Source organism: Rhipicephalus microplus, chromosome 1 (genome assembly GCF_043290135.1).
Source record: "Rhipicephalus microplus isolate Deutch F79 chromosome 1, USDA_Rmic, whole genome shotgun sequence".
NCBI classification, from domain to species: domain Eukaryota; kingdom Metazoa; phylum Arthropoda; class Arachnida; order Ixodida; family Ixodidae; genus Rhipicephalus; species Rhipicephalus microplus.
Genome location: NC_134700.1, coordinates 291,013,930 through 291,158,108, shown reverse-complemented (window position 1 = coordinate 291,158,108; position 144,179 = coordinate 291,013,930). Strand labels below are relative to the sequence as shown.

The 144,179-nt window shown below is 43.6% G+C and overlaps 2 protein-coding genes across 2 annotated transcripts; one reads left to right on the top strand and one right to left on the bottom strand.

The window, feature by feature from the left end:
* The first annotated feature begins 15,918 nt into the window (after positions 1–15,918).
* LOC119159398 (cytochrome P450 1A1) lies at positions 15,919–35,298 on the top strand. The gene is made up of 10 exons (XM_037412139.2): positions 15,919–16,057; positions 18,064–18,259; positions 18,537–18,713; positions 20,116–20,209; positions 20,659–20,814; positions 21,941–22,149; positions 24,863–24,988; positions 25,773–25,877; positions 32,818–32,949; positions 34,796–35,298. Exons 2-10 carry the CDS (start codon positions 18,094–18,096, stop codon positions 35,146–35,148), a joined length of 1,518 nt encoding a protein of 505 aa, XP_037268036.2. The 5' UTR covers positions 15,919–16,057; positions 18,064–18,093; the 3' UTR covers positions 35,149–35,298.
* Positions 35,299–40,230: 4,932 nt separating this feature from the next.
* LOC119159397 (cephalotocin receptor 2) lies at positions 40,231–82,762 on the bottom strand. The gene is made up of 3 exons (XM_037412138.2): positions 82,650–82,762; positions 47,371–48,365; positions 40,231–41,020 (listed from the first exon to the last, which is right to left on the bottom strand). Exons 2-3 carry the CDS (start codon positions 48,157–48,159, stop codon positions 40,640–40,642), a joined length of 1,170 nt encoding a protein of 389 aa, XP_037268035.2. The 5' UTR covers positions 48,160–48,365; positions 82,650–82,762; the 3' UTR covers positions 40,231–40,639.
* Between the last annotated feature and the right edge of the window lie 61,417 nt (positions 82,763–144,179).

Genomic DNA, 144,179 nt, shown 5'->3' with positions numbered 1-144,179 from the left:
TACCAATTTTACGGTACTTTTTGCAAAAGCCATTGAGCCCTACACCTAAATTTTGTTTCTTTCTGTCGGTTCAATGGACCGTCGTTTCATCAGTGCAACCCGTTACGTTAGTACTCTATGATTGCCCATTGGGAACGTTTTTGTGTTTCACATTTATATTAAATGAAAGTATTGCGGTTGTTCTCTACCGGAATGTTCAAGTGATTGGAGCTTGAATCTTGAAATACTAATATAAAAATGATGTAAGTAAAGAAAGTTCAGAAAGAACGAATTTCCCGCATCTACAGCGACCGATGACTCAGAACTCGAGTACCATAACCCTCACACCTCTACGGTGGACATCTGATCGCGACTCACTCCGTTCAAATATACTCCGGCGTGTAATCGATGGATGGAAAAACAACTTTATGCCATTTTGGTTTCTTCGACAAGCACCATTAAAATAAGCGCATCCTTTATATTCTTTAGCACTTTGTTCCTGTAGAAGTTCACCTTTCAAAAGCGGATTAAAGTAGTTCTACCGCAAGCATAGCGCTGAAACGCTATAACGTGGGTTGGACCCTGTCAAGGGGGGGGGGGGGGGGGGGGATGCGAACCCTTGTTGCGTGACGGCGTGGGCGAGAGTAGGCGTGACTTCAGTAAGGCGTGAGTGTTGATGTAGCTTGACGGGGGAGGGAGGATCAGATGCCCCTTTCACAGCCAACTGCCAACGCCCATATTATAACACCATGACTATCATGAGGTCAAATTTTTGACAGAAGAACCACATCAGGCGAAAAGACTGCAACATAAGTAATCCAGCACATTGAATCAAGTCAAAATGTGAAACTTACATTTCTCAGTGCGTAACACTTTGGGGGCTGGCTGGTAACCCAATCGTCGATTTTAAGAGGCGTGGTCACGCACACACTAAAGTGGTCAATACATGCCTGAAAGAAGGTGAAAAATAATCGAACCCGAAGTAAACAAACATGGTCTGAAACAATAATTAACCCACATAACCGAATAACCAAATAATCAACATATAATTGATACGGTGTCAATAGGTGGCGTATACCGGTGTACGGTGCCCCTCATGAATATCTTGTGAAGCTACAGAACTTTCTTCGCATGCCCAAGTTAACAATATAAAAAAATGGCATACTTAACTTGCTTCTTCAACTTGATGTCGAAAAGTCACAAGGCTCGGATAAAATTTCTAGCGCCTTTCCTGAGCGCTACGCTACTCAGCTAGCCCCTTTCCTGCACAAGATAATATCATCATCGTTAGAAACGCGATTCCTATCCATAACAGTGGGAACAAAAAACTGATAAACACCTATAGGCAAATACACTAACAAACTCTTGTTGCAAATAAATGGAGTGTGTCATACATAAAACACTGTTAAACTATCTAGAAGTCAATAATCAGCTTTGCCTAAACCAACATCGTTATATAAGGAACCTTTCGAACGCTTCACAACTTTTAGAAAGTACTCATGACACTGCTACAGCTATAAAATCCAGACAACAGAGAGATGCGATATCCATTGACTTCTCTAGGGCATTCGACCGCGTCCTGCATGCGTCACTCACACAATAACTTGAATCATTCGGTGTTAACGCAAAAATGGTCCGTTAGATTGCTGCTTATCTTTCCAATCACACCTAATATGTTTTTTATTAATGCTGAGTCCAACCACGCCGACGTGTTCTCTGGTGTTTCCCAAGGGCCCGTACACTAGGACCTACACTTTTCCTCATTTACATCAATGACACCTGCATTGCTATGGAACCTAACATTACAATGATGCTCTTTGCAGATGACTGCTTCATATGCTCCCCCACTAGTACAACAGAACACCATGTGGAGCTTCACAATTGTTTAAGGAATATTTGAAAACGGTGTGAAAAGCATGGTATGCAAAGCAACACAAATAAAACCATGTGCATTATGATTTTTTTTTCATAGAAAGACACTGCTTCATTTAAAGTGCACATTTTCTGTGGCAGACATCAAGCACGTGAATACAGTAATGTACCGGTGGGTCACTATAATAAAGCCTTTAAAGTGAGATGTCCACATTAATCAGATTTATGCACGACCATTCAACCAGCTAGGTTTTTAAAGGCGTATACTGAATGGCACTTCTTCCCAAGTTAAACTAACAGCGTACAAAGAACTCATTAGACTCGTCTTAGAATACACAGCAATAGTTTAGAACTAGCACCAAAAGAACATGACAGATGCATTAAAAAAATTAAAACAAGGCTCTTAGATTTGTTTTTTTTTTCAAGCATGCCAGGCAGGAGAGTGTTTCCGCGCTGCGTTTGCAAGCACTTGTCGCAACTCTTGGAGTTTTTTTTTTCTTTCACGCTACTTGGTAAACTGAAGTAAAAAAGCATACCGAGAAGCTTCGAACCATCACTCCAGCAGAACTAACAACGAGAAATACATACGCTCATTCCTGTCACATTGTAAAACGCTTAAGTATTATTTTCTTCCCGAAGTTATTATGGTGTGGAATGACTTGCCGAATGACGTCGTCAGAGCTCAATCCCTTGAATCATTTCCATCGCTGCTGAAATTTTATTTATTGGCATCGCAATAGGTTCTGTGGTATCTGTGTGCAAATAAAGGCAGGAAATATGTAACGCGCATGTACTCGAACTTTGTTACACGTGCTTAGCAACATGCATCTGAATGTTAATTACGTGACTGTTTGATGTCACCATGTTTTGTAGTTTTGTTTTTCGTTTTTCCTCAGTGAAACACATATGCACTGTTCATTTATTGTTTTATTCTGTTATCATTGCTGTGTGGTTGCTTTGTATATGCACATTTTTCTTTCTTTATATCTTCCGCAATATGAGCTTCCATTTGCTTTGTACGCCTTCTCCTGTATATGCCATAAAAGACCCACAGTATTGAATAAATAAAAATAAATAAATGAAAACGTTTCAGTAACATTCGACTGACACTGGCGCTGCTCAACAGGGGGCGCCACAAGTGCGCACTCGCTCCTGCCATCGGCGTTTCTGCGTCGCTTTCGTCGCTACAGCGGAAGGGGGACACTACCAGACGGAAGTCACTGCATGCAGGTGACACGTATCTCAACTGCCGTAACAAGCGGCAAGTCGATAGAGCGGAGCAGAAAGTAATGCAAATGTCACACACCCAGTTTGCAAACGCGCTTAATTAACAGGATTCTACTCGTGCTGGCGAGATGCTCAACTCATCGACGTCATCGATAGTTCGGCAATGGAGCAGTGGGAACGCTATAAACAAGATTCGCTGGGTGCCTGTGCTGTGGACTACTTCGGCTTTCGCAGTAGTCAAGCTGCACTTAGGGGACCTTGAGGGGCTGTAGTATGCTGTTATCGTCGCTTGGCGTAACACAGGCAAAGCCACATAAAGTATATATCTATCTGTACCGTATTGTTCACACGCTCGCGCCAAATTGAAGTATTCCTCTTCGAGTGCCTTGACGATGGAATTAAGTGGCGAACTCTTTAAGGGCCTGTCAACGTGCTACCCGCTAGACCACAACGCATTTGTCGAGACACTTGCCGCACCCAAGCGGGGGCGAATAAGCGAACCGGGGACGCCCTTCCACCCACCGCTTGGGCGCGGCAGATGTCCCGGCAGTGGCGTCTCGGCTGGGCGGGTATAGCGCGTGGACAGGCAAGCCTTGGCGGTCGTATGGGGTTGTCTTGGCGTAACGCAGGAAAAACCGCGTATACAAAAATGAAGAAGACGAAGCAAGCGAGAACTAGAAAGAAAGCGAGAGGAACGGAAGAAATCGGCAAATAGAAATAAAGATAAATAAAGAAAACAAAAACATAAACTGGAAGAGAGAATATAAAGAAAGAGAGCTGAGAAGAAGGAGGAACCCGTAGAGTAACAAATAAGGCACCACACCTCGTGCACACTTTGGGCCCCTACAGGGCGAAGCTGCCTTAATTAGTTTTTTTCTTTATATCACTATGTTATCTGGTGGTAAAAATAGCACTCTCTTTAGGTGACTTGTTTTTACGTTATCACACTGGGTAGGCCAAACTTGGGCAGATAGCATCGCTAGAACTTAAGGTACCTGTTTACACTTTTGTAAAACAGTGCTCTCAAAGCGAATTCATCGCAAAAAATGTTTCTTGTTATTTGACACTCCTGAGAGAAACATAGCCGGGGCATATAAACAAGATGACTATCATGCCTTTTGTTTACACATAGCAACCTTTCGTACGCATAGCCCTAAGTTTGAACGCCTCATCAATCATCGCCTACACACCGCGTATCTCACGTTCCTTGGCTGTCTTACAAGCATATCAGTTTCATGCACGTGGACCGCAAGTGATGACAACCCGAGTCTTCGCTTTCGTTGCCGTGAAGATACCCATTTACATGATGAGCCCACCCACACGGCTCCGTAAATGAAATGAGACTGATTAAGGGTAGCAGCTCTCCTGGGAAACTCAGGTAATCGGTCAGTCTGCTACCACGCTTTCGGTGTAACTGCAATCTCTCACACCATGGAATTGAGGCAATCGTGATTCCGAGCGTTTTCAGTCAACCTGCTCGTCCGCGTGCTCCTAGCTTCGCGTGAAGCAGCTTCAGCAATACCGTAATCTGGCTCGCTGTCACTGCACCCAATGTATACTTCAATCTCTCACTAATTTGTATCTATATCTTTTCCTGTCTCTCTACTGCCTTCTTTCTCAGCGTTAAAAATAAATAATTGGCATTTGTTTCCGCGCGCATGAGGTAAGGTTCGAAAACGCACGCACGCACACAAAAGCTCTGAAAAGTAGAGGTATCATTTTGTGTACGTATCTACCCCCCCCCCCCCCAAAGAAAATATCGAGTAGAAAGAGCGTCCTTTTAGGCGACTACAATAATCGTCGTCTATCTTGCGTCCCTTCCCTTGAACTATCACCATGTGCCTAGCACTTTCAAGTCACTAACGGCATGGGCGTTATGGGCGTGGCATATATCGCTTTCTTTATAGAAAAGTGGCCCGCGCTGAGTTTTTCTTGTTCTTGTTCACCTATTGATCGCCTAGCCACCTTTGATCGCCTATTGATTCACCTAGCGAAGAATCGAGTGGTTTTAAAACTTATTGTTCAGATTTATAATAATGGAGATATAATAGAAAGATTACCGATAACCTAGGTTAGGGTGCTGCTTGATGTAATGCATGTAATTATTTAAATGAAGAAACGAATCTATTCTTACAATAGAGCAATAATCTGATTTTTATGCGTATATAATTTTGTAGACACGTTAGGATAATGAAACAGAATAATTAGTCAACCTATTAGTTTCATCAATATAGTTCCGGACGGCAGCGCATACTGTCACATTATAGAACCCAGAAATGGAAGTTTTCAATAAAGGAAGCGCAAGCAAGCCGAATGAGGACTATTGTTGCGGGACAATAAGACATCCTTTTCAATCGATCTTTTTTACAGACTAAGACACGCAAGCGCTTCACGTATCTGTGAATCGAATCAGCAAGCACCCACATTCGAAGCGTCGTCTTCTAAGACCAAGACGTTGCAAATAGACAAATGATCTGCAAGAGCCGCATGTGAGTTACTGTTTCCCACTGCCATAGACAGCTTACCCAACAAAAATATCCGTTGTGCAGGGAGCGGGATAAAAAACCATGAAAAAACATATTAGTGCTCAGGGTTCCATTTGGCTCCTAGGCACGTAACATTATCGTTTATACGCGGATGGCTCGTAGAGAGGTTACGCTCTGGAACGAGCCGTGCCTGCTAGTGTCGTAGCGGTGATTTGTCAAGGCATGCACAGAGCTTGTGCAAGTACGTGTGTAGGCGTACACCAAATGGCTACGTCAGCACCGTGAATTTTGTCGGGTGCTTAGAGATTGAACTGTTCACGTGCACGTAGAACGCACTCACGCGAGGCGCAGAAACAAATAGACGCCTGTCTCCGTTCGCATTACGGTAACGCGTTGTCAAACCTTCATTGTCAGCACAACTTTCATCACACTCCGTGTCGGTCAGAATATATATGCCTTTGGCTGTGGCGTATGCAACTGTCTCTTGGCACAACTCGCCCTTTCCTTCAGAGACCGAACAAATGTTATGCGCGTGTAGCCACATGCGATTGCATGTACGTAGTCATACTTGATGCAATAGCAGAACTATGAATGCATATCAGTGTTGCCCACCGATTTTTGGAAAATATCTTACAGTTAATGTGAAAATTAGCCTCTTTACCCTACGCAACTTTTTTATTGTCTCAATGTTTATCTACAACATGAAAATAGCACAGTGTAACGATGGAATGTAAACTATGCTATACGGCATGCAAACGTATGAGGATGCTGGAGCCCTTAAAGACATCAGTGGTTTGATAATCTGTTCTGAAGAAATGTTAAGGAGCACGAAAAACAGCAGATGGGAGGAAAAAGCGTTCCAGCTTTTGTATGTGAAGAGCATTGAATAAAAGAAAATAAAAAGGTAGGAGACACTTCAGCAAGTGTAAGACTGGCACTGTAGGCGACACGACAACAAAAATCGTTAAGCGAAATATCATAGATGCAGAAGAAAAAAGAAAGTTCCGTAGTGTTGGGAAGAAAACCACCTGAGTGACGCTTAGACGCTCATGAAATAAATCAAGAGTCAAGGCATAGGGTAGAGACAAGGAGGCGTTGTTCGTAGACGTAGTGGAGTGCCCGAGTCACAGATCCTACGTTGCGGCAGTGTCAGCTATCCTTCCTTTACCCTTTCACAAAAATAAATCGGTTTCCGCGAATTTTCAGTGCAATTCTACCGATAAAATACCTGATAGTGGGGGCGTATCTCTTCGCTGGGGCTGTGACGTCACATACGTTGTCCTATTTATTGCTTTCCTATAGCGATAACACACTCAGTTGATAGCCAATGCTAGTTTTGAAAGTTCAGATGGCAAGTTGGCCGGCTTCGTGCAGTTTACGACTCTTTCACAAGGCTGCAACGAGTGCTACTGACCCGGAGATCGATTTCGCTGCACAGAAGTGTACGAATCTGTCTGGTGATGAAAATTTTTTGTTGTCGTGATGGCTACTTTTCGGCTACTTTTAACTCAAATTCTGGTACAGTAAGTAGCCATTCGTTATAATGTTTGCAGATTGATCCCCCTATTTTTACCGATGCTCTATAATAACAGACGGTGCACGCCCACGTCCTCTTCCGACCTGCAAGCATAGTGTGGTGCGCATTGAGGTCCACCAACGCAACGCACGGCGCACCTGAAAACACGAAGTGACGAATTTACGTGCGGGTTCGATGCGTAGCGCGCTACTCATGCTGCCCGCCATAAATAGCGATGCTGCGTGCAAGTTTCTAAATATGATGAGCAGCATGCGTGAAGCTGGACTGTTTATTTAAAACAGATTTGATTATCTCCGGATGAACTGATATTATGTAGGTTCCATTAATAAAATTTTACCAGCGACTTCAAGAAAGAACTGCTTGAATTTTTCATATTAGCAGTCACTTGATGGCTGCAACGTTCCAACGTTACTCCTTATCTGGCTACTATACATCTATACATATAGTATCTGGCTACTATGCATAGAAAGTATGCATGGAACACTAAATTTAATATCATTTATTTTTATTTGAAACCAAATCTTGAAGAAAAAGCACGAGGACAAAACTATGTTCTTATTTCTGTGGCCTTTCTTATTCAAATTGGCATTATTTATTTTATTTATTATTCAATAATACATATCTCCACACATAGTGCCACTTCTTTTTAATTGTGCTACAAATTGGGCGATACCATTAAATGACATGGCTGCTAGGGCTACCCTTACCTTGAAATCTGAATACCTTTTAAGTTCGCTCAACCGCAATTCTGACGTACTGCACCGTTCTACATCGTTGTATACAGTTCACCGCGATCATTTGCACCATTTGGGTTTTGTTCAATACTACCGGTGTTTATTATTGGAGCCATCCCGTTAGGTACTGAGTTCTGCGTAAATGGTCATGAAAGGGCTCGTAATTTTCGGCTTGATGGCTTCGCCAGTTGGCCAGAGTGTTTCCGTAAGAAAAAAAAAAAAACATGGTTAAACTCGAGACCAAGGGCTCGACTCTCAGCAATAGCGGCGGCGTTGCGGTAGGGGAAAAAAGAAGTGCGAGAACACTTACATTTACGAGCACATTAACAAAAATCTCCGATCAAGCGCGTAACCCGAAATATTTTTCCGGGAGGGGGGGCACCACTTCGATTTTGGGAGGGGTACCCCCTTAGAATATCCATTTCTCGCTCTCTATGTTATGGCGAAAAAAAAATTAAGAAGGGGTGGAGGGGGGCACGTGTCCGTTGTGCCATCCCCTGGCAACCATCCTGCCCCCGGTGATAGAAATTGATCCGGACTCCCTCACGACATAGTACAGCCTGTCTCGTGGCACGATTGTATGACTTATTGCCAAAATAATGGCATAACATGCCACTATTTTAGTGCGGAATGCATGAGAAGTAATACCTGCAGCTGTAGCTTGTGTGGTTCCAGTCTTAAATGTATCGCTTTTCGACAGTTCCCGCCAGAAGAATAAGCGCCGACACCACCCGTCTTCTCCCGGAGCAAACCGGAACTGCAGCTGTCGGAGTGCTGCTTCTTCGTGCTAGATGGCGCGACAGTTTTATTTCGTATAAAGCACTTCGATGCGCTTGTTCGGCTTGTTCGCGGAACATTAGTTTCGTATCGCGGGCTCCCTTAGTCGCTGCTGCGTCCCCTTTTTAGTTTGTTTGATTTCTCGTTTGCTTGTTTGTTCATATTGATGCAAACCTGCTAACTGTACTAGGCTACTGCTTTCTGCTAACACAGCCTTTGTTGCCCAATCACATTCCATGAGCTGATCTCAGCCCTACCCGCTTGGAGAGGTACTGCAAATCGGGTTTTCGACGACAAAGACTCAGTTTCCTTCTGAACCTTATCGCTGTGGTAACTTTGATGCAGAAACGTACAGATGCGGTCAAAAGTGTGCAGAACACGGGATCGCGTGGCAGAATGCATCGACGCGCCAGCTAGCGACGAGACACGACGAGACACCTGCTGCAGGGCGCATGCGCGTCCCTTCTTATCACTCAGCTTGTCATGTCGCTCTGTTGGACACGGTTACGGAGTTTGTAGCCAAAACGACAACTGAGAGCCGCTTTCTTTGCTCCATCTCAATCTAATCTGTGCCGTTCTTTAACGTAGCGGCTGCGACGGGGCTGGTTCAAGTGCCGGCTCGCGTTGTTATTGACACCGGTTGATTAGCATCAGTAGGCATAGCGAGCATCGCACAACCTGACGAATCCAAACGCACGAAATTTAATTTTCTCAGGCCAGCTTGCCTTTGTCGGGCTAAACCAAGTTGCACTTAAATAAGCTTCGTTAAGTCAAAGTTAATGTAGCCGAAATTAATTAATAAATGTAGTCGAGCACTTTATGACCTAAATGAGGCAGGCGTAAGTAGGTTTAGTTAAGCCCTGTTCACCTTGGTGTTTTCATGTTAAGCGAAGTTAGGCTTAGATGAGCACAGATGTTTTGAAATAAGCATGCCAAGCTTAATTAGGCAAATTTGAACATGCTCATCTTTAACCTAGCTGGGCAAAACTAGTCTATACAAGGCAAACCGTATCGCGGCCAATTAATCTATGTCGACTTTCTTATGAACGCACAGAAGTCATGGCGAGGAGGATACTAATTATTTACCGATCCCATACTAATTAAGAACATTTATGTCAAATTAGTGCTACGTATTATGAATACTATTTCTGGCTAAATATTAGTCTTAAATTCAACTAAAGTACCCTCTATACTAGAGAGACAGAGAGAGAGATAGAGATAGAGAGGAAAGGCAGGGAGGTTAACCAAGCTTGGCTCGGTTGGCTACCCTACACTTGGGGTGGGGGAAAAGGAGAATAATAGAATGGAAAGAGATAGAAAAGAAGAGGAGTAAGAAAGAGAAGAATGAATAGTACGCTCGACACTACACAGCACGGTCTCGCACAGTTCTTTCACAAGCGGTCGTGAAGTCTGGTGGTCCTTAAAAAGTACAAGAGGGCTATGTGGCTTTGTGCGTATTGGAAGCCGTCGGCCAAGGTCCCAGGATATTCTCTTCTGTAAGCGGCCGTGAATGCAGCTGACGGAGCTTGGCTTCCATAATACGTCGTTGAGACGGGTATGCTGGGCAGTGGCATAGAATATGCTCAAGCGTTTCGTCGCAGGCGCCGATGTTGCTTGCCGAACTGCTCGCCATTCCAAGGAGACGAGAGTACGCTTTCGTAAATGCCATGCCCAACCTCGTGCGACACAGTAAAGTTTCAGCGCATCGGGGGAGCCCGTATGGCAAACGAAGTTGCAAGTTTGGGTCGATCGAATACAGGTGCGTGTTGGAGAAACCCTGCATATTCCATTGTAAGAGAGATATCCGGCGAGCAAGTGATTGTAGTAGCCTTGCAGCGTCCGTTCTCAAGAGTGGTATGGGCGTGCGCTGGTCTTGGTCATGAGCCGATCGAGCAGCTTCATCCGCGCGGTCATTGCCGACAATTCCGCAATGACTCGGCAACCACTGAAATACAATATCGTGAACTTCCTTGAGCGCTTCGTGGTAGTCGTGCCTTATCTGATATACTGATTGTTCGTGTAACCCGTGCTGCATAACAAACCGTAGTGACTGTAAGGCTGACCTGGAGTCGCAAAAGATGGCCCATTGGTCAGGTTGCTGTCGAAGAATGTACTTTACTGCACCTTGAAGTGTTGCGAGCTCTGCTGCTGTCGACGTCGTGGTGTGAGAAAACTTGTACTGAAGCAACACATTTTCAGATGGAACAACCACTGCTCCTGTAGAGCTGTTGGAATTAGTGGAGCCATCAGTGTAAACATATATGCGGTCGAAGTACTTTTCGTACAACAGACGCAAAGTCAATTGCTTCAGGGCTAGCGTTGACATGCGTGCCTTCTTAAAGTTTCCAGGAACTGATAAGTGCACGTCAGGTTGACGAAGACTCCATAGCGCAGCTGCTGGATGCATCGCAAGTTTGAAGCCAGGCGGTAGTATGTCTTGATGTTTTGTCACAATACCGCAGTACGAAGAATGGGGCCTCCGAGCTGTCAAACACGCTAAATGATGTGACGGTAGCCGTGATAAATGCCGAATGTGCGCTCTCCGCATCTCGACAATGATATGCGTTGTGACCGGTTGTTCTTGTGCAATAACAATAGTTGACATTGTCGATGAGCATCTTGGAAGGCCAAGGCATGTCCGAAGCGCTTGGGCTTGTACGCTTTGCAGTGCACGGACGTTAGTCTTGCACATGTTGGACAGGACAGGAAGGCTGTACCGGAGAGTTCTGAGAAAGAGGGCTGTGTAAAGCTGCCACATGGAGTGCACGGATGGGCCCCATGATTTTCCGGCGACGAACTTGAATACATTCTCAATGTCAATGAGCTTTTTCTTTAGGTATGTGACACTCGGGCTCACGGTTAGGTCACGATCTACGATGACACCTAAGAATCTAGAATTTCATGTAGCCTAATTAGGCTAAGTATACATAAGTAAGCTAATTAGGCAAACACCAAGGTAACTATGAAAGCTTCCATCAAGATTGGTTGGTCCTAGAATCATCAAGCCCATTGGATTATAATAAGCTCTAAATAAATAACATATTATTAAAACACAAGTAATTAACCTAATTGAAGTCGAAATCTCATATGCTCCGAGAATACAAGCTCAGCAAGATGCTGATTATTCCTGACCGAGTCGAGTCTTATTGAACTAAATACAGATCTGATTACCCTTAACATTATTTATAATTATTGCTGAATAATGTGCGTGACATCGGGGCACACCAGAAGTACTCGAGTTCAATGTCGCAGAATTACGCAAATCACGCCTCGATCCGCCTAATATAGACATATGTTGCTACATAGGATGCTTTTGAGAGTGAAGGTATTCAATTTCGTGTATATATTCATGTTTGATTAATTTCGGCTAAATTAACTTCACCTAACTAAGCTCATTTAAGTGCAACTTGAATTACCCTGACAAAGGCAAGCTGGCCTGAGAAATTCAATTTTGTGTGTTTGGCTGCGTCGGGTTGTCTGATGCTCGCTATGCTTATTTATCCTAATCAGCCGGTGTCAATAACAACACGAGCCGGCGTTCGAACCGGCCCTGTTGCAGCCGCTACGTCAAACGGCACAGATTAGATGGAGCAAAGAAAGCGACACCCAGTTGGCGTTTTGTCTACGAACGCCGTAACCGTGTCGAACAGAGCGACGTGAGAAGCCAAGTGATAAGACGGGACGCGCATGCACCCTGCAGCAGGTTTCTCGTCGTGTCTCGTCGCTAGCTGGCGCGTCGATGCATTCTGCCACGCGATCCCGTGGTCTGCACACTTTTGATCGCACCTGTACATGCTGAGTACAATATAAACTCAGATCAATCGAGTCCCGTGCTGTAAGATATCTACCGGGGTTTATGACTAGCAAAATTGATCCATCTAAGTGCGTGTTGCTGTATAATGGAATTTACTCGGCTGCATAGGGGCGCGCAGGGTTCCCCTTCAGGTGGAGCGGGTAGGGGCGAAGGGTATGGTCGCAGCACCCACCCCCTCTCATTTACACCAATGTATTCCCCCTCCCCCCGAGTCGCAGCACTTTCTTCCTATAATTTGTCGATGTGTTTCACTGGCGTTGCACCCCCTGAAAATAGCGCTAATAAACGGGGACACAAGAAGATTACACACGGCACAGGCGCTAACTTCCAACATAATGTTTATTACCACCGCACGCTCGCCTATATCACCAAAAAAAATATCACATGACATGAATGATGCGCACAAAAAATTAAAGTCTTAGAAAATACAATTCTTTATCACTAAGCGTAAGAGAGGGAGTGCTGACGCACTTAGACCCCAGTGAAGCGATAGCCTCAGCCTCAATAATCTCTCTAGTAAGCTTATCAAACATTCTCTTGATAACTGTGCATGCATTGAATATCGGCGCGCAGCCGATATTCAATGCATGCACAGTTATCAAGAGAATGTTATCAGGAGAACTAGAGAGATTATTGAGGCTGCGGCTATCGCTTCACTGGGGTCTAAGTGCGTCAGCACTCCCTCTCTTACGCTTAGTGATAAAGAATTGTATTTTCTAAGACTTTAATTTTTTGTGCGCATCATTCATGTCATGTGATATTTTTTGGTGATAAAGGCGAGCGTGCGGTGGTAATAAACATTATGTTGGAAGTTAGCGCCTGTGCCGTGTGTCCTCTTCTTGTGTCCCCGTTTCTTAGCGCTATTTTCAGTCGTCACAATGTACCAACAAGCCCAAATTTCGACAGTGTTGCACCCCCCTTTTTCGCCTTCCTCCTTTGAGCACGCTTATGCTTGTCCCATCTGAATCCACAAACGAAACAAGATGAATTAAATGGCAGTTAGCAATGATTACCGCGCATACGCTAGCTCAGTTTTACGTAATATTCAGCAACGAGGAAATCGATTCGGGGAATGTCAGATGCATCACGCGCCGGCGGGTCGAAATCAAAAGGCCATGAAAGGCGATGTTTCCGTGCTCAGATAGTAGCTGCAATCATCGCTCTACTTGTCACTGGTAAGTTCACATGAGCTGGCACAGCTAGATTCCACGTCAGATGGCATCGCCAGCTTGCTTTTCGCGCGAGGCACGTGAGCTATGTTTGCGCCCTGACCTGCCGTGGGGAGGTGTAGCGGATCTCGTGACGTCATCGGCAACGGGTTCTCTTGGCGTCGTCCCATACCCATAATGGATGACGAAGCAGCTCCCTTTTTCGGTTTTGGTTTCGACTCACCGTTTATTCCTTAATTGAAATTATTGACGAGTGCCTGGGGGTAAAAATCAACCCCTCGTGCTTTTGTAGAACTGTCAATACTATGTGAAAACAACATTATCTCAATATGGTCGAAAATGCACCAGTGTTCTCCTTTAAGTTTTACTTTCCATTCCGGTTGTTTGAAATGACCTGCTCCTGCAACTATAACTCACAAAGTGCCCATGGAGGAATCCCCGTCAACCAAAAGCACAAGCTAGTTTAAAGAGAAGATGCACTGCCCTTGAAAAAGGAGAAATGGGCGAGGGTGGTATTTTCTGTCCCTATCACGAGCCACGGAGAGCAGATGTGTCACCGAAACGTCGTTAGCCATCCTCTCTTTGTGCTGCTAATTGAGCCGCTTGTACGAGCCTCATTGGCATTTCGTTCGTACACTTTAACAGAAAACGCTGCCGATTGGTAGCAGATGGTCCCGAGAAAACTCGAGCCAAATATTAGAGCACAACACGTGGCCTAGAATTCACAATAAATTATTAAAATCAGCTAAAAATTGCCTTCTCTTCTCTCGACAAATGACGGAAGACGCTGAAGAATCACTCGTAGAAGGCCTTCTATTAGGCATTGGCTCATTTGAGCATGGCGCGCTCGGTCGTTAAAGGGATCGCCACGGAAGGCCACGACTTCTCCACGTGTGCGCTCTCGATCACACTGAAAAAGCTGTGTATTCGAAGAAAAAAAGTTGAAAAAAGTGTTAATGACTACTGGTCATTCCTTACGGCGTAACAGTTACTTCCAAAACATCACTTTTCTTCATGGCAGTGTTACCAGAATAAATGAAGTTAATTAGACGTGCCTCCAGAAAGCTGCATAAAAAGTTGCTCGACTGAAGTTCGGGTTGACCAAACACCAGTAGGTATTCTGGTTTCTCTATTTATTGTGAATAATTAAGAAATTCAACCTTAATTCGAGTAATTAAGAAACATGATCAGCCAGGCCTACCAAAAGATATTACGTAGTTAAGTCATGGCACAGTAACTACTCATTACAAGACAGTATACGCCTCATCTAAATGTGCTCACAAAGAACTTTTCGATTGATGAAAGAAAATATTATTCATCGGCACCAACACCTAAAATGTTTTATTCACTTAATAAACGTTGAGATATTGATACGGGGGCTAAATGATTGTAATTTGTTGATACGTATAAAGAAAAAGAGCCTGGTTGCGCTAGCGCAACCGAATGCAAATATTACAAATAAGAAATTCAGTATTGAGCGCTTGTTAATTACTATTCGTGCGTAATTAGAAACTGTTAATCAGCAGATTATACAACATATTTATTTCATTCCGCTAATTAGCACAGAAGTTTTCAAGTGAAAATACAGTGTATTCTTCATGAACAAAATTAGTTCGCTAAGCAGAACATACAGATATCCCTGGCAAAAGAATGTTTTGTTTTATTTTTTGTTACTTAACTGCACGTGAATTATACGATCGCCTAAAAGTCTGTCTGTCTAAAATTTTTCGAGTAGCACTGCTGTAGATCATTGTCATTAGTGGTGTCGTGAGGGTGTGCTTGGACCGTCAGAACACTTTCTTCAGCAAACTATCGCCACGTATGTACTGTCACTATCGCTGTTTTCGACAAGGACGCACACCATAGTAAACAAACGCATCGGTTTGTTGTTGCGGCGGAAAGTCCGAAGTCTCCGCACGACACGACGCCTCCCGACTTGCTGCCACGTTCGGAAGACGTGGAGACATCGACGTTCACGATTTTTACCCTTTGCTCCCATAGCGTTATCTGGTCGCCTTAGATGGTCTCACTTAGCCCGCGTGCCTTTCCACTGTTTGCTCCAGCTCCAAGCGGACAATTGGAGCAGGTTCCGGGCCTTAGCACTCAAGAGGGGCTTGTTGATATCGGCTACAAAGAAAAACAGAAGCGGCTGCCGTTTCGCCCCCTTGCCCTTCCGGTCAGTGAGAATTAGGTCGTGAGTGGAGAGAGAACGAGTGCGAGAGGACCCGGGGAGAGTGAGAGAGAAACGGGGCGAAGGAAAACGTGAGGGCAAGTCACAGCTGCCGGGCGCGTGTACCAAAGGACGTGCTACGTCGTGCGGCGCGTAGCATATTCTGACGCTGTACAACGTGCGTTTTAGACACTCCTTATTCGTTCGACCGACACTGGGGACATGCCGTAACTGCATCTTTCTCCCACCGCTACTAGGTGGACCCTACACGTGATATCTTTTCCTCGAATAGGTGAGTGCTCCAAATTGCTAAAACATAATTAATGGCTCAGTCCTGGCGGAAATGAACGCGTTTCTTTCACGCGAGATCGCTTCTAAAATTTGGGTACACCCGTGCGTCGGCGTCGATTGTGTCTTGTAGAGCTTTCAGTTGGCAGAAATGCTCAAAATATTGTTCATTTAGCCGCTGCGTCCACTTTGTCCCCTTTTCAGTCACTCTCCGGAAATAACAAATGCCTTTTGCGGCAGCGGGAGAGTAAAGAATCGGTGAAAAGTACCGTTGACGACATGACTCACTGCATGTTTGTAAACAGTCACGGAGCGTACAGTTGTGGCACCTACCAATGTTTATTCATATAGCATGTATATCAGGTGCATCTCAGTTAATCACTGTGTTTGGATTCGAGATTCCAGTTTAACTAAGTTGACAACAAAATGGAATTTCTGTCTTGAGCAACATTTGAAGCTCTACTGAGCTCTCTAAAACAAGTCAACATTCTATTGGTTTGAGAACAGGCAACACAATTTTTCAAACGATTTTATGAATGAATTAGGTAGCTATAGTCGCTGCTTTTTTTTCAGTTCTGTTGTCATATAATAATATCAGGTACCTATTGGGTATTCGTAAATACACAGCGTGCTCAGTTTTATGCAATACGGAAGTCCTGTACTGAACCAGGGAATATTGAGCGGCAGCACGTGATGGAGCGCTTACGAATCATCCTACGCTTCCTGATGTGTATTGTACAGTGAAGTAATGCACCTTGAACGTGTACGAAAGGTACGAGAAGGACACGCCTCTCGCTACTAAAAAGTGTAGAGCTCACCCATACTGACGCAAAAAAAAAAAAAAAAACATTTGGCGCTAAAGGGCTTGGACACCGCCACGAGCGAGCCACGGAGTCGGCGAAGTGCGATTCCTTTGCACGTGCCGCAGGAGGGGATGGAATCTGCGTCTCGAGCCTGTAAGGCCGCAGGGAAGACCACAGTTCCCGGAATGCCGTCGTTTGCTTTTGAAGCCGCTCGGCGAAGAGAGGCCACCCGCTGCGCGCCACGGCTTTCCGGGCCATCTGCCGGTATAGAATGTCTTTGTGTCGCTGGCCGAAACGGCGGGGAAACTTGGAAGAAAGAGAACAGACTTGGGAGTGGGGCAGGGAGGACGTAACGAGGTTTTCCCTTCGAAACGCACCCCTTCGCATTGTGCTTGGAAGGCTCCCAGCGGAATCCTCAGTCATTCTCCTGCTGTGCTCTGAATGATGCATTATAATTGGATCATCTTTCATACAAAAGCATTGCAGTTCAAGATTATATTGTACTTCTTGACTGACAAAATTAAGAAACTGAATCTGTTAGCGCATGTATAGACTCCATGCTTTGTTTGTGTTGGTTTTTGTGTGCTGCCGTGAGCCAACATTAAACGTGTTCGTGTTCATGCGTAGTTTGTGTTTTTTTTTGTGTGCTGCCGTGAACCAACATTAAACGTGTTCGTGTGTACAAAATAGTTGTGCATCTTTCTGGCCGAATTCACGAATCACGATACGTAAAACCACAAATAGTGACATTCACTCGGACTAAGGCTCGCCAAAGTTTTCCTCAACCGGACTCAATCACACTCAGACTCACTAAAAGTTTCCTCAACCGGAGTCACTAACACTCAAACTTCCCGAAAGATTACTCCACCGGACTCTCTCAAACGTATACTTATGGGTCGATCGCAGTCCGAATAAATCTCAGTGAGTGGACTCATGAGTTAGTATGGTGTCCTTTTCATCGCTTTGTTATCATCCAAAGTGCACTACTTCATCGTGCGGCATAATGATCAGTTATCGACTAGCCTAAATATCGGCATTATGGTTCGACACTTGCCAGGGATGAATGTGCCACCACAGTATTGGGACAATAAAATGAAAGCCGAAGGGATAGCCTCCACAACGTCGTAACGGCTGGGAGCACTTAATGATGCCGTGCATTTAACGAAATGGCGCAGCTCATTCTCCCTCTCCTTTTCTGTCTCCGCAGAATAGCTGGTCGTTCGACCGGGGAAGAGCCATGAGTGCTCTTCTCGAGATGCTCGCCCGGTTCTGGGACTGGCGATGGATCACCACAGCGCTGGTCTTCGTTGTATCCTACTTCGTCGGCCGTTTCTACCACCGAGTGTCCAAGTACCCCAGGGGGCCGTTTCCTTTCCCGCTGGTTGGAAACCTACTGAGCTTGAGTAAGTGATTTGCGGCGCCATTGCTAAACGGTTACGATCAAGACACGCATTGGAAGTAATCCGCTAGCAATCGATGCAATTTTCCCAGTCTTGCAGAGGTCTTCCTTCTTAATGACCTCTCAGTATATGTTGGCGTTTCTTTTCCTCTTTTTACACAACCGGAATTGTGTTATATACTGAAACCATCTTTCCTAATATTTTCTGCTGAGCGCTTCTTCGAGCAAGTCTATCTATGTTAATAGGAAAATATAGCATAAACAAATCGCGTCCCTCGCAGGTTTTCACAAGGTCAACTTCCCGAGCAAGGCAGCCGAATTGGCCAAGGTGTACGGAGATGTTTTCACACTGTGGATGTCGCACAGGCCCATGGTTATGCTCAGCAGCTACGATGTGATTCGCGAGGCGCTCCTCAACCGCAGACACGAGTTCGCCGGGCGCTTTCCAACTAAAATGGGTGAGTCTGAATCAGCGTTGCCAACAATCTTTTGAGGTATTGGCATTGCTTAAATGGACGGAAGCGTCCGTCAGTCCGTTCGTTCTTGCTTACATCGATCCGTGCAACCGTTCGTGCGTCAGTTCGTGCCTCCGTGCGCCCGGCCGTCCGTCTGTGCGTCCGTTCGTGCATCTGTCTCTCTCTCCGTCCATGCGTCCATCCGTCCATCTAGTGAACACTCCAAGTTCCGCCATATTGCATCTTTTCATAATATATTCACGATATAGAAGTACACCTATTCAGTGGACCTTCCATGGGCTAAAGGAGCGGTGGCTACCTACTACTACTTCTTCTACTACTACTACTACTACTACTACTACTACTACTACTACTATCCGTGCAACCATCCGTGCGTCCGTTCGTGCCTCCGTGCGCCCGGCCGTCCGTCTGTGCACCCGTTCGTGCCTATTTCTCTCTGTCCGTCCACGCGTCCATCCGTCCATCTAGTGAACACTCCAAGTTCCGCCATATTGCATCTTTTCATAATATATTCACGATACAGAAGTACACCTATCCAGTGGGCATTCCATGGGCTAAAGGAGAGGTGGCTACCTACTACTACTACTACTACTACTACTACTACTACTACTACTACTACTACATACATCACGGACGCACAACCCACAGCGTAAGGACCTTCGCCCCTCTAAAGTTCTGGCTACACTCCTGGGCTGTGGCAAGTCAAGAGCGATGCAGATGAGCAGACTACGTAGGCAAACGTCGAGTAAAAGTGAAGAAAATTAAGTGGAAGCAGCAAAAAGAAGTTAACGCTCCAGGGATGCGTCTGCAGGTAGAATCACATCTCCACGCTCCTGGTCTGTGACCTTGTCGTCGTGGAGGTCGACGGCACCGCGTGTCCGCGGAAGTATTGCGACATCGTCGAGCTCATACGTTTCAATCTTTAGGATGTTCTCTTATGTTAGCTGTTACTTTCATAATAATTTACTAATTCAATTATGTTACCACTTCTGATATTTCTTTTTCGCGCGTCAACTTCGTTTTTATTCTAGTCTTTCTTCCCCATTCCGACTCCCCTTAGTGCTGGGTAGCAAACCGGATGCTACAATTCTGGTTGACTTCCATGCCTTTTTCTTAATTTATTCTCTCTCTACTAATTAATCTATGATGTACTCTGATCGGAGACGCTTTGTCGTAACTGATTCTAGAACCGACGAGTGCTTACTGCAAACTCGAGAAGTTTGGGAGGGGAGAGGGGCCAGTTGGTAAGACATTTGTTGAGACAGCAGAACATTTTGTTGTCGTGTACCTATAGCGCAGTTCAAGTTTTCCAATCGTCTTACTAACAAACGTTGCTTGGCGCAACATGGTTTTGTTTCGTTGTACTTATGACTATTCACTCCAGGTGCCCTTCAAACCCAGGGAAATCACGACATCATGTTCGAAGATTACAACCCATGTTGGAAGGCACTTCGAAAGGTCGCTCTCCTTGCTGTGAGGTTCGTAATCCACGGCAACAGCTGCTGGTTTGCTTTTTATTACAAACCATGATGAAATAACATGCGACTCCTAAATAGAGTAAGGGGCACAATTAGAATAACTACGGCAACATTGCATCCCGAAATCTGCTTAATGCTGATTATGTCATACCTTTAATGTATTAATTATTTCAACTTTCCTAATAACATTTCTGGAATAAATTATTACAGATACGCGCGTAGCTTCCCGTAAGTAATCTCAAGGCGACGAAATGATCATATATGGCAATCTAGCACAGTGACCGTCAGCAAAACGTGAGCTACACTATTGGTGCCAAGTGCTTTGCAAAGGAGTCCAGATATATCCATGAGACACGATTCATCAAGTAAATAAAAAGATGTCTTTCGCTCCCTTGTGAAGCATGCAGAATTTTTCCTTTGTTCTTATTCTAGCTCCAATTTGATTGCAGGAAGTACGCTGTCAGCGAGTCGCTCGAAAAACTGGCGACAGAAGTGGTTGACTCTTACGTGGACTCCCTGGAAGAAGGCTCGCAGATTGTGGAATCGAGACAGCCTTTCCTGACAATCCTCTTCACCCTCATTGGGGTTTCGGTTTACGGCCAAACGTACGGAACATTCTTTTGTCATTGTTTCACTTTTCTGATCACTACGACTGCTGGATCGTAAAGGGAAAATTAGTGGAGAACTTAGAAAAAGGCTGGATTAGGGTGGGATTCGCGCTTGCCCAGCAAAATCCTTACTATAATTACGCCACTGACCATTTGAAGATATTGGCAGTACATGCCACGTTTCCAGTTTGGCTTGAAGGGGCCATGACACAGTCACCAAACATTTTGTGATTTTCAGTGATAACTAGTAGTATAAAGTGTGCCATGCCTATACAGATTAAAAAAAGTGGGTCGTAAAATAATTTTTCGATGTAAAACAAGTCCTATAGAAGTCACCGGCTGTAAACTCTGGCTACCGCCATTTTCCCGTAGCGCTTGTGACCTCATGTGCTGGAAAGAGCCGCGCTGTCATCTTCTGTCCTAGTTTCAACTATTGCAAATCGTTCAATGTCACTTCCAAGTTGAAGGAAGGAAGGAAGGAAATCAGCTTTATTTTTTTCCTGCGGAACGCGACAGGGTAGCGCACCCGTCTCAGTCTTTCGCAGGGACCAGTAAGCCGAGCCTGTCCGTCACCTCGCGGGCAAGCTGAAGCCAAATTATCTCAATTTTATGAGCAGCTAACATGGAACAATATCGTTCGCCGGCACGCAGATTCTCCCACAGCTAGTTGCTTCTTACCTGACGGCTCGTGAGTGCGTCAGTTTTGCCCAACCCTCAGGCCGCTCGCGTGCTAATAAAAATATTCGATTATGAAAGAACTATTCAACCAAACGCGTTAAAATTTTGCGAGCGCATTTGTGAATGAAGAGGGATGAAAACACATAACCCATATTATGATCGAAAAGGTGGTGTCATGCGCCCTTTCAACTACCCGACAATAATTGTGTTGACGCATTCAACCAGGCAAATGAAATGCGAGGTTCTCTTGAGTGGCAGCCGAACAACGTATAGAAACACGGCTTGGCAAGTTGTATTTGTGGGGCTGCAGGGATCGATTAACCGTAAGTGCGCTAACCTTAACTGGCATTGTGAACTGACGGGATGCGTTCAATGAGCCAGTTACGGCGATCAGCTAGCTTCTTGCGTCAGTATAGTTCATGACGGCGTCGTCTTGGCTGCGCAGGGTGGAAGAAGCAAGAAGCGAAGTGAAGCGCATGGAGGAGATCGATCGCAAGTTCTTCGAGGTTGCCCCCGATGGTCTGCCGAGCGACATCGCGCCATGGCTGGGAGTCTTGTACCGCCGCAGAGAGAAAGCGATCGAGCGCGTATTTCACGACTCATTCGAGATCTGCAACAAGTTCTTTAGCGCAGCTGAAAAAACTTACGCCCCAGGTATGTGGTGTAGCGTATATGCATTAGCTGCAATGCCGATCATGAGCGAATCGCTGTTCAGGCTTCATAATTAACTCAGGAGGAAGCGAGAAAATACTTCAGCACAACCAACTAAGGTTCCCGCATTTTGGAATACCAACAGCCGAATGATTCAAATGAGAGTGAATGAACAAAATCTCTGTGTTTTAACACCCTATAACGAATACTATTTGGCATTACCTATAACTACAATAGAATTAGAATAATTTTGTCTACACTTGCTAAATGTAGACATCCCTTAACCTATATAGACAAAATTGGACATCAGTTATCTAACATAAGCCAACATTAGCAGTTATTAGCCCTCATTTAGCCGACACTAGCCGATAATAGCCGCTGAAAAGAGGTGCTTGTACATGCGAGTAAATTACGCAGGCCAGAGAACTAGTACTCATAAATTCAGGAAAGTGTTCGTCGGCTAGGAAAAAGAGAGGGTTCGCTAGTATATGTCCTATATTCTACAAGGAAACCAGAAACGGAAACGATGCTAGTAAAAGAAAATCTATTTCTATACTAGCCCTACTACATTTGTAACTTGCACAGCTGCTCGAAGTAGACCGGCTGCTATGCAAGCCATAGCAGAGACTCTAGACGAATAGCTTCAATTCTCATATGAACCCTCTCCCACCTATGTGGCAGGCAAAATCTATTTATGTAGAGGTGCGCCAGACACAATTGTCGCAGTTTCAAATAAATTAAGGGAGGTCACGATGTCAATAAGCACTACAATTACTTTTGAACGCGTTGCTTTTTGGCGCTGGTAATATACGGTTGCTACAAGCAACGCACGGTGAGCCCAGCGCCTTAGGTCTGTTGGTCAGCCTGTGTGGTAGACTCAAACAACGGCTTGATTTCCTTTTCTTGTTACTTAACAATAAACTCGCCATTGATCCGTCACCGTATCTATCTTTCTTATCAACTAGGCAGACCCGACATCACCATCCCAATTTGCTTACCCCATATTTCGCGAGAACTGATGTCTTTATGTATTCTTTCTTTCCACGGACAGTGTCTGCTTGGAACAAACTATGTGATCCCCATTCATTGTGAATTAAGTAGAATGAATTGCATTATGTATGGTGCATGTTATTCCTGTATTTTTTTTTGTATGTGATGCGCCCTTCCTGCTTGGTCCATTTATGGTTCGCAGTATGTACTAAATAAATAAAATAAATAGGCCACGCAGGTGGTGGGTGCAGATTTCCTAGAGGAACAGGATACTGTAGTTGCAAACTATAGTCGCATACAACTAGAGAATTCCGGAGAGGCCCCGTTCAGGTGGCCTAAGCGCGCCAGCCGACACAAACATTCCCCCACTCATGTTCTCTGTTGGCGGGGTTATCGGTAGCCCGTTTCATGACGTCAGTCTGGAGTGCGCTCCCAAGGCCTGTATATGTCCACCTTTGAAGAGGAAATGCCGCAAAATTCTCACGTTGTATCCCACTGCAGTTGTGTCAAAGCACCGTAGCGCGCACTTCGTTTCGGCGAAACACACGCGGCGTCTGTGACAATCGGTATACCTCTCAGGCGGCAGTGAAGTGGACAGGCCTGGTGAACCCGCGATGCGCGCACAACGACACGAGGTACAAAAGGACGTTTACCCATTTTGTAAAGCTTGGTTCATGGTACAAGAAAAAAGGAGGAAACAAAGAAACAAAGGAAAAAAAAAACGAGATTTAGAACCAGCTTTTCGCTGACTGGCACGCATGAAATCAACTCATGGAAACTTTTGAATATTGTCGACCTCTTTGTTACGAACTCGTTTGAAGAAGAAAGTAACAACATGCTTATTTACACAAGAAAGTTGTCTTCCATCGAACGATTGCCCTGAACTACAGAAATAAAGGGCACGAGCGTTTCCTAGCAACCAAGCTTCGTGGTGGCAGGTAAGTGAGTGAACATCGAGGAGTGGGACGTGGTGCCAACGATTGCATCGGTGCGAAACGAAAGGCGCCGAGTGTTGTCATTTGAGTCGCCGCAAAAGTCTGAGTGCTCAACCACGCACAATCCAATGAGTAGTAAGAAGTTACGCGAATGCTCAAAGAAAATAAAAAAATAATTGAAGAAGTAATAGCTCCGCTGGCTGGAGGTGTCAGTGGAACTATTACCTCGAAAAGAGAATGATTATGTTTGTTCGAGCATCGTCACAATAAGCCAAGTGACCGAGATGAAGGTTTGATCTTCAACTTATGTAAAAAATACAGAAGGCAGCCGGCCTACTTCACCTGCAGAATAGATTTCTATGAACGTCAACCACGCTCACCTTTGTGGCTGTTCTGTGAGTGCAGCTCACTAATCTCCGCACTAGGTTGGCTATTGAAAGGAAACGGCGCTTAGGGTCGTGAATAACAATACTGGTGCGTTTTAGTTACTGTCACTGCCACATGACATCTTCTCATCAACTATAAAAAAGGGTATTCAAAATATGAGTATTCAAAATTATGTACGCTTTGCCTGGTAAGGTTGACATACAACCGATTCATTTCATCCACATTCGTAGTGGCTTTTTTTTTAATTAATGCGAGCAATTGTCATGGAGGATGTCACTTTGTAAATCAAAACAAAAAAGTAGTTGGGTTAGCGTTAGTTATCCTTCTATGTTTGTCTGTATTACGCTCTACATTATGCCCGCATAACCCTAGGTTCCTTTTTTTATTTGTTGTTGCTTTTCAAGGGAAAACTGAGAACTTCACTCACGCCATGCTGTCCGCTCGTGAAGATGCGATACGCGAAGAAAAGAGCGATGCTCAGTACTTGACCAAAGGAAACATGGTTCAAGTGGTCTTAAACATATTTGGAGGTTAGTACTGCTGCATATAATGTGTACTTTAATGCAGAGCTTTTTTTCAGTATCTTTATATGATGAACTATAGTGTACATATCAGATATTTTAATGCTTTCGCTGGCACAATGTTCATTGAGATACTGTTTGGGCAACTTCCTTCTTCGTGGATTGATGGAAGAACTTCATTTAGAGTCCTGAGAGACCCGACCAGATCACAGAGGCATCCTGCTTATTACTGTACTGTAGTAGTCTTATCAATTGAAGCTGAGTAGGATATAGAAATCAAATATTCTTTCTTTCTTTCAATTTCTTGATCGCTTGCCCCAGTGTCGGGTAGAAAAACTGGACGCGGGCATGGTTGATATGCCTGCCTTTCTATCCTCGCTATATCTATTTCGAGAAAAAAAAAACCGGCCACTGAAGTTCATAATGTGTCTGACCTAATATTGTTCCCATGCTTTCGTGTTTGAATTTTTTAGTCTAATGAAAAGTGGTACAGAATGATTTCATCTCCCCAGACTTTTCCAAATCACCAATACCAAGAGGATCGCGACAGGCATACAACTGCAATGTCCTTCGAAAAGCTTTGTGTTTGTGTGTGTGTGTGTGTGTGTGTGTGTGTGTGCGTGTGTGTGTGCGTGCGTGCGTGTGTGTGTTATACAATAAACGTTTCATACAGACTGCAATTTCTTTGCATTTACTACTGCGACGTATTGCGCAAAAGTCGAGCGAGGTACTGCTGATCGCGTTGCGATGCTTTCTTACATTCAAAGCGAAACCCTTGTTATTTCTATTGTAGCCGGAACTGACACTTCAGCCGCAGAACTTCAATGGCTATTTCTAATGATGGCTAAAGAGCCCTGGATTCAAGAAAAGATTCAAAGAGAAATCGAAGACAACATTGGTAAGAATATTCGATATATTAGACACATTTAGTTAGGCGCACGTAACAATCTTGTGTACGCAGCACGCGTTTACGGCCGGGAGAGAAATGTGCGTGCGCACAAGTTAACGTAACCTCTTCATGGATGCGCGCATGCGCACTTGACGCGTAAATAAGCGTACGTAGCTCCTACTACGTTGTAGTCTTGCGAGACCTCGAACAAACCAGAAACGGGAGCATGCTAGCTGCATGGGCATCCGATGCAGACGGCAACGCCAAACTCGATGAAAGTCTTGTCTGTTCTCAAAAAAAAAAAAAAAGCCCACGTTGACATCGCCTATGACATAGAGTTTCCTACGAGTACACTAAAAGAGACTCTGGCGCTAAACTCATAGGAGCTGATGTGCACGGCGCTTCAGTTAGAATGGGAATGATGGGTAGTACATAAGTTTGCCTAATCTACGTTCTTTTGGCTCCGTTTGGCTTCACCTGGCTTGGGGCTGCTTTGTCACGAAGCGACAATCAGCAAACGTTCAGCAGTTGTCATTCAACACGTTAACTTTTTAGACTCGCCAATTCAAGCCGGGTCACGAAGTCCACAATGTTCCGTTCTTTTATTCGACACGAAACCATAACTCAACAGTAAACAAAGCCACGAGTGCGTTAAAAGCTCGCAAGCGTGAAGACAAGCCAAATTTGTTTACTACCCGTCATTACCATGGTGGATGAACTATCGCAGTGCCAGGGTCCCCTTTAGAAAACTCTATAGACTACAAAACACAAACAACCAGCATGTTCAGGCGCTCATACTAATAGGAAGGAATTGCTAGGCGTCTCACACAAGTCCTTAAGAAAACGTGCTCAACACGATCTGCACGGGAATGCTCTAATTGTTTTATGTAAGTCCCCTCAGATAAGGACCCCCAAAATAGAAAGAAAGCAAGCTTGATGCGTACTTCGATTGCATGCTGAGACATGCTGCAACATAAAGCATGCTGCTCGTTGTGCATGCGAGATTCGAAACCTTAAAAGTATGATAATATCTGGGGTTTTACTTCCCAAAACCAAGATATAATTCTCAGAGATGCCGTATCGGAGAACTGCGGTAATTTTGACCCTCTGGTGTTCTTTAACGTGCACTGGCATCCCACAGTACCGGGCGTCAACCATTTTGACTCCCTTGAAGTGCTAGTCAATAGAAAACTAAAGAATACCTGCAAGGTGAAAAGTTGCTGCAGCGTATGCTAAGGCTCATAAACTGGCGCGCTGAGCTCCATCCAGCTTAGTCGAGCCCCATCAAACGCCCTTCTTTTACAGTGCACCGGCTTCAAAGCTATGCGCGCCTAGTAAAATTCTACTTACGTGGCAAAGGTCGACGCGAGCAACCAACACCCAATGACGATGTTGAAAGGTTCACAGCCACCACCGCAGCCTGACTTGTATGTTGACAGCCGTTACCCGGGTCATTGAGATGTTCATATAAGCGCAAATCATATATAGGCCACGTTATCTCGCATACTTCTTTCTTACATGGCGCTGATAAGCACGCAAAAACACTTACGCCTGGAATACGGCTTAGCTAGTTGACTGCTATGCATCGCGGTACGTTAAAGTAAAGCCTTTGTGGCAGGCTTCACTAGCAGCATACGTAACGTATTGTGCACTCCCTACGCCCACCGAAATTTGTCTAACAACAAGACTGCAAGGTGTTTTTTGAACTTACAAGAGCATGCCCGCACTGCCAAATGATTTCGTAGACCTCAAATTAGCCCATAAATTTTGAGATATTGTTGATATAGTTAAGCAATCCAGAATATGGAATGCTCTTTTTGTCAGCCATGATTTGTCATCAATGCTAAAAAATAACCCTAGGCGCTTTTGGCGCACGATAAATCCTAGTAACCAACCTGATGTAAATCTCGTTAATACTGATGGAAGCCCTGTTCCGGAATCCGAATGCGCTCAGTTATTAAATGATACATTCTTATCAGTCTTTACTCTTGAGGATACTACTTCATGCCCTAACATAGATGTAGTTGCCGGTATTAATATGTCGGAAATAATAATTGACGAAGCTGGTATCCTATCTTTACTCGAAAAGTTGAAAACTTCGTCTGCATCCGATCATAATGGCTTCAATAACAAAATACTGAAAAATATTTCCTCAGGTATCTATCGCTTTTTGGCAGCAATCTTTTCTCTATCGTTATCATCAGGCACCATTCCTCACGACTGGCGAATAGCAAAAGTAGTGCCGCTATTTAAATCTGGTGATCGCTCATCCCCGCTTAATTACAGACCCATATCTTTAACTAGTACCATATGTAAACTTTTGGAACACATTATACACTCCCAAGTAATCTCCTATTTAGAGGAACACAATATCATCTTTAAATACCAGCATGGTTTTCGCAAGGGCTATTCATGCGAAACTCAACTCGCGGGATTTACCCATGACTTGCACTCATCATTGGACGCCGGCATTCAAACTGACGCTATATTCCTTGATTTTTCAAAAGCATTTGATCGTGTCCCTCACCATCGGCTCTTACTAAAACTTAGGCAGCTTAATATTCACCCACTTGTTCTCGCCTGGCTACAAGCCTTTCTTTCCAGTAGAAAACAATTCACGTCTGTCAATAACTTTAACTCTCCTTTTGTTGAAGTCTCATCTGGAGTTCCCCAAGGAAGTGTGATTGGTCCCTTGCTTTTCCTTATTTATATTAATGACTTACCCTCCTCAGTCAATTCTAAAGTTAGGCTTTTCGCTGACGATTGTGTCATTTACCATACCATTTCATCTGAAACTGATCGACAATCTCTACAATCTGATATTGTCTCTTTAACTTCGTGGTGCACAGCATGGCAAATGACACTAAATCCTTCAAAGACTAAGCTAATGTGTTTTACTAAAAAAGCGTCCCGTATTCCAACGTCTTACTTACTAAATAATACTTCAGTGGAGCTTACGACTTCTTATAAATACCTTGGGGTTAACATTCAGTCTGACCTGTCATGGCATCACCACATTAACGTCACCCTTGCTTCAGCAAATCGCTCACTCGGGTTCCTTAAACGTAATTTGAAACACACCCCCTCGCACTTGCGTAAACTGGCTTATATCACCCTAATCCGTCCTAAAATAGAATATGCCTCAGCCATTTGGGATCCTGATCAAGACTACATTATTGAAAACATCGAAGCCCTGCAGAACCGTGCTGTACGTTTTATTTTTTCTGATTATTCACGTCACACCAGCGTCACTACATTGAAACTTCGTGCCGAACTAGAACTCTTATCACGTCGCCGTAAAATTGCTCGCTTATCACTACTTCATAAGCTCTACCATCACACATCACTTCACGACGATTTCTTTAGGCCACCCTCTGCCATCTTTCCGTGCCGCGATCATCCCTTTAAAATCGAACGCTTCCCTTGTCGCACTTTTCATTATGCTAGATCCTTCATACCGCGCACAATAACCGAGTGGAATGACTTACCTTCAAACATTGCAACCGTCACCGATATCACTGAATTTCAGAACCTACTAAACATGAGTGCAAGCGTGTGAACCTTTTGCGGCATTCCCCCTCTTTTTTCTTTTTTCTGCAAAGCGTGTTTTTTGTAGAAACTGCGTATATTCATGGTTCGTGTTATTTAGTGCTGTGTTTGCCTAATTCAGTTATTCACACGTGTTTTTGGTGATGATGCCATTCCTTTATGCTTACTGGCGCATATGTTTGTAGTAAGCTAGATTGCGTTTTATTGTACTCTTGTGACTCTATTTCCTTCTTTGTGTAATTCAATTTTAATATCTTTTTTAGTTTTATTATTGTTTGACTCATATTATTTCTTCTGATTATTTAAGATTATGCGGTAAGAATATTGACCTTATATTTATTCGAATGTATTTAGTAGCTGTATGGTGTTTAGTTTGCGTGTTTTCTGGTTCTAATATTCATTTCATGTACCTGTATGTGTTATAGCCCCCCCCCCTATATAATACCCTCCTGTGAGAGGGCCCTTAGGGGTATTCTGAATGAATGAATGAATGAATAAGGTTCGACAGCACACCACGTTTTGTTGATTTGAAAGTGTACTTTGAATGCCGAAAAAATTGCCACGGTCATAAAGCAATACTTTTTCTAACATATGATTTTGTTGGCCTCGAGGGCCATCGCAAGAGATACCGGGGCTGATATCACTATGAGGTGTTAAACGACATCACGTGACTCGCCTTGGCTGCCGAAAACCACAACAACGCTGATCGCTGCACCGTATCTCCGAGGTTGAAGTTTTGTTTATTGCTCTGTACCGCAGCACTGAACTTATTCGACTGAGCCTTGTGTGAGTTTCCATATTTACCCCAAAACTCAAAAGGAGCGAAATGCATGCCTTATAAAAATGAGAATCGGGAAACAACGATTAATTATTTATCGCGTGTGTAACAAGCACTGTCGCAAAGACTTCGAGTGCTATGTTGGAGGTAGGATGTTTGTTGGGTATGAAAAGGTATACACCTAGAAATTTAGGAGATTCATGCACACGTGGTTGCAAAGCTTATTCAAGCTGTTTGCAGCGCAAGGATAGCGAGAGCAGTTTTGTCTTGACGCTCTTCTCTTGCATTGCACAGTCAAACGCGGTCGACCTCATACGCTGCCTCTGCTGTTATCAGCCGCGGTGTAATAAGATGCTGGTCCACAAACTGATTGACAACAGAGAATGGCAGAGTCACTGAAAACAAGATACGGTAATTGTAATTACTGTTGCGATATCAATTATATGGACACTCTTCACTCGATTTTGCCGCCGGTGTCAGCATCGACTTCAAAATCGGCATCACCATCACTCACCGTATATGTATACGTATCTGTATATGTCTAAACGCAAGAAAGAACAACAATCAAGAAAAATAATCTGACGCGTGGAATCGAACGTGGCACATATGAATAATGAATGCGAGGCGTTAACCACTAAGCCACTGAAGAGCACCGCCTTGAAAGCTCAAACGGCAAGCTGTTTATATCTACCTTTTTCAACGGCTATTCAAAATTGTGTATGATTGGAAGTGTGTATGATTGTGTAAAATTGTGTATGTGTTATCTTGCTACCATTCCACAACGCACACTGCTTGTCTTTTTTTGTTTGTTTGTATGGCACATCCGATTTTTTTTTCACGCTTCCTGGTCAATGCGTGTAGTGTACATTGTGTGTTTTGCATTAGACTAGCATTGCCGGTTTTATTGTATATTCATGTAGCTATTTGTAACGAGAATTACTGCTGCTTTGCGAATCGTGGGCCGTGTTACTGATTGCGTGCGCTTGTGTGTCGTGACAATCTGTAAGCTTACTTCAATATTGCTTCCCTGTGTACCGCGGACCGTGTTACTGGTCGCGTGTAAACTTTGTGTCCAAACTCTGCACTGTACCACTCCTGCCCTGGCTGCCAAAGGGTGTCTGGCAGTATTCAATAAATAAATAAATAAATAAATAAAAATACCTTTTACCGCTGTCGACGGGCATCTCGGGGGGTAGGGAACTATCGTGTTTTCGTCATTACCAGCAAGATGGCGCAATAAGCGCGCATCGCCACATCTTCACGACGTGGCGGCGCACGCTCTCATCTGCCACGCGTACTTTGCCCCGCGATAAAGGAGGGGGGGGGGGCGGACGCTCACTCGCACGCCCTTATCTCGCGGTGGGGAGGATCGTACGTCTTGGCTGGCCTTAGGCTTTCACTGGAACGAATTGCCGGGCACACAAAGGTCACTGCAATTGTTGCACCTTCTCCGTTTGCGAAAAGGGCGCGTTTTCACACACAGCAAAGTAACAACTGAGACGCTTATTCGCGCTCATCTGCGCCTGTGAGTACGTTTCGTGCGTCATTAGAGAGATTTAGTTGCGCGTTCGCAGCAGCGGTACGGACGCAGTCTTCCAGTCGTTCGCAATGGTGCGTGAGAAACGCAGGGCACGTTTCGACCTACTTGCCATTCTGCGCGTGACTTTTAAATTTGTTGCAATTATGTTCATTGCTTCGCTTTTGCGGCAAAACTGTGACTTTTTAGTCGAGCAAGTGATGCACAGAAAGTGTAACGGGCTCGCATGATATCACACCCGTCAATACACCCCACGCAGAGAAGCGCGTGTAGCATCCCGCGCAGAGATGCGGGATTAAAAAGACAAGAATATAGGCGGTTGAATTATCACGTGTTAAAATATATCTGTTAGAAATCATCGTCCGGTAATGATTCTGCCAAAAGTGGCAACCGCAAAAGCTTTTATGAAAGGTCACACACTAACTGTCGTCAGAGCATCCTTTGCACTCAGCCATTTGATTACGCCCTGCAAACTAAGGCGAGGCGCTGACGTGAGTAGCACGTGGTAGTCCACGAAGACCGGAAGATGATCTCTCTCGGCCGAGCACCTTCCGTGCCAAATCAAGACAGGTGCGTGCAGCCCCGCTTGCCTCAGTCAAAATAATTATACGCGAGATGTGACATGTAACAACGCTGTAAGTCACAGATTACTTAGATGAATTTCATAACAGCTGTCCTTTAACCAGAGTGCCTGTTCTCACGTTCGGCGTCCACAGCGCCACGCACACACGCTTGGTCGTCAGTACACGACGCGATGACGACCGCATATCAAGTCGATAGAAAGCTCTGTTGGCGTGCATCGTAGGTTGTTTCGTAGCTATAGTACAAACACATTAAGCGCTCGAAAAGCGAGAAAAGCCGCGGCTTAACAGCCTGAATCACTGCAGACATTGAACACTTCACTCAGTCGGTATAACGTGATGTCGTTTTAGACGTTATGGAGGTGTTCCGGTAGACGATGCCACGGTACGTCCTCGCCGACATTAGCTGAATTACTTTCGTTGCAGTGGCATATAGTTATCACAAAGTTCAATAACGAATTTTGCATGCTTACTCAAATGCGTGACTCTGCGGTTGTTTTACAGGAAACTCGCCACCTGTCTATAAAGACAGGGAGAGGATGCCCTTCACGGTTGCCTGTCTGATGGAGACCCTTCGATGTTTCCCTGCTGCTCCTCTGGGCATGCCACACAACACCATGACCGACACAAAACTCGGTGAGTTAGGGTTTGCTGTGTAGCATCGTTAAGACAACATAACGACCATCAGTTCAAACTTTAGTAAATAGTCGACTGAACAAAAAGTAATGTACCTTAATAAATGGAGCTATTTGAAAAACTTACGCCACATTTTCTCCTCTATTACATCGAAGATTACGGGGCATAAAAGAAGAGCTGAAAGCAAATAGATGGTGCATCTTAAATAAATTGACTATCATGCAGTTATGTACAAGAATGCAATCCACATCACCACCACTCCTGGCTACTGCAACTAAGCTTAAGCATGAGCGCTTCCCAGAACAAACTATAGGCTACACGAAAACGGAAATATTTCGTATTTTAAGCACGGGAACGAGGCTCCCTGTTTCACCAAGCGCTTTGTAAATGGCTTGGTGTAATCAAATGAAACCACTGATACTATCTAATTCGATAAAACAAAACTGGATAAGGTAATTATGTTATTTCTAACAAGGCGAGAACCGCTTGGAGCGGCCAGTATTCAAATAAATATATTACATATTTGAAGTAGAGATCTGATGCTCGTAGTATTATGCCATTTATACTATCTCTGCTTCGTATTATGACCAAAGCTGTGAATTATCGTACAAGTGTTCTCATACACTGCCGTAATGCCCGAGTTCGATTGTTGATTTAGGAACAAAGGAAAGAAAAAAACAATAATAGAAACTATCGTGTTCTGGCATATATTTTTTTGTAAAAACGTGTACGGATGTCAATAGACAGCTAGAGACAGTAATAAGAACCAAAATTGCAAGGAGCTTTGAACAAACACTGGCAGTATTGCCATTGTTCAAGAATGAAAGTGCACACAGTAGCAAGTGCGAAGTGAGTAAAGAAACACCTCGTCAAAAAATAAAAAATAATAAAATATTTGCCTATTCTGCTCTCTGACCTACGGTACAATTTGCGGACAAGAATGCTATTCGCAAAAAGCCCGCAGGAAATTATTCGGGGCGCTTAATAACATAACGGAACTGTTCTTTAGAAAGAAATAATACAATAAAATTTTATGAATTATGAATTTTGTGGCATCGGCAAACAAGTTCTCTGAAATCAGTGCGCAGGAGCGCTGCAGCCTAACTTAGTGCAACCAGCCGCTGAACTTTGACATTAGACGCATGTTGTGAAGCTAGTTAAAACCACCCGGTGCGTTTTGCATTCACGACTATTGCAAGAAAAGCCCGCGTAGGGGCTAGTTTGTTGTACATGGCTGACGCTGATTAAAGCCATGAAAGTATAACGTTTCCTCAATCACTTGCTGTTAGATGGCCAGCAATATGAAAGGCGGTCATTCGAGTGTTCCCTTCAACTCTAAGCTCTATTGCACGTATCACAACGTTAAAATAGAGTGAAACATGCGTAATAGCTTCAGAAATTCATTCTAAAAGACAAGGCGGGAAAAAACGCACGCGCGTTTTTTCCCGCCTTGTCGAGAAGTCGGGCCACAACAGACACATTTGTGGTGTCTCGACTTTTTTCTGGCTTTCGTGTTTACACACTAAGGGCTTTAGAATGAATACCTACCAACTATATGAGCTGTCTGTTATTCTACGTTAGAAAGACATGAAAAACACACACGCTTCTTTAAACTCTTGTTTTATATATTATATTTTACCCTAATCTGTATCATGACTTACTTCTTTTTTTTAACTTCCTCTTACCACAGCTCAAAACGGTATACAGATATTTGAAAGAGAGTCTGCAAAAGCCGAGTCTCCCATCCCTTCTTATGAAACACTGTTCTCGCTTTCTCCTCTTTGAAAACAGCAAAAAAGCCCTCTTGGCTTGACACTTTATTGAGATAAGCGCTTATTTTGCACAGGAAAACTCGGTATACCAAAGGACACGTGCGTGCTGTACAACGTGTTCGGCGTGAACCACGATCCCAAGCTCTGGGACGAGCCGGACGAATTCAGACCGGAGCGCTTCCTGGACCCCGCTACAGGCAGGCTTCGCCGAGAGCCTCTGCCTTTGCTCTCTTTTGGCATGGGAGCGCGCTCTTGTCCGGGAGAGAAGCTGGCGAACACGGACATGTTCTACATCCTCGTGAGACTTCTGCAGCGCCTCAGCGTCAGTCCAGGCGACAAGCCACCTATGGTGGACGTTCGTAGCCTCCGCTCGAACATATTCCTGTTGCCTGCCGCACAAAATATCACACTCACCAGAAGGAACTAAGCGCTTCGTATAGTGCTGCGTTAGGAAAACAAACATAGTCGGGAAAGCAGTCTTCGACGACAAAATGCCTCGGCGTTTCCTTTAGAGATAGTCAGCGAAACACTGGGAGAAAGAAGGAGAGAGAAAGAGCAAGCTCAACGCACACAAAACAGTTATCGGGTGGAGCTGTAGCTTCTCCGCTCGGCAATGACTAGATACCTCAGTACGCATGTTTGATGGTCTTAGTCGCCCTTCTAGCTCAGTACAACAGTTCGAGCTGGTCTGTATAGAGTAAACAGGAGTGGTACTGAGTCGCCCTTCGTTTTGGTGTCGTTGGATGTCGAATAGGTGATATCTGTTGTGTGCTTGACCATGTACATCCTAAGTGTGAGATGTTTGTTCATTCCTCGAAGAGTGGGCATGTATGTGAACATGAAGCAGTGTGTACAGTGAGCTTGAGGCCGAAGTGTGGTTGAGTGTTTGTTTATACTTGAGTCATTGCTGCAGTTTCCTGTATGAAATGCAGTCTAGGGTTTACTGCGTGCTTGAGTCTCAAGTGTGTTTGTGGGATTGCTTCTACTTTGCACCGTATACTTCAGCTTCGTCATTCGTGAGAGTGTTTTGCGACAGAAGCTTCACACAATAAAGGTATTATTTTTTCCTTCCTTCCTTGGTGCTTCTGAAAAGTCAAATATCAGAAATAAATTATTCGACTCGTTTTACAGGGTGTAAGAGCTGATTGATATGCACTATATCATGTGCGAAAACATGTTTGCTGCGCTTTGTTTTATTTTTATCTCGAAGATTTTGCCAAAAAGCTTACAAAGAATGAGACATAAAAATTGTTCAACGGTGCTTCGGTCAAGAACTGAGCAGTGAGAACGCAAAAACATTGCGTGACTTCTGCATTCAGTAATGTGCACTTTGTGATCTTATCATTTCTTTTCCCTAATTGCGAAATAGTTATGGGGGCTTCTTAATGCATCTGAATGTCTTCATTATACGGTGTGACAATAATCTTATGCCGTGCTCGAAATGAAGTGCATACAGGCGGTTTCAAATGAGGCTGGTAGGCAAAAGTGCCACAACGTTCTTGCTGTCTTGAAGTTGCCCTGGATCACTTCTTGAGCGTTCGAAAACGGTATCGATCGGTAGTCAAAGTACCCGGAAATTCTGATGCCTGATAATATAGCGCGGCATGCAGTATGGAACTTACAATTAATTCTGAAAGTCAGCGAAAATTGCTCGTGATTCTGTCGATAAATGATGCTACAAAATCACTGCGTCACAGGCTATAGTATCGGCCATTGACTGATTTGATTATGACGCGCTTGGTCGTTACTGGGGCCGCCGCAGGAAGCCGCGAAAGGTGTTCACATGCGTGCACGATTGCAATGAAAAGGCGCTCATTCCGAGATAAGATAAAGGAGAAAAAGTCCTCACGGTGACGTGGCACGCGTGACGTATTTTCTTCTCCCGGGCCATTTTTCCCTGCTTATTTACATGGCTTTCAGCTGGACTATATTCCAGTTCACTAGAGTCTGGACGAGAGAAGAGAGAATGATATTGTGGCGTGTGACAAATATTTGTAACTGTGCTCATACTGTACGGATTATGAAAGTTTTTCCCGTGATAAATTCGTGTGTCAATATGCTCAATTAGTGAATCAATTCCACGGCTACAGGGAAAAGTATTGCAGGACGACTCCTTTAAAAAACAAGAAACAAACAGGGCACCTTGTGTATTCACTTAAGACAACTCGGAGACAAGAGTCATCTTTTTTATATGCCAAGTGTCGAGCTCAATCCTGCGTGTGGCGTGACCACCCTTATTGCGCATGCGCGTACCCCCACCCTCCTCTCCCAAGCCCCCTTCTCTCGCCTCAAAACACCGACGCAGGTAGCGTCTGCTAGCGAGTTTCGTGATTGAGAAAACCGACCGCTCGCGCTGCACAACCGTCCACTGGCCACCCCGACGCACATATGTAGGTACTGGATCTTCACTCTTAAAAAAAAGTTTGTAAAAAGGTAGCAACTGCAAGCAAGTAGGTAGTAACTGCAGCGGTTGCTACCTTTCTTCGACCGTTACTACCATTTCGCTACCTGTTTACTACCCAGGTTAGTAAATAGTTACTAGCTACAACCATTACTAACTTTTTGCAACCTCTTTACTACCTACGTTAGTAACCAGTAACTGAAACGAAATAGGTAGTAACTGCAGCCGTTACAACCTTTCATGCCCCGTTACTACCTCTTCGCTACCCGGCTTTTGACTATCTAATCCAAAATAGTGTGTGAATGCTATTCTGATAATTTATGAGAGGAATTGTCTCGACGTATTATCATTAAACTGAAAAATGACGCAGAAGGTATTTATAGATCAAGAAAATATATTTTGTTTCAAATTATGCAACCGAGATATGTAAACGTCATCCTGATATTGTCGAAACGGAGAAGTACAAGTTAATGAACCATAAGCAAGTGCTACATGCGTCGTAATAGACAATTACAACAAACTTAGTAAATACTGCACATATTAACGAGAACGGCAGATCAAAATAACCAGACAGTCACATATAGCCTCGAGGACAGTCACAGTTAATCCACTGTGGCGTGTCTCCAAATAATATCATTGTTTTGGCGTGTCAAACCCCCAAAACGATTATTACCTTTTAAACGCTGATATATTAGTCCTGTGAAGCATTCAGATGCACTGAGAATGAATTTGGTACTTTGTCCGGCCACTGTACATAATGCCTTTTTGTGGCCATTTTATAGTGAATAAATATAAGATATAATTTTCTATAAGTGAGGCTTATTAGAAGTCTTGTGCTACGTTGCCAAACAAAGGTAACCAGGTAGTATATTATTGTGCTAACAATTTATATTTGTTAAAATTCATCCTAAAACGGAAGTGCTCCCATGTGCCAGATATGCCCCTGCGAAGTAGGGGCTATGTATACCCCACGCTTACTTCTTTCTACAAGTATACATAAAAAATAGTGAACTTGTTTGGTCTATGTATTCTTTGCATTCATGGCACACTTTGCTTCTTACCTGAATTCGTGTAGTTATAAGACATTGATTAGCCAACATTAGCAGCGGAGAAATAATATGCCAAAATGAATGAACTGGGCAGTATCGGTTACTACTTTTTTTTCTTGAAACCTTCAAAGTTACTACTCATAGGTGGTAACAGCTAGGGCAGTAACAGTTACTACCTACCTCCTGGTAGTAATAGCAGACTTAGTAACTATTACCACCCTTGCCATTACTAACTGCACTTACTACCAGGGTTGTAACATATGTGACAAACCATTACTACCCCAAAGTTAGCAAGTACTAGCACCTTTTTTCTAAGAGTGTTGACCTCCAAGGTGCCGGTGGGAGCTTTACCTGTGCGTTGTTGAACAACATTGAATAGCAGCGTGTGCGTTAAGAATAAGCGGACTGCGGCTATCTGCGTCTAAACCGGGTCTTCTGTTATTCATTGCCCACTATATAGAAGCAATTGACATGCTCTAGTAGAAAGCACAGGTCCATCACTGCACGCTTTGCATCTCACCAGGTTTCTCTCCTGTGCAGCGCCACTATGAGCGCCAGTGTAAATACCTCTACCAGTGTAAGCGTTAGCCCCTGCTGCTCCACATCTGCACATGATTCCTTTTAGCGGGACATGGTGTACTTTTTTTCTCGAGTAGATGAATTGATTACGGCCCGCCACCTTCAAAAACTTATTCCATCTGGCATGGTCTTGCATTGCCTCCATGAATGACCCACTATTGACCAAGGCTTGATGTCATGCGATGGTGTAATTTTGTGACGTGACCTCATGACCCTGTGGCCCACAAATGTCATGAACTATGACCCTAAACGTCTTCGCAGGCGTGAGCTGCCGCCGGCCCATGACTGCCGCGCTGGCTGCATTCACGACCGCATCGCGGGCCACGCGCGCTAGATTACCCCTAAGTGTGAAACACACTGTACGAGCGAAGCGTCCCTTCAACGAACAGTGCATAAAAGCTGAGAATCTTTTTAAAAAATCGAGGCAGTTTCGCACTATGGGTGTCAAACGTCAAGCAAGTGCTTAGCTGGGCAGCCTTGTTTCTTTTTCTTCAGTTATGTCTTCCTTGCCTCCTTCCTTTGTTTTTTATTCTCCTTTTCCGTCTTTTCTCTCTTTATTCCTATTTATTTTTTATTCTTTCTCTATCGATTTTGTTTTTTTTTCTTGCTCTTTTCAATTTCTCGCTATATTTTCTCTTTCTCTCTATTTTTTTCGCTTGCTTTCTCTTTTTTGTCAATTTTTATACGTGGTTCTTCCTGCTTTACGCCAAGTGCCCTAGTTGTTCTTCTTTTTTGCTGAAAACGATAAGGAATTAACATCAAGGTGCTCGAAGAACAACAGAAGAAAGACTTCCCCTTCGCGCGAGCCCAAAATCACTTATTATCAACGAGGCGCTCGAAGAACAAGAGAAACAAGACGTTGCAACGGCGCAAATGCGTGCTGACTATGCTACACATGCAGCGTTACGCCAAACGATGACTAGAGCATACACATCGGCCCCTTCCATATTTAGAGATCTTCCAAAAGGCACTTCCAGTGTCGGCTCGCAGTGCAGGCTAATGAATATTCAGCGTATGACGTGTCTGGTCATGGCTAAATTTTATTTGACACACAGGTGTACACAGTCAGGGGGGGGGGCACGAAGATTTATCGCAGCGCCCCCCCCCTTCCCTGTGTGCACGCCTTTCTTCAACAAGTACTCATTGAGTCACTGCTACTGTATCTCTTAGCATCAAAACATTCTCTTCAACTTCTTTTCCTTCCCACACACTCACAGCAAAGAAAGTAATTGGCTAAATGACAAGAAAATAAAACATGATTGATTGATATGTAGGGTTTAACGTCCCAAAACCACTATATGATTATGAGAGACGCCGTAGTGAAGGACTCTGGAAATTTCGACCACCTGGGGTTCTTTAACGTGCACCCAAATCTGAGCACACGGGCCTCCATTTCCGCCTCCATCGGAAATGCAGCCGCCGCAGCCGGGATTTGATCCCGTGACCTGCGGGTCAAAGAAAATAAAACAGTGATCACTCATCTGTTCAGCGCAAGGTAACATTTACTGCTGATGTTCAAATGACAGCTGTGTTTGTTATTTTATGAGACAGCGTATAAGCGTCTGCCCCGTTACAAACAGTAAAATTTTTCTCCTACCCGCTCACACCACAAGAAACCACGCAGGCAACCTTCACAATGAATGGAAAGATTATGCTCGGGAAGCCTGTGAACATGAGCATACTTGGGCGTCATCGTGAAGAGTGGTATCGGCCATTTCATGTACACACAGAACGCAGTTACACATTGTACAGTAATCGTAGGTGCCGTTCATATAGAAAAGGAGCGAGAAAGACGCTTTATCTTGATAAAAGCAACAGCAAATCTCATAGATGATGCATCGCGAGCAACATTTTTTTGTTAATGTGTTCGAAATGATGTTGTACAAGAGTTAAGTCCTTTCGGAAGCCATATCCAAGTTAGCCGTGGTTACTGTCCGCGAATGCCGACAGGAGTACGTCACCGTCAGTGTCGCCATTTTGTGACTGCTCTTGCTTCTGGCGCAAGCGAACCAGCGACGGAAGCAGGGCAGATTTCTCACCAACGACATAAACGTGCTTCTACTTCCCCCGTGGTGGTCCTTCTGGAAGTACAGAAAGATGTACGGATTTATGGCGCTGTTCGAGGCCGATATGACGCCAGACAGAGCCACTACGTTTGCATTGAGGACGCCCGGATTGCCGAATGCCAGGATGACTTCTTGCACCATGTAGGGTACGTTTGTCACAAGAAAAGCACAGAACACTACGACGGTCATCTTCAGAGTCTTCACCTGCGCAAGAAGGAAGGAAAAAAATGGGGTAAGAAGATTAATCTTAAGCGCAAGAACTTTGTATTCGAAACGTATAGTAAAATTGTGAATCATTTCAGTAACGCTACAACGAAGCTTGTTATTAGTAAAACTGGCACGAAAGATGCGTTAACAGTTTTCTGCAAAAGAGTACTCGTAATCGATGTATGCTTGCATGACCAACCCAAGCAAGCCTATATGCGAAAAGAGTTTTGCTGAAATATGGAAACAGTGTTTTGGAGGCATCGTTGCTTTATGCTGGTACTGGCAAGGCTTTCTCTCATATTCTCTCACAGAAATTAAATTAATGAGTCATGACATGAGGGTAGTTCATACACTTAACCAGACATCGCACCATTTTGAAAAATCGCAAGACAGACATCTTTTTCACTTCTTCGCATGCACTGTTAACGCCTTTCACACACTGGGACCATAAATACAAGTATAAAAATTAGCGTGATTTTATAAATTTCGTCACCCAGTATTTGCAAGAGAGACACACAGCAATATAAATTACCATGACGAGATGATTGATTGATTGATATGTGGGGTTTAACGTCCCAAAACCACTATATGATTATGAGAGACGCCGTAGTGGAGGGCTCCGGAAATTTAGACCACCTGGGGTTTTTTAACGTGCACCCAAATCTGAGCACACGGGCCTACAACATTTCCGCCTCCATCGGAAATGCAGCCGCCGCAGCCGGGATTCAAACCCGCGCCCTGCGGGTCAGCAGCCGAGTACCTTAGTCACTAGACCACCACGGCGGGGCAACGAGATGACACAGTGCGCTGGGTTTGCGAACTCTTCACCCTGTATGAGATCGACAGTCCTGCCAGCAATTCACCCTTCGATACTTACGTTAACCACGTACAACTGACAAGAGACTAGAGTCCTGCTCGTACGCCAAGGGCGGCTGTCTCCACGGGAAATACAATGTATACCACAGTATCTATCACAGTATCTACACGTCGCTGTGATATCGGTCGTCTTGAGGGGCTAGTTGGTTCATTTTAGGCAAAAAAAAATGCGCTAAAATAAAAAAAGCATCGCAAAGAAGGAACACATACAGATTGAGCGAACACTACCAACTGTTTTTATTGGCTGTAGAGTGATAATTGAATAGAGAAACCGAACATAGCTGCGCAGACGAGCCGAAGAGCATCACGTGCTAACGTAACTTAATCAAAAAGGATACTTCTACACTGTATACTATAGCTACACCAAGCCCTCACTTAAACAGCTATCACTTTTCGGGTTCATGAATTCTTCCAAAACCTCACGAGCACACGTGTCCCTGCTATGTCCCAGTATCTTCGCCTGTTCGTGTTTAACATCCACAGGCTGCTCAGTGAGCAGGTGAATGAGCCATTAAATTATCATTTTTTATGTACAGCTAGTGTTAATGTACGCGGTCATTTACGCAGCAGCCTGTGTGGTCCACAAGTGATTTGCCGCAGGAAAGCGTAATCTTGAATATCATTCCCACATCGCATTGTACCATATGGTTGGCATTCGTCTCGCTACACAGTCTAGCGCGCTCTTCACCGCTCGAGATTGGCGAGCACAACCTCGAAAGCTTCTTAGGTGTAGAAAACACCATGCCAACTTCATGGCGGTTGATAACCTTTTTTAGGTTGTGTGTTACCCAGTGTAAATAGAGCAACACTGTCGGCTTCTCCTTCCACTGGGCGCGTCTTACAGCTGCGGCTTCCTCGAGCGCCCTTTGTGAAACAAACAAACAGAAGAGAGATGGGTTATCACAAGAGACCGAATTATAGGCAAATGCTTATTTTCTTTTTTGCGTTCTTATTGTGCAATTTCGATATATGAGCATAAACTGAAGGCTAAGAAGAGGTTTCAAAGTGTTTTTACCTATAAATGTCTGTTTTTGAAGTTTGCGGATAAATTCCTGAAGGCACCTATAAATATCTGTTTTCGAAATTGTATGCCTAAATGAACGTTATTTCACTTAAAGTTTCATTTTCGAGTACAGTTAGAGACCGGTATTTGTGTTACCGGACAAAATTTAGCTTTCGAAGCTCTGTGAAGTACAACCTATGCTCCACTCCATGGTACAAGGCACCCCGCCACGGTGTTCTAGTGGCTAAGGTTCTCGGCTATTGACCCGCAAGTCGCGGGATCGAATCCCTGCTACCGGGGCTGCATTTTCAATGGAGGTGAAAATGCTGTAGGCCCGTGTGCTCAGATTTGCATGCACGTTAAAGAACCCTAGGTGGTCGAAATTTCTGGAGCCCTCCACTACGGCGTCGCTCATAAACATATGGTGGTTTTGGGAGGTTAAACCCCACATATCGACCAATCTTAAAGAGTGTTTTAGCCGCCGCCGCCAGCACAGACAGCGGGAACCGAGCTGCCTTTAGTCATTCAATCTGAGCACGTAAGCTAGCCCGCCTCTCATGCGAGCACGACCTTAACAACGCAGAATCCAAATAGATTGACACGATCGCCCTCTTTACTATTTTAGAATAGGAAGATGCGTACGGTAAAGGCTTGTTTCTAGCGAGTGGACAGTACACATAACAAGTATGCTCATGCTCGATTATGAGCCAAAGATCTAAAAACTGAAGCTTTCTTCCCGGCGGTAGTTCATAAGTAAAACATATAGAACCCTCCCATACTTGTTAAACTTCTTTAAAACGTTGTCCGCATTGTCGTTTGTGCTCGTTTGTTTGTCCTAAACTACCAGGAAATCGTGTACGTACCTGAAAATCTTTAACACTCCGTCACTCTTACACGCCTCAAGCAGAGAGGGGTCAACGTAGGCTAAAAAAAATTGTGCCACAAAACAGAGGAAACGCAAGAACCAATACAAATTCCTTCTTTTTGCAGGTAAAAATCCTTGTCAAAACCTATGAAAGCGTGTTTCAGATAAAACTCCAAAATTTGCCGTAAAATAATCAACACTTAGACCCCTTGAATCTTGAAAATCAACAGCTGAATTCTTTAGAATGCAGAGTCTATAATACCCTTAAAAAGTTCAACATAGGAAAGAGAATAAAACAGGTCTTGTACATCCACTGATCGCTCTGTTTAAGTGTTTCTTCTTTGAAGAAACCACGTGCCATAGTGCATGACTGTGCACTATGGCACGTGTGCGACTATGACTACGTGCCATAGTCGCACGGGTAGAAAACGCGGATCAAAGAGATCCTTTCCCGTGGTAAAATATCGAGACGTCTTTTTATCTCAGAAGCTTTTGTTCTGGCAATATTGCTTCTCCCTGTAGTCTCGAACTTTACAAAACGGCAGAGGACAGCAGAAGAAAATAAGAATGCGGACTGCCCGGCCAAAACTGCCTCACCACAGGGCCAAGACACCATTTCGTGTATAGAACAAAGAACCAATCGACGAGCTCAGTGGTACGTAGAGTTGCCCATGGACAAGCTTGCGTCGCCGCGCGTACGAGGTAGATTGGTCAGGCAATGGAAATAGGCACGGGAAATGTTTCTCGAAATTTAGGGTCTGCGTGGCGCGAAGCGTTATAATATTTGGAAAAATGTGGGCACCCCACTCTACTGTATGAACTACCGAGCTTGTTCGAGGGGTGTAAAAAAAGTATGAGCCTGTTTCATCATCATCATCATCATCGTCGTCGTCATCATCATCATCATCATAATTCTGACTACGCTCACTGCAGGACCAAGGCAGTGTTCTCATGTTCCGCCAGTTAACTCGGCCCGGTCCTTGCTGCTGTCTCTTTATACCCGCAAACTTCCTCATTTCATCGGCCTTCCTCCTCCATCTATATCTGCAGCACTATTAACAATAGCTTTTGCAGTGAACATAGTAATTGTGACAGAAAAATAGCACCGACACGGAAGAACAGCGATAGTGTTAAATTACGTATGAAGAGTATTTTGGGCCATCTCGTTGAAATTCGAATGGTAGATGCCCTATGACTTTGTGGATGCAAATAAAAGTGCATTTCACATTATCATAGCATGGCGACTTTTACTAACATATTTTGTGAGTGCGGAGCTTTGCTGTAACAGTACACCAGTGTTGCGAAATATCTCTTTGCATCTTAGAACGTCTGTACTTCAAGTTTAGGCGAAATCTACAAAACTATGAGATGGTATTCTGCGTGTTGTGCGCGTAGAGTTGGAGATGTAATGACGCTTTTACATAATTCAGAACTGACAGTCGTGCGAAAGCGTGAATGTACGCTTGCTGGTTTTGACAAAGTGTTAGATCTGTACAACATTGCCCACTGAGCAAGTCTTTGCCTCGTTTTTGGGTGATGGTCAACCAACGTGGCAAGCATAATCCCAATATATTACTCTCAAAGTCGCCATGTTTATTCTAATTTATTAAATTTTGAGTAACTTGAATAAAATGGATTTTGCGATTTTCAGAAAAATATCCAGACGACAAATATCTTCAGTAAGGGTCACACCTTATAGTGTGGCCCCTACTGAACTGTATACTATACCCGTTTCATCCTACCTTTCTGTGATCTGCTTTCTGTCAAGGATTGGGTATTGTCATCAAAAGGAGAAATAATTTGTATTCCTTCGAGGAACCATTCGAGCACCGGGACCTCCTCTTATCACCTCGATGTAGCCGTAAACAGAGTGACACTTTACTTTAAGCTTTTTATCGGGTGCAACAGACGGTGATTTGAGACCGCCAGCAAAATAAAAAGCATCTATAAATATGGTATTGCGCTTCGAACGCAGAATGTAAAGCTGCTTAAGAACCCGAAGCTTTCTTCTGCGCCGCAGACATTACTATCGTCTTTTTTTTGTAGTTGCTACGACGTAGACTTGTTTCTTAGTCGTATTTCGTCTTCGTTGTGTCCATTGATGCCATGGACGCACACAGTCCTGCGTTCAATGGATATATGTTTTTTTGGGAGGAAGCTTCGGCCAGAATGACAGATTGCAATTAGAAACACGCGATATATATGAGCACCTGAATATCGAAATGCGCCGCTCTTGTAATAGGAACAATGATGGATTTTCTGCCAACTTAAGTTGTTTTGTTACAAATCAGCTCTTCCAAAGATATTTACTGCACTGACAAGGGAGCATCTCCGATAACACTATCAGAATGCCGATGCAAAGAACTTCATGGTAAAAGTATCTTTGTCTAGAAGTATACGTGTAATCATAACTAACACTATATTTTTTTCGTCCGAAGGGCGATATATTAAAAAAAACGTCATCAGCAATGAATATCAGTATTTTGGACCTGCTCAATGTTATATGCATTGTTATTTGACGTTATTACTACTTAGTAAAAACCTTATTTCTGTAGGAAAAAAAAAACGTTTTGTAACTGGTAGCAAAGTCAAACCGGCCAGACGTAATGTTTCTTTTTCTTTCCATGCGTGGGAAGAGAGCGTGCTTGTTCCCAGAAAAGTAATATTGGTACTGCTCAAACTGTCCGTTGTAAAGCGATGCTATTTTATTTGTGTAACTACACAACTGAAACAAAGCCACATGGCAACATGCTCTGAAAATTTCTCCCTAAGGAGCAGATTGAATAAGCAGTTGTTGAATCTGGAAACTATAGGCCAGTTCGATTTCATAGGCTACAACTTCACCCTAGGCTAAACACTGTGCAGATAATATAGAAGATTACAACTGCTTCTTATATTGTGAAAGTATGTGGCTCAACTGACTACACTATTCGTACCTCATTGTCCAAATTTGTCTCTTGTGTCTGACCAAACGAAGCAACATGAAAGGTAAGAAAAGAGTACGTTTAATGTCCGTCGTATACATTTCTAAAATACGCACCTGTCCTAATGAAACACAGCGGCGAATTTAGGAGATTAAGTGGTGGCATCACGTACATACAGTCTGTATAACTTTGCATGAATGTGCCTTTATGCGTGTAATTTAAATGATTCCTTTACGCTTACTTTGACAGACGCACTTGAATCTGTCGTATTATATAAACAAAGTTCTGCGTGCCTCTTCACATTCACTTCACGAACACTGAGTGGATCTGTCATGTAGATTATGTCACTCAGATCTTTTTGTATGAGCCGGAATGGAGAACCCGAGTCAATGAATTCATTAAACTCCCACTTGGTGCCAAGCTTCACGTTGAAAAAAGAGCTCGGGCTGCTCTGTATGTGAAAACCGAGATGTAGCACAGGGTTTCCGAATATTCACGGCAGTTTTCTAGAACAGGCGTGCGTCAGTTGGTAGCTCTAGTACGAACGGCCAAGAGAAACAAAACAAAATGGTAGCAACAAAAAGAACTTGGAGAAATATATATGAAACACATACTGAGATATCAGGTTATGTTGTTCTCAGGTCTATGCGGTGATTCATTGTATATTGGCGGCACAAACCTTGGCAAGCGGAAGCGACGAGGCTGTTTGCTGGCCCACTTTGTCACTCCTGGAGCTGTGCTTCCATATGGTGCATAAAATGCCCGTGTAGAATGTCACCAATAGTGCGAGCGGAACCACGAACACCATGAAGAACACGAATCCCATATAGAGCTGTCGGTGGTAGATTGGCGTGCTGCTGTCGTAGAAGATGGACGCGCAGAAACACCTTCCACGATCCACCTGGACGGCGTGGAACACGTAAACGTTCGGCAGGGACGGCAAGCACGATGCCAGCCAGGTGAAAGCTGCCAACTTCCAAGGGTCCGGGTTCGGTGCCAGCGGAGTAACAATAGCGATGTGTCTGTCAAGCGCGATCACTACGAGCATATAAGTGGACGACACGAGTGCAAACGTCTGTAGGAACTTGAAAAGGCGACAGAAAGCATCGCCAGCAATCCACAGCCTGCCCATCACCTCCCACACCACTTGCGACGTCATGGTGATGCAAGCTACCATCAGATCTGAGATAGCCAGATTCAAGAAGAGCACACGGGCTTTGGGCATTCGTTGTCGTCGTCTCCTGATGACGAGCTTCCAGCAGACGACCGTGTTGCCGATGACTGAAGCCACGATCATTACAATGATAATAGCAATGCGGGATCGCTTGTGATAGCGAGGTCCCAGGATGTCTTCAGCACTCGCTGAAGAAAGGATGTCAGTGGTGGCGTTAGCGCTAATAAATAGTGTGATGGTGCCATTTTGGAAATCATCATCCATTCGATTAGAGAGACCAAGGGTCGCCGTCATTTTGTGCCCTGCCGGTGGTATTGAACGATGCACATTGAGCTGTTCGTCTTCCGTCTATTTTACAATTCATACCGGTACATGTGCATGGCTATTTGAGTTCTCTGCGGGTGAACGATATTGCGCATGCATCGCTGTACGCTTAAAGGAGCTTGTAGTGGACGAAACCCCGCTGCTGCCATGATTTCCAGGTGCGGTGTCAATCGACTCTGAAACAAAAAGGTACAGAGTAACGTTAAGAATGAACTCCGATGGAGGGCTATTCCTGTAACAATTTTCAATGAGTATTTTTGAGGAACACGCTTTGGGAGTCATCTACTTAATATTGTGAATTTTAGAACGCCGTTCTCTGCTTCTTTTTCTTCAGCCCATTTACATAAAACGCTGCATCCTCTGTTCTGCTTTACGCGATGGAGTATTAATTTGACATCAATAATATTGAGGTTCTGTAGCATTGTTACAGTATAATAAAGAAAAGAGTGCAAAACAGGGCATTAATAAACTCACCATGAGCGTTAATAAAGGTTATTACAACTTGATTGCTTAGAATGCGAGGAAGTAACGTAGACAATGGCAACTAACACACTGATACCTTACCTAATATCTAATATCGTTAACAAAGAACATTATCACTTGATTTCTTGAAATACTAATTCGTAACGTGGGCAAAAACAATCAAGAGATGGAATAAGCACACCGAGCGGGTTAATGAAAGCCTAATGTAGGAACAGCGCAACCTAGAAGTAGTTACTTCGTAACTACCGGAGCATAAAAACAAGGACAGAAAGGCGCGCTCTTTTCTGTCCTTGTTTTTTCGCTTCCGTAGTTACGAAGTAACTGCTTCTAGGTTGCGCTGTTCCTACATTCAGTTATGTCCTACCAACTTGCTCAAGTTACCATGCTTCATAATAAAAGCCATTAAACTTGGTTGCTTGAAATACGAGTCCGTAACGTAGGCAAGGACAACTAAGACGTGCACAAGTGCTTGTTCGTGTCTTTTTTATTTTTATTTACAGTATACTGCGGTCACAAAGGACCATGCAGGTGGGAAAATATACAGTTTCAAATATACAAGCACAAATGAAGCCGTAAAGCACACAAGCTCACAGAAAAGGGAAACAAAACAATCTTACGGCATATCTAGAAGTATTACCAGCGCAGCCTGTCAGGATAATCAAATAATACAGTTCTAAGGAGAGTGACGCACACTATAAGAAGTGTAAAAGTAAACAAAAAAGAACTCTTTCCGGAACACGTCGGGTGCGTAAATGCAGTATTTGCAAATTATGAAGTAACACTGCATCAATAAACCACGTAGTGAAAAAAAACGACGAAATGCAAAAGTGAAAGCGATGAACATTCTCTGGTTTACTGCATTTCCAAATCGATAAGTAGAGCACTTTCAAATGCACTTGCAGATTTTGAAGAAACAATATTTTCAGGCAGGGAATTCCAATCAGAAATGGTTCGCGGAAAAAAAGAGTACTTAAAAAAAAGATTAGTGCACGTTTGATAAGGAAGTATATTATGTGCATATCGATTTCTCGGTGTACGTGACAAAAATGGCTGAATAAGTGCACGCGCATTCACATTAAGTTTGTTGTGATAAAGTATAAATAAAAATTTAAGTTTTGATATTTTCCTGCGCTGCTCTAAGGTTGTCCTTGTCTATGTTTCGGGCTCGTATTTCAAGCAGTCACGCAAAACCAACATGCCCAGTGAGGCATTTCGCCATTACAATTAGTTGACTTCATAACTTTTGGCATCATCGTTCTCTAACCTTATTTATCCAGTTATTTTCTTTAACCACTCACTCAATCACTCCCTCACTCACCTAAGAAGCAAGCGTGTGAAACTTCACGTGGCAGCAGTATTTTGTGCAAACGAAGTATTTTAGCCAGGTATGCGGATGTCTACGTCGCCAGCGCTTTCGCAAGTGGTAGATTTCACAATCAGTGTTTGCGAAAGTCCGCCCTTGCGAATCTATATTTATGCATTGCTCGAAAATGGCACTCACCGCAATAACTGCTCACGTCATTTCAAGTGACGGTGTCAGTCATGTTACTTCCTAGTTCACAGGCACTCCCGTTTCTACCCATTCATTGTCCACACCTTCAGCCATGTACTCGCAAACAGTGGCTTGCTCTTTCTTTTCTTGTTTCTTTTCTAGTGTGCTACCACGATCATCTGACGGACCATATAGGTCTTCACTTTCATTTACTTTTACGTCCTTTATACTTGGCGTGCTCCTCTATCATTATAAGCGGGAACCGTCTTGCAACTTCGTCGTAGCCAATGACGTACTTCATTGATCCTCGAGCACACACGCGAGGATAAAAATCACCTAAAACACGTAAAAACAGTCTTCTTCTGCCACGGTAACTGCAGGTCTGAGTCAAACATGACAAACTCGAGGCCATCCAAAGCCCGAAAGAGAAAGGAAAGAATTGAGATAATTGAACTAGGGTGCACAATTACCTGCATGATGCGAAACAATGTGAAACGATGCCTGCGCTTGACAGAAAACAGTATTGATTTTGTTTAACCCTTGATTTATTGCAAGAAAGTTTTCCTCAGAGCCAAACATTCAATTGCAAAGGATCTTGACGTATGACCCAATTTACGCAGTGGAAAAAATTACATCTTGTAAGAAATGTACAGCAAATCTTGCGGCATTGGTAATTGTAGATAAATGCTCTTGAAAAGTTCTATTCCAAGTGTTCTGCCCTCTCTTCGAATCATGTAGACAAACGAAAGCGATGACTGCTTGAAATAGATGAGTCCGTCAGACCCACAAAACTGCCGCGGAACGCCTAGCCGTCCAGACATTACGTTGTCATACTACAGATCATTGCTACTTTGCATGCAATATGTTACCTATGTTTTGTCGCAGTGATCAAGAATGAATACAATGTACACGTAGTTATTACCTCATTCTGAAATAGGGCCAGTGAACTGTTGCCGTAGAATCTGCACATGTTTCTATTTGCAATAAAGAAAACTTAAGCGAAGTGTTCCTAGGAGTCTGTTTGGGTCACGGTGAACTGCAATCATTTGGTTTCCTATATCCAAAAGTAAAAGAGAGGCATCGTTAACGTCTTGCTTGTTTTTATACTTAAAGGGCATGATATTTGCAGTATGGTTATCTGGGTGGATCAATATTCAATCACATTAACCAATCACTTGTCTGTACTATAGTATGGTGGAATGGTTCGACGATGGCATCGTTCGTTAAACCACGAGACTTCTCGCCATTTATGCTCAAGACCTTCTCTGAGATCCTCTATCTGCTGTTAGCTGATTTCATTGGATTGATATGTGGGGTTCAATGTCCCAAAACCACCATATGCCTATGAGAGATGCCGTAGTGGAGTGCTCCGGAAATTTTGACCACCTGCGGTTCTTGAACGTGCACCCCAATCTGAGCACACGGGCCTACCGCATTGTCGCCTTCATTGAAAATGCTATCCGCTATAGGCTGAAATATTAGGTTGATAAAATGCAACGACCATATGTATTAGACTTCATCACTGCCCACAAACAAATGCAGTCCACTCGCTCAATCAATCAATCAATCAATCAATCAATCAATCAATCACTCACTCATACACTCGCATGATATTCAACAAAGGCAATGCCGAGAGAATGCTGAGAAATTGTAGCCGAGTGCTCGTTCGGTCGCCAAGGCAAATGCCAGCAAATAAGAACTGGTAATGGAATTCTTCTACTCAGAATTTTTTTTGTTTTCACTTAGTGAAATCAACGAGAAACAGGTCTTCCCTTTGAGGCCCCGGGAATAATCGAAAGTATGAATTGGTTTTCATGGTCCCCTCCCTAATCTCGATGGCTCATATTGCACCGAAACCATGAAGCAGTAGTGACTGCACTTACTCTATTTTATGTCAGGCGGTTGCTTCTCAAGAAACTGAAGGCTCCTTCCTCAGGTAGATATAATTCTCTACAACAGGAAATAGAGAAGAACGAATGCAGTAGACGGGAAGTAACTTCCAAAGAAGATATAATGCAGGACGAAGAAAAATGCACAAATCAAAAACCTACTTAGGGACCAGAGGTGATGTAGGAGCATCTGAAGTCGTTCTGGCGTGAAATGAATGTAGATAATGTCGTAATATATTTCCGGCATGTGATGACGTTGTAGTCACCGAAATACCTAGCATGGCCTTCGCCTCAAGTTCAATTTCTTTCTGTTTATTTTTTAGGGGCGAAACTTCTTACACCGCTGGTCGTTACCTCCCTTGTACTACTACTACTACAATGATGATGAGTAGTACTACTAGTGCATAATGAGTAGTAGTAGTAGTAGTGCTATACTACTACTACTACTACTACTACTACTACTACTACTACTACTACTACTACTACTAGTAATATGTAGCAACCTCCAGATTATGAGTTGCTCTATAGATGGCGTTGTGCGTATATGTCCTTGGGAATAATATGATTAGATGGCGTTAGCGGTTTTCGCAGCATATCCACGGAGTGAATAATGAGTTGGGCGAAGCGTTTATCCGTGCATTAGTCTGTTCCAAGAAGACAGACAGACAGACAGACAGACAGACAGACAGACAGACAGACAGACAGACAGACAGACAGACAGACAGACAGACAGACAGACAGACAGACAGACAGACAGATGGACGGACGGACGGACGGACGGACGGACAGACAGACAGACAGACCAGACAGACAGACAGACGATTCACGGTTTACTGATAAAACCCTGCGACGCTTCGTCCCACTCATCATCATTCACTCCGTCGATGTACTGAGATTTTTTCTTCTTTTTCTAATTTGGAAAGGCACATTGCGAAAAAAAACAATGATGCATTTCCCTTCGAACAACTAAAGTTGAACTGTGGGTTAAAAAAACGGCACTATGATCGAAAAAAAAAAACACTTAGAGAACACTGGTGTTTTTCGGAAATGTGGTTCTCAGTTCTACTTACAAAATTATAATGAACAAGCTTCATTTTCAACTTGCCGTTTATTCAATACCATTTATCAGAATGACTTCTTATTGGCACTTAAATAAAGTACGCACAATATATTGTAAAAATAGTGGCCTATACCAATGCTAGAAGCCGCCCAAGCGACATCAAAGACAGTGCTACAACTTGTTTGGTCTCCATAACAAGCTTTAATCTGCGGATCAGTCAATCTATACAAGCCCGTGAAAAAACTCGGCAGCCGCTTTTCTTTCACTGCTGTGCCAACCAAAATGTAGTTTTTCTAGCCATGCTATAAATTTCGATAACCTTATTTATTTATTGCGTTTGATAAATGAAAATAAAAGGCCTTCAGTTTCACATTCATTAAACCAGCGTGACAGAACCTGTGTTTTTCTTTCGTTTCTTTTCTATACCTGTTCTTTAACATCTAGCAATACCACTGCGGAAGGCGTTTTATCATAATTTAAAATGGTAAAAGTGAATGGGGTGATCTCCGGCATATCTCACAAAACTTTATCCACTAGCAACGCACAAGCTGCTATTCCTCCTCCGCCTCCTCCTTCTCCTCCTCTACAGAAGCTGATTCAATGCGGACGATATAGCGAGCGCAGCAAGCCCCCCCGCTTCGGATAATTCGGCGTTACTCCGCTTTGTCACTGTTATTAAAGTAGGCTGTATATTCCTTCTATGAATAAATAAAAAATGAGTCGTGTACAACAACTTTCGAAATAATGGTGTCAGTTTGTATATTTCACAAAAATATAGCTATAAAAGGTTCATTCATCAAGGTCATCTTGAGGCACAATCGGTTGAAGCTTTAGGTTACGTAGCCACGTTACTGGAGGAAATTGCCTAGAAGAGTAAAAAAAAACGTTTTCGCTCAGTACAGTGTTTTCTTGCTACTAGTACTTCTTCTGTTTTTAATATATTGTTTAGTGTCGTCAAATTAATCTCATTTCGTTTTGTGGGAGTGTCAAATTAACGTTCTGAACGACATCTACATGGCTTTAGAAAAAGTCACTTTTAGCGTGAAACCGCGCCTCTGATTCATACCACGCTAGCACAGCATCGACTTCACAACAGCCATCATGAGCTATTTTGTAATCGGGCGCTAGACATTGATGAATGCACTTGCCACCTCAGCAAACTATCGCAGGCTTCAATGAATGCATTGGCATACCCTGCACCAAAGGACGTGGTCGTGCATTCTTATCATATCCAAACTAACTGAACACACGACCCTATCTACAGAACTCTGCAGAGCTTTGAGAAGCACATCAATGAGCCGACTGGTGGAACATGAGCTCCACCCGTCTTGCAAACAACCAATACTGCATGAAGGAAATCGAGAGAAAATCAACAACAATAAATCCGGCCCTGCTTGTCAGCACACTTGTATGAGTTGTAGCCGTTTCCGTATAGAAAAGCACAACCCAGTGAAGCAGCTGGGGCCATTCGTACGTTGCCTACACAAAGCTGCTAACGAAGTGTATGTTCAGCTGACGAAAGGAAACAGCTCCGGGCTTGATGGAACACTTACCAATGCTTTCTGCAGCATAGTTCGAGTCTGTCAGTCGCTGGGCCCTACTGGATGCTGGCGTGGCCAAAAATACCGAAAAAGCTGAACTGGCATCTACTGAACCCTGCGCTTCTTTTGCGAATTTGTGCGAGAATCTGTAGTTAACATTGCGAAGATATTGCTTGGACCTTACCGTCCGTAGCACTGATTTTCAGTATGGCAATCTTTGTAATTTCTTTAAGTAGTTTTAGATTCGACAGCGAATTTCTTTAAGCTTGACAAAGCTTCTTCGGCATCCGGCATTTATTGGTTGAGCAAAGAGGGGGTGGAAGAGAGAAACAAGCGGAATGACAGGGTGGCCAGCCAGCTCTCAGACCGGCTGGCTACCCAGTGCTGGGGAAAATGGAATGAAAGGTTGAAGGCCGTTTCCACGGATACTACGGTCACCCACGAAACATTAGCACACGTCCGTTATTTTCCAAATATTTCCTATTACAAGCAAACCAAATATATTACTACAGGTTACCTTTGTACATAAAAAATAACAAACTATATCCCATGTTTCATTATTCTCGGTATGTTGAGTGCTGCTTCTGTACACCTGGCATAAGAACACCGAGAACTAAGACCACTTATGATCCGCAACATACTGACTCAAATACCCAGTCTCCTCAATAAACTTGAAGATGGGGTTGACCTGAATGAAAAATTTCCAAAAATACATTGAAAGGAATTCTCCTTCCTAATTGCATCGAATATGTTTAATATATTGTTTCAATTAGTTACTACTTTATGTGTACTAATTGGCAACTGTATAGTTTCAATGCTGTCGTTTGCTTTAGAAATGTATATGTCTGCAAATGTGTTTTTGATCTCACCTATTCTGCATATCGCTATACATATTTTACAGATTGCAAAGGTGTTTTTTGTTGAATAGTATTCTGTCTTTTATTATGCATATTGTTCTGCTCTTTTTTCACACTTGCGGCGTTTATTTGTCTGATTATAATTTGCTGATTGTTAGTCTTTGTGTAAAAAAGTTGTTTTTTATCTGCGTCTAAGTTGTGTACAAGACTGAATTTCAGAGTAGAAGTCTCCGTCAGGATTTACAGCCTTTGCTTTCGCTTTGTTCTTTTTTCCTATGTACAGTAAAATGAAGAAATAAACCTCCAAAAAAGATAAAAAACGTGGTATACTTCATATCCTCGTTTTTTTTCGCATTTTTTATATTATGCCCGTATGCCCAAATAGCTCTAAATTGCATCTTGATTTCAAATAAACAAGTTTCAAATTAAGGAAAAACAAAGAAGCATCGCCGGTTGACGACGGCCATTAGCACTGACAGTTGGGCGAGTCGGTGTTGCTTCATATATAGTTATAAACGGCGCAAAGCACAACAACGGCCACTTTACAAAAAGTGCGTTTTCGTGAATTCACGATGATGCAGACAGTGACGCAAGTTATTTATCACAAAGATTTTCTTGCTTAGCACAATACGAAGTAGCGATAAAATAGTTCACTTGATCTTTTCGAATCCCTGGCAACATAGGTATTGTTTAAAATTCTCGAAAAGGGCCAAGCTAATAAAACTCACTCGTATAGTTACGACGCAATCTCTGCTTCTGGGAACGTCGTAGATTGTTCATATTTAAAGCACTGATAGTATCTTATGTGTGCAATCATAATCTACATTTTCATTTGTCTAGTATTTTTCAAAGGAGTGATTTTCTTTGCGCGAGACATAAAAATAGTATTGGTTAATTGAAAAATCTATATTAAAAACCACCGCTTTCATTGTTGCTCAAAAATTTTTGAATTGTACTCAGAAGACTGCGTTATCTAATTCGGGGAAAAAAACATGTTGCATCGTTTTGATCAGAACAAACTTACAAAATTTCAAACATTGCATTTTCAGAGCACGTTCACCACAGCGTAAATGACATCTCTTTTTGCAAGAAAATACAATAACGCGTTTTCGGGGGATTTTTTATAGGTATTTTGTAAGCTTTTTCTCCGTATCAGTTACGCATCCGCGTTTACCGGTTCAGGTGCTGATTAAACAATTTCTTGTTTGTGTGTGATGTTTTTGTGGTACTTTATTGTGAGAGAAAAAAAAATCACAGCCAATCAACGGAGTGCATGATGATGAGCGGGGCGAAGCATTCGTCAGTCCGTCAGCGTTTTCGCCCGTCCATTGGTTCGTGTTTTCGTCCGTCCGTGCGACCATTCGTGCGATCGCCTGTGTGTCCGTCCATCTGTCCGTGCGTCCGTTCGTGCGTACATCTGTCCATCCATGCGTCCGTCCGCCCGTGTGTCCGTCCGTGCATCCATCCCTGTGTTCGTCCTTGTGTTCGTCCCTGTGTTCGTCCCTGCGTCCATCCGTCCGTCCGTCCGTACATGAGTCTGTCCATTCGTCCGTCCATCTAGTGTACACTCCAAGTACCGCCATCTCGCATTTTTTCATCGTAAATTCATCATTTAGAAGTACCGCCATCCAGTGGACATGCAAAGGGCTAAACGAGAAGTGGCACGGCCGGACAAGAGGAGCTGCACGCGCGCCTTCTCTTACGGCCTGCTATTCGTGTCTAGTTCCCACCTCTCGCCGCCGCTTTAGTTTATGGCACTGCGGCCCAACCCTGGCTAAACCTTACTAAAACCAAGGTGGTTACGCCCAGCGAGTTTAACGTGGTAACCTTTTTTTGGTCAGATAGCGCTCCAAGAGCGTTTTTTTCTGTCACAAGTTTTTTTAGTAAGCGTCAATTTAAAGGCAAATTTTATTGGAGATAAAGTCACCTATACTCATCTCTGTAGGTTATTTCATCAGAAACAACTTTCTTATTTATGAATAACTTGCGCGGGTTAGTGCACGCCTGCCATTCCTCTAGTCCGGCTCTGGAGGTGACTAAAAATCACGAAGTGCCCCACCGGTTCAAGAGAGTAGCGGCATGCTTTGGTGTCAACTTGGTGTTTTCAGCCAAACGTGAGCTGAAGGGAATTATCCCGAGGCTGCAGTACCGTAAGAGTGAATAATTTGGTGAAAAAGGCGAGTGTACCATAAGACATATGACATTCGTTTCCTGTCTTGTGTAAAAGGAGTGGTATGTGCGGTCTCGTTTAGGTGGGTCAAACTAGGAGATGTTCTAATATTTGTCTACGCGAGCACCAGAGCTCATTGAAAGGTACGCCGCCGTCCCACTTGACATTACATTGCCGTCAGTGTGTCTGCAGTCCACTGCTTCAACAAACCGCTGGGCTATTTCGTCACAGAGAGCTAATAACCCATGAAATAACTGAGGCCTGTATCATCCGAAAACAGGGCTCTAAATGCGTGAGTCGACCGTTTGTACTCTTTCGCGATAAGGGATTTTCGTTCCTATTTAACCTGCTTTCTTTGTTTCAGCAGGATATGCTTGCGCAACGGATGTTTCATTTTTTTTATTCATTGTTCAAGTTTTTGTGAGTGTTTTGAAAGTTTTTTCTACGTTTCAGTTACGCATACGCGTTTACTGGTTTAGTTGCTTCCTGTGCGTTTTCTTGTTTGTGTATGATGTTTTTGTAGAATTTTATCTGTAAGACAAGAAGGCGTGAGATTGCTGTGATTTGAGTTGATATATGTTCATGTGTGTTCCCAAATACACGTGGTATGATGTTTGCACTTTTGTTGTCTATGTCTCCACTTTGTCTCCGTATTTTTCGCACTAAGAATTCAAAGTTATGCATATTTACCAACACGCCCAACTCGCCACACTCATCAGCATTTTTATTCTTCAACAACGCACCGGAGAAATCTTCTACCGCGCCAGTGTACGGTTGTGCAGCACGAGCACACGTATTGTTTTTTTTTAATTGATAAACTCGCCAGCAGACGCTTCCTGCGTCGGCGTTGTGAGGCGAGAGAGAGGGAGCTTAGAAAAGGAGAGAGGGGAAGGGGACGCGCATGCGCACTGGGGGTGCTAACACCACAGGGAGGGATGTCTAGAGGAGAGAGAGAGAAAGCGAGTGCAAGCAGCTGCCAAGAGAGAAGTGGAGAGAGTATAGCACAACGCCTGCATATGGAGAAGGAGAGCAGAGCATGCGCAGTGTGAGTGCGGACACCGCCGACGCCATAGGACATAGGCCCGAGCAAGAGATGCCTCGCAAAAAAAAATTATGGACACTGTAAATTTCAAAGTGAGTTCTGCGAATGCCTGTGCCCATTGCGGTTGGTCAAAATCGAAAGCGATGCGTGCGTCTCCCTTCTTCCATGAGAGGGTGGTGTTAGTAAAAAACATTTATTTAACAAAAAAGAAGGTATGCAGCGGCCGCCTCATAAGAGGACGGCATCCACAACGAGTAAGTGGGGATCCCTAGTTCGGGACTCCATTGGCGACAGCTGCTGCCTGGGCTTGTCGAACCGAAGCCTTTTGGGCATGAAGGTTAGATCAGCCAAGCAGGGTCACCTCCCACTCCTCTTGGGTAGGGTTGGGTATAAGGGGTACAGGAGGCTTTGCACGGGCATGCGCACACCGTGATTGATTGATTGATTTGTGGGGTTTAACATCCCAAAACCACCAATTGATTATGAGAGACGCCGTAGTGGAGGGCTCCGGAAATTTCGACCACCTGGGGTTCTTTAACGTGCACCCAAATCTGAGTACACGGGCCTACAACATTTCCGCCTCCATCGGAAATGCAGCCGCCGCAGCCGGGAATCGAACCCGCGACCTGCGGGTCAGCAGCCGAGTACCTTAGCCACTAGACCACCGCGGCGGGGCGTGCGCACACCGTGTACTAGATGTCCGAAGACCCCGCAGTCTGAGCCGCTGCCGGAAAAGGCGGGATCGAAGTGTATGAGGACTGTCGGGCACATCATAGTGTTCGTGAAGAGTCAGAGTACAAGCCTCTTCTTCGCATTACTTAGGCCTTTGCATGTCCGCTAGGCATAACGAAGCTACGCAAGCAAAGCTCGGGCGCTGTAGAGTCTGACGTGACCGACGTCCGTTGGCGCACCTCGGCGGCCACCTGGCACCGTGCCAGGACACAGATGAACAGGCGTAAGCATGAGACGTTAATATTTTTCACTATCCAGTGGGCTGAAGAATCCGCTAGGAGGCAAGACCTTCTAGCTGATAACTCGACGGGAGCCCAGCCCACTAACATGCCGAGTACAAGAAACAGTTTTTTTCTTCCTCCCTTAAAAAAAAGAGAAACAGAAGGAAAGCCAGGAAGAGAAAGAAGATAATGATAGAAACATACGGAAAGTGTCAGAGAACTAGAGAAAGCGACTAAAAAAGGTAGCGAGAAATACAGAGAGAGAGGGGAAAAAGGAAAGAAAGCAAAAAGATAAAAAATGTTTAATAATTAGCGCAAGAGCAGCAACCAGACCTCCGCTTTTTTTTTATCGCATTGCACCTTCAGCGCAAGTTCTCCAACATTTTTTCTCCATTGCTACACAAAAAGCTAGGTGTATTTCTTGTGTTTGTGACTTTATTCGTTACGATAAGATGTGTCAGCTGGCTAGCCATGTCTGGCCCCTTTCAATGAAGGAATATGCATAACCGTTTAGTTATATGCCAATTGTACGGCAGCTATACAGCACGAGTAGGATCCAATAGGTTTAGTAAGCATTTAGCGTTGCAGGCTATTTCGAAATAGTTTCAAACTTTCTAAGCAAATGCGAACGCCACAAGATTAGTTGCCTCGCATCCGAAATTTTGAATGCCTTCACCCGCCAGACTACTCCTATGTGCGCCGCAAGGCTTGCAGATCGCTTCTTTAAGAATGAAGGCAGGGCTTTGCAAAATCACTAGTACCGCTCACAAAGTCTTAGTAGGGCACCAAGCCTACCCAAGTTTGCACAAACATTTACTTAGTCATCTTTCAAAGCAGTGGCTGTTATACATCTCCTAAGACGTATACGTATACGACGTGAACGGCTCCTGTTGTCGCTCTTGAGCAGCACACAGAAAAAGGTCTTTCGGATTCGTCCACGCATATAGCCCGCTCTAGTGGTTGCTGTTCCATGAAATAGACCGTCGCGTACATTGCTATGAAAGGAATTTCGCCAAGTAAGCAGCTTGCCTCCATCTCCGTACCTCTAATGTGATCATCATCGACATAACGCGAGTAACACAAGCCCGCTAAAGAAAAGCGTCACATACTGCTTGCGGCCGGGCGTAGGGAAGCGGCGTAAAAGCAAAAACCTAAGCTCAAAGTCGCTACCCTTCATGTTCTTCCTTCTTTTCGGTCGAGTGCTCATAAAGCCCAGCTTTCTTTGAGCTAAGCTTCAGCTCTTCCTTTACGTTCCTGGTAGTCTCGGCAAGCAGTCGGGAGCCTAGCTCACGCGGAACCGTGTCCCGGAAGTAACGTCGTGTATTCTGCAAACGGCTGCAGCAGAAAAGTGCCCTAACAAAGGTTTCACGGCTATCACTAAAATAACTAATCCTATATGCTTATTTCCAAAGTGTACCATAGCAAAGCTCTTTTCCCGCGGAAGATGATGTTCAACTTTACGTTACAAAAAAAACGGGAACAAATAGGCATTCAAGTAATCGTTTGGTGTCCCTAAATCTTCAGAAGAATGGTACTTTTGATGAGATGGTAATGATCTATAATGTAATTGCGCAATGAACGGATGGGAACAAGAAAGGAAAGGACAGACAATGACAGTTTTCTTTTCTTGCTTGTTTCCGTCCGTTTTTTTTTGTGCAGTTACATTATCGTTAGCTAAAAGCATTGGGGCAAATGCAAACTGAGTAGCAGACATTTGAAACTTAAAAAGCTATTTTCGGGAAGGAGAAAATATAAAAAGCATATCAGGTACTTTTCGAGCGTCCTCTTTCCCGTCGTCTGGTGGGAACACGGGCAATGCTAGGGAATTCTCGAGAATTGAAGAACGGCGAAATGGAGCAACTAACACGTGGAATTAACAGGTGCATGCCGACACGGCAACATACGAAACTCCTTCACTGATGTACCTGTTTATAGTTTGCGGAAGCGTTTGCCGAGGGTTTGAGGTGCCCGAGAGTTTTATAGTCAGAGTTCATTAGGAAAAGGCAACGACTCAGCGAATCCTTTAAGTGCCGGGTTTAAATGAGTCAGAACCATGGTACGAGCATGTGCTATTGTGTGGTGAGGTACTCGCGGGAATCTTTTGTGACTATACGTAGTTCTGCAGTGAGCACTGGAGTTTTCGCGTAGACAGAATTTGTGCGTACCCGTTACAAAATTGTGGGCTCAGCCAAGAGCGGGGAAGGCTTGCCTTCGAAGTCGGCCTCCGCGGTGCAACGCCGTGGTCATTGGGCGCAGTGGTCGAGAAAGACTAAGTCAAAAGAGAGAATGACAGAGACATAAACCCGAATCGAGAACTTTTTGTTACCGACTAACAGCACGCGGGATGACCACTTCGAATGCGTTATCAGCATTCTGGCAATCAGCTCAGGCTGTATGGTTTATTAATAATAATAATAATAATAATAATAATAATAATAATAATAATAATAATAATAATAATAATAATAATAATAATAATAATAATAATAATAATAATAATAATAATAATAATAATAATAATAATAATAATAATAATAATAATATGTGGAGTGTCACGCACCGAGACCGATACGATTATGAGGCATGGCGCAATGGAGCTCTCCGCAAATGCGTGCACTCAAATTTACGTATTACGTTAATGCCGCCAGAGGGACCGTGCAGAAAATGAACAGATGACTACGAGTTTTGCGTGTACGCTCGTGTCGTGTGAAAGAAATCTTGTCGTGTTTTCATTCATTTTGTATGTTTTTCCGTATATATTTTTCTTTCGTGTTAATAAAAACTGAGTTGCTAGTCAGCGCTTGTCTGTGTCTGTTCGTTAGTATCCCCATGTTGAGTTCGTGCTGTACGAAGCTCACTTTGTATGAGGGGGAGAAGCAGGAATGAACTCTACCGACAAAAACCAGCAAGTTTAGTTGGCCCGACTAGGCTACCCATGATGGGACAAAAAAAAGCTTGCCTCGACGCTGTCTCACAGAGGTGTGGGGTCTTCTTTTCAATTCAGAAATTCTACTTCCGCAAGATTCATGGCCGATTCCTCACAGTGGGTTAAGCCGTTCCTTCAGAAGCTACTAACCAGCCGTGGTCATTGCTCGGGGCAGGGCGTGACCCGGAAGCTGCTGGCTATGCTCGTGGGGATAAGCGTGGACGCTGACAACTCAGCCAGGCTTTGTCATAGACTGACTGCTCAGGCGCAAATGGGGCAGTCTCCCACAGTCTACGAACCTCGAGCATCTCGCCTTCATTGAAATGTGACTATCCTGGCGAGGTTCGAAGCCGTGATTAGTGAATCAGCAGTCGGGCACTGTACTGTTTTCTCCAAGAATCAGTGGTGGCTAGTTTCATGATTTTAAAACAAGGCACTACTTCTAACAGAATGTTAAATCCCGTAACGCAGTTGGCGAACATATTTGTATGAGTATTCATCCTTAAAAAACGTACGAGTTGATACTCACAGTTTTGAGATTCGGCAAAATAGTTTGCGCTCGCAAGCAACAAGAATAACGAGCCATCTTTAGGAACGACCAGCGCGATGATATTTCTGGACCATTTATCCAGCTCATATAAGCCACTCTGTTTATATTTGTCTTTTTTGCTTCTTTTATTGCATGAATATTTTACCCTCTACTTTAAAATAAAGAGACATTCCCAAGATACTTCCTGTCTCGTTGGACAAAAGACATGACGAAGCCCCTTTCTTCTGTTGGATATTTCGGGTCGTTCTCATAAATTGATATGTTCTCTATAGGCTCTGAGTGTCACGCCTTTGACGTCACAAGCACCGACAGGGTTCGCGATCTCAGTGGAGATTTAGAGGCGAAGCTCCTAAAGCCGTGCGTCTGTCCATGCATGTCTTTTGTGACCGGTTCGTAACCACCTAGCTCTATGACTCACTCCAGCAGGTGGCGCAAGTGTGAGTGACATACATACATACATACATACATACATACATACATACATACATACATACATACATACATACATACATACATACATACATACATACATACATACATATATACGTACATACGTGCGTGCGTGCGTGCGTACATACATACATACATACATACATACATACATACATACATACATACATACATACATACATACATACATACATACATACGTACGTACGTACGTACATACATACATACATACATACATACATACATACATACATACATACATACATACATACATACATACATACATACGTACGTACATACAGACGGGCTGCTATTCTGGACACTGTCTCATTCCTCCATATTGTCAAATTTCGTAATGGCGACATTTTAAGCCGATCAGAGAGGTCGTAGCAGCTAACATGGCCAATTAGAGTCGATAAAAGGCGGAATCTGACAACATGGCGGAATTCGACAATGTCTAGAATAGCACCCACGAACAGACAAACAGACACACGAACAGACAGACAGACAAACGAACAGACAGACACACGGACGGATAGACAGCCAGACCAACGCCTCCTTTATTAAGATAATGGCTCGTGTTGCCAGCGGAGTCGTCCTGCCCTCAGTTTTGAGCAAACGCCTCGCAGTGGCGCTCGCGACCGACACTATTATTACGGCGTTTTTTTACTTGTGGCCCCTAGGGCCGCGTCAGTCGAGAGTTATTCAAGATCTGCAACTACACACGACTATTTTGAAGGCCATGCAAAATGTCGAGTTGTTGCACCATCCGCCACAGGTGACGCTAAAGACCGACTGTAATCGGAAATGAAGGAGGGAACGGATGTGGCAGCTGTTTTTGTTCTCGCGCTGCAGGCATCTAAATAGAGGAGGCGTTGGTCAGGTAGACACATGGACAGACAGACAGACAGAGGCACAAACTGACAGACACACGGGCAGAGGGACGGACAGACAAACAGACGGACAGACGCTTTGCCCCTCTCATATTCATTCACACCGTGAATATGCTGCGATTTTTTCTTGTTCCGTCGACAAGGACAAATTGTGTCAAGTTTCTTTTGTTTTCCTCTCTATTACGTCCTCCTCCTATCTTTCTTTTAACATTACAGTTTAGCCCACCCTACTCCACACACGCGCTTGAACTCCTCACCATTTTATGGCAGCCGAATGACACGCTCACATAAATGCTGCTGAGAAAATAATTTACTGCGTTGAATAATGCACCTTCACTTTTCAATATGTTGGCCCCAACAACATTCCTTTTTAGAGCATTGAACTTCTCTTTAAAGTTGTCATCTTCGTGTCAAACTGCTTTTCTTGTATGTCTCAGATAGAGCAACCTAAGCGTCGAAGCGATCCATGAAAAACTATGAAGACACCTCTTATGAACTGTCGGCAAGTATGTCAAAGTTACGCAACAATCCAAGGTATTGGATATTATGCTGCAAACATATATAAAATAAATTCCTAATGTTTGACATGTGTTTTATAGAAATAATTCTTACTAAACGTGTACTTGCATTTACGCATATATTTATTGCGAAGTCGTTCGTGCTGTTTTTTGCAAATATAAAATGACACCTGAGACTAGTAATATAGCGCGAGTTACTTTCGGTTGTGTTTTATTCCAACAAAAAATTAAGGTAATTCTGACGTGGCTCGCGAAAAGTGCCATGTCGAATGATCGTAGTACGTGGTAGTGCCTTCAACGAAGTGATCATATGAAACAGTAAAACGCAAAATGAATTTAAATGAAGTTGCGTTTATTAGGCCTGAGGTTTCCTTCACTGAAACCTAAATGCATTTTGCTCTTGCTTATCCCGGCGGAGACGGTAGCAGTTCGATGAAGTCGAAATGCTAGAGGCAGATCTACTGTGTGATGTCACTGCGTCTTAAAGAACGCCATATGGTCGAAATTTCCGTAGACTCTATTTGCTCATTTTTAGCCGCTTGTTCACACGGCTATTAAGAACAAAGTGCTGGTGAGGGTTATTGGGAAGAGGAAAAAGACACCTGATATCTGTCTGTCTCTTGGTTGACACGGCGCAGTACCTTGTACGGGTGGGGGAGATAAAGGGAATAGAAGAAAATAGGTGAAGAGATAAAGAAGGCAAGCGACGGGAAAAGAAGGAGGGGATAGGAAATTTGGGAGCCGGTCGAAAAAGTTTAAAGACAGGGCACCATTCGGCAAGAGCTTCACGCTGTCAGGAGACCATGGAGGGCAAACCAGTCGGCGGGAGTTACGCTCTCGTCGAAGATCGCGGGGGCACAACCGTACAGCCAAAAAGTCCTCCGAGAAACTCCAAAGTAGTGCACGCAATCGGGATCACAACTCATCGGATAGTTACATCGAATGGTTTCCCTTACAGGAGCCATTCTAGACTGATTCATTTTGCTGAATAAAATGTAAAAAGCCACGAAGCAATTTTTTTCTTCTTGAATTTCCTCGATGTCGTTTGGAGCCGCCATTCTAGGTGTCTTTTTCATGCCATTGTGTGGAAGCTCCCCGTTTTTCTTTTCCTCCTCCTCCTCCATCGCACTGGGTCAATTTTCTGAAATTTAAAAGACTCCTCTGCACAAAAATAAAACATATGAGTGAAATTGAGCGTATGGCACGTGCGACAGGCAATGTGGGCGTTGCACGCTATATGGTTCACAACTTTCGATCCGCAATACGTCACGTAAGACAGAACGGGGCATTCTGCGAGAACGTCATCCTTGGAGGCTTTATTGCCCGCACAAATCAAAGCAGGACTTCACGAAACGCAAACAGAACTGTTGCTGCTTTATACCAGCAGTTGTCAAACTCGAAAGAAGGTCGAAAGCGGCATGCTGAAAGTGCATAGCGCTATCTTTCATTCAGAACAGCGGTACCGCGATTTGTGTCAGTAGCAGCTGCCCTATTCATATTGCTTTTCTTTATAAAGCACTGCGAAGACGTGTAGAACGTTGTTTTGCGAATGCGAGGGGTTCATATTGCGTTGCTAGCGCACGCAGTTATCAAAAAAGTACTCGAAACGAGTGCACGGGTGTGTTTGTGTATGAGCGTGTGTGTGCATGAGGGTATGTGTATGTATGTTTGTGCGTGCATGTGACGCGCGTATGCATACATGTGGGTATGTGTGTGCAAGGTTGTGTGTGTGCGTGTGTTCACGTGCATGCGGGAGTGTTCACGTGCGCACATGCATGCGTGTCCGTACGCATGTGTGTGCATGTCTGTGTGCGGGTGTTCGCCTGCCTGTATGTTTGTGTGTGTCTGTGCGTGTACGTGCGATCATGAATTTTAATAAGATGGAAAGGTGGGCTATAGTTTGTAATTCATAATTGTTCAGCGAACTGGGAGCACAAGAGGCACACAGACACGAAGCAAAAAGGAGGCAGACAGTACGAGCACCCGTGCCGTGTGCCTCCTATTTGCTTCGTGTCTGTGTTCCTCCCGCGCTCCCAGTTCACTGAAAAATGCGTTACAAATTTCTTTTGCTGACATGTCATTTATCCTATTATACATTTCTGTATATACACTGCAGTGTCCACACTACGTCACTTAGAAGCCACTTCACTCGTCATGTGTAATAAATAGAGCCTTGCTGCGCTTATTTGGTTCTTGTCTAAAAGCCGTAACATCAATGTTTTTTTTTCTTTTCTGCGTGGATTTGCCACACATTGTCTAGTAATAGTGGCGACTGTGTAACGAAGGGCCACCTTGCAGTGCTAATACTGAACAGCCACCGTAATGCGGCTACAGAGAAGGAGCCAGATGTGGTTTGGATCGCTAAACAGTCGCCATCTTGGCACATTCCTTGAATTTATTTATTTATTTATTTGTTCCAACATACGCCGTCCTCAATGGGTCTGCTAAGGAATAGGAAATAGCAAGTACGAAAAATTACAAATCAATAGAAGCACTGAACGTGAATATCACTTGTTATCAAACCACAGTAGAAATTTTGCAAGTGATAAAATATTTCACGCGATCATCAAAGAATGTTATAGATCTATGGATCATGTGAAAGAAGCCTACTGAAACGCATCAGCGTGGTGGTGAACGGACGCATTTTCAGCTCATCTTGTTGTCTCGTGGATGTGGATTGTTTAGTTAATCGAAAAGTTGAACAGTGAATAAGAGTATAAAGACACTTCAAAGATTCAGTGCGACGACGTGAAGAGACTAGTACGCGGAATACCGAGAAAATGGAAATTAGGGCTTGTCTTATTTTTTCGTTAGACAAAACAATAATGATAAATAATAGACAATAATGCTAAGAAAAGTACAGGTCCACAATGATACCAGTAGGTCCACAATAATACCAACTGAGCTGCCTTGTAGCCATGATGGCGAGTGCCATCATGGCTACAAGGCAGCTCAGTTGGTGGAGCATCGGACACGTTATTCGAAGATCACAGGTTCAGTCTCCGCCCACGGCAAGTTATCTTTTTGTCCATATTTCTTTTTCGCGTTACGTTTGCTACTAAAGACATATCCTACACTTCCCTTTGCCTTATTGTCCTTCATGCTTTATTAGTCTTGTTCTTAAACTACACATAGCATTAGTTAAAAAAGAAACAATGTATTTACACTGGATGCTCAGCGTAGCGATGCACAACAGGAAGCGAGAGTATACAGGCCACAGAAGCGCGAAACAACATCGTTTTCTACTCCGTCAAGCAGCGAGTCGACTGCTGTCGAGAGTATGGCTTTGAGGGAATAGCCTTCGAGAGTAGTACTCTGACGTAAATGTCATACGAATTCTCTCGACAGGGTGTACGCGAGTGAGAATAGCCGCAGTCATCTTCTCTATCATAAGCCTGACTACGCCCGCTACAGGACAAAAGTCTCTCCCATATTCCGCCAGTTGACTTGGTCCTGTGCTTGCTGCTGCCACTTTATACCCGTAAACTTCCTAATCTCGTCTGCCCCCCTTTCTGTCTCCCCCTCACCCGCTTGCCTTCTCTGGGAGTTCAGTCAGTTACCCTTAATGACCAGCGGTTATCTTGGCTTCGTGCTACGTGGCCTACCCAAGACCATTTCTTCTTCTTGATTTCGACTATGATATCCTTACACTAGTTTGTTTCCTGTGATACTCTGCTCTCTTCTTCCATAGGGTTACACCTATCATCTTCCGTTACAGTGCTCGCTGCATCGTCTTCAACTTGAGTTGAACCTTATTTGTAATCCTCCAGGTTTCTGGAGGATTACAAGTACTGGTAAGATGCAGTGGCTGTATAGCTTCCTATTGAGGGATAGTGGCAATGTCGCGTTCATGATTTTAAAATGCTTGTCAAATGTGCTCCACCTTATTCTTACTCTCCTGGTAACTTTATTGTCGTGGTTTGGCTCCGCAGTTTCTAGCTGTCTTAAGTAGAGGTACACTTTCACAACTACAAGTGCACTGCTACGTATCTCGAAGCACTGTTCTCTTCCGAGATATTGTACATTACTTTCATTTTCTGCAGATTATTTTAAGATCTACCTTTTTGCTCTCCTTGCCTAATTAAGTAATCATGAATTGCATTTTCTCTCCTGAGTTACTCGGCAATGCAATGTCAGATCTGCTGAAAGATGGAGTGTTAGAAAAACTAGCAACCCTGTTTACGAAATGTCTCCGGATGGGTAGGGCAGAATATTTCTAGAATGCTAACATCATCTTAATCTATTAGGAAGGGGACGACAAGAACTTCAACGATTACTGGCCGGTCAGCTTTCTCTCCATCATATACATGTTATTCACAAAATCAAACGCTAACATCATTACGACAAAACATACAATTCAATCAACGAAAGGAACAAGCAAGATTTTAAACAGCCTACTCAACAATCGACCACATTCGTACTGTCAATCAGGTGATAGAGTATTGCTCATAATACACCAAACCAGTCTTCACAGATTACAAGAACGGATTTAGTTCAGTACAGATATCGGGACTCATGCAGACACTGCGTTATAAGGGCGTTGACGAAACATATATAAACATCCTAGAATCAATCTCAAGAGGATGAACTGTGACCCTAATGCTCCATAAATAAAGCGACAGAATACCAACAAAGAAAGGCGAAAAAGAAAGAGATATGATCTCCTCAATGCTATTCACCACGTGCTTGCAGGAGGTTTTCAGAGGCCTAGAATGGGAATACTAAGAAATACAAGTTAATGAAGAGTGCCTCAGTAATCTGCGTTTCATATCACGACCACTCCGCTCTAAAACGACCAGCCATCGCCTTCAACAAAAGTTACGTCTCCAGCCTATAGCGAAAGTTTCAGCAAATAGCCAGTGTGGAGGCCCCGGCGTGAAATCTGTTAATTGATGTGGCTCACCTGAGCCGTTAACACGTAGCAAAGCGTTATGCGAACACTTCGCTTCTGGTCACGTTCAGCATGCCCACCGGCGGCGCACGAAAGGGAGCGGAGCGCCGTATATTTAAGGGGCGGTGGACCAACGCTGCATGTCGGCACGAGGCGAAGCCAGCAGTCGCCGTGCCGCAAGAGGGTCCGTTTTTCAAGTTGATTGCGTCGTTGGTGCCAAGGCCTGCTAGATGATGGGGCCGTTTCACCGGCGGTACCGCGCATGGCTAGCTCCACTAGGAGGCCCGAAACTTGGTAGGCGGTGTGGGGGTGGTGGCATGGGCACCGTGTCCTTGCACTGGGCGCAGTATTTAATTAAATTACCCGAAAAGACCAGTGCGCGTGCGGCAGACACTTCTTTGGGATTACAGCATTGCTGGGAAGGTGCGACGTGCTCGAGCCAGCAATGAAACAAAGTCTTTGCGAATAATGCTAAGGAGCGCGTACCGGAAACAGCGCGAGGTTTTCGCACTGTAGTAAAGTAAGCACTGTAGCAAAATGTACTGATTTGCTGTCCTGTCTCTCATAAACATATCGTGGTTTTGGGAAGTTAAACCCTACAAATCATTTAATCTGATTTGCTGTCAACTACTGTTGAAAGAATGAGGAGGGAACGAAAGAAAGAAACACATAGGTTCAAAACTTGCCTATGCGTGGGCACAGTTCTATACTGTAAGTACTTGTCAGTTTGTTTACTCTAATCCTGGCTCCGCCATGGTGCTCTACAGGCTAACGTACTCGGCTGCTGACCCGCAGGTCGCAGGCTGCATTTCTGATGGAGGCGGTAATGCTGTAGGCCCGAGTGCTCAGATTTGGGTGCACGTTAAGGAACCCCCGGAAGGTCAAAAATTTCGGAGCCCTCCACAACGGTGTCTCTCATAATCATATGGTGGTTTTGGGACGTTAAACCCCGCATATAAATCTACCAAGTCTACTCCTGATTGAACAAACCAGGAAAATCGATAAACTCAGCTCACGAATGCCCTGTAGGCTAAGAATGCAGGGGCAGGTCGTGTGACGTCTCCTCAATCTTAAAATAACTTGTTCTTCTTTATTTCTTTATTCATTCATTATTACTGTCAGCCCTGTTTAGGGCTATAGTACAGGAGTGGAAGATACAACGTAAACATACTGACAATTTACGTACAGAAACAAAAAAAAACTTGAAAGAATATTGTATAATCGGTTATATCGCACTTTTGACAATATAAAACATATATTTATAACATCAGGGTACTAGCAGTACTGTACAACGAATATGAGACACTTGGGAACTGTTACAGTTACAATAGGGTGGACACACTTCTTAAAAAAAAACCTTATAGATGCAAACAGCTCACACAAGAGAAATTGGGTTTGATAAATGGGGTCATGCTTTCAGATACTCATTAATTCTGTTCCAAAAATGTCTAAGGTAGGCGAGGCTACAATGTCATTGGGTAAGAATTTCCATTAAGCAATGGTTTTAGAGAAAAAGCTAAATATAAAGCAATTATTTCGGGTGAACGGCGGGGGAATATACGTGCTATGGCGATGTCTAGAAGTTTGATTGAGTTTAGTTTCAAAGTATTCATCCCAATTTATTTTTACCTTGTGGTGTATAATTTTATAGAGACACTTCAGTCGCTCAAAAGAGCTTCGGACTTCGAGTGGGGAAAGGTCAACACGTTTGCACAACTCAGAAGGTGAATAGCATATCTTGTACTTGTTAAAAATAAACCTCGAAGCAAGGCTCTGCATACTCTGTTCAGTTTAATTTTGTTTGATTGTGTATAAAGGTCCCATACAATTTTAGCATACTCAAGAATAGGGCGTATCAACGTTTTGTATGCTATAGGCTTTTAATATCTGTAGATGCGTATCTTAGGTTTCGCCTAAGCGCCCAGAGAGGCTTATTGACTTTAGAAGTTACATTTTCGATGTAGGTATCCCAGCAGAGGTCATGCGTAATTATCAAACAAAGATATTTAAACTCTTTGACGTTCATTAGAATGTGGTTGCCAACAAAATACTGAAAGGGGAAGACATTTTTTTTTGCGAGAGACGCACATGTAGACTGTATTATTTAAATTTAATTTCATTTGACTGTTTTTGAACCAGCGTTTAAATATTTGTAGATTTGCATTAAGCTCAACTTGATCTGAGGGTGTACGTGTTTATACTATATACAGTCACCCGCATATAGCCTGACTGGCACTATGAGTGCGCGGGGTAGGTCGTTTATGAAAATAAAAACAATACAGGCCCCAACACGCTCCCCTGAGGGACTCATGAGAGGACAGGGCGCGTGGTTGATTGTGAAAATCCTGAACGGACAAATTTATAACGCCCATGAAGGTATGAATGAAACCACTGGCTTATGGAAGCGCTGTTGAAAATCACAGCAATCTTCTGTAGTATTTAGGATGCGACACCTTATCGAAAGCTTTAGAAAAATCTAAGCTTATGATATCTGTTTGACTACGAGAGTTTATGGTTTGGGTGAAGTTGTGCACTAGTTCGATTAGCTGACTAATAGTTGATAGAGCTTTGCGGAAAACATGTTGGTGTGGGTGTAGTAAATTGTGATAGTCAAGGTATGTAATCAGATGATTAGCAACAACGTGTTCGAGCACTTTCGAGCAAGTATAAATCAAAGCTATTGGTCTGTAGTTTTTACCACCAGATTTACAGGCAAACTTGCGTACAGGTATGATCTGCGCATGCTTCCACTGATGCGGAAAGCATCCAGCGTTGAGCGATGTCTGAAAGATGAGCTTCAGGCGGCAATTTCTAAGTTCTCTATGGGAAACCGCACTGACTCATCAGCGAAAGCGACCACCATATCATTATTTCGGGTGGAAACCGACACGAAAAAATTGGCAGATCCTCCGTACAGTGGGAATCGATGAAATGCGAAGCACGAACGAGAAAGGTTGATATGTCACTTCAAAATCAACATAACGTTACGAAGTGGAAGTAAATGATGCCGTACATGACTTCCGTGTCATGATTATCATGTTTGGATGTGTCCTTTACCTTCATCCTCTATTCACGTTGCGTGATAACAACTTTAGTATTTGTGGAGCTAGCTAAACGGCCGCGAGCTCACTATAAGAGTGGTATGATGTCATGTTACATGACACGCGTGTCAGCATTATCATGCTTGCACCAGTCATATGTTTCGTCATCCATTAATGTCTCGTAACACCCAATTTGGTATATGTAAAGCTAGCAAAACGGCCACGAGCTAATCACGAAGGGCTCAATATAATCCACTGTAGCGTTGACGCGCGCGCACGTTGGGCACAGCGACGCGACGTTAGCAACCAGCGTCACTCGGTGCAGCCCGACGGCAACCGGCGCAAAATGCGACATGCTGCATTTATGCAGCATGTAACATTTATGCAGCATGTCAGCATTTATGCAGCATGTCGCATGCTGCATTATGCAGCATGCGTTACCCAGACAACACTGCGTCTCCATTTTTTCGTGACGGAGGGACGCTGGACGCGCTGAAACGCGCCGGAGCGGCGCGTGGCGTGGCAACGCAGGCGTGACACCACGAAATGAACGCCAGCGAGCACGCGCACCGTGTCACGTCGAAATGTATTGGCGGCTTGACTGTGGCATGTAGTCATGTTATCACATCACACGCATCTCATGATTATCGTGTTTACACGTGTCACATACCTTCGTCATCCACTGACGTCACATAATACCAAATGTGGCATATGTGAAGCTAGCGATACGGCCTCGAGCGCATCATGAGTGTGGCAAGTAGTCATGTAGTTACATGACATGTATGTCGAGATTATCATGTTCGGATGTGTCATTCACCTATGTCGTCCATTCGCGTCGCGTAATACCAAGTTTGGTACTTGTGAAGCTAGCGGAACGGCCGCGAGTGCATCATGAGCGTAGCATGTAGTCATGTTGTTACATGACAGGCATCTCATGTTCATCATTTTTGCACCAGTATCATACCTTTGTCATCCATTCACGTCCCGTTATACCAAATTTGGTGTAAGTGAAGCTAGCTAAACGTCCACCAGCGCATCATGAGCGTGGCATGTAGTAATGTTGTTACATGACACGCATCTCATGATTATCACGTTTGCACTAACCACATACCTTCGCAATACATTCACGTACCGTAATACCAAATTTGGTATAAGAGACGCTAGCGAAATGGCCGGGAGAGCATCGTGAGCGTGCCATGTAGTCATGTTGTTACATGACACGCCTGTCATGATTTTTATACTAGGGTCTGTCGCTTGTGTTTGCCATGCAATCATGTCATTTCATACCAGTTTAACAACATGCCATGTGAACGAAACCACCGCAAGAGCTGAAGGACCATGAAATGTAAATCATGACATCCATGACATACCTGTCATGATATTCATGTTATCACTACTCAAATATGTTCTTCACACAGTGATGTTATGCCATACCAAGTTTGGTATCGATACCATTATCGAAACGGCCAAAAGGGCTGAAAGTCGTAGGTGGCTAGAATAGATAGATAGATAGATAGATAGATAGATAGATAGATAGATAGATAGATAGATAGATAGATAGATAGATAGATAGATAGATAGATAGATATATAGATAGATAGATAGATAGATAGATAGATAGATATATAGATAGATGCGCTCAAAGTCACCAAAGTTCGCTAAGAAATGCTTCGCATTTATAACGAATTAAATTATTCGGTACAAGTAGTGTTATTCCGGGAGGCTAGTGACACTATCGATCTTGTTTGCGGGTAGACATAGCGCCAAAACTTTGCAGAAGTTTATTTCAGAAATTTGACGAGCCTAAAGTTATAAAATCTGAATTTAGATTAAGTTACCAAGTTTCTGAGTTGTTTGCTTAGGCTTTGAATAGTGCATTTGTTTTCAGGCGAAGGATTGCTTGAAAGGGCTTTTCTTTGTCGCTTTAGTTTCCGCTTCACTTGAATTATTACTCTCGTGATTCAAGGGTTTTTCTTTTTTGATAATTTTTGCACGGAAATAAAATTTTCCATGCAATACGAGACCACGTTCGAAAAATATGCCCATAAATTATCCGCAGTTTCCCCGGACTGATGGAGTGAAGAAATCCAGTCGTAAGAGTTTCCGAGATGTTCCCAAACGGCCACGTCGTCGACCGCCTGAAAGTGGGAAACCAATTTCACAAAATTACTTTCCGAGGAATGGGATGATGAGTTCAGGGTGAGTACGGCAGCCTCGTGATTCGATATGCCACCAGCTACTTCGGAGCTTTAAACGAGGGGCATCATATGATGAAACATAAATATAAGGTCAAGAAGTGTCACTCGGGTCTCAGATTGAAATAAATATACATATTCATGGAACACACACATACATATATATATATATATATATATATATATATATATATATATATATATATATATATATATATATATATATGCGTGCGCTGGGCAATAAAATTTTGTTGAAAGTTACCACTCTCTTTTCGCCCCATCCCTCGTCCTGTGTCTCAGTTTTTACGAGCCGAGATACTATTATATATGTTGAAAAGTGGCAAATGTTGATATAACCAGCTTTTTGCACTTGCGAAACGATGCCAACTGGAAACATGCGTATTACCAACACCAAAAGTTGATATGAAGCGCTGATGCTCGCGAAGATGCTGGTCCTGAACACTGCTACATAAATCAATTTCAGTTCATGGCGCCTAACCGAAATTCATTGATATGTGGGGTTTAACATCCCAAATAACTACAATTCACGTTAAACTGACATGACGGATGTATGAAAGGAGTACATATATAATGATTTTAAAATTGGGTAGGTAGCACTGCAACCACTATTGACGTTTCACGAAGATTAGCGTCTATTTGAAAAGTAGTTACGAAACATAGCGTAGCCCTGTGGTACAAGACGTCATTGCCACGCATAATGCATGGGTTTGATTCCAGCAGGGACCCTGGTGTTTATTCTTTGCATTCGTCGGGTCGACGCTACCGATGTTGGGTATTTCTTAATGGTCGCGCGTTAAAACTGCCCATGTGTGTTCTCGTCATTCCTGTGTATGTGTGTGAGTGAGAATTTATTAGAAGGCAGAGAGGTCGGCCTGAGCTAGTTCGCTCTAGCCTGCTACTCTACACAGAAGATAAGGGAAGGGGGAAGGAAAGAGAGATGAAGGGTGATGATGGGTCCTGGGTAGATACTAGGTGTCAATAACCTGTGGCGCATACCCGCATACCAGCGGCACATACGCTCCCGTGGGTATGTGCAACTGTCAGGCAGAAAGTGTTTGACTACGTACGCGACGGGATTGTCACATTATTCATGTCTTGACCAACGCGTAATATTTGTCCAACCATCATACCTTCCCATGCAAAAATTGGTTCACGCCAAGGTGAGGGGGTGACTAAGAGTGCACTCAAACGAAAGCGGCTACACAGATAGATAGATAGATAGATAGATAGATAGATAGATAGATAGATAGATAGATAGATAGATAGATAGATAGATAGATAGATAGATAGATAGATAGATAGATAGATAGATAGATAGATAGATAGATAGATAGATAAGCTCAATGTCGCCGAAGTTTGCTAAGAAATGCTTCGCATTTAAAAAAATGTGCACTGATTGGTGCAGTTCTAAATGTGGTTTTGGGACGTTAAACCCCACATATCAGTTCTAAATGTGCGCTAAATACATCTCCACTTCTGCGACACTTAAGAATGTGCACAGCACATGTGCTCAGCGACTCGCCCTCATGACGTTCCCACTGCTTTCGCTTCTGTCAATGACGTCAATGTTTGAAGTAAGCATGTAGGGTTTCCCTGGCACGAGAACAGAATCTATTCGGGGATATTTACACACTCGGTGCGCGACGTGCATGCTACTGTTTACTGCACAATATCGAGTTCGAGGTCGTCACGCCAGTAGCCATATGCGTCACCTGCAGCAAATTCTGTCAGGTTCTTCTCTTCTTCAGATGCAGCGTAAACAAATGTTAAGCATTTCTAGGCGTGCTGCAAGCACTTTTAGCATCTATCTATCTATCTATCTATCTATCTATCTATCTATCTATCTATCTATCTATCTATCTATCTATCTATCTATCTATCTATCTATCTATCTATCTATCTATCTATCTATCTATCTATCTATCTATCTATCTATCTATCTATCTATCTATCTATCTATCTATCTATCTATCTGCTTACAACGTTTAGCTCTCTAGGCTGTTTAGATAATACTCTCTATACCAAAATTGATATGATATAACGTGACTGTATAACGAGTACAACTGACTAGTAATAACATGAAAATCACGACATGCATGTCATGAATGTCCTAATTTACATTTCATAGTCTTGCTGCTTTTGCGGTGGTTTCGTTCACATGACAAATTGCAAAACTAGTATGGTATATAATTCACAGACCCTAAGACTTAAATCACAGGCATAAATAACAGAACCTAACGTAGAAATCATGACATGCATGTCATGCAAGTCATGACTGCAAGCCACGCTCATCGTGCACTAGCGGTCGTTTCGCTAGCTTCACATGTACCAAATTTAGTATTACGTGACGCGAAGTTAAATGACACGTCCTAAGATGATAATCATGACATGCTTGTCATGTAAAACATGACTACATGCAACGCTCAGAGCACGCTCACGATCTTCTCGTGACCTTCAGAGATACCAAAATAGTGTTATAGACGCGAACAGACGATGATAGTAAATTACACGGTCAAACATAAAAAACCTTTACGTGCGTGTCATGTAAAACATGGCTACATCCTACGCTCATTGCGTGCTCATGGCCGTTTTGCTAGCTCCAGAAATACCAAATTTAGTATCACGTGACTTAACTAGACGACGAAGGTAAATGACACGTCCAAAAATGATAATCATGACATGGAAGTCATGTACGGCTTGATTTACGTCCACGTCGTAACGTTGGGCTGATTTTAAAGTGGCATAACAACCTTGCTCATTCGTGCTTCGCATATCATCGATTGCCATTGTACGTACGTGGTATCTGAAATTTTTTTCTTGCACTGAATGGACAGAGAAAAAGAATCAGTATAAAAGCAATCAACCCGAAATCACCCATACACTTTTGAAGACAAGTTAGTCAATTCTGGTAAATCCTTCTAAGACTTTCTAGTGCCCATGTTTCAGCTGGTTTCAACCTATAGACAGCGCCAGCTTGCTTGCATAGTTCCATGTCTGTGTCTGGCCAAGTGATAACTAGAGGCCGGATTTCTAGGCACTGAAAAATTGGGTTTTAGGCGCCAAAACTAGGCGGGCAAGACACTGTTGTAGGACCCCAAAATCGTAAATGAAGGCAGAATAAACTCCGATAAAATACAAATTTACGAATTTATACGTGTAGGATCTGTGTATATGACAGGAAAGCAAAAAAAAATGTTTTCTTTCATGGTGCTACAATGGCGCCCATGGCTTAGCATAGCCACGCTTTTTTTCTTTCCCCTGCGGGGCTCGTGGACTACGGTCTCTCGTTTTCTAGTCCAGCATGGTGAGGTAAGTGTCCAACGTCGAATAAAAACGCTGCTGGGTCTCTTCATTTCCAGAATTGGTAAGAAGGGCAACACAGGAGCAAATATCCAAAGCGTTATTAGGCCAGAAGGCCTATTAACGCTTCGTGGCTTCTCCGTATAAAGGTGGTCTAACCGCACAAGGTTTATTTCTCTTCTGTACGTGGACACCATAAGGGGACCTTCAGCAGGTTCGAGAATTTCGAGCAGGCAAAAAGAATATGCACCGGGCGCTCGCAATCACACTGCCAAGATTTGCAATGCTAGGCGCACCGCAAAGAGGTGAAATATGAGACTGAACCCCGATTGACCTTCATCGCACGGGCGCGCGCCCCAACATGGAGGGGACGTATGCAACAATGAATGGTCCTGCGTGCGTCAAAGTAGTACGTGACACTGCGAGAATTATTCGAGATGACGTGTGTACCTTTAGTAATGCGTTGCCTGAATAGAGGAACGAAAGTGGACATAAGTATTAAAACATACAAATTAGATCCATGCGTGTTATTTTTTAACTTTGTATCGAGCGAGATGCGAGACTAATTTGATTGATTTTGTGGGGTTTAACGTCCCAAAACCACCATATGATTATGAGAGACGCCGTAGTGGAGGACTCCGGAAATTTTGACCACCTGGGGTTCTTTAACGTGCACCCAAATCTGAGCACACGGGCCTACGACATTTCCGCCTCCATCAGAAATGCAGCCGCTGCAGCCGGGATTTGAACCCGCGACCTGCTGGTCAGCAGCCGAGTACCTTAGCCACTAGAGCACCATGGCGGGGTGCCTTGTACCATGAAATAGAGCACAGGTTGCACCCCCCGGAGTTTCGAAAGCTAAATTTTGTCCGGCAACATAAATACCAGTCTTAAATCGAACTCGAAAATGAAAGTTCAGGTGAAATAGCGTTCCTTTTGGCCTCCGATTTTGAAAATTGGCAATTAGAGGTTCGTTTAGAAATTTATGCGCAAACTTTAAGAACAGGCATTTATAGACAAAAGCACTTTAAAATTTCTTCTTTGCCTTTAGTTTATGCTCATATAATAAAATAGCACAATAAGAACGAAAGAAAGAAAATAGGCATTTGTCTATAATTCGGTTTCTAGTGGTAACCACTCTCTCTTCTGTTTGTTTGTTTACACAAGATGAAAACTTATTTAGTATGTTTTTTTTTCAAAACTGCACCCTTTTTTCTTCTCCCGGTATACTCAGGGGTACGAGAAGGGGTATTTTCGCTTCATTACTGATGCTCTGCTTTTTTTTTCTGCTCTTTGAAGCGGAACGCAGACAGGCTTCCAAGTCACGGTGCGCAGCACGACGGACGTAAGCGGCTTTTGAGCGAATCCCAGGTGCCGCACCGCACCAATCCTTCTACCTTGCAACACGACGCCCTGGAATGAAAATATCGATCCCGACGACAGGCAAAGTTTGAGCCTCTTGAAGCTTGACAAGAATTTGAGACAACTCCCTTCTGGATATCCAGCGCCCACGCTGAAACACCTTATCATTCTTCCGGCATGCGGAGACAATGTTGTGGGTCCCACCTAGGGCTCCGTGTTTTTGGTTAAATCCGAAGAAAATTTCATGCGCTCGCAGGTAAAATTTTCGAGAAATTGAGTTTCTCCGATAAACTATGATTTTAAAATGCTCTCAATGTTTTAGGGGCATTTTCAAAGCTGAGATTCATTATTTGAAAGGAGCGTATACCTTCATCTCGGCCACAACAACCTCGTAAAGTCTTCTTGCGTCTTTTACAACAAACTTTAAAGACGTAGCCTATACGAACGAACGTAGGCTTTTTGGATTCAAATATTTGTGCTTGTGCATATATCTAATAGTGCATTGAAACCTTTCATACATTTAAAATACACTCAATCCACTCGAATATTTTCGTGGTCGAATATCGTAATATTATCTAATACTTCGTAGTATTTAAAATAATAATAATGAAATGTATTTCACTTTTTATCAAGATGATTGGGAATGCTGCCTTGGAGAAAACACTGAGAAGCAGCTTGACCAGTTCGTGCACACCAAAAGCACACTTTGGCGAGTTTATAGCGGTGAATATCAAATGCATGTTTAACGGGCCTAATGAATGGGAAGGGAGAAAAATGAAAATATGAAAAAAAACAGGGTTATCTGGAAACAATGCTGTGCATGTTTATTGAAAATTGAATTAATAACCACCCATTTGAACAACTTGTAGTGGAAAATTAAACACAAAATTTTGTGGTATTAGGGGCTGGCATTGAATAAGTTCCAATGAAATTTCCAGAAAGCGAAATTTTAAGAAGCCCCCTCCGAACTGAAAAAAAAAAACCTCCAGAAACATGAAGCCCTACTTCTAACCTATAAGTAAATAAAACTGTGCCACATCCAGAACGTCGGTGCACCTGTTATGTGGCTACGTGGTTTCCGTGCACTCCTTAGGTAATTTTTGTTTACTAATATAAATAATACAGATACTTATAACTAAAAAGTTATCATTATTACCTACTTATAACTAAACGATTCTCATTCTATACCCACAACACTATGTTTGGCTGAACAGTGGTTTTGAAATTATTGCTGAAATTTGGCAGAAAATAGGAGTTTTCAAATGAGAACCATGCAGGGACATGAACATAAGTCTGAACGGGGATATCACCTTCATTGAATATGCGAAAGTTTTGTAACGTACGAGAAACTGGCAAATGTGATTGGACAGGACATCTGCCTAAACTAAATGTGGGCGGGATAGTTCCGGCTGGAGCGTACATTTACTGTAAGGCTGTGACCTAAAATAAAGTGCATCGCCAAGACATTTTAGATTTGTAAAGGACACAACACAATGCAATAAACAACGTTCAGCATCACTGTGAGCCTTAAGATCAGAATTTAAGGACACAGCTACAAGTTCAACCATGTAGGTCATACTGGCGTACGCGTTAAATCACTGCGCTGGAAATGCGGCAGGCTAACATTTAGTCATAAAGTATGACCTGCAACGACAGCAGACGATTGCACAGTCTTCCCAATGCCTCGGAAAGCTGTCATCCTTGCCAATAAAATGAAAAGCAGAGAAACAGGACTCAGAAAGGGGATCCTCGATTATTCACTCCTCACTGAGCACACTAATCTTTAAAATATGCGACATAGCTTTGGTAAGAGGTCGGATACATTGGTCGGATACATTTTCGAATACATTGTTGGATACATTGTCCATGTATATTTTTTTACTTTGCAAAGCTCCAGTCTCATTGGTTTGCATGACACGCGATGTTCACGTCTGCTGTAAGTAAATAAGTATATAAAAAAGAGGTGAAGCACGCCGCTAAACTTCCATGTCATTTTGGTTATTGAGTTTATGCGAAAGTAGTTGGCATTGCGAAAGCGGCAACCAGTGTGTGGTATCCACGACGTCACAAAAAAGTATATGTTTACACAAAACGTTTTTAGACATTTCAAAAATTCACTCACTCATTCACTCACTCACCCACTATTTAACAAATGCATCAAGCAATAGCGTGCTGCTTTTGCGTGTTATTCATTTGACGCAGCAAACATTAAAAACATAATTTGGCCTCTTCACCGAAAGTGGACAAATATTGCCATTCCTGTGTCTCTTTTGAAGTGCGCTCGGTTGACTAAGGCTTAGTAGCAGTAGCTGATATAAATATGCCACCTGCTGAAGAGATGGCAAACGTGAAATTCTAGCAGATTACATTAGAATTGAAGGGGCAAACCCTTCCGGTAAAGAGCTTAAAGGACTTAATGCGGTACAGAACACATTCTTGACCTTCGAGTATGCCAGCGAGGCTGAACAGGTCGAGCATCAGCGCATCTCGCGAACCCCACAACTTCCTCCTCTGAAGTGGCAACAAGCATCTTGTCACAAAAATTATTGAACGTGCCTGACGAAGCCACTCATTGACTTGTGACTTGTTCGGTTTCCGAGAACTGAGAAAGGGGCTCAAAAGCTTTATATTTTCATTGTTACATATATTTTGCAACAAATGTCATAAATTCTCACTGGTTTTGAAGTTGCATTGCTGGGTAAGTTCTCATTTGCGAGATTTGCTGTTCCTGAAGTCGGAAAAAAAAAACATTTCCAGAAAAAGTAATGAAAAAGAAAGAGATGAAAGATGCTGAAAGAGAAACTATTAGAAAGTCGGCCAACTCACCCGCACAGGTAGCCGTAATTCGGAAAGCACGCCGCGCCGGTGTCCACTGCAAGCGTCGAATGTCCAACCGCGAAGCGAGAGCGCGGCAGCGTGTGTAGCTGATCTCGGAGGGCACGCACGACCGCGGAGTGGCGGTGGCGCGCACGCGCGGTTTCCCAGTTTTCCTTCTTTCCCTACATATCCTCCTCCTTTTCTCTTCTTCCTCGCTCCACTATCCCTCTTCCTTTTTTTACAGTGTTGCTTGCTCACCGAACATACGCCTAAGCCTAGAGGACGTTTGCTACGCGCCCGCAAAACCGTTTTACAGCGAAATCTGTTATGAGATCACAACTCGGGTCACGCGCAGTTGTCCGCCGCCGCCGCCACCCGTGTCCGTAACCACAGCCGTGAATTGAGAAAAAAAAAACTTAGCACCGATGACGCAGAGGGGAGTCGAACCCGGGTGCCAGCCCAGTATTCTACCACTGAGTTACGCCTCTGCTTGTAACTTGTCAAACTTGCCTAAAGCTGGCATGACCTAGCACCAATTGCACAGTGGGGCTCGAACCCAGGTCCACTGGGTGCCAGTCCTGTATTCTACCACTGAGCTACTCCTTTTTTTTCTTTAATGAATGACATTATCACCAGTAAAGTACACGGAACATACTTCATCAGAAGTCAGGCAAACACACACAAGCGTCAAGAACGGGAAGCCACTCCGGAACGGGGTCAAAAGTCTCGACAACACTGCGCACTTGAGCAGCTGCTTCTCGGAAGACCGATCTCGTCGACCGTGGTGGCTCGGCGTGTCTATCGATCATGCGACTTTTCTATAATGAATAAAGTCTGAGCTACTCCGGTTTCTATTTCATCGTATTTATTAAAATATTTCCGTAATAAAGACAAAATCAAGCCGACAAAAGTACAATCAAATGGCGACAATAAGTCCTTAAATGTTACTCATAAACACTCACCGGCTAACCCAGCGTCAGTTCTTCAAATCGAGAGTTCTTCATATCGTGTTACGCAAGCAAGAAAGGGGTGATGCGAAACAGCTCTCTAAGATGAAGTACCAGTCTGGTCTAAAGTCTAGCTCGTCGTAAATGTTTTTGAGGTATATAGCCGTTTGATTGAAGTGTGTGCTCGAAGAGGGGTGTGCTTGAGCTACTGCGGTGTTTGTGACTTGTCGTCAAACTTGCCTTAGGCAGACTTGATGTCGGGAAAGCAATCACGTTAATACGACCTATAAAGCGTTTTAAAACAGCAAATGAACAAGCAGTCGTCGCACAATGCGAATAGCGTGACGAGGGGGCCTTCCAATGCTGCAACACATCACGACAGCTTCTTCTTGTTGACCTATTAACTGTGGCACATACCCACTTCAGAGATAATTCCTGATCGTCGTCACGCACTGCATGAACAAGTGGCACAAAATTTATTGCAGGTGTTTAGCGGATACCACGCTTCTTAGAAGAATGACGAAAAATAGCACAGCGAATGCCAGCCGCCTACCCTAAATTTTTTTTAATAATGCCGTAGTGGGCACCCAGCAAGTGTGCCTGCAGCAGTTACACAATTAGTGTTTAGAAAAAAACTCTGAAACGCATTTCTCCTAGCTTTCGCTGTGACTGTGCTGCGCCTTCCGCGCAGGCCTGGCGCTTTTTTGTTTTTTTAACGACGAACTTCTGTTTTGGGCAGTTCTCTGCTTCTCTGACAAATGTTTACGATAACGAACGCATCCGAGTAACTGAACACTTCGACACTTCACCCGTTTCTGCTTAGTCGTGGGTCAGGCTTTTCGGCGATTATGTGTACGTAGAGAAACTAAGTCGTTATTCGCTTCATGGATAAGATTTTCTAGATGGTAGCTGGAAATTGCCCAGCAAGCTGTAATTACCCCGCTCATTGACGAACATAAATGTACAAACGAGAGGAAAAAAATAACAACGTAAAAAAGAGCTTCAGCTGTAAATTACCGCTGTATGTTATAATTCGACCGATGCAGCTAGGCATACGTGAATCCCGAAAATACGCACGTACTTCAGATATACGACTCCTCTCTCTTGTACATATAGAGAAAAATCTGTTCATAACAGGAAAAAATTCTACCGTTTCCACACTTCGTGGACACCAATGAAACTGTGAGGCTGGTGATGTTCAATTCATGAGGCTAACTCACTTCTATGTTTTGCGAGTCTTTCAGGCATGTTGTATCATCTTCCTTCCTTAAGCACTCTTCGGTTTTGAGGTTGTAAATAGTTTTACTGCATCTTGGTCATTCCACCAATTTAGACATGTTCACGAAGAACCCTTCGTTTAAGATGCTCAGATATGTTGCGTCATACCTTTCACTAAAACTCTTTGTGAAGCTTTAAAGTGGTAGCATAGCCTTTTCACTGGTATAGCGCACCACGACAAGGACACACACAAAGGAGAGATTCACACACACACAGCGCTAACTTGCAACTAATCTCTCCTTTGTGTGTGTCCTTGTCGTGGTGCGCTATACCAGTTAAAATGATGAATCCCAACCAACTAGCCCGGCAACGTGCCTTAGTAGCATAGCCACCCCTTTTTATAACCACACTCATGATCCAGGCAAAAGACAACGCCCGTTCACTGGGCCGGCTGTTTGTTTTTTTCTTTTTTCTTCGTACCTATGGCACGTACCCACTGTGCGAGATTGGCCAAGAATGCGTAGTTGAAAATTTAAAAGGTTATTTGAAGAATGTTAGCTGATTTAAAAAGGAAGAAATGAAGTGACAATAATACGCAATACATTAGGTTATGACATAATTTCAGACAGACAGACAGACAGACAGACAGACAGACAGACAGACAGACAGACAGACAGACAGACAGACAGACAGACAGACAGACAGACAGACAGACAGACAGACAGACAGGCAGGCAGGCAGGGCAGGGCAGGGCAGGGCAGGGCAGGGCAGATAGATAGATAGATAGATAGATAGATAGATAGATAGATAGATAGATAGATAGATAGATAGATAGATAGATAGATAGATAGATAGATAGATAGATAGATAGATAGATAGATAGATAGATAGATAGATAGATAGATAGATAGATAGATAGATAGATAGATAAAAACGATCTAAATGCTTTTGATTTGTTATAAGAAACGGTTAACATACCCTGAAGAATAAATAAGACTCAATTTCCCGTCATTATTAGTGTTGAAAGAAATGAGTTTTTCCGTGCGTATCGAGAAGTTCGGTTGGACCTTTCACGCAAAATTTTTCTCAGCGCGGTATGTAATTTACTCGCTAGAATCTCGAAAGTATAGGGGTGATTGGGATTATTCATATTATCCACAGCTGAAAGAAAGACAGATGGAGAGAAAGGCAGGAAGGTAGCCAGTTTCCTGTCCTGCACTGCGTTAATGTGATAGACGAAAACGAATGAGAGAGAGAGATAGAAAAACTTGTAACGTTGCTAACCTGGGTTTGTTGGTAGCAGTCAATCGGCCAAAAAAAAAAATGGCTCTAAAAGGCAGCAGACAAAAAAGAAAAACCTTTCCTTTCTGCGTGCTGTTTTTTTACATTTCTTTTTTTGAATAGATTTGGACAAGAGGCAATAGTCTTTCACACACTTGCACATCAAGTCTACAAATTCTCAAAGAGATCACCTCCAAGCACCGATAGCAATGAGTTGTGTTATGCTTCTGGCTATCGCAATACGGTAAACCGGCAGCTCGTAAGGCGTAGGGAGTGTGGTGCCCATCGTATAAGTACGTATATTATGCAACGATGTGAACGACTGGCCTTAGGTTTATAGCTGTGAGGCTTTGCTTCAATTTCCAGAACGCTCCGCAATCATTATTATAGAAGATATTTCAAATAAGAACTGTTTTAAGTTTCCTTACTGAACTTGCCCGTAGGATGCTTTTATTGCTTTACAATAAAGAATATCTGCAATTCCATAACATTGTCCCCCCCCCCCCTCCCACACACACTTTTTTTCTTCAAAAGCAGACACGCTGGTAACGCAAAAAAAAAATGGCAGCCGATATTACACCTTCCACATAGTACTGCTATCTTCAAAGCCTGAGGCGCTTGTAAGGTCGCAAACGTTCTAACGTTTATCGAGTTTCCCCATCCCTGAAGTGTAAAATTGTCAATGGTCATGAGTTCACCGGAGAAATTCGATTGTACCGAAATAACATCATAAGCACCTAGGAATAAAATAAGAGGGGAATTGCATGACTGTCTCTGGCGGATTGCTATACGACAGCCAAAAGGGCGGAGTCTGGTAATGTCAGAAATTTAGGGCACGGTGGGGCGCAGCAACATAGATACTGAACTCATTAGTGATCGAGTTTGTGCATAGCGAAAAAGAAAACCAGCTGCACAAAGATGGTGGTGCACAGTGTCATCGAAGTACTGATCTGCAGATTAATTGCACCAGCCTTTACATATGCGTTTTTGCTAAATTCCAGCTTAACATGTATTAGCTCTGGAATGGACGCTGCACATTGAACAGACAATCAAATAGCACCACTTACAACATTATAGAAGCTCAAGATGCTTCAAGGTGTGGCATGCGTTGAGTGACATGTGTAACCCTCGTATGGCAGGTGTAACAGTCGACAGTGAAATACTGTCGCTGTGAAAAACAAAGTGTTAGTATCGATGGCAGTGAGGGGATAACTGGGGTTACAGGATTCACACATTCATAAAAAAATCCGTGAATATCGAGCGGAATGAACAAGCTCCACGCAAGACAACTTTAACATTGCGCCCGCGAAGCGGGCAGCCAAGTTGCCAAATCAGCTTTTAGCAAATCAGTGTGACTTGCTTTGTAATTATCGACCGTTATTTTCCAATTGGCAAACATTCACCTTTGAAGTACTTTAAATGTCATGATCAGACACTTATGTAAAAAAAAAACACGCCATTTTTGTTTTGCTGTGGCAATGCCGGGGTCACATGGGAGTGCAGGCATTATAATAATATAGTTTGATGCAGTATGTTTTACATATAGACTCTCGATGCTTACACAAAAAGGATTTGTGAAGTGTATTGATACGGGGGCAAATATACTCTACTATAGACATTAGGTGCGCGAATCTCCATTTATGTGTAGAAACGGACACTTTTTTATCACATACAACTTCAATGTGATAACTTTTTTTGTAAAAAACCAGGAGCACCCTGAGGCTCGCATAGGTTCCAACATATGGGCAACTTCAGCAGCTCATGCTGTGTGGCGGATTTAGTCCATACGAGAAGAAACCGAAAAAAAAACGGGGAGGCAGTTTGACTAGGGCATTGAAGAATTCAGCGAATACTGGTGTCATAGTAAGGCAATCCAGTTTCCTGCGATTAATGTGCGTTTGTGACAGCACGGTATAGTTAAGCGAGGTTTGTAAGGACTACGAAGAAAAACTATAAGCGTAATCAAAGCTTACCTTCGGCTCGTGACCCGCCTTCAATATTGCACAATATTTCTCAGGAGATTTTTTTTTTTGCAAGTATGCAATGCTCTACAAGTGTCTCAGCTGTGTCGAAAGAATGCTGAAAAGTTTCTAGTCCAGCAACTAGAGAGGCCGATCCTTCCAACAGCTATCTGTAAAAAATAAGACAAGAAAATTCGAAAGATAACAGTAATTCTTAAGAAATAGTGTTTTCGGTATCGGCCACCCATGAACGACAGTGGTTTCACAATGACCCCGTAAGCAGCGAGCAATTCAGCGGAAATTTATTTATATTTGCTGCCTAGTGTGGCAGTAATCATTTTTATATGGTCCACCGCGATTTCTTATAAATGACCCACTTAGAACGCAGCACATTGGCTCATTACGGTTGTGGTTTCTCTCGGGTTGTCGAAAGCAGACTTGCTGGTTGCTTACTATATGGCCTCGATCGCTCTGAGTTTCTTCTTTTTTTGTGTTTGTGTGTTTGTGTGTATGTACCTGGTATCGTCTCGAAGAGTCCCTAAGACCCCTTCCATCGTATCAACAGCTCGTACGTCGCTGCGTCTTATTACCCGCTTCTCAAGCGCGGTGACGGGCATTCTTATCGAAAATCTCATTGTGCAACGGGATCTCCGACAACTTACGAGCCCAGTGAGACCCATTGTAACGCACGAGTGGCTAGCTCCTTTGCTCGGTAAGCTTTCTGCTGATGTACTTACAAACATGGCTAAATAGGTTTTCGGGCTTTTGTCCAATACGCATAGAAGGCATGGTGTCTCTGGCTAGGTTCAGAAAGAAGAGAAGGAGAGAGAGAGAGAGTGAGCGAGTGAGCGAGTGAGTAAGTGAGTCGAGAAAAAAGAACAAACAAAGGCTGGCACTAAATTAAACCACGCTGACTACGCGTAAAATAAAGGAGCTAAACCAAATACACTTGTGGTTGCCTGCCGTGTACTTTGACAAGTAGCTTCCCACAAAAAATACTTAGAGAAAAATCTGGTGCCACCGCCTATGCGAATTTCTCAAGAAGCCCCGCTGGAGTGCTGGAAATGACGGTATGTGAGTCTTCGAGGCTTGTGTTGACTATTGTTAAGAGAGGTGTCAGCTCAAAAGGGCTTACGACTGCGCAAATACAGCTTCTTTAAAACAAGTATCTAGGGGCGAAGCTTCTTAGGTTGTGGGTAGTTCCCGTATGTAGTCTGTATGTATGTAGAATGTATGTAGCCACCTCTACCTTATAAATTGCTCAATTGATCGCGTTGTGAATATACATCCTTCAAAATATCACTAGATGGCGTCAGTGGTTTTTGTATAGTTGACAAATAAAGAGAATAGATGGCGCTGTTATAATAAGAAATTTACAGCATATCCACTGAGTGATTCATGATGAGTGGGGCGAAGCGTACGTCCGATGCGTGCTCTATCTAGTCTGTCTGTCCATCTGTCTGTCTGTCTGTCTGTCTGTCTATCTATCTATCTATCTATCTATCTATCTATCTATCTATCTATCTATCTATCTATCTATCTATCTATCTATCTATCTATCTATCTATCTATCTATCTATCTATCTATCTATCTATCTATCTATCTATCTATCTACCTGTCTGTCTGTCTGCCTATCTATCTATCTATCTATCTATCTATCTATCTATCTATCTATCTATCTATCTATCTATCCATCTATCTATCCATCTATCTACCCATCTGTCTGTCTGTCTGTCTGTCTGTCTGTCTATCTATCTATCTATCTATCTATCTATCTATCTATCTATCTATCTATCTATCTATCTATCTATCTATCTATCTATCTATCTATCTATCTATCTACCTGTCTGTCTGTCTGTCTGTCTGTCTGTCTGTCTGTCTGTCTGTCTGTCTGTCTATCTATCTATCTATCTATCTATCTATCTATCTATCTATCTATCTATCTATCTATCTATCTATCTATCTATCTATCTATCTATCTATCTATCTATCTATCTATCTATCTATCTATCTATCTATCTATCTATCTATCCATCTATCTATCCATCTATCTACCCATCTGTCTGTCTGTCTGTCTGTCTGTCTATCTATCTATCTATCTATCTATCTATCTATCTATCTATCTATCTATCTATCTATCTATCTATCTATCTATCTATCTACCTGTCTGTCTATCTATCTATCTATCTATCTATCTATCTATCTATCTATCTATCTATCTATCTATCTATCTATCTATCTATCTATCTATCTGTCTGTCTGTCTGTCTGTCTGTCTGTCTGTGTCCGTCTGTCTGTCTGTCTGTCTGTCTGTCTGTCTGTCTGTCTGTTTTGCTTATTAGCTCTCAAACCTACACGGACGTTACGTTATCGTTTTACATCCTTAGGTCACTCAGTAACTCATTACAATATATCGGTAACGTTGCTCCACTCATGCATTTTTGAACAGTGGTAACGCACTGTTCTCGTCCCAGTCGTGCTACCAAACATAGCAGTTTTTTTCTCCGAGTTCAGTTCTTATGAAAATGTTCGTTACTATGTGTAACCATCTTTGATGAGATTATGAAGAAAAAATTGGGAGCACAGTTGGCGAGATTTGCGGGAACGGCAATCGGAAAGCCTTGACCACTTCTCAGGCTTCGAAGAAACCTAAGCAGTGCCTCAAAAGTACCCTCTATATCAGATCCTTTGAGAGAGCCTGCGTGGCTGTGTATGCCTTAACAAAACAAATAGAAAGAACAAAACGGGAAGACCACGAAAGGAAAGCGGATGTCTGTGACGCCAGGGACTACAACGGATGTCGACAAAACAGGAGGTTAGGGCGTTTTTTTTTTTTTCGCCCTTCGAGTTGTATTTTTTTTTACCGCGAATTTTCTTCCGGCCGAACGGGTGTCAGATCACAGGCGAGCCAGAAAGGGCACCGTTTGTCTTTCTTCCGCCACCAGGTCGCTTTCCCACGGTACGTGCAAAGCATAATTTGCCCCTTTGAATGGTCGTGTTTGCTCAGACTATATCCTGCACAAACATGTGACCCAAATGCAATACGTACGTCAAGTTTTCGGTTTGATTTTCTCCCCAAGCACGTAGAACTTCGTTGATGCAGAGCTATTCTCGCTCCGATTCAACGAAACCATTAGAAGTATAGAAAAAAAAAGAATGCGCTGAAAATACTGCCTTGTTTGATTTTGAATGTAAAGGCGATTTTCGCTCGTTTCCATCTTTTCATACTGGTTTAACCAGGGGTAGAATTGCAGGGCTTCAAACTAGTATATATATATATATATATATATATATATATATATATATATATATATATATATATTATGAGATCTAACAGACAATAATGCCAAGGAATGTATAGGGGAAGTTATTAAAACCAATGTAATGTATATAAGAAGAAAGAAAAGTAGGTGAAAAAATAACCTACCGTGAGCAGGAATAGATCCTATGACCTTCGAATAACGCGTTCGATGCTCTAACCACTGAGCTCTCAGGGCGGAATCCCCCCATCCACTTTTCTGGGTTTATATGTGAATTTAAACGTGGGAGTGTCAGTCAGCGCCGTCTGTAGCCAAGCGGCGAGTGTAGAACACCCTTTTACGAGCCTTTTTATGAGTCATAAAAAGGTATAACACCCTTTTATGAAGCGCGTGCACGCTGGGCCAAGCAATGCTACGTTAGCAAAACGCGAGCACTCTATAGTCTGACGCCAGGCGCGACCAGCGTCAGACGGCGCGGCCCAATTGCAATCGGCGCGAAATGCGACATGCTGCATTTCGCGCCGATGCCTTACGCAGACAACACTGCGTCTCCTTTTCTTCGCGACGGAGGGACGCCGGACGCGCTGAAACGCGAATGCGTCAAAGCAACGCAGCACGGCGCGTGCCTGACAGGACCGGCGTCTGGCGTGGCAACGCTGCCGGGATTAAAGTCCCTTGATATTTTTAAGGAACTTTAGGCATGACGCGACAAAATAAACACCGGCGAGCACGCGCACCGCGTCACCTCGAAATATATTGGCGCCTTGACTGTGGCCTGTAGTCATGTTCTCGCATGACACGCATTTAATGATTGTGATGTTTGCACCAGTAACATACCTTCGTCATCCATCATCATCATCATCATCATCATCATCATCAGCCTGACTACGTCCACTGCAGGACAAAGGCCTCTCCCATGTTCCGCCAGTTAACCCGGTCCTGTGCTTGCTGCTGCCAATGTATACCTGCAAACTTCTTAATCTCATCTGCCCACCTAACCTTCTGTCTCCCCCTAACCCACTTCCCTTCTCTGTGAATCCAGTCAGTTACCCTTAATGACCAGCGGTTATCCTGTCTACGCGCTACATGCCCTGCCCATGGCCATTTTTTCTTCTTGATTTCAGCTATGATATCCTTAACCCCCGTTTGTTCCCTAATCCACTCTGCTCTCTTCTTGTCTCTTTTTTCTTTTTTCTTTCCATTGCTCGCTGCGTCGTCCTCAATTTAAGCTGAAACCTCTTTGTAAGTCTCCAGGTTTCTGCTCCGTAGCTAAGTACCGGCAAGATACAGCTGTTATATACCTTCTTCTTGAGGGATAGTGGCAATCTACCTGTCATAATTTGAGAGTGCTTGCCGAATGTGCTCCACCCCATTCTTATTCTTCTAGTTACTTCAATATCGTGGTTCGGCTCTGCGGTTATTACCTGCCCTAAGTAGACATAGTCTTTGACAACTTCAAGTGCACTATTACCTATCTCGAAGCGCTGCTCCTTGCCGAGGTTGTTGTACATTACTTTAGTTTTCTGCAGATTAATTTTAAGACCCACCTTTCTGCTCTCCTTGTCTAACTCCGTAATCATGAGTTGCAATTCGTCCCCCGAGTTACTCAGCAATGCAATGTCATCGGCGAAGCGCAGGTTACTAAGGTATTCTCCATTGACTCTTATCCCTAACTGTTCCCATTCTAGGCTTCTGAAAACCTCCTGTAAGCACGCGGTGAATAGCATTAGGGAAATTGTGTCCCCCTGCCTTACACCCTTCTTATTTGGTATTCTGTTGCTTTCTTTATGAAGCACTATGGTAGCAGTTGATCCCCTGTAGATTTCTTCCAGAATGTTTATATATACTTCATCTACTCCCTGATTCCGCAGTGTTTGCATGACGGCTGATATTTCTACTGAATCAAACGCCTTCTCGTAATCTATGAAGGCTATGTATAGCCTTCATTAGCGTCACCATTAGCGTCATCCATTAGCGTCACGTAATACGAATTTTGGCATATTTGAAGCTAGCGAAACGGCCGTGAGCGCATCATCAGTGCGGCATGTAATCATGTTGTTACATTACGCGCATGTCGTGATTTTCATGTTTGGATGTGTCTTTTACCATGGTCGTCCGTTCGCGTCGCGTAATACCGAGTTTGTTACATGTGAAGCTAGCGAAATGGCCGCGAGCACATCATGAGCGTAGCATGTAGTCATGTTGTTACATGACCCGCATCTCATGTTTATCATGTTTGGACAAGTGTCATAACTTTGTCATCGATTCATGTCCCGTATACCAAATTTGATGTAAGTGAAGCTAGCGAAACAGCCACCAGCGAATCATGAGCATGGCATGTAATCATGTTGTTGCATGACACACATCTCATGATTATCACGTGTGCACCAGTCACGCACCTTCGTCTTCCATTCACGTACTGCAATACCAAATTTGGTATATGAGACGCTAGCGAAACGGCCGCGAGCGCATCATGAGCGTGGCGTGTAGTCATGTTGTTACATGACACACATGTCACTATTTTCATGTTTGGGCATGTCGCTTGTGTTCGCCATGCATATATGCCATACCATACCAGTTTTGCAAGAAGCCATGCAAACTAAACCACTGCAAGAGCTGCAGAACCATGAAATGTAAAGCATGACATACATGACGTCCATGTCATGATTTGCATGTTACGACTAGTCAAATATGTTCTTCATACCGTCATGTTATGCCATACCAGGTTCGGTATCGATACCATTATCGAAACGGCCAGGAGAGCTAAAATTCGTAGGCGGCTAGACAGACAGACAGACAGACAGACAGACAGACAGACAGACAGACAGACAGACAGACAGACAGACAGACAGACAGACAGACAGACAGACAGACAGACAGACAGACAGACAGACAGACAGACAGACAGACAGATAGATAGATAGATAGATAGATAGATAGATAGATAGATAGATAGATAGATAGATAGATAGATAGATAGATAGATAGATAGATAGATAGATAGATAGATAGATAGATAGATAGATAGATAGATAGATAGATAGATAGACAGACAGACAGACAGACAGACAGACAGACAGACAGACAGACAGACAGACAGATAGATAGATAGATAGATAGATAGATAGATAGATAGATAGATAGATAGATAGATAGATAGATAGATAGATAGATAGATAGATAGATTGATTGATTGATTGATTGATTGATTGACTGATACGCTCAAAGTCGCCGAAGTTCGCTAAGAAGTGCTTCGCATGTTAAGCAAAATCCCTGAAATGGTTGAAAATAGCAGTGTCAAAGTAACTGTCATTGGCTACCCCTGTCCATATGGAAGGGAGCTGTTTTCAGTATGCATCTGTTCCGCAGAACTAATTCAGAAATAAATTTCACTTTTATGCGGCTATTTGTCACATGTGGAACTGCTGATTAGAGTGACATGATATATTCTCGGTTGAAGAGGGAGAAAGACAAAATGTATATTGAGAAATCGCCAGTGAAGGTCACATCCCATACACTTAGGTTAAGAAAATAACTATTGCTAGAAAAACACAAAATAGAGATTCTGTAGCGCACTGAGAAGTTTAGAAGATTGAGATTCACTTTTATTTAACACACTAGAAATAGTTGCGTAAGATAAACTCAGCGTACCTATTTTAAATGGTTTCAAGTTTACGAATGAGGATTATATTTGTGGGTCCGAGAGAGAGACAGTATTCTCCACTGCAAATAGATGTTCGGTTTTCTGTGGCAAAAATTTATGACTATAAGGCATAGAAAATCAATTATTCGAAATATAGCCTGGCAAACGTCTAGCTTAACTGATTACATAATGAATGGCAACGTGGCCAGAAAGACTGCCAAAGATATATGCACGGAGATGTTTATGAGATTTAGCTTGCCTTAGGGTAAAGTTCTTGAGGAGCACGCATGCAAGGCTTGTTGATGAAGAACATAAAAAATTCCCATCGATGTTCATGTTGTGGTAACCTGGTAGTAAATCAGTTATTCAAATATTCATTTATTTTGCACAAAAATGGTAGTAACAATTCAGGATTTTACAGATACATATGGAGGTTCCAAAGTCAACAGAATGTACAGGGGACTTCCCATAATGAATGAGTAACAAAAGTATGTACAACGAAGGTAAATGTGAACAAAAACAAAACACGCTATTAGAAAAAGCGTAACAGTAATACTATTTTATTAAAAAAAGGCATAAATGTGGTGATTATGAAACGATTATGCTAAGTGCAAGTAAGGCCGAAGGCTGGATTGGATTTGAATGTGTGGTAAATAGAGAGAGTCTTAATATGGCATGGTAATCCATTCCAGAGTTGTGTGGCTGAGAAGCTGTAGTGAACTTGCCATATTAATTCTTGATTTCGGCAATAAATAGCTGCTGCTGGAAGCCAGACTGGTAGACAAAAAGTGAGGAGGCTGGCTTTTAGAGATTACGGAGAACGTAAGCTTTCCGTTGATGAAATTGTGCATCAGAATCGCGGGTGAGTATTTGTGAAGTTTTCTCGCCGACAGAATGCCATCAAAGATGAGCAACGGAGATGGTTCTCTGATGCGTAGCTGGTATGTGTCTAGACACGAACAGCATGATTTTGAGTGTGCTGCGATGGCGATAAATGGACCGGATAGATGTTTCCCCATGATGATAAGCAATGAATGATAATTCGTATAAATAAAAGCGCAGTAAAGAGAGATGAGTGTTTCTATATTGAAGAAATTGCAAACTTCATTTAAAATTCTGAAGGCATCAGCTGCCTTTTTTGTTAACGATAAAACACGCTCATAAATTTTAGGTGTCTCATTAATGAAACACCAAGAAACATGACAATATAGGTAGACTAGAGTGCGCTTGAAGCAAAGGTCACTGATGGGGTTCCTGATAAATGACTTTCCTTAGAGGAGAAAATGACAACTTGGGTTTCATAGCATTAATCTGTAGTTTATTTTGTTGGCATAAATTAGCTACGGTATCCACGTCATGGTTAAGTTTACACAATAATAAATCAATGTTATTATCTGGGCAGAAAATATTAGTGCCGTCAGCGTAAAGAATAGTCAGATACTTTAGACATTGTGAAAGGTGAATAATAAATATTAAAAATAAGAGAGGACCTAATATTGATCCCTGCTGTACCCAAATGTTACAATTTTAGGGTGCGATTAGGTGCTACATATCGACAAAATATATTATCTGTCTTTCAAATATTTTCATCGTGAGATGAGTGCCGGGCCTGTTATACCAGTGGCATTTCATTTAGCAAAAAGTGTCTTATGAACAAGTAAATAGAATGCTTTAGATAGATAAATAATTGTGCCCAAACCAAGTTTCCTGAATCAATTGCCTGCTGAATTCTATCTGTCGAATATAATAAAGCTTAATCAGCTGAGTAGCCCTTCCTTAATCTGAATTGATTTGTTGATAGGATATGAAATTTCAATAAATAGGAAGTCAAGCGTATTACAAATAGCTTAATGAAAACTGTACTAAAGATCAAAGGTATAGCTATGGGACGCTAGTTAGATGTGTGACACTTATTCTCCTTCTTGAAAACAGGGATTATTTTGGCCTTCTGTAATGAACTAGAAAAAATCCCCGTGGTAAAAATAAGGTTGACTATGTCATCAAATGTTTCTGATATTGAGGCTGCTATTGTTTTTACGACAGATGAGCAGAACTTATCAAGACCTGGCCCTGTAGTTTTTAAACTACGTATGAGAGCGGCTATTTCTTTAGGTGTAACCGGGTGTAAGAAAACGCTACGAGGCATACGGGGGTAAAATGGCGCCAGTTTATCATCATGCGCTTGGTTGGCATTACAAAAAAGTTAATAAAATGGTTTGCAATATATAAAGAGTTATCTAGAAGAAAACTTCCCGACTTTATTATATCTATTTCGGCATTTTGATTGAATCTACCCAGTACTGAGTTCAATAATTTTCATTTTTTTCGAATGATTACCAGCACACTTGATTTTGTTTTCACAGTATGGTTCTTTAGCTTGTTTAGCAGTTTTTCTAACAGATTTTATTACTTTTTAGACCTATCATGAAGTATGATATTAAAAGGCTGTTTTGTTTTCTGTAAGTTATCTTTTTTTCTGCAGACAATTCAGCAAACTGCTCGAAAGTTATGGGTCACGAGGAGCTGAAGACGTATTTTTGTAATGATTTACTATGATCGAATCTTTAGGGGCATTAAAAATATCTTTGAAAATTTATTGTAGGTAGTTTTAGGGCTATCGCAAGTAATAACTGAGTTCCAGTCTGTAGTAGATATTACCTCCATGGACAATGGACAGTGGACCATGGACAACTCAAGCGACACCTAGTTGTAAGTGTAATTAGTTTTTCATACTCAAAACCATTTAGGCATTTAATGTAATCATTACAGCGTGTGTTGGATGTATATAGAAAGTTGATATTAATATCGCCCATTATAAGAATTTTTTTATGCTCCAATGATAATTTATGCAGCAAATCACCAAGGACTGGACAGTATGCTGCCACATGATGAATGTGAACGATAATTGCAACCAACTATTCGAAAAATGAATCATCATATTCGACCCAAACAGATTCGCAGATCGCCATGTTGAGTGTCAAGTCGCCTGTGAAAACGCAAGTCTGTGGATACGAAAATAGCTACATTACCATGAATACTGTTATCGCGGTGGCGGTATTCATGAAGGAAAAGTATACAAGTGATTGTGAGACGCACAGAGCCATGTTTCATAATGCAAATAACAGAAAACTTATGACTGGTCGATGATGAGAAAGTTATGGTACTGTCTACTGGCAGACTGCGCTCATGAAAATGGATTATATTAGTGAGTTACAGGGCAAGAAATAAGAGGTATCAAGTTTGTGAGGTAAAACGTACGAAGACATTTCAAACAACTGAAAGATGAACTACTGGACTGCTTATGCAACGTTTCTGCAATAATGCGTAAGTCAGAATCAGAGGTAATGCGACATACCCGACTTTCGAGAGATTTCCGCACCTTGATCTGGCAATTTTGTGCCCAGACGAACTGCCAACCTTTTTTTCTTTTTTGAAGCCTAGTGCCATAGAGAACAAACGGTTATTGTCCGGAGATAGGTGTTCCTTGACAAATATTGCCTGTGTGTTCTCTCCTGAGTACCCTATACATCGAGTGGTAAGCCGGGCCCTTCTCGCTTCCTTCATCAACTCTGTATTTATCATGAGGGCAAAACCGCACAATAACGTTATTTTCACCAGGTTTCGCAGGTACACGATGCACTGTGTTGACATTACTGACTGAGACATTAGACTTTATTTTGTGGCCGATGGCAGTTAGGATTGCGGAACAATCCTCTTCGTGTGTAGAGGGCACCCCTTTTATTTCCAAGTTATTTAAACTTCAGTACTCTTCAAGGTCAGCGACTGTTTTTTGAAGGGCCTCATTTCCTGCTTTCAGAGCGTGGTTTGCGGCCGACAGCTCGTGCTGCTGAAAGCCAGTTGACTCGACTACCTCGTTTACGAGCTTTAGTCGGTCATTCATGCGACCAACTTCAGTTTTCCATCCACTAATGGCTAAGTCTTTGTCCTGACACTTCGTTTGTATACTAATTACAAGTTGGTCAACTAGTTAGCTTAATAGATGCTTGAATAAAGATTCTAGCTCATCCATTTGTTTACAGAGTTTGGCGTTTGTCGTCGTTGTGAAAAAGATTAAATTCATGAGCGCAAGGAGAGCCCACAAGCAGTAAGAAAAAAAAAGCCAGTAGCACGAAGAGTACCAAAAACAAGTGCCAAGGATAAAAGCAACCAACCTGGGAAACCAAGAAAGTCTGCTTACGTCCGTGCTTGCGAATGCATCTGCTGCTGCTACGGTGTCATTTGGTGGCATATAGTTCCCTAAAATTAACTAGAGGGTACTGTAGCACAGCGGTCGCTCAGTTACCATGGGCATGATGGGTAGTACACAAATTTTCCTAGCCTTCGTACTTGTGGGCGGTGAATCGTACTTGTAGCTTCGTCTATTGCTGTGTTTTGGTTTTCTTTCGAAGGACAGAACGAACCCTTTGAACTTCGAGGTCCGATATGAAAAGGTAAGCTTAAAAGTCTGAAAGTAAAGTGCAACCGCTCAACTTTTGCCGCTTTTTGTTTCGCGAAAAAACAGCTGGAAGTCACATGAACAACGCACGGAGCCAGAAGTACGAAGAATATACAAATTTATGTACTACCCACGATTCCCAGCATCGCTGAAGCGCCATGCGTTGCAGTTACCATAGGCAAAAGCTCTAGTAGATGTATAAGAAACTTCATGTTTGTTCGTACCAAGAAACATGCTTCTATAGGTCAGGTCAAAGAGCAATGTGATCAGAGTGATTCAGAATCTCACATTATATAGTCAAACTGTGGACCAGAAAGTATAACTTGGCAAATATAACCATTATCGATAAGAAAAGGTATGGTCCCTCAACTCGCCAAATCTTGCGGCGTGCAAGTGTTATGAATTTCGAAGGTAGATTTGTTTTATCACAATAGAACACGCACTGCATAGGGTCAGAAATAAAGTCATCGATCGGTTTCAAAAAGTGGTGATCAGGATTATGCGTGCGGTTTGTTTTTTGTTTTGTTTATTAATCAAATTTGCGGCATTGTCATGGAAATGTATTTAAATGTGATTTATTAGGAATGAATCATTCGAACATAGCCACTAATTCATGAAAGGTCCCACAAAGATTTATACGAATGAACTAAACTCTCCAGCCACTCTAGTCTGAAGTTTCTCATGTTACAATATAAAATTTTTCTAAGCGCTTATTCGACTATTCGGGACCGATTCAGTTTCCTCTTCAAGCGTGACTGTCTGGCCGGCTCCGAGGCTAACGACTTTTCTTAGTGATGTCCCCTTCACCGCCATCGTTCTCCTCGCCACACGTGTTACTGCAGTGTTTTCTTCACTGATTCCGCAGCCCATGCACATATGCACACAGCAAGGTCCCAGTTGAGTGGTCGATGTTTCTTGGTGGTATTTTATTAACACCTCAACAATGAAGAGGGAACGCCACTGATAAAGGTTCACCGAATCCACCCTGAAACATCAGGTCAGTTTTTAGTTTTTAATTTCAACATTAGAAATTTTGGACTAAAGTAGCCGGAGAAATTCTTTTATTCTTACTCAATCGGGCGGCTGAGTAAAAATTTGTAACTCTGTGAAATATGTGAAATTTATCCAGTTCTAACTTCGATGGTCCACAACGCTTTTCTTATGGTGCCGAGGATCAGCGATTTTACAGCAATTGACCTGATCAAACATGTTTTGTTCAACATTACTAAAGCGCACGTTTTATCTGTAGAGCACTTAAATTTATGTAGAATGTCACACTCTCGTATGTTGATTTTTTTAAATAATTTTACTCCTATATGGACCTCTTCATGAACGGCAGTAACCCTAAATAAAGAAATAAACAAATGGTTCTATCATTTTTCTTAAACAGAATAAAAAAAATAGTACCTTGAGAATCTTTGTGCCTCTGGTTCATATGGTGATGTCGATTAATATTAATGATACCTTAAACATCACAAAAATAATAACACGGGAAACCAATTTCGTTGGTTCAACAGTAAATGCCTTCCGCAGGTTTTGAGACACGTAATAGAGTGATCTGGTGCAGTGTTTCACAATGGTATGTATTGCATAAATAGATATACAAATGCACATTGACCTTTATTTAGCATTGCACAAATCGAGTTTTGATGGCTTCAGATGAAGTGCTAAAGGCAAGCAAAACGAAAACAAGCTGAACTTTCTCTACGCGTTATATGAGGAGATCTCGCGCATAGTAGTTCATGACGAAATCCTGCCAATATTATCGCGTATGTGGAACCGCATTATACACACACGTATCACGCAGTATTAAATCTTCGGTTTTAGCCACGTTTAGGAATGCTCATTAGTTTCGTTTTTCGTGGAACGAGCGGGGAACACACACACATTTTTAGCTCCCATACTTTACCGGGAAGTTATCTCGAATAACACTGTACAATGCTAATCAACCGAAAGATGAAGTGCACCGATGCGAATGACTGCTACACTTTTGAGCCCACAGCAATAATAAGCTTTCGTTTTTATATTGAATTTCCGAGTTTCGAGAGAAACGGAAGTCCCTAACGACCTTTCCACCGACATCACGTTATGGTAACAGCATTATCTCAATGCCTTGTGCCAAGGGAAAGCTAAAATCTGAAAACGACTGATCATTCTAAGAAAGACGTCACTGTGATGGGATACCTTGATATCTGCACTATACTTGCACCGGATGTCAACAGCAGGGGGACAAAGGAGTTTTTCGTAACTGTGACTGACGAACGCACAGGAAAAAAAAATGAAACATGCGCTCACAGAAGAAGCAAAGTTGAAATCCTGGTAAGAAGATTTCCTTTGGCGTATTGACGGTAAGCTTTTACTCATCGGAGCACAAGTTGTGCAAAATTACGCTTTTCTAACAGAGCTTGATATTACAATAAAAATAAATAATATATATATATATATATATATATATATATATAGCATACGTAAATAAATTGCGAACCTTGGAGTTCCAGCTTGTTTGTAGAAGACGGGTCACTGTTTCTGCTATAGAAAATCTGATAACGTGATTAGTAAGGACAGTCTGAAGTTTTGTCAGACGCTTTCTGCAATCTTTTTGTTTTAGCCTTATTTTTTTAACGAAGACAAAAACAATGGAAGAACGTTAGCAATGCGCGACGAAGATGCGAGTTTGAAGACAGCGCCCTTTCAACCAAAATAATGTGACATTTCGTTTTGGTAGCTGGTAATTATATATACCGGGTGTCACAGTTACCTTTAAATAAGGGTTGAAATATACAATATATTGTAGCCAGGCAAGCTAGAAGAAGTGGTTGAGAAAGAAAGACAGGGAATCAAACCTGATCAGGAAGGACGGTTCGCTACCCTATACGGAAGAACGTGAAGGGGCGAGATTGAAAGAGGTAGAGAAATGAATTCTATTGCCCATTGCTGACAGCCATACTGCGTAATATAGAAAATTTTTTGTTTGTAATAAATATTTCGTCAAATAACAATATGGAACTCGTTTGCTGAATATCAACCTTATGCAAAAGAAATGGAAACTACGAAGTTCGAGATCGTCTGCGGAAACCCCCAATGTATTATTTGATATTGAGATATACTCACGCTTACCATTTTTTTGCAATGTGCAAAGACAGCCCGCGACATAAAATTTAAAAACACCACGTGACTAACGCACCCACTCAGCACGATCGTGCTGCTGTCAACCACGGCTTGAGCGAATGAAATGCAGTCGCTACTCTCCCGTTTCGTTGCAGCGGTAGGCCGATAACTTTTCGGTTGCTTCTACGCCCATGCTCACAGCAGCTTCCATCGTCAAGCGCACCAAACGGCTGTGGTAGAATTTGCCAACGCCAAATGTGCCAGTACAAACTTAATACTTGTCGCTGACTGCCACTTAATCGTAGGCGCTTGCGCTGCTTAACGTTTGCTCCGTTGTAGCTAGAAACGACTCTAGTCACATTTTGGCTGGCGAGTGTTGAGACAAGTGAAAAAAAAACAATTGCCTGAAGATTTCCGAAGGCCCATTTACTATAAAAATACCACTTAAAAAATCAAAACGACGTTGCTAACTAACTCATTGTCTTTGCACTGTGTTCCAGTGCATCATGTACTTGAGTTTCGTAAAAGCAGCTTAAGGTCAAAGACATACATGCATGACTATAATGAGTAACTGGAGATTTTTTCCCCGAATATGGATGCAAGCGTGTGCTATAGTAGTGAGACGAGCTGCCTCGTGGGGCGGAACACAGCAACATGTAGCTGGTATTGCTCTGCCTATACCATAAAGGCAGCCCACTTGCGATCTAGTTCAATAAAAATGCAAAGAAAAATGTGCAACGAAATCAGCTCTTTTCCAGCGCTGCCTTGCTGCTGCCTGCTCAGAAATGGCCCGCGTTGTTGCAAGCGTAGGCATTTCAGCGAGTGCCCTTCGTGGGCCAGAAACGCAATAAATTCGAGCGAATAAGTAATAACGAGAACAAAGAAAACACGGCACGCCGAAGCGTGTGTTCGTGGTGGTTACCGACAAAGGATCCTGCCGTTTGGTCGGTATTCTGGTGTGGTCTCGTCGTAATGGCGTTCGCACACAAAAGGACAGCTTTTTTTTCTTCGCAACTGCACTATTAGATATAGATGCAAAGCACCTCTTTCTGACTACATAGCCTGTGTGAGGGCCGGTTCACGCTAGCCGCAAGCATCGTTCTCAAAAACGGTGCCGAATCGATTCGACTACTGTGTTGTCGACGCTAAAGGACAGGAGTCTAAAGCAAGTGGAAGCATCAGTTCGGAGCTTACGAGCTACAGAGAGCGTGGTGGCCACTTGATAGATTCGAGGCAGTCGACAACTGCATTCGGAAGGGCAGCCACGTTTGTCGAAGGAGCGACTGCACAGTAAAAATTTTTACACCCAGAAGGGTGTAAATGAGCTTGTCCCGTGGACGACACCCTAAGGGTGTTAATTCAGCACCTTCTGAAAAGGGTGCTTTTTCATGCACCCTTAGAATAGGGTGTACATGTAAAAAAACTGTAGGGTGTTAAAAAAACACCCTTAAGGAAGGGTGCCTTCGATGTCCATCACTTTTATAGCACCCTCTGAGGAGGGTGCGAGAAGGGTGCACAAGGGTGTTGAGTGCCCATGGCAGGGGTGCCAGTATTCTTTTAGACTGCACTAATAGATATCAGCATGCACTGATTAAACACTACTTGAAGAAAGTGGTCCTCATTATCAATGGTGCGCCAACTGTCGAGCTCCATTCATTGCGTCTGGGCAAAAATATAAACGCGTGCCATCGTGTATGAACTTGTGCTGGATCTATATATTCTTCTTAGTATATGCATAATGCGCGTTACAGAAAATGAAGCCTTGCTGCCCTTGCATATTGCGTTTATTTAATAGGCAAATAAAACAAACTTTTCTTCTGCCACACAACTTTTTCACCAGATATACGTTCACGTATACGTACACTACACATGCAACACCTCAAATGTTTATTATATTTATTCAGTTTCACTTCATTGACAATTCTTTGCAACATACAATTACACTGGTTTCAGTTTAGTATACAGCTTCAAGTACATAGAGACTACAAATGAAATATACGCTAATATATCCCTATAATTCTTTCAAGTATCTACAATCCCAGTGGTTTCCAGTTTAATACTCCTTCATGTACACAATCGGTTAATAGGAATGAAATGCAAGCATATATATACTTATGATTCTTTCAAATATATACAATCACCATGATTTCACTATATACGCCTTCATGTACACAATCGTTCCCAAGAAGTGATGCACACAAAAATATATATGGATAGTGTTTTTAAATGTATATAATCACAGTGGATTAAGCTTTGTATTCCTGGATGTATAACAATTGGTTATGAGAAATGATGTACATGCAAACATATACGGGTTTTTGCACATATAACTTTAGCGAATACTTAAGAAACCAATACAATGATCAGAAACACAATAAGCTAAAAACGAACACAAAAACTGAGTCAAAACACACAAAAAACAAAATAGGTAATGCATAATATTATGGCTAATGACACAGCTGGGTCACTTTATGCCAAATGTCCCAGCCATTTTGGCAACCATCTCAAATGTATTCGAAAAACTCGTGCTGCATTGAAAATAGTGAACTTCTGGAATATTTAGGAGAGGAAAAATATTTGGTCACGTGGCTGCCTTCTGAACTTCCTGGAATGCCGTCTAGGTGTTGTATGTGAAAAATTTTATTTTAAAAGCACCGCTCCTTCTTTTCATAGGAAACTCGGTCTACGTGTTACGTAACAAGAGCTTAATTTGGGAGAGTCGGTTCATCGTAGTTGTGTGCTAGTCACAGCGCGACAACTTTCGGAAAAGACAGAAAGGACAGGAAAGAGCACCGACTGTCAACTGAATTTAATGAATGTGCTACGAGCACTTTTATACGGAGTACAAGAACCGTGTTCATGCGCGACGACACGTGTGAGCACTACAAAATAATCTTTAACTGTGAAAATAATACTCCCTCTCGGAAAGGATAAGTGAACGTGTAGTGATTCACTGATCATTGGTTTACCTGATAAAAAATACTTCTACAAACATTAAATTGGCATTAAGTAAACCTATTCTCGTGACGAATGGGGCAAGATTGACTATTCCTGTTGCTGTTTAGTACACACACTTTTCAAAGCTTGCAAGGGGTGGAAAACAACACGCTAATATCATATCTGTTGGCTATTTTTTTAATTGTGAGACACATGATGTGGTATAACATGCAAAGGTTTTGGTCATTGTTTTTTGTTGGTCCTGTCTAACTTTACTTTCTGCAGGAGGGTTTTGCAAACGGGTGTGATGATTCTGTTGGGATACCCAGCATCTTTTAGTCTTTTAATCTGGTTTTTAAACCTGACCTCACCCTTATGCTAACATGACTTCTGAAGGGCGGCCTGAGTACATGTGGTATCAATTCCTCTTTCTACTAATTTTGAATGCCCACTATCAAAAGGCAGACCATTCTTAGCACTTCTGGGCTGATAGCACCAGCCAATACACCAACAGCATCATCACACTTGTTTGTGAAACCCTCCTGCAGAAAGTAAAGTTAAAGGAAGCAGGACCAAAAGAAAAAGAGAATGACCAATCACCTTTGCATGTCACACGGTACTACGTACATAAGGTGTCTCACAATTTTGGGAAAAGAGCCAGCAGATATGACATTGTTGTTTTCCAGCTCTTGCAAGCTTTCAAAAGTGCATGTACTTACAGCAACAGGAATAGTCAATCTTGCACCATTCGTCACTAGAATAGGTTTACTGAATGCCAATCTAATGTGTATAAGATACCGCTAACATGTGGAAAAGTAAACAGGACAAACTGGGCAATGCTTCAATGATCAAGCAAGACAGCATGCTTTAAATGTTAAGAAGAGCTATAGTAGTCTCATGGCCGGACACCGTAAAGAATGTAAGTGTAGTCCTAGGTTTCATAAAACACGGTTTTTGAAAAAAAAGCAAGCAGAAAAATGAGAGATTTTAGAACTCTTTATCAGGAAGGCCAAGGATCAATGCATCAGTACACCTTCACTTATCTTTTCCGAAAAAGAGTATTCTTTTCTCGGTTAAAATTATTTTGTCATGGTCACACATGTGTTGTTGCAGATGAGCCCTGGTCTTGTGCTCAGTATAAAAACGCTCGTAGCACCTTCAATAAAATTCAGTTGATAGCGCTCTTTCCTGTCCTTTTTGCGATAAGATTTTTATTACATGTAGTGTTCCTACTTAAAATAACGGAACAGCATTAAAGCTTCAGTATGGAACTGGCGTCCATCTTAATCTGCTTTATTTTTCACTCTCTCCTCCTTTTCTTTCCTGCCGCGGCTCTCGTGCTTCTTCATCTTCTGTCCAAAGGCTCATACCGCTTCACCCTTCCCGCTTTCTTTTAATTACCCCTCCTGGGGTAATACTTGAAGACATTCCCAATTGAAGCACATTCAACAGATCCACGTTCACCAGTGTACCAGACAGTCTTCAAAATTCCGTTCTGGGTGGCTGTCTTGGTCACAGAGTAAGGCCCATAAAATTTTTCACTGGAATCTCTTATTCCTTTTCTCACTAGTACGAGGTCGGTGACTTGAATGTTTGGCATGTCTGCTCGATGCCTCTTGTCGAAATTCTTTTTCATTCGTTTTCGGTACATCTCCTCCTGTGATTTTTGTTGCCTCTCCTCGACAATCTTGAGGTTTTCCAAGAGTCCCAACTCACGATCTGCCTGCAGAATAGGGGTCTCTCCTGTAGAAGCGTACTGTGGACTGCACCCCAAGCCACTTGTGTAGGATCGGTTATGATGTTTTACGGCTGCTTCTAAAGAACATTTCCATCCCCCAGGAAAATTATCGTACATCTTGATGTATTGTTTCACGTCCCGTATGGCACGTTCTGCAAGCCCATTCGCCGCAGGATGGTATGGCGCACAGAACTTGATCGATACATTGTGATCTCGAGCCCATCTTACTAGCTTTTCACTCTTGAACGCGGGGCCGTTATCGCATACGATTGTCCGCGTAGTTCTAAACATGTCTCTTTCGAGAAGGGTTATGACGCTATTTGCATCTTCTTTTCCTGCTCGTGCCGCGACCATCCTGGTGCATTCATCTATGGCCAGCAGAAAGGCTTGCGTTTTTCTGACTCCTTCCCGTTTCTTGTTAAGTTCGGCGAAATCCAGGTGAACTACTTCAAAAGGCACGTTCGAGTGGCAAGGTAGTATCATGGTGTCCGTAGGCTGTTTATACTTGACTTTGTGTACTTGACACACATGGCATGAACGAACGTACTGACTGACGTCTTTCTTCATGTGAGGCCACGTAAACCTCTTGACCAACTTGTTGTAGGTACGCCAAAAGCCGTCGTGTCCTCCAGATTCTGGGCTATCGTGGTACAAGTAAAGCACTTTGGAAACAAGAGTTGGTGGGACTTGATACCGACCTTCAGTAAAAACCAGTTGTTCTGAGCCTTCCCACAGCTTCACTTCATTGATTTCTTCAGATTTTTCTGTGTTGTTTTGTACCATCAATCTTGATAGAGCATCTGCATCGGTTAAAAGCGGTCCTGGTCGGTGCGAGATGGTGAAGTCAAATTGCTGCAAGTAATTCACCCATCTGGCGATACGCCCTTTAGTTTGGGTCATATTCAAGAGATGAGTGAGTGCCTGGTGATCGGTGAACAAAGTGAACTTCGTACCTTCCAGGTACGTGCGGAAGTATTCAACGGCCTTCAGAACCGCCAGTGCTTCCTTTTCTGTAGTAGTGTAGTTTGTTTCAGACGGCTTGAAAGTGTAACTGTAGTAACCTACTACGTGTCGCTTTTCTCGGCCAGATGCTTCAATACATTTTTGATACAACACTGCACCAGTCCCATAATGTGAGGCGTCAGTGTTCAATTCAAAGGGTAAAGTGAAGTCTGGTATACGCAGAACTGGGTCAGAAGAAATTCTGTGCACCAAGTCACGGTAGACTCTCTCACATTCGTCACTCCATTCAAAGGGAACTTCTTTCTGCGTTAAGCGCGTGAGGCATCTAGTTTTGACAGCAAAGTCCTTTATGAAAGATCGGAAATGTCCTGCCAATCCCAAAAACACACGCAGTGAATGGACGTCATATGGTTTCTTCAACTGGGAGATCTTCTCGACGGACTCTTGTTTTGTGCTTTTGGTGTTCCCATCAAAGACTCTTCCAAGAAACACAACTTTTTGTTGAAAGAATGCACTCTTCTTAAAATTAACCTTGAGATGTGCCAAGCTCAAGGCGTTTAACACCTGAGACAGATGGTCCTGATGCTCAGCCTCTGTTTTGGAGAAGACTATAATGTCGTCTATGTACACATTACAAAAAACACCAAGGAATGGCTTTAGGACTTCGTTCATGATCTTCTGGAACCACGCTGGCGAGTTTTTCCAACCGAAAGGAAGCCGGTTGTATTCGTAGAGATCGAATGGCGTGATAAAAGCGGTGTACATTTTTGTTTCTTCGGTTAGGGGGATCTGCCAGAAACCTTTGCATAAATCGATGCGGGAAAAGTGTCGGCAACCCCCGGTCTCATCTATAATTGTGTCGATCTTCGGCATAGGAAATGGTATGAGTTCTGTCTGACGATTGAGAACCCTGTAGTCGGTGCATAATCTGAAGGTTCCGTCTTCTTTCGGTGCGATCGTTATGGGAGAAGCGAAGGGTGATACCGAAGGTCGTATGATATCAGCATCTAGCATCTCCTGCAACTCTTTCTTGAGCCACATCTTTCGCTCTCTTGACATATTGTAAGGTGCTTTTCGGATGACGGTCTTATCAGCGAGTTCGAAAGGAACCTTGTGGGACTTCATCGCCTGAGGATAGCTTCCTATGCATACAAGTTCAGGGTAGGTCGTTGCGATATCCTCCGCGCACTTGACAACTCGTAGATTATCTTGTCTACCCTGATTTGTCTCGTTCCTTGCTACTCCTTCGACTAGAACCACATCGTCCCAGTACACGTTGATCTTTAGTTTCTTTATATCTGGTCTTGATAGCAAAAAGTCGTACGTTACCCCCTCTATCACCAACACTTCGCTCTCTATTTGCTGACCCTGGAACTCGATGTTTACAAAGGCCCACTGATCATGCAACGTTACTTTTCCATCATAGCCTTGTACTCGTAGGATTCTTCCACTATGCAAGCGATTTGCATCCACCAGCTTGGCATTTATAATGGACACAGAAGCACCGCTGTCTACCAGAGCCATCATATGTTTGTTTCCTACTTTGACGGGAATGTGAAGTAGGCTAGAGCAACTTAAATAAACAGTCTCATTTGGAGTCATCGGGTGGGACTGATCACCCTCGTTTATTAGTTTTTTTCTGTCGAATACTCCTGAGCTTCAGTGTCGAGATTATTCACTCGACATCTTGGAACACGCCAGGGCAAGTTATCTGTGCGAGTAGCGAGGTGGCTCGGTTCTCGCTGAGCGCGGCTTGACCAGTCCGCTTTACTCCGACTGAAACAGCTGCTTGACTCGGCGGTTATGCTTGTTTCCGAAGCTGATGGTATGTTCTGAAGACACGCGAGGAGGTCATCTAGAGTCTTTGGGGACAGTATTTGCACTTGCTTCAACACGTTAGTGTGCAATCCATGCATTATTAAGGCAACTACGGCCGTAGATGGAAGCAAAGGCTCCGCCAGCTTTAAAAGACGGCGTTTCTCAAAGAAGTACTCGACAAGGCAACTTTGCTCAGACTTGAAATTAAGCGCCGTGTTCCATCTTTCTACTGGATTGCTTCGGAATGCAGTCAAAAACTTTTTCCTCCACTGGCTCCAAGAGTCGTCACTGTCTTCCAGAATGCATGTTTCATACCACTTTCGCGCAACACCTCTCAAGTAAACGCGCATGTTGGTGATTTTAGCCTCATCAGAGAGCCACTTGTTTTTTTCAGCGGCATATTCGTAGAAATCAAGCCAACTTTCTGGATTTGAAGACACACCGTCGAAAGCATCAGGTTCTACGAATTTAGGTGTCGGTCTCTCAGCATTCAGAGAGCTTATAAGAGATGTCATTATTTGGTTTTGTTGAACCATCTGTTCCTGTTGCAGCTGAAAAGCTTTTAAAACGAGGCTCACCTCTTCCGTCGAAGATCGTGATCCTGAGTGTTGTCGACGCACTGGTTCAAGAACTAGGTCGTTGAAGGTTGCCACACGCAAGTTCACTTTCACAGCACCTTTCCGTCGTAGTTCAGTAGTGTCTACGGCTGCCTTTTCCACAACCAGGTTCACGAGTTCTTCCGAGCTGAGCTCACGAGGTAGGTCTACCGCTGCTTCGTCTTGAACTTGGTACTTCGAAAAGATGATCTCCTCGGAGGTCTCGTCTATGAAGAACGTCACCCACATGATGGCTTCGATCCCGCCGACTGCGCCAAAATAATGTAGTGTTCCTACTTAAAATAACGGAACAGCATTAAAGCTTCAGTATGGAACTGGCGTCCATCTTAATCTGCTTTATTTTTCACTCTCTCCTCCTTTTCTTTCCTGCCGCGGCTCTCGTGCTTCTTCATCTTCTGTCCGCGGCAGGAAAGAAAAGGAGGAGAGAGTGAAAAATAAAGCAGATTAAGATGGACGCCAGTTCCATACTGAAGCTTTAATGCTGTTCCGTTATTTTAAGTAGGAACACTACATTACAGAAAGAATTTCATTTTCTTGCAATTTAGGTATAATGATGAGTTTTCATTGTATCACAACATGGAGCAAATTGCATCTCAATACGGACAAAAATCACAATTTTGTGAAATTCGTGATATTTTCTCGTATATTTCAGCAGCTTGAGAGGTCTAAAGATATTTTTTCCTCAAAATAAACCTTCTGTGGAGTAAATATTCACTGCTCAGATATTCATACAAAGTGCAATATTGCAATAAAAAATGCAAACATAACACATTTTGGCTTTATTCTTGGAAGCGAATGTGGCTAAAAAATTGCGCTATTACTATTGAGCTTCAAATACCTTACAGAAGCACATTTACTTAACAGGTAGACCGAATTTGCTTTAGAAAAAATAAGCGGTAGTTTTAAAACTAAATTTTCCACAAACAGCACACAGACGGCATTATGCCAGGAAGTTATAAGCCAGCCACATGAACAAAACTTTTTTTCTCGCTGAAATATTCTAGCAGTTCACTGTTTGTTAACGCAGTAAGTCAGCACTTTTTTTTTCAAATACAATTCAGATGGTCGCCAAAGTGGCTGGGACGTTTGGCATGGAATGGTCCAGCTATATTTAAGCAAAATAACTTACACAAATAACAATGTTTGTTCATCTAGCATGACCACACTAGAAAAAGTTGTTCAGGCATTGTGACACTAAAATTTTCAGCATCGTACTGCCTGAACAACTTCTTTGATAAACTCCAAACTCACGCCGAGAAAAATCCGCTCAATCACGGTGGTTGTTAAAGGCCTTGCGGCCGTAGACAATGTTGAAAATAAAAAAAAAATCAACTCATCAGTGCTGTCACTCCTTCTTCGTCATTACTGACACGGAAGATTTTTCGGTTATCCATGTGGAGGTTCAGGAAGTAGGCTTGCTCTAGACTGGGGCCCGGGGGTAGACTACGCAGGACGTCAGCGGCACCCTCTCATCCTGTAATAAGAGCAAATATGACTTCTCTTAAAAGGATGTTCGTGCTGTTCTGGCAGCACCATATATAAAGAATGTGTAGTGTATATCCTTCGAAATGGCGTGTAATTGACATTACACTGAACTCGAAGCATACAACCCATACATTCTAATAATTTCGTATGATAAAGATAAGAGTTTTCCAGCATACAGCGAATTCCCGAAATGAGGTTAAGTGTAAGACTACAGCTCGAAAATGGCACTTACGAAAGCCTGAACTCACCTAAGAATCAAATTCCTTATAGGGTAGTGAGCCAGTGTGAAAAACAATTCCTAAAGTACAACGCTCAGAACATGTAACATTAATCAAAATGCATAAGAAACTCACCTCTTCATGTACGAACAGTGAAGACATCTCTGCTTTCTCTTTTACATGAGAACAAATGATCTTGGGCATGGCACTAGCGAAGAGGTCTGCAAAAAAAAGTAAAAGATTTACTGACTTTAATCACGCCTCTAACAATCTGAGGAATTATTACAAGTCACCAATCAGTGCAATTCTGACTGCCTCTATAAGGGCATCAAAAATGAACAATTTTCTCGTTTTTTCTACCCTCACAAGACGCTCCGTCAATAGAATCTAATCCAAATTTGACGCTGTGCTTCCTATTTGCCTGCTTTCTAGACGTAGGGCTGCGAACATGTGTTTTGTGCACCTAATCTAGCACAGAAATTCGTCATCTATAATTCAATCATCTTAATTCATTGTAATTTGATAAAAGATGTGATAGCTCGTCCAGTTTTTAAAGAGTTGCGGGCCTGCAATAGGCACTGCCTTGCACGTATTAAAGTACTTCTTAAAAAAAAATTCAAAGCTTGCTTTCAGAAAAAGCGTCTGGCATATTTCGACAACCAAGCCCATCCTCTGATGGCAATCAGGGGCACGCTATTAGCGATTATTGACTACAGGATTTACAAACGTAACCCGTGCCTAAATACTCCGTTAAACACAATCACGCAAGTAAGAGCGCTCGAACGCGGCAACGCGCACGGACGCCGACTACGTTGCAGCAGCCATGGCTTATGCAAGAGCAACCGCACATAGCTCCAACAGTCACGTATAATCTCTCGATTCTGTTATAACGCCGAACATTATCGCAGATGAAAGCGAAGCACGAAAACAGCAAACAGAAACGAGGGAAAACAACGCACGGCGATGGCCACAACAACGCGCCTTTAGAAGTCTGCTAGATCTTTCCCTGTTGCTGGTGGCACTTGTCCTAAATAGCTTAAAAGACCGAGGCGCACGTGCTGGGAGCATCGCGGCATATCAGCACCTCCAACTATACCGTCTTTAAGCAAAAAAAAAGCCATTTCGTACAGTGCGCCTCTGTACATAATTTTTGCTTTTTCTTTCTTTTTTTACGCTTACACCTACAGAAGCACGTTGCACATTTGAGTATTAATAGAAATGTTATTACGATGTAGCCCAAAGCACATCATAAAACAATATCAATCACTTTGTGCAGTGTAGAGACAATGTGCAATCAGCAACTAACCCCGCCCTTGTTAAGTGATCACATCACTCACTGTATGAGTGATGCAAGCACTTACACAACATCGCGCATAGCAGTGTGAACTCGTTAAGTCACACGTTTAATCGGGCATCTGCAACAGGCCCGCGAACGCATGCTGTTGTAAATGGCTGGCAGCCTACTTCGGCAGAGCTGCTGCAGGCGCCCAGCTAGCGCTGTATGATTACTACCTACGAAAACAGTACACTCACCGTTAACAGGCCCACGTTGTCCGTGTCCGCCACTCCATGAATATTCCTTAATCCGAGCGTCACTTCGAACACGGTGTCATGCGTGACCACCATTGAATATGCGCCTGTTCGCTAGAACACACACAGCGACCAAGACCCCAGACCAACGCAACGCATTTGAAAGACGATGAGACAGAGGGAGCAACGTTGAGAGAGAGAGAAGGAGGAGGCACTGGCGGCGGCGTGGCGGCGCCGCAGCTGTCCACGCAGGTGTTCGGTGACGCAACTCTTCGCTTATCTACGCCGCCGTTGTGGGAGCAACGCTGGCCGGGGTGAGCTGAGGGGGGGGGGGGGGGAGGAGCGGGAAACCCGCCAAGGCGGCGCCGAAAGGCAAACGCTATGGCGCATACGGCGGACGGCCGTTGGGCGCGGAATGACTCCTTGTAAACTGCAACTCTCCTCCCAGCCAGTCGCACAGCGACGCAGATTATTTACCAGCCTCGGGTTCTTTGAGTATTTCGACGGAATGCGATTGCAGTGGGCGAAAAATAGTGAAGCAAAACTTGCGGAAAACAAAGTGCACCATGGAATGGCCAGAAACAATAATTATTTCGTCCTCGGTGGCATTAGCGGGAGAGCATCGCCACACCTTTTTCCAGAGGAATTTTTTTTCGCATTGTCTGTGTCTGGCTATTCCGCGTATGGTGCCGCAAACACTGAATGCGTAGTCAAAGCTGGAACAAATTAATCCACAGTCGCGGATGTTTATTACAAGGCTTGTCACGCACCACGAAACGTGCCGAGGTTGTTATAACAAACTTTTTGCTGACCACATGATCAGCACATAATTCCATATGGTTGCCCAATGAGCTAGCTAAGCACCTGTAGCAAAGGCAGGGCACGTTCTTGTTAAACGTTGTTAATATAAACGATGGTTGTGCATAAGTGCAGTGACAGCTTTCCGTGTGAATTGGTCATAACCCACGTTTTCGAGCGTAGAAGCGCCTCAGCGGACCTAATCAGCTACCACAGCAAGTTCGTAAGCAATGATTTGGTACGAAAGTGTGCAGCTGTTTTCCATGTACTGAATAGTCCATGTACAGTGCGTTGACCACCGCCATTTCTTAAGCCACCTCCCATATAGACTCCCAGTCTGAACAGGTGTGGGACCTTAAACACTAAGAAGCAGTGCCCCCCCCCCCGCACACACACACGAAATTTGAGGGCGCACGGGCTGATACACACGCATACTTATTCACAGGCGCACACACATACACGTATACACACATACGGCAACACACACACGCGACTGTAAACGCACGCATGCATGGGCGTACACATGTGCACAGGCACGCCAACACAAGCACGGACTCGCACATACACGCGCACGCACACATGCACGGGTGTACACACAATCGCGCTTACACGCGAACACATGCGCAGGCTCACTCACACACACCCATACTCGGGCGAACATTATGTTCCTGTATATAATCCACAGCAAACATGTAGCTTATAACCAACGCTAAGGAAAGCTTTCGTAAGATGGATTGCAGTTAATTGCCATTATAGATGAAACGCGATTTGCTTCTGCTGACATTCTGCTGTATTCGGAGAGCACCTTCACACATTCTAAGTCAATTAGGCCGTCATTTAACGCAAGGTCCACATATTCGTGCAGTAGCTGCGCTGCTCAGCCACCAATCCGAAGGTCGCGGGTTCGATGCTGGCCGTGGCAGTCGAATTAAGGCGGAGGCGAAAATGTGGAAGCCTTTGCACTGTGCGATATGAGCGCTCATTAAAGAACACCAAATGGTGAAAATCTGCAGCTTTCCACTACGACGACCCTCATAATCATATGGAGGTTTTTGAGACGTAAAATTCCAAATATTATATTTATGTGTTCTTCTTATGCCGCATATTCCATCCGATGAATCGGCACCTACACCCTTCTCAGGCACAAAAGCACCCTTAGAGCCTATTTTAGGGTGCTATCGAGGCAAGCACCCAAACAAAAGGGTGTTTTTTTTAATCGACCATTTATGGGTGTTAAAGGGTGTTGCAAAGGGTGCTTTCTCGTAAAAGCACCCTTTTTACACCCTTTTGGGTGCAAAAATTTTTACTGTGTGGAATAGCTTTCCTGCGGGCGGCGCCAGCTGCTGGTCTATGGCACTGCATCGTTACGGCAGATAGCGTGGACGGGACCTAACGCTACCCGTCCGTACAAAGAGTAGCGTTAGCTGGGAGGGAAGTCAAATGTTAGCTACTCTCTATCAAAGGCGCTTGCGACTCCAGGCAGTGATTAAGTAAACAATTGAACGTTTTGTGGATTGACCTTACATTCATTGGACGCTCCAGTATAAAACTCGTTAGAGCGAAGAAATCAGTTTTTACTCAAATGTAAGTTGGTATAGCAGTTCTCGTTAATCACGGTTTGTCTGAGAACTGGCGTATTCCCCATTTACTTTGGGGTAGTGGTGACGTGACAGTTTTTTCACGCTCTTTCACCGAGTGTTGTCCAATGTAAGCATGCGCGTGTTCGTTTTATACATGCGATGCTGTGTGATACAGAGGAAATGATTGGCTGTTTCTGAACGACCAACTCACTCTGTTTTGTTTTATTGTTTTGTCTGAGAACTGGCGTATTCCCCATTTACTTTGGGGTAGTGGTGACGTGACAGTTTTTTCACGCTCTTTCACCGAGTGTTGTCCAATGTAAGCATGCGCGTGTTCGTTTTATACATGCGATGCTGTGTGATACAGAGGAAATGATTGGCTGTTTCTGAACGACCAACTCACTCTGTTTTGTTTTATTGTTTTGCTTAGTGTCCTTGCTACCCAACGAGCAGTTTGGCTTTTGACATTAGGCTCTAAGAATCCAGGATAAGGTATCAGTGATTTTCAGGCAAAAGTACGCCAGCTATAATTCAATATTCCGGCTTCCATTCCATGCCCGACGATTCAATTAAAGTCTCGGTTTGCCTACTCCGCAGAAATCCGATCAATTTCGAGCTCGGTGCCCACCAGGCAGGGTCCGGATGACTGGCCACTCCACTCTGTGTGCGGCTATACTCAGACTCACGTCGTCGATCCAGGCTTCAAAAGTACGCCGTTGGGCAGCGGTTAATCCATAATCCTTTCTCGGTAAACTTAGCGTGGATAGTATTCTACGATGCTAACATCGCTATGTTTTTGTGCAATATGGTTTCATCGGGGGATCAGAAACTTGCCGAGGTGAAATCTGGAAGCAGTCGCTGATTCACGCGCGTGTACGCATGTTGCAGAGTCAACAAACCTGCCATTTAAGCAAAAATCGCTGTTATGTGCGTTCTTTAATTAAACTTACGTTTTCGCATGAGTTTCTTGTTCCAAAAACTGGGGGATAAAGATTTTGGAACGAAAGCTTAGGTTTATGAAGTTCACACACTTGCGGGTGCTCGCACTTTATTAAATAAAGTTTGGTGCCTTGGAAGTCGGTGTAAACAGCTGATTGTGGATCCAACTTTTCGAGTTTAAACAACCTCAAATTCACAGACATCTCGTTGCTCTCGTATATATTACTCTCTGTGCTGGCATCGAAATGAGTGCTCTAGACGCATTAGTTCACTAAGCTACAGCACGCGCTGTGACAGTGCTCTTCAACAGAGCACAGGCTCGCCCCTGCTAATCTCATTAAATTTCTAATTCCGAAGTAGTGCCTGCCGTGTACAGCCACATACAAATGAACCTCGACGAGCGTCCTTTCCCATATCTGACCTCCTTTTCCTCTCACCTCAAGTTGAAGTGAATCCCATCCGCAAGCAATGTAAAATGCAGAAAAAAAGTTATTCGGGGACTATCTCACCAAGAAATTTTGAATTAGTCAGAATCTCAGCCAAAAAAAATGGAATTCATTACAAAAATATTAGTAAATGTTAAACTGGCTATACAGCAGAATTGGTTAGCCTGGCCAAAAGTGTGCTCAAGAATGTTGCGTTTAAAGCCAGCTATTAGCCTTCGGGGTGCATGTGAATGCATGCGTGCGCGCATGTGAGTTTGTGTGGACGTGTGTGTATGCATCTGTGTGTGTGGGTTTGTATGTGTATGTGGATATCTGTGTGTGTGTTGATGAAATAGCAATTTTTCGCTTCGCATGTCACGGTGAAGGAAAATTCGGAGGAGGGGAGGGGGAGGCACGGGCTCAGTGTGCAATCCCTCAGCGGCGCTACTGCTTGCAGTAGGCATTTTAGGATAGCTTTAAACAGCCAATGTAACAGAAGCTTCTTTCATTGCGGCACGGTTACAGGTGCCCATCGAGAGCCAGATCAACGCTTGGCATTGAGAAGGCGACACGCACGAGGCCCGATTACGCTATCGCGATCTAATCGGCTAATGTAGAGACTTTAGTGCATGTACTACACCGAACGAAACATTGTGTACAGTGACTCATTGTGCTATACCACAATAACCCCTCATCATACCCTCCTCCTTCTTTCCCTTTCCCCTTACCCCCGTGAGGAGCAGCAGGCCAGAAACCCGCTTTCAAGGCCGACCTCTGCTCCTTCTTCTCATTAAACACCTTCTTCTTCTTACTCTTGAAGGCGAAGCTACAACGTGCGGCTTTTTAAATTTTTTTGACATACTATGATTTTCAATAAAGCTGCTACCAGAATAAAGTTGCGTCCATACATAATTAGTTTTTGTTGTATTCGTTTTTCTGTGAGACTGGCGAACTTGTAGAAGCATGCAAGGTTAGTGAGTCAGTCGCCCATGGCACATCAGGGGTAGGAGTCGCAATGAAAAGGAAAAGTAACTCTGTGCCCTTCACCTGAGACGAGTTGAAGGCGAAAGTCAACTTATTTTTTTTTCTCCTAAATCAACCATTCTGATGTGGTCGTGCACTGCCTCTGAAATCGGAGGTATAAATCCTTTTGTCTTCATGGTGTATTGCCGTTACCTCCGGGATCAGGCCACCTTGAGAGAAACGTGAGGACGTGACGACGTCCTCATGTGATGTCGTAGTGACGACATGACTACGTCACGAATTTCGGTGACCTGTGGCATTGTGATGAATTTGTATGATAACTTTAGTGCATAATGACGCCGGCGCCATTGACGATCATTCTTCGCGTTTGATCAGGCGTCCAAGACTTTCGTCTCAAAGTAGAAGAGGGAAAACAAAGAATCCCAGCATATCCACGGAGTTAATGATGATGAGTGGGGCGAAGCTTTCATCAGTCCGTCCGTGCTTCCGTCCATGTGTCCGTCCGTCCATGCGTCCAACCATCCGTCTATTCGTTCGTCCGCCCCTTCGTGCGTCTGTCTGCCTGTCCGTCCGTCCTGGTTGTCCGTTCGTTCGCCTGTCTGTCCCATCCGCACGTCCATCCATCCGTCCATCCGTCTGTTTGTCCGCCCGTCCATCCGTCCATCTATCGAACACTCAAAGTACCGCCACCTCGCATTTTTTCATAATATATATTCATCATATACAAGTGCAGTCATCCAACGGAAATTTTAAGGACTAAACTAGAGGTGGCTACTATTACAAACACCGGACGCAAGCCCCACGTAAGGAGCTTCGCCCCTACAAGAGTTCCTATGGGCACTCGTGCGCATTCAGTGAATAACAAATTCAAGTCACGTATCTATGAACCTAAATGAAATATTACGTTACAACAGCACCGACACATCGGTCAATAGTTGAAACGCTCTTATAGTGACGCACCGTCAGACACATACGCTGTGTGTCACACCGCGCTACGATTTCCCATACGAGGCTGGATTGGATTGAATAAACTTTTATTTGGTCCTCCAAAACACAGATCACTGTGCTGCGGGCAGCTCCCACGCGGGGACTGAGATGCCAAGCTCCTCAGCCGCCTCGCGGGCTTGGTGGACAGCCCAGAGCTTATCTGCAAGTCGCGTCGTAATGAACACGCACCATACGCGTCGTCCGAGCTTGCAGATAAAACGCGATGGCGTGGTATACTCCCGAAGAAAGTGAGCTTATGTGCAAGACACTTAAGTTGTTTTCTAGAATATAGCAATAAATGCGTAACGTCAAAACGTGTGTAACATAGATGCATGAGCGAGTGGGGTTCAGATGTGTGTGAACAAGCTGTAAGTACCCCTCTTGCAACGAGACACGTAAAAGACGCCCGTTGCCGGGTGCCCACCCAGTCATGGATTAAAGGAAAACCATTCTTTCGAGTCTAATCGGATTAAGAGGTGAAATAGTGGTTTCTTTCCTGCGCAAGACGGCTTCCAGGGATCTACTTAAAACTTCCCTCTCTCTCGAACTTCTCTCTATTGGCTCCTCTCTTTCTCTCGGCGTCCCTCATCTTTCCACTCTCCTTTATTTTTTTCCTTGCGCCAACCGTACTGCTGTCTTGTTAACCTCCCTGCCTTCTTCCTTCTCTGTTGCTTCCTCCTTTCTCCGCACTTTATATCATCGTCAGGGCGCTCGAACGACAAAAGGAAGAAGGCTTCTCTTCGGTGTACGTGTGTGCTCAATATGCTACAGTTGGCTATAATATATCTATAATTTTTCTTGCGTTGTTATCATAATCAAGGTGCTCAAAGAACTAGAGGAAAAAATGGCAGCATATCCACGGAGTGAATGATGGAGAGTGGGGCGAAGCATCCGCCCGTCCGTGCGTGCGTCTGTTCGTGCGTCCGCACGTCCATCTGTGCATCCGTCCCTGCGTTCGTCCATGCATCCGCTACTGCGTCCGTGCATGCGTCCATCCGTCCGTGCAGCCATCCGTACGTCCATCCATGCATCTGTCTGTGTGTCCGTTCGTCCACCTATTCAACACTCCAAGTACCACCATCTCGCATCTTTTCATCATATATTCCTCATGTAGAAGCACCGCCATCCAGCGGACATTCCAACGACTGAACCAGAGGAGGCACACGCACACTTTCTTACGGCTTGCGCTTCGTGTCTCCTTCCCACCTTTAACCACCTCAAGTTCATGGTACATACTAGTTCACTGTATTCATGGCACTGCGGCCCAACGCTCGCTAAACCTTTCTAAAACCAAGGAGGTTACGCCCAGTGAGTATAACGTAGCAACCCTTTCTTGTCAGATAGTGCTCAATGTACATGCCAATGGCTGCTAAGGGGGAATGAGAGACAGGAGAATTCGGCTTTTAGTTAACGCGTACGCCGCGAACTTTTTATTGTTCAACAAAGCACAGGAGAAATCTCCCACCGGCACCACCTTGCCGGTCAAAATGTAACACTTGTTACACACTACTACTACTACGACTACGAGGGACAAACTGGTGCCGCTATAAGAAGCTTCGCCCCTAAAAGACTTGACATACTTTGGCGCGAGCGTGCGCTCAGTATGACACAGCTGGCTCCGCTATATGTAAATTTGCCAGCGTTACGCCAAGCGACGACCACAGCTTAGACAGCCTGCTCGTCTAAAGTGCTCCGCATTTAAAAAACAACAAAAAAACATACGGCCAGCTGGTTGATTGATTGATATGTGGGGCTTAACGTCCCAAAACCACCATATGATTATCAGAGACGCGATTAGTAGAGGGCTCCTGAAATTTCGACCACCTGAATTCCTTTAACGTTCACCCAAATCTGAGCACACGGGCCTACACCATTTCCGCCTCCATCGGAAATGCAGCCACCGCTACGGCCAGCTGGACTTTTCGCTATAGAAAAATTCAGCCGATTTAACGTCATTTAGCAACTTGAAGCAAAGAAGCAATAAAGGCATTTCTTCTCGTTGCATTCTTAATTATTCTGTTTCGCTTTGGTAGCAGCTACAGTAGATAATGCCGAGAATTCATTTTCACTATAGAAGGTAATGTATTGTTCTCCATTTTTCTTCCTCTCGCAATTTAGTACAACTGCTTACTGTACGCCATTCCGGCAGGCACGCGATTCAGGAAGACAGCTTAGCCAGTGCGTGCTCGTCTCTGGGCGCTTCTTCATAAGCAAGCATGAAGTATCGACATTTGCCGTATGACGTAAGCGAGTTGGTTTCACGACAAGAATTGCTGCAGACGTGAGTGAAAGAGCCTGCTGTTGACCTCCGAAACATTGTCGTGTCGGACGCGCGATGTTTATGCCGAAGCAAAATTAAACGCTGGGGAAAAACTGAAGCACAAAGTGTCCGGCAGGGCAGCATTATCTCCACCTACTTATCTTATTCTACTATATATGCTTTTGTTTTCCTTCATACGTGTGAACGTTATGTGCGAAAGATTGGGCGATATATTCGCATCCCTGGAACGTTTTTTTTTAACTGGTGAATCACTTTGTAGCATGCTAACTCAGGTAAAAGAATAGGCTACTTACTTTACAGGCAGAGTTCCTTTGGTGTCGCTTATGGCTTTATCATTGTTGTTTCATATCTTCAACAACCGAATGAACAGCGCAATGGTGGGCGTACACGCATAAAAAGGTTGGGTTGGAGCATTCGCCGTTTCTGGGCCTCATCAATTCACGTCACAATGTATACAAAAGCGAGGACGCATTCGTTTAAAGCCCGAGGGGGTACCGCCCATGCTTTTCACGTAAAGTAGCCTGTAGTTTCTATAGTTTATTTGTACTTAGCGTGTTCGGTAGCTGACGCCGTGCAGACGCGTATTGTGAGCACCAGCTGTATTATTAACGGGGTCCCTTTGAAGAAAACTGAATCAAGACGGATCGCTATACCCCATGGCGTGATTCGGCATGCTATATACGAATAAATATGCTGACGAAAATGCTAGCAAGATGCCGAAGAGTGATAGTTGCAAGGCCGTATGAGCACTTGATGCATGAAAATTTCATATACAGTACATTACGCTAGCGTAGCTTTATAGGGTGCATTACGCTCGGCGTAAAAAACAGGAATTTCCAGGTATGGAAAGATCCTTCGGACGTACAGACACTCCTTCACACTTGCACTTGAACAATGTTCACCTTGCAAATACGAAATAAAAAAAAGACAGCATCGCAAACACTTATCAATTCGATGCCGCATCCTTAAATAATATCAAATGTTTGTACACTTTGAATATGAAAAATTTCCGCAGAGTTCCTTTGACGAAGCACTCTGCGATGGCCGAGCCTTTCAGCAATCCGAAGTCATGTCTGCTTCGATGCAGTGTAGATGAGAAAACGCGAGGTGTGGGCAAAAAACGGAGTGGAAGGCAGGGAATCCGGTCACACTTGCACCTACTTTGTTTATTACATATGAAAGCCTAGCTTCGTAGTTGATTAAAATTCCAGAAAAGCCGTGGGAACATATCCCATCTATCTACGCGTGACCATTCGGAAAATGATTGAGTATTGTTTACGCAATAATAAATGCGATAATCGAGCAGAGTTTCCAGTAATGCTTATATTTGAGCGTTTTTTTATTTTTTGATAAATTTTCAGCTGTTTGTCACGTTTTGGGAGCATTTTTACGTTTTTAGTGAAACTACGGTTGTTCTAGGTCTCGACATGTTTGCCAGCATTGTTACAGGTGGGCTCGCGTATTTTAGCATTGAAAATGTCCTGGTAGTATCAAAAAGTAATGTTATTCAGGCCCTGGCAACCAACCGATCAAAAGAGGCGAGGCTACCTTGGATGCTAGGTTAAAAAAATGCAATGTGATATGGTTTATTCGTTCACAGTTACGCATGCATACTTTCGCTGTGCATTGTAGTCAATTCCTTGTCTTCTTTTACCAGGTGTTTCAGTAACATTCTATCTTCATTATGAATATGTCAGCTTCTTTGCAAAAGTCAACCAGTTCTTTTGTTTTGCTTTTATGGGCGTGTGCTTTTTTATGTATATTTGCTTCTTAGACCGGTGGAATCTGACAACTCTGATACACAGTGCTAAATGTGTTTCATTGCAGTTTCAGTGGTAATGTAGATGAGCCAGTTGAGGGCAACAGCTGTAGTACTTAATACTACACGACTATAGCGTAGAGCTGTGCGCCGCCTGTTTTTGCTCACGCCAGTCGCACCACCGTCGAAGTCTCGAGAATGGCCACACCGCCGCCGCCACCGCGCAATAAGTGAGGAACGCCATCGTTAGTCTTTTATTTAATGCCAAACGGGGAATCTGTTCGTAAAGTACACCACTTCAGAGGGGGAGCTCTTCTCGATGTGTGCACATAGCGGACTCTCCATTTCAGCCATTCCTGATTCGTTGTAGCTCGGTCGGCAGCTCGCTGTATTTTTCGGTCTGGTTCTTCCTCTACAACATGATTTTGACTGCACGTAGTATTCACAACTCTCGACTCAAACTAGAGAAATGGGATGCGTTTGAAACACGGAGGGAAGAAAAGCGGGAGAGAGACCGCCTGCATGGCATAAGGCAGCCTCCTCTGAAGCTGCTACTTCCTCGGGCGCCTATGACAATTCGCAACATGTTCTTGTTTCTTCTCTTTTTAAGAAGATAGTCTTCCTTGGGGACCTTCTACGCCAAAATTTTGGTCCGTCCGTCTGTCTGTACATTTGTCTGTTTGTCTGTAGTAACAATACTTCCAACGGCACCAAGCGATACCTCAAACGGCCAACCTCATCCACAGCGCCCACCAATATTGCTCAAGTTTCAGCGTTCATACTTGTGTGATTGTCCATTAAAAATCAGTTATTGCGCATATCTGATGCACCATAATAACACCTAGATGTTTTGTATGTGTAACTTTACACTAGAGAAGGCACACACAAGTAATTCTAATGACCATAGCGTTAATCACGCTGCCCTGACAGTCAACGCGATGCTCAAAAAGGCAAGTGTTTCCAACGGTCTGCTAAGACGACACGGTAGTGGTACGTGCCCGTCGCTTTGCGTTCTACACCTTATCGCCTGCGATAGAAGCACGCATCTTTCTCCGCGGGCGGACGCCTTTCTTCGTTTTTGAAGATGCCAGACGGCGCTCGTTTCTAACGTGTCTCGATGTGCTCGTTTGCCTTCGCGGCGCAAATCGATACTCTCTAACGCTGCTTTTTCAGAATACCATTAATTGATTTTATCGCGCAGAACATCAACTAAACGTTTTTGTTCACTCTATCCACCCGCAAGAGTATCGTCTTTCCACGATATCTGCAGTGAAACATGCAGATACGGGGCCAATTTTTCGTTTCTTTTTGTTGAGTTTACATGAAAAAAAAAAAAGAATTCTCGAGCACGTGCCTAGCGTCCATAAGCCAACCTCTCAATTTCGAGGACGCCCACTTCCCCTTCGCATCACAGTTTCCGAAATATACATTAGAGAGAACTCTGGCGCTAGTGTCTATGGGAGCTGCAACGCATGGCGATTCAGCGAGCATGGGAATGATAGGTGGTACATGGATTTGCCTAATCTCCGTAATTTCAGTTTCATGTGGCTTCGCGCGGCTTGAAGCGAGTTTGTCAAGAAACAACAATCGACAAATATTCGGCAGTTGCGCTTCCCCACCTTCACCTTTTGGGATCACCATTTCAAATCGGGTCAAAAGTTCAGTAGGATGTCTTCCTTTCTTCAAAACAAAAGCAAAACACAGAAATAAACAAAGAGACAATTGCGTTTGCCGCCATCAAGCAACAACACCAAGCGATTTCTATTCGTACCAATAATTCCCAAGGTCGCTCAACGATGGCAGCGGTAGAGTCCCCTCTAATTAATTTTAGGAAACTCTTTTGTTACGACGATGCACTTTGCTGGTGGGAATATGACAGGTGCATGGAGGAGCACTAGAGGAGGAACGGAATGATAGGGAGGTTAGCCAGGTGCAAGAATTGGTATGCGTGCATGCTCTCAAAACGGGGTCGGTGTATCACTGTACGCTAGTACGTTTTCTCCAATATGTTAAACCCTGTTATTATACGGCTCACACATCCTATGACTCCACGTATACAGAAACCGCAAACACGAGATCAAAAGTGTATCATTTTCTTTTTGAAAGTTGCCCAATGGCATATGAAGTATTTATACTAGCACTAAGCTCTCATGCAGCAAAGCCTATCACTCCAACCCCTATAATCTTACTTTCGCTCTCCACACAGGCCACTCTAATCACAAGAACGTGTGTCGCTATAGAGCTGACAGCGTTTGCCATCGACCAGCCAGTGGTGTCGGGTGTTCGCAAGAAAATGAAGAAAATACCAAAAGAACGACAGAAGCGGGAGAGACACAGCAATTTGTTCACCCTGTCCTGCCTGTCGATACGTTCTCGGCTGCTTATAAGCGCAATACAGCGGGCAACGTTCACACATTATGCTGAGAGAACTCGTGAAAAGAGTTTTGCTGGCGGAGCACCGAGCCATTCTGCACCCTCAATCAATATTCAATCACTCAACCACGCACCTTCGGAGTGGTTCGCCAACTCTGCAGGTTCCAAGTGGCTTCCTTTTTTTCCCAATGGAGTCTCGTCTAACGCTTGGATTACGCATGTGGGGCATTCATTAGAGCACAACGCAGGCCTCACCGCACAGCTTCAGTGAGTGCTTGCCAAGAGCACACTGCGCGTCGTGATAACGCTGTGCTTGCGGCATCTGTGGTCTTTCAGAGCATTTTGTGTATACATAAAAAAAGATCCCGCACATTTGTCCTGCAATGGTATTCAACGCTGTCACATCCCCACACATGTGTGGCGAGGTAAGTAAACTCATGAGGTATTCATCTCTCCCTTTAATACAACATGACAACGCTTTCAGACGGGCTCCCACATCATCTGAGATCGGGCAACTTGCATATATATAATAGTTCACTAACATTCAACGGCACTGATCCAATGTAGAGCACTGCCATACCATTTTCTGTGCAAAACACAAATTGCAAATAAAACGTAAGTAAAGGAATTCTCAGCAAAACAATTTTAGTGTATGATATTTGCAGTGCTATTCACGAAATCATTTAATCTATGTCTTTATGTTTTCGGCAAAACTCAGAGACGATGTCAAAAGCGACATTATTTAACGAAGGTTCTCGATCAACCACGCATAGTTTTTAGGCAGTCTTTGAATCCCTGAAATAAGTTACATTCGCTTGATTATCACCCACGAAGCATAAAACGTTTGTGTTTTTTTTATATTGCTCTGATCTGATTCAGTGTTAAGCACTTCTACGGAACATTTTCAATCAGTGGCACTTACATGAACTAGCGTTAGCCTTTCATTCATGAATAAATAACACATTGATTGATTTGTGGGGTTTAACGTCCCAAAACCACTATTTGATTATGAGAGACGCCGTAGTGGAGGGCTCCGGAAGTTTCGACCACCTGGGGTTCTTAAACGTGCACCCAAATCTGAGCACACGGGCCTACAACATTTCCGCCTCCATCGGAAATGCAGCCGCTGCAGCCGGGAATCGAACCCGCGACCTGCGGGTCAGCAGCCGAGTACCTTAGCCACTAGACCACCGCGGCGGGGAATAAATAACACAACATCCATGCATAACCACGACGTGAATCATGACGAATGCCTTGAATCTCCGGGTGGAGGAACTGTATACGTTAACTTAGCGTTGTCTTACATAATGTAATTGAGTGACATAAAGTGTAAATGTAAGTTTATTTTGCCTTCCAGTCTTAGGTTATTCTAGGAGAATTTATAACATTGCTAGAGAGGAGGATATGCCAGAAAGGCTTTTGTTCATGGTCCTCAACATTGTACAAATGTTGAAATAAAATTTGATTTGATTTGATTTGATTTGAATCTAAGAACCCGCCATGTTACACCTGCCGCATCCTGGGGAAGCAAAAAAAAAAGCTCTAAGAAAAGATGCAAAAGAGAGAAACGTATCACTAAAAGAAAAAAATTGGCAGCATATTCATGGATTGAATCATGGAGAGTGGGGCGAAGCATTCGTACGTCCATTCGTTCTTGCTTCCGTCCGTCCATGCGTCCGTCTGTGTGACCGTCCATGCGTCCATCCGCCCGTCCGTGCGTGCGTCTGTTCATGCGTCTGTTCGTGCGTCCATCCCTGCGTTGGTCCATGCATCCGCCCCTGCGTCCGTTCATGCGTCCATCCATGCATCTGTCTGTGTGTCCGTTCGTCGATATATTCAACACTCCAACTACCACCATCTCGCATCTTTTCATCATATATTTCCCATATTGAAGCACCGCCATCCAGCGGACATTCCAAGGACTAAATGAGAGGTGGCACACGCACACTTTCTTACGGCTTGCGCTTCGGGTCTACTTCCCACCTTTAACCACCTCGAGTTCATGGTATATACTAGTTCACTGTATTCATGTCACTGCGGCCCAACGCTCGCTAAACCTTTCTAAAACCAAGAAGGGTACACTCAGCGAGTATAACGTAGCAACTTTTTCCTGTCAGGTGGTGCTCAATGTACATGCCAATGGCTGCTAATGGGAAATGAGAGACAGGAGAATTAGGCTTTTACTTTCTTACGGCTTGTGTTTCGTATCTACTTCCCACCTTTAACCACCTCGAGTTCATTCATGCTATATACTAGTTCATTGTATTCATGGCACTGCGGCTCAACGCTCGCTAAACTTTTCTAAAACTGAGGAGGTTACACCCAGCGAGTACAACGTAGCAACCCCTTCTTGTCACATAATGCTCAATGTACATGCCAATGGCTGATAACGGCGATCGCAGCGTTCGCGTTAACTAAAGGGTGGATGCATGGACGAACGCAGGGATGGACGCATGTATGGGCGTGCAGACGCACGAACAGACGCACGCACGGACGGGCGAATGGATGCACGGATGGTCACACAGACAGAAGCAAGAACGAATGAACGTTTGGATGCTTCACTCACTCTCCATCATTCACCTCGTGGATATGCTGCTTTTTTTTGTTCTTGTTTCCAGCTATGTATTTACAGGTGTAATAAACTTACACACAGTTGTTTGTCAGCGCTTGTGTCGTGTGTTCAATCTTTTTCTGTACCGTTTTTTTTCGCTGTTCCCCTCAGTATAGTGTAATTTTCTCTCTCTTTTTGCTTCTTTCTTTCTCTCTTTCTTTATTTCTTTTTTTTAAACGACGTGGCGCTTTATTTCCAGTGCGCATTTCATTTGGAGAGCTATATTTGGCACAATACAAGAAGCAGGTTCTTTCTTCCTTGCGGAAATCACCGGGCAAGTGGTAACTGAAGCCAGATTTTGGTCCTCCCCAAAAGATACTTTAGCGCCCTGTTCACGCCAGCTTGACTTTGTATATTCTATACCGTCGGTCACAGCACCTGTATTATTTTTACATTTACTCCCGAGAATCGAGAGTGTGGCCATCAACCTCAGAACTGCTCGGATCAAAGCTGCAAATATATTTTTAGGTACGCTCACTTGACATAACCCGCTACTACACGCTCTAACTTGATGGCCGTTGGCTCACTATTGCTACTAGCGTTTACAAACTAAAAATACCTTTTTCTACAGCAATACTTTTACCTGGCATACATGAATGTCGAAAATAAATCACTGACATTGAGGTAATGACAAAGCGATTCGGCGGAAGCCCGTGAGGTGGAGGAAAGGCTATGAGAAAAATTACCATCTATTCATTTTCAGCGCTACGCTACCGGTAAATCTATATAAATTTACCATAAAAAAGACTTCCTGGTTGAAAAAAAAATATTTTGACTGAGTGTTCATTTTGTTGTTCGAACTACCAACCACACAAAAAAAACATGAGAAATGGTAAAAGCCATTTATTTTCTTTAAAAAAGAAAAAAAGAAGGAAGAATGTACGACCCTTAAAATGAGAGATAAAATGTCACAGCTTTGGTGAAAAGGCGAAGCAATGAATGCGATAGCAATAAATTTTAATGTCACACGCAGCATGGCAAGCAGATCGAAACGTTCCCCGCGTTTCTCACGCACAAATGACGCACGAAACGTTCTCACAGGTACAGATGAACGCGAATAAGCGTCTCAGTTGTTACTTCGCTGTGTCTGAAAAGCGCGCCCTTTTCGCAAATGGAGGCTGTGCAATGATTCCAGTGACCTTTGTGTGCCCGGTAACTACAACAGAATCGTTCCGATGAAACCCAAAGGCTAGCCAAGACGTAAGATTCCCCCCCCCCTGCAAGATAAGGGCGCGCGATCTAGCACACCCCCCCTTATTTCTCTACGCGGGCCAAAGTACGCGTGAGAGATGAGAGATGCCACGTCCCCAATGCGCCATCTTGCTGATAGTGCTGAAAACACGATAGTGTCTCCCCGGGATGCCCGCCAACAGCGGTAAGTGTTTGGTACCAACAGCTTGCCGTTTGAACGTTGAAGGAGGTACCTCTCGGTGGTTCACAATAAAGATAAAAAAACCTCTCGGTGGTTCAGTGATTAACGCCTCGCATTCACGACGAAGAGTTCCCACATTCGATTCCGCGCACCAGAGTCTTTTTTCCGGGATTTTTTTTTATCTCGAGCATTTTCATATATATATATATATACGTATACATATACGGTGCATAACATCGACACTAATGACAAAATCCAGTCGAAAGTGTCCATATAATTGCTGTAGCAGCAATATACAGAAAGAAAGAGAAAAGAACGAGAGGCTGACGAAAGAAAATGGCCGGTTGGCTTCCTTGTACTTGGAAAAGGGAAACTGGGTGTAAAAGAACAAAAGAGAAGGGTGTCCGACGACACTACGAAGTCATGACACATTAAAACAGTGGTAGTCGTGAGCGTACCGCCGTCCAAGCTAACACCGCATTGAAATTTTGTCTGAACAGTCAGAATTTGTCATTCGGACCGGTTCATCGAAGAAAACCTCAACAACATCCCCGTAGTGGCTCGCGTTATGAACAGTGTAGGCAAGTGACCGAATATTTTGTTTTCTGGGAGAGTCAGCTCAATAATACAGATGCATGGGCGTCGGCAGGAGGGGGCAAAAGAGCACTTGACCCCTTCAAGCCCCACGAACTTTAGCCCTCTCTCCCAAGCTACACCAGCGCTCTCGCCTTTTCCCAGCTGCGATGCTACAAGTGTTTGCCCCCCTTCCCCCCGACAAAGACAACATCCTGTCCACACCCGTGTACAGAGGTGAGATATTTGTTCCGCAAATAAAACTGTTTATGCCACCTCCTTAATGTAGGAAACAATTTTTGGAGAACCTGAAATAATGTGGTAATTTTTAAGCAGGAGTCTTTTTTTTGAATTTTCAGTTTTCTCGAAGTCAAGCGAGGGCTAGAAAAGTCTATTCGTGAACATTATTAACACGATGTGAAATCTACGAATTATTTAGTGGCTCTCTTTTGTGCTCTTTATATAGTCAGTGAGCTTGTAGTAAGATCACCATGGTGTATTTCTGATGGGCTAGGCAGGGGAAAATTCACCAACCATTACGATACCAATTAATGCGAATTCACAGCGTCACTTTTTGTTGGGGTAAGTCCAACTGTGTTTGAAGTTGTGGCTTTCCACAAGGTATTCACTACGCCCCAAATTCTGATTTTTGTCGCGTCGGGAAAGGAAGTATTAAAGCATTCTTGAAGAGAAACGAAGCAACCACAAAAGGTTCACGGATGATTCTTTATCGTCGTCGAGTACAGCATAAAAAATTTCCACGAAATGTTTTGCAACTGCGTAGAAGGTACCAGGCTGCTCCGAAGAATGACGAAGGATGGCATAATGAATACGTCCCTACGACACAAAACCTTTAATTTATGGCGTGCTGGGCATTCTCCTATCTAGTGATCTTCAGTTTTACTGTAGGTTTTACCTGTATTCGCGTTTGTACTCTCGTCTACTGACAGGTATTTCAAAGCAGTGTCGTTTATACACCGCTTCAATATTTATTAATTAGAGGCGTGAGTCATGAAGCGGGGGGGGGGGGACTTGACTTTCTTCACCAACTCTTTCAGGAAATTTCTCGATTATCATATTTTATGCTGTAACCTCTTCCAAGAAAAATGACCTTGCCGATTTGAAAGCACTCAGAACTCGTTTTCGAAGATACTTTGTCAAATGGCACCAAAAAGAGCCCCATTACGTGAGATATAGGTGTGTAAGAGTACTGATGCCGCGGTCGAAGAACTAAATCTAGGCTGACGAACTCATGAGTTGACTTACTCAGATTCAGATATCGCCGTGAGTCTGAATCTAATTGAGTCCGGGTGAGTAATGTTTTGGCGAGTTGAGTCCGGGCGAGTTCAGCTGAAGAAAACTTTTCGTGAGTGCGAGTCTGAGTAAGTCCGGCTCAGGAAAAAAAATCGTTAGTGTGAGTGCGAGCGAGTCCCAAGGGCAAAACGTATTTCATGAGTGAGTCGAAATGAGCTCCACAAGTTTTGCCGACCTACGGTGGGCCCCCTGCAAGTGTACTTGTAGCAGTTACCCAAAGGTTTGAAATAGGCGCTGACAGGCCGCTCTTCTAACTTTCGCTGTGATTGGGCTGCGCGTTCCGAGCAGGTCTGGCAGTTTTTTTCTCTCATTTTATTTTCTTTCTGTTGTTTTTTCTGTCTGTTGGTTACGCCATCAAGCACACGATGACGATGCTAAACGCAGCAGGAACTGACACCTAAGAGCTGGGTTCTAATAGAAAATTACAGAAAATCACCACATAGTCTTATTTTGAGTTTCGCACAAAGCTGCACATTTCGTCGGAAATGCGAGGCGTATAAGATGGATCTGTAGCGACGACGGTGAATACGTTCACCACTTTAGTAAACTAAAGGAAATATTATCTGAACGAAATTACCCACAAGAAGCCATAAACAAGGTCTACAACGGAGCATGTAAACTAAAAAGGAACACACTAGCTAAAGAAACCCACAACACAACAGAACCAACAGCCACCATTTATAACGAAAAACTCAAGTGCATTCCCAAACATAAAGAATATCCTTCGTAAGTATTATCCAACACTGGCAAGCAACGAGCGCCTTAGAAAAGCGTTTCCCGAAGTACCAAAGGTCGTGAATTTTCACAATAGGAATATTAAGGACTTTTTAGTGCACTCAAAAGTAAACTCTCATTCCACTGCCCAAATAACACCTTGCTCTTGCCCAAGATGCAAGACTTGCAAGCACCTTCAATATGACATCATAGTTAAAAGCACTGGAAGTGATTATGTCCATCATAGAAAATCTAGTTTTACCTGCACTATTGTAAACGTCGTCGACATGATCGAATGTCTATGTTGCATAAACAGTACAATGGCGAAACAAGACCGCCTGTTAATGTTAGATTAAACGGTCATCACGCAGACACGGCTAAGAAATTACAGAATGCAGTGGCACAACATTTTAATGTAGCCGGACACAACTTCTACGATCTCAATCCATACGTTTTTCAGTCAGACTTCCGGAACGCAAGAGACAGAAAATGTGCAGAGTCGTACCTTATTCACAAGTTCAATACACTCCAGCCAGTAGGTATAAACGTTTCTAAAGGGGCTTTTGAATCACTTTGGTATGGTATGTACAAAAAGAAAGCCAGTGCGGGTCAAGCCATTGGTCTAGGAATTTCAAATCTACCATTGTTAACTCCTGACAACCGTGATTATGTGACACATGTATACATCCTTATGACCCCGCCCCTTCCATATTTGCTTTTATTCATGGGACACGTGCTCCCTTTTCACTCATACAATTCGACACATCATCACCCATCGCTCTTTTACACCCACTAAAGGGCTCCAGAAATCAGGTGTCTTGTTTCTTTTCTTCAAGAACCACTATCCAATGTTGCCTCCTACCCTTGTTTATTAGGATGAAGGAGAGGGTACGAAGCATAGACACACGCTAGCGTTAAAGAAATCAGTTCTGTTCGAGCCTTGAGGAAAACAAGTCCACTTGTCCAAACGTCGGCTCGACACAACTCCTGTTTACCAATTTTTCATCGCAACCTTCCATCTTCCTCTTCCTGCCGTTTCTATAAACCAAAGTGGTGCTATGAAGCTCTCATAAATACTGATTGTATAAGCATATGAGCCTAAAGAGCGCTTTCAGCTGACGAGCTGCTTCCATCGCCCCGTGAGAAACTAGAAAGTGCTCAGCATCGGCACCTGTTCTAAGACGGCGTCATATAATAGCCACACTCAACGCACCCCATCTGCTTAAAAAAAGAAAACAAATTCGTAATAATATATGATGGCCCATTTTCATCAATCGCTTTCTCGCACAGAATATTGATGTCGACTTCCTCACGTGCCTCACCTCTCGTCGCGCGGACATTTGATGCCTCTTCAGCGTGTACCGATCTTGCCTTGACGTCAGGTCTCCAACGACGGAGTGGACACAGGCTGCCTGAAAAATAGAGAGGAGAGAGGGGAAGACAGAGACAAATGATTTAAAATCACGGAGGTGAAGTAGAACTGCACTCTCAGGTTTGCTACCCCCCACTATAGGGAGGATAAAAAAAACGATGGAAAGAAAATCGGATAACAAGTGCACGAAAATAATAAACAGAAATAAATGGTTATGACCAGGAGTAGCATAGTTTGTCGTATACAGCAGTACCTCGAAGAAAGACCATTGAGGCACTTAAAAGAATCTATGGTATATATATATACAGCCAGCACACGTAGCATACGTGGCGCAACGACTACAGCACGCCAACTCTCTGCGCAAGTGGCACCACTGTAGGAATTTCAGCACAAGCTAAGTAACGTTCATGCAATAATAGCTTTGGGTTGGCAGCAAAACTAAAGCTAGCCAAGCTGCAGCGCCATCACTAAGCCCACTATACCATCCGCGCGGTGGTGCATGAGCACAGCATTCTGCTAAAAACTGAGCGTCAAGCTAACCTTATATATTTCATTAGGTGCCGAATCCCATACGCGGAGATCAGGCCTGTGCGCACGTGTATTATTTTTTAGTTTTCGTTGCGTTGCGTCAATGTCAGCATTACGAAAGCCTGAAGGTTTTGTCGATAAAGCTCAGAATTTGAGTCATCCTTGTTTTTTCCCGGATCCAAGTTTCTTTTTTTAATTCCTGTCAGCATTTAGTTGAAGTACATGCGCGACATTTGTTCGAGAAAGCGTGTCGAATCTCGATTATAGTAACAGGGACATCTATAAATATTTTCTTTCCTAAAAGAGACCCTGGCTGTGTTCCGATTCTTAGCCAGCACGTAGACAGTCTACGCAGACTGCTTAGAAGACAGCACCGAGCCCATGCTGTTCGAGAATTGTAACACGTTTAGACGGCTTTTACGTGACGATGCTCCACCTCGCCTCCAGAAGGAGAAGCTAAAATAAACAAGCGCAACACTTGTAGTTTCTGGCCTAATTTGTGTTGAAATCAAAAATAAATAAACGTTACTCACATTGAGCGTCTGGGGAAGCATCTGCTTGTGTGCATACGACCATTTCGGTGAGATACGATCTATGTGAGCGATTCGCTGAGCCGCCAACTTGTTTTGACAGCAAAGTAGTCTGCATCGTATTTGTCTACGATGCATGCGGTCTTCTCGGGGCTGTCTATTTTGCCGGCTACGGGAGAATTGGAATGGGACTTAAGATGGCCGCCGTCCATTTAGCTGTCTATTTAGCCGTCTACGGTGAGTATAGGAACACAGCCCCTATAGCTCAGTTTTGCCACTCATTGGCAACATAGCTCGCTCGGTGCTGAATAGCGGAGCTACTGACGCGTACACTTCTGGTTTTACGTGCCTGAAATGAACCGCGCAAAACAAGCTTCATTATCTCACTAATGGATTGAATGCACCCGACCACCTACTCAACACGACGTTGTGACACCTCTGTGCTGACATGATAAGCCACTGTATTAAAGCTGTGAATGAGCTCAACGTTTCCGGGATATGCCGAAATTCGAGCGAACGCACTGCTGGGCACTGATGTCTGGTACCACGTCATCTTATGCTTACGCATTCATTTCATTTAATTGGTTAACTGCTATTTTATTACCTATTCAAATATTATTTCACTTAGCCTGAAAGCACTGCAGAAAGGGTGTTTGTTGAGCTTAACACTTCTTCATTTACACAGTACACTTCATGACTTGATAAGCAATCCATGGTGACGATTTTTCGGCAGGTGACTATACGGCTTGGCAAACATGAACACTCGGAGAGCGAAGTGCCACAATTGCAATCAGCATCTTCAACAGTTCAGGTGACTGCAGCAGTATTTTCAGAAACTTTTATTTACGCCTAGCCTACAGTGTAAGCCACGCTCTACAAGTTCGAAAGTTTCGATTTCCGCCCCCTTTTTTTTCTATCATCAAACACCCTCGAATGTCTCTTTTATCTTTTTAGTCATTTTACAGCTAAATATACAGTCGATTAACAGTCGAAACTTTAGCATGGCTGAATGAGTACCCATTCTCCGTGGAAGATCATTGTTCACGATAGCATATCTCTGGTGTTTTACACTGTCGAGGCAGCAATATGACGAGGAGACATTCCGTAGTGGAGGTCTCCGAAAAATATTGACCATCTAGCACAGTACACGGGCTTCTAGCATTTCGCTTTGACCGAAATGTGAACGCCGGGGCTGGCATGGAACCCGCGATCTTCGTTTCAGCAGCCGAGCCGCTCGTAATCATATGGCCGAGACGGACGTATAAGATACGATGGACAATCATTTGATCTCCAATCACAACACTGTCCGTATATACTTCGTAACTGCGTTCCCCGTATTTCACTCTATTGCTTACGACCGCCCATTTCGGCCTTGCGTATACGCAAGGCCTTCCCGCTTATATCTGGTTCAATGTGAATCAAGTGAAGGGATCTCAAACGCTCTTGAACGCACGAAAAAAAACTGCACTTGATGTAAGGCACTGTTGCTGAGAAAGCGACTCTACAATGACGTAGTTGTTGAATAGTTTCGAATTGCACTCCTGTGATGGACGCCCCTATGAAGCGCACCGAATTATTTCCTTCTTTCTCGCTCGGTTTCGCTAATAGGAAAGCAAGTTTCAAAGTGAAACAACAAAGTTTCTCTAGGTTCCAGCGCTGGCATATAACTGCACCACCTACCCACAAAGAGCTGGCCCCGCCGCGATTTCTTTCTGTTCAGCCAATTCTTTCTCATTTCCTCCTATAGAGGCACATAAATTCAGCTGACTCGCTGGCATCAGTGTTACAGAGCATCATTAAGATTCTCCAGAGTGCATCTCTATAGCTATTTAGCTGAATCAAGCAAGCGAGCCTTCACCGAATAGAAAGAAACTTAAGGCAGCAGTGCTTTATGGCCTAATTAGTGCAATGAACTATGGAGATACAATTCTAGCTAAAAGGTTGCGCCGGCACAATTAGTCATGGACACGTGACCAGCGATAAAATAAAGTCATGCCAAGGTTTCCCATTATACCGCGTGTTATTTTCGAGTTCGACAGACCCTTTTCATAATTCCCTGAGCAAGCAAAACTAAACGCCAATTATATACGTAAAAACACAAACTAAAAACTAGGTAACTTTTGAACCTTCTTCGGACGCGTTAGCATTGTTACACAACTCTCGAAAGTTTTTAAATGAGTCGTTTTACTAGATAAAGCCGCTAGTCGAGGTCTGGTGTTACCCATGGTGCAAGCCACACTAGTCATTCATTTACAAATAAGTTGTTTTCTACAGTCAGAAAGAACCGGTTTCGGTGAATAGTTTAACAAAAATCAAGAAAGTGTAAGTTAATTTATTATTAGAAAAGGCAGCAGATAGAGTTTAACCTTCATTATAGTTATTGGCGTAGTTACTATTACCTGTTCAAGACGCAGAAAGACTGACCACGAGAAGTGTTTATTGAGGCCAACAAAAAAAATCACAACATATCTACGGAGCGAGTGATGATGAGTTGATGAGTGGAGTGAAGCGTCCGTCTGTCCATCTGTCCGTCCATCTGTCCGTCCGTCTGTCTGTCTGTCTGTCCATCTGTCTGTCCGTCTGTGTGTGAGTATGTCCGTCTGTGTGTGTGTCTGTCCGTCTGTGTGTCTGTCTGTCCGTCTGTGTGTCTGTCTGTCTGTCTGTCTGTCTGTCCGTCCGTCCGTCCGTCCGTCCGTCCGTACGTCCGTCCGTACGTTTGTCGACAGACAGAGAGACGCTTCACTCTGCTCATCATCACTTGCTCCGTAGATATGTTGTGATTTTTTGTGGCCATCTTTTAACACAGTGGCAGGATGAGGGGCCGACTAAAAATGTGCTTGAGACCACACACACACACACACACACACACACACACACACACACACACACACACACACACAGGCCCGCGTGTCTGTCTGTATAACCGTCCATCCGTCCGCCCGTCTGGCCGGTTACGCCTAACGCGGGATAAGGTTAGAACAACAGGAGCTTCGCCCCTAAATCAAGAAATGCGGCCAGCTGCATTTCTCGAAAACTTTCGAAGCAACGAAGCTGATGCCCTTCCTTGGTCAGGCTAGCCCCCACCCACATTTGGACACCTTTCATTGGTTAAGCCTTTCCCTCTAGCTTCAACTATTCCCCTTCTGACGTGGTGCATGTTTTTCTCTCCTATTGAATCCCACTATCGCCATGCCGTAAAACACTGTGACCAGCGCTACGCCAGTGGAAGGGGAAGCCCCGACTAAGATCAGCTTCGCTGTAAAACTCTACCTTTGATGATCGGCGCCCAGAGTTCTGTCATGGTGCACTCTAAAAACTTTTGGGAGTAACTGCATAGTTAACCCGAAAATGATGGTTTGTTCACATAAGGACCAAGCTGCGCAAGTTTTCACACGCCTATCCACTTTCCTTCATTTCTTGTCATGTCCGCCCTTTTTCGGAGTAACTGCAGAAGTGTACGCGCCGTGCGCTAGCGAACTCTCGGAGCCTACATTACCCCATTGCCTTCCAGATGGTGGTGTTGCGTCGTGTGCTATAGTTTTAGTGTAGGAGCATGCTGACCCAGTGGCCGTGACTTTGAATTGCACGTGTTTGCTGTAAACGTTTCCGAAAATATCTTTATGAGTGTGATGCCTCTATATAGAATATACGTCTAAAGACACTCCTGTACGAACCATAGAACTCTCGTTAAGTCAACCAGCTAGTGACTTTTTGTTTCTTTTGCAAAGAACTGTTGCTTGAGGAATATCGAGAAGGCAATACAGTTAAGCAGTAACTGCGAGAGAGGGGGTGTGGGGTGCATTGCACGTTTTTCTCTTCGCTGTTACCCTCAAAATGGAGGAATGACTATGGAAGGTTATTAATACCCGTGCCACACGGGCATAGAAAATGACATTCGGTGGCGAAGGCCTTCAGTTCCCGAAGGACATTTTTTTCGGCGGCGCTGCTATACGTCCAAAGTGAATGACATTTGACTTGATGATGTCGATCGCAGCACCTTCCAAGTGAGTATAGGGTGAATAGCAACAAAAAATAAACAAGCATTTTTGCAAGCTTCATACACATCAGATAATCATTAAATGTAGAAATAAGCACAATACACTGCCCTAAGTTTTAGTTTCTTGCTTTGTTTTACGACGTTGCAGCCGACCGTAGCAACCTAAGCCAACACTAGTCAGATCCACAGTGTAAATAGAAAATGGCGCCTGTCACATTGCACCTGTCGCATCTCGCAGAAGATGTTCGCAGAGTTCATTTTTTCACGGCAACACTTGTGTGTTTCCGTGCAAAGCATCGTGCTCAAGAGCGAATAATTATGGAGCAGAGACTAGTTATTATACGCCAGCTTCAGGACATTTAACTTCAATAATTTCAAACCATTTCAACCTGATCTTCGTATAACGTTCAAAGCACTTTTTAAGAGTTTAGTGCAAACAAAAGACGGGAAATTTTAATTTTAGCTGAATATTATTTGTTTTATTTACTTCAAGGTAAATCGCACTTCGCGAGCTGTGTCGTCGAGAGTAGGCATTTCTCAGTCAACTGAGTTCTGGTGAAGTCATTTGGTGCCAAAGGCATTTGGTGGCGAATGGCATTCGGACGAATGCCATTTCGTTCGCCCGTGTGGCAACGCGCGAATGGCATTAAATCTGAAGGCATTCGGGGGTAAATGCCATTTTCTCTGCCCGTGTGGCACGGGTATAAATCCCCTAAAGGATACACCTCGATACCCTTCTTTTTCCTCAACTTTTTAGAGAGTGTGGTGATTAATATGTGTATGTCTCTAGAAACCTGACGTCAATTCCCTTAAGAAATAACTCTTATGTGGCATATGGCAAAGGCTTTGGTTGAAATGACAGCCTTATGTGCATTTTATTGAAACTAATACCCACCTCGCTCCACCTGTAGACGCTTCAATTTCCTTTACTCTCTCGGCCCCCATGAAGCTAAATTTTGTGACTGTGGCCCGCAAGCAGAGGTCATATTGGGACCACAAGTTTATAGTACAGTAAAAGCTCGTTAAATTGTGGAGACGGTGATGTTTGGTGAGCCGAACTACAAGAAAGGAGTTCCCTAGGCGGAGCAGTTGCCGGCCAGAACTGTCAGGCTAACCCCGCCTGTGGCAACATCACCACCAGCCCCGCCGCGGTATAGTCTAGTGGCTAAGGTGCTCGGCTGCTGACCCGCAGGTCGCGGGATCGAGTCCCGGCTGTGGCGACTGCATTTTTGATGGAGTCAGAAATGCTGTAGGCCCGTGTTCTCATATTTGGGTGCACGTTAAAGAACCCCAGGTGGTCGATATCTCCGGGGCCCTCCACCATGGCGTCTCTCATTATCATATGGTGGTTTTGGGACGTTAAACCCCATATATCAATCATCAATCAACATCACCAACACCACCGCTAGAATTTTACGGGACCGGAAAAAATGTCCGAGTTAGCAAAAGTATCCAAAGCAACAACAACGACAGCAAAAAAAGCAAAGAAGTGTCTATATCATCACTACGTTTTCATTTTTTTGACGAAAACTTTAATCTAGCACCTACCTAGCATAAAAGCAAGATAAAAGCGGCAAACTTCATCATTCACCACTTCCTTTACAATAGGACCGTGACTCAAGACACACGTTTATTCAGCCAAAACGTGTTTTGAATCCATCACATAATGCGTACGCCCACCATCAATACCCCCACGCACGCGTGACGATATATATATATATATATATATATATATATATATATATATATATATATATATTCACTGAGCGGGCCGAGCTCGCGCGCCTTTCGAGCTCCCAGACCGGCAGACATATACTCCGAGAGCTCGGTCACTCTCCGGCTGAAGTGGACGAGGCAGGTGCCCAGTGAGATTCACGACCTCATCACCGTGGCACCGATACCGAGGAATGTCCATCCCGAGCACAATCATGGTAGGCGACGGGCTAGAGCTGCCAATCTTCTCAAGCAGATTCACAGCGAGGAGCGCGGCGTCAGCTTTGTCGACGTGGCAGCGTACCGTGGGAGCCGTGCCTTCTCCGCAGTCGCCGTCGACTCCTAACAGCAAATCACCAACTGCGCATCGGTTCACACTGACGATCCGACGATTGTCGAGCAAGTGGCCATCGCCCTTGCCATCCTGGAAGGTGAAAGAGAGGTCATCTATAGTGACTCTAGGTCAGCTATTCGCGCTTTCGAGCGCGGTGTTATCTCCAAGAAAGCCCTGCGCGTGCTCCAGAGTGGTGGCCGCAACGGCATCAAGTACCACGTACTGATCTGGTTTCCTGCACATGTTGGACAGATCTAAGGTGCTCCCCCCAACCTCAACGAGTCTGGCCACGAGGCCGCGCGCGCGCTAACCGACCGCGCCGGTTCCGAGCAAAGATTCGGGGCCAACGGGGTTGCGGAAAACAAAGATGCACCTGCCACGCACAACGAAATAACAAAACATTTTTACCTCGCGCGAAGACTATATCCACTCCCTCATCCAAAACTTAATAGGCCACATGCCTTTACGCTCAGACTACTGCAGACCGACACGTACCCTAACCTGAGATCCCTTCACGCTATTTATCCTGACGTGTTCCCCAATGACGCTTGCCCCGCATGTGGGGATGTATCCACGCTGGCGCACATGCTCTGGGAGTGCAAGGCAATGTACACTAACACCAAGACTACATCGGTCTGGTGGGAGGCGGCCCTACACACCTCCCTTCTGGCCGACCAACTTTGGGCCGTCCAGCAGGCCCGCGGAGCGGCCGATAGGCTTGGCCTAACGGTCCCGACGTGGGAGTCGCCCGCTGCGCGCTGACGCGCGCCTTGCAGGACCACAATAAAGTTTCGCAACCAACTGAAAAAATGGTCTGACGATTGCCAGATAATTTCGTCCATCACAACGTAGCGAGCGAGTTTTATGACAGCACGTGGGCCAAGGCTGAAGCTTTTCATCTTCAACAGAGTTCACCATGTTTGAGTTCCGTGATCCCACGTGTATTCTCGACGTCAAAGCGAAGGATCTGATTACCGCATCAGGTGCGGATGAAATCATGGTCGCTGGAAACATGAAGTGCTCACGGTTGTGAAGGCGTGGCCTACATCTGCTGCTTTCGCTTACTTCTGTCGCACACTATAGTGGCGCTTCGTTATTGACGCGCTCCGAGGATCATGAAAATTGACCGGCTTGCCGCCAAATGTGACGGAGTCAAGGAGAGTTTGTTGCCACTAAACCGTGCATATGCTTGCCGAAACGAGAGAACATGTCCAAATTATTCGATTCACCTGGATAACAAGGGTCGAATTACTAGCTTCTTATTGTAACAGTATAATGCCGACTACAAAGTGGTGTGTTTAGAATAAATTGTCAATGTCTTAGAGTGTTATGGGCATTCTAGCATTAGAGAGCCATAAGCGTTCCCAGTTAACGATACAGAATTGGTGCTCTTTAGAAAAAGTTTTTAACGACTTAGAGTACTTGGTATTCTACTATGGGAAAAGTGGAAGCCGTCTCAGTCAAAGATAAAAGAAGTTATGCAATTTCACTGTGTTTTGGAAAAGTTGTTAACGATTTAAAGTACTTGTTAGTCTACAACGGGCGAGCAAAAAGCCGTTCAGTGGGCCTCACATTTCATGAGGAAACATACTTCGAACCACTTTTCGGCGGTACTCGTGTGGCACGGCCGTTTAGAAAAAAAAGTTTATTTACAATATGTACAGATAACTAAAATTTCACAACATTTCAAAAATAAGGTACATACACTTTGTCACATCTATGTATCAAGAAAGACACCACTACGTTGCAATGAAGACATAATAACCCTAATGCGCATGACAATGTTGGCATACATGTACACAAGAACTCAATGTGATATCATGATACAATGAATGGTATAAGGACACAATAGATGCAATCAAACAATTGGTTACAAACGAAATCATGAATAACTACACAACGGAAGCTCCTTAGCACCACGTCAGTCGGAAAATGAGTTGTACCCTTTCGTGTTCAACGTTGTCGAAAGGGCACGACCAATGCCGCAGAAACCCGTGCTCCCCGAGGGAAAAAAAAAAGCTTCTCAGAGAGAAACGCGAGGATCTCTCGTCTCATTTGGCCCAGTACCGGCCACAAAGCTTGCCGGCGGCAATTCTCAGATACAGCCTCGCATCGGTTTTGCTAAAGACTGAGCAGCCCTGCAACTATTAAACAAGCTGAAAAGTGCCCGCGCGGAAATCGGCCATTGGACACGAATGTTCGCACACACTGTCCCTGAAAAGCGCCATGGACCACTCGCCAAAAAGGCGGTAGACCACGCATTCAACCGTCACGTGTCGATCGGTCTCCACTATGATGCAGTTGGGGCATGTGGAAGTGCGAACTACCTGCCATCACTGCAACCGATCACGGGTAGGAAGCAAACCCCAGCCGAGCCACCAGACAAAGTTCCGAAGATGCTCTGGCAACACTGCTGCAGTGATTGGTTTCCAAGGGCGTTTCAATATAGATTCACGATGCTGGGGCACCAAGGGCCGTATAACCAGCGTCATTGTGCCCAGCACTTTAGATTCAGCCATCTCTATTTCTGGGCACGTAGCCTCCAAACGTCGGCGAAATGCGAGAAGAGCTCGATACAAAGATGGCAATTAAGTTGAGTAGGGACCTTGGTTAATTTGGCTAGCCGGCAGGAAAACACGCAGTGATGGCCCAGAGGGCAGCGAGCCAGTGTCTGAGCAGGCGTGCCATCATTGCTTAGTATTCGCAAAAGAGTGCGGAGTCACGAAGTAGAATCCCTGACGGAAACGTCGGGGAATGCAAATCCACCTTGATCTCTTAGTTGAGCTAACACTGGACTAGATAACAATTCTGTACCACCAGACCAATAAAATGAACAGATGCAGCTTTGCACTTTCCTGCAGACGTGGAGCGGCGGCTGAACAGAATGGCAAAGGTACCGAAATTTTCCGAGGTACAGCGTATGAGATAGGTATCAGCGTTCCAAGAGGGGGAATTCAAAGTACCTGGTTGCTTTTATATCACTTTGAAGAGTTTGTACAACGGATGACCAGATTCTGTCCTGTACACCAAATGCAGTGAAAGTAACTCCCAGTATTGCAATGTTAGGAGACCACTGTAAAGGCGACGTGATGCTGATACAACCGCTGGGGTTGCCAATAAAAAATACTGGCTTTTAGAAAAACGTAATCTTGCACCGGAGGTAATTCCGAAATCA

Coding starts and splice junctions, on each gene's coding strand:
- LOC119159398 (XM_037412139.2), top strand. CDS start 18,094: ATGAGTGCTCTTCTCGAGATGCTCGCCCGGTTCTGGGACTGGCGATGG. Junction 18,714..20,115: donor GCGCTTTCCAACTAAAATGG/GTGAGTCTGAAT, acceptor TATTCACTCCAG/GTGCCCTTCAAACCCAGGGA. Junction 24,989..25,772: donor GGTCTTAAACATATTTGGAG/GTTAGTACTGCT, acceptor TTTCTATTGTAG/CCGGAACTGACACTTCAGCC.
- LOC119159397 (XM_037412138.2), bottom strand. CDS start 48,159: ATGACGGCGACCCTTGGTCTCTCTAATCGAATGGATGATGATTTCCAA. Junction 41,021..47,370: donor CGTCGCTTCCGCTTGCCAAG/GTTTGTGCCGCC, acceptor CTTCTTGCGCAG/GTGAAGACTCTGAAGATGAC.